We start from the raw sequence: 105915 nt of genomic DNA, 5'->3' as shown, positions 1-105915 counted from the left end.
AAAGAAAATTATGAAAGATGGTGCATCTAGTTTAAAGCATTGTTTGGATCATAGGACCTATGGAAAGTTGTCAGTAATGGGTATGATGAACCCACTACTGAGCAAGAAGCTGCCTACACTGTAGATCAAAGGAATACTCTCAAGGACTTACGAAAGAAGGACAAGAAGGCGTTGTATCTTCTATATCAAGGATTAGAAGATTCAACGTTCGAGAAGGTTGCAGAAGCAACAACCAGCAAGCAAGTTTGGGACACTTTGAGCATAATTTACCAAGGAGTAGATCGAGTAAAAAGAGTTCGGCTTCAATCATTAAGAACAGATGCCTATAAATACCTGAATCTTTTCCATTTGTACCTTACGCTTTCCAAAACCCTTGCAACTTTCTTGCCACTTTGCTTTCAAAACTTTCAAAACCCTGAAAATCCCAAGCTTTCATCTCAGAAATCTTTAAGCCTTCATCAATGGCCCCTTTCATCTCCCAACTCTCCAATGAGTGCAACAAGTGCAAGGACTTCATCGATTGGAACGCCATCAAGACTTTGCCCTTCGAGAGTGACCTAAACACTACTCAACAAATCCTGGAACCACTTTTTAAAGACGCAGTGCCATCGTCCATCACCAACCTATTCAAAGAACACTGCCTGGCACATTTGTTGCAAGGATTTGATTGGTCGAAGTGGTGCCTAACAAAGCCTCAAGGAGTTTGGCCTTCGACCAACGCGAACTAGAGAGCCTGGGTCGTACAGATGGAAAAATTCTTTGGTAAAGAGTGGGAGGCTCTCAGCATCCACGACGCCATTAAGCTTTCAACCATGAAGATTACCATGGATAAAGAACTCTTTATGGCAGCTCTAAGCCTCTGGTGCTCGGCCACCAACACTATGGTCATTTCGTTCAGTCCTATCACCCCCACCATCCTCGACATCTCGGCTATCCTCGGGACTTCTCCTTCCGGCATTCCAATAGACGCTGCCTTTATTGGATGCCTATCAAACCTCGACCTCAAGGTACTATTCGACGAATGGGTCATCGAGACGTTGAGCCAAGAAGGTCAAGAACCTTCAAAAAAAGAAGTTCAGAAGTTGCATAAGAATTTTCTTAACTACAACACCCTCATCCTCCATTTTGTTGGCCGAGGGGAGACGAGTCTACAGAGGGATGAACATGAGGCCTTCCTATTTTATTGGTACAACAAGTTTATCTGTTGTACCAAGTTGAATAAGTGTTTGGTCAAAAATATGTCAGTGGCGGAAACCTTGGCTAGTGATCACTCTTTGGCGCTCAGTCCGGCTATCCTTGCCAACCTTCTGCGCTGCCTGGCTGAAACGACCGTCAATAAGATTGACCTGTACCAGAATGGACCTCTTTGGGTATTCCAACTCTGGCTGCAGGTTTATTTCTCCACACTTCGGCTAGAAATCCCCAACCTCCAGTCTACTGTAGCACTCGACTTTTAGTTGGCTCATTGACCAGTGCCTCATCACCGAGCTGAAGAAGTCTTCAAACACTTCTTCTGCCTAGACATCCTTTCCGACGATGAATTTTTGATATGTTGTTGTCAGGAATACCCCCACTCCATCTGACTTCCCACATCAACCTGGAATGAAAGTGAAGATGCTGGTTTTCGTCAAAACTAGGGGTCGTTCGTGTTAACTTGCGACCTTCCCCTCGGTTGCAATGCTCACCGAGCAAGTTGGGAAGTCTACCACCCCCACTTTGCTACCCAACAGCTTGGCTACCTCCAAGGTTGCCCGGTGCCTTTACTTTCTTCCCGTTCCTTTCTAAGCCGAGGACGCCTCTCTGGTTTCTCAGAAATGGAGTGCAGAGACACCGAAAATGAGTTTCAGGAACGGTGCAAGAAATTCCTCTTTCGACCAACTGTTCCTGAATCTCTAGGCAACGACAACTTCGGCGACTGGTGGGAAGAATATACCCACGACTTTTTTAGCGCTTCGGTCGAAAACGTAGTCAACAAGATTTTTGGTGACCGACCCAAAAAAAACTTATGCCCCTCAATCCAAAAAGACGCCTCAGTGTATACGACTATCTCTACTTTTATTCTTCAAACACTTAATCGATTTTACTAATTAGATTTCACTTTCTCAAGTGGTTGGGTATCAAAACAGGTATACGTTGTCGCCCCGGCTGTGGCCAAGAAAAAATTGGCCCCTTCCTCCAAGAAACCTAAAATCACCGCGCAAAATACACCGAGCAAACGGCCTCGCTAGGACACCAAGACGGTAGGTGAAGCCCCTTGCCCCATAAAACGCGTCAAGAAATTGGCGAAGAAATGAGCACGGGAAATTCACGTCATCTCCAGCCATACCACCGGAGCGACCGCTCATAGTGTCTCTATTCTGCTCTTATTGTCTAAGCCTCAGTGGAGAAACGACCATCTTCAACCAGCCCGACATCCCAAGCTCACTTGGTCCCTGAGGTCCCCGAGGTCGTGGTCGAACCAGTTGCTGTACCGCTGGTCGAAACGTGTTAACAACTCTTTTGTTTCAGGATGACGAGAGTGACGAGATTTTGCGACGAGTCGCTCTCGACCAACCAAAACTCTATTCTTTGATCTTTCCCTGTGGTTGAGGTGACCGACTAGGTCGATCATCTTATCACCGATCGTGGAAAAAGGCCTATCATTGAACCTGAAGCGACGTCAGAAACTCCAATTCACCCGCATGACCAAGACCTTAGTATCCCCTTTCAAGAAGCTAATTCGGCTTTTGTAAGGCTCGATTACTTTCGCTTGTCAATTTTGTTATAACGAGTCTGAATCGAGAAAAATATTAAATGTCAGGTGCCCAATTATTCATTTCACCAAAAATTCTATGCGTCAAAGGGTGTTATCTATATTTCATGGCCACCTCAGTGGCCGTCGAATGTAAATAACCTTCATCGGCTGTGTGAATTAAGAAGCAGTCTAAAACACTGGGCTCGGCCATTAAGCTCTCTAGGTTCGAGCAATGAACCAGGAGACATGGCCGAAGTCTCATCTCGGCAGGTCTAAAATAAATTATCTCTGCTACATTCTTTTACAATTTTCCTTTCGCCTAAATTCATTTCGTGTGTAGCCTTCATGGGAAGTCGAGTTCGATGCTCTCCTATCGAGTACTTCAGAAGTGGCTGGCCCTTCGGCAGCTACAACCAGGCCTTCCGTATCAACAGCCAAATCAACTGTTCTTGTTCGGTTGCAAGAACTCTTTTCTTTTTCAGTTTCACAAGTTCTCGAACGCCAGGTCCTTAATTCAGTGGGTGCATGTCTGAACAACCTCGCAGCTGATGGTCAATTAAGCACTGAGGCTATTACTCAAGTGTCTTCTACCTTGGAATGAGCCCGAGAATATTTTGGAATTTTCGAGAAAGCTCTTCGGGTTGAAGACGACTTGAAAGCTGCAACAGCCGTTCGAGACGCTCTTCGTCCACAAGTCGAAGTTTTAAAGGTGAAAAAAGAGACCCTAGCTGACCTTGACCGTCAAATTACCGAACTCCAAAATCGAAGGTCAGCAATTGCTTTTGAGCTTGCAAAAGATTTTGAGTTGAGTGAAAAATCCTGCTTAATCGACTTCGCGGCTAGCGTGAAGCGGGTCGAGCAGCTGAAGATGGACAAGAGGAATCGGCAAGCTGAGGTCACGATGGGCGAGGTGCGGTGGTTGGAGTTGAAGGTCGTTCTTGAATCTCTCATACCTTCATCACCCTAGAATTATTTGATTGTAACTGATCGCCTAACTCCATTTGTACACCTTTTTGCGAGCTTAATGAAATGAACTTTTATTCCTGTATCTCCCATGTGACTGGATCATATTTTTTTTAAAATCTCCCGTTGATTGGCAACTTGTGAACTTTACCAGTTTGATCCCTAAGATGGTATGCTCCCTTACCAAGAACCTTATGAATAACGAATGGCTATTCCCAATTCGATGACCACTTGCCGAACCTAGGGTCTTTAATTCCTACGGGTAGTACGGTTTGCCAAACCAACTCTCATTCGCCGAACATTTTTTGCCTGACTCGTTGATTATAAGCTCGCTTGACGATATTTTTTTGTGCCATTAATAAGTTATAAGCATCAAGCCGAGCTTATTTTAAATCTTCTAACTCTTGTCTTATGGCCCAACTGTACTCGACGATGAATAAACTACTTTGTTCAATTACTCGCAACAAGTTTATACTTATCTCGACTGGCAACATTGTGTCGTGTCCATAAGTCAACGCGTATGGAGTCGTTCCAGTGGTTGTCTGTAGAAAAGTTTGATAAGCCCATAACGCTTCGTTTATCTTTAAAAGCCACATACCCGGCATTTCTTTTATCATTTTTCGAGAATACCGATTAGGACCTTATTACTTGCTTCGGCCTGTCCATTCACCTATGGATAATACGACGTAGATTGCTCGAGTCGAATCTTTAGATCTGCCGAATATTCCTTAAACCTGTAGGATGTAAAGATCGTACCATTATCTGTTATGATTGTTTCTGGCACTCCGAATCTAGTTACAATGTTTTCTTCAACGAAATTACAAACTTCTTTAGACGTTAGCTCGGCGTATGACTTGCCTTCGACCCATTTGGTGAAGTAGTAAATTGCAACGAGTATCCACGCATGTTTGGCTGCACCAGAAGATGGTGTGATTTTACCGATAACATCCATGACCCATCCTCGTAATGACCATAGTTTGGTGATCGAATGTAATGATTATGCTGTACTCTCTGTATAGGCCCATGGATTTGACACTGTACACAACCCATTGCGTACTCAATACAATCCTTTATAATACTCGGCCAGAAATAGCCTTGCCGCCGAAGCAGCCAACGTATTTTTCATCCAGATTGATAGGCTCCGCAAATTTCCTTCGTGTACTTCTATCATGGCTTGAGCAGCTTCCTGCGGGCTGAGACACATCAACAGTAACCCATCCTCACTTTTTCAATACAACTCATTCTGGTATAATACGTAGTTTGTGGCATGAACCCTTGTCCGTCGATCGTATTTTTTGTTGGGGTTATCAATATATCGCATAATCGTCATTCTCCAATCATCTGGTAATGCCTCGACAGCACAAACCTCAATAATGTCCTTTCGTTCTAACAACGAAGGCAAGGACATGACCCGTGTACAGATCACACAATCACGTTGAAGAACTTGCTGATTAATCAAGGCCGAATATGCTTGTCGTGACACAGGTATTTCTCGGCCTAATTTGCCCTCCATGAGTTGTGCCTCGGAGGCTATTTAAGCTAATTCGTTGGCGTCAGTGTTATGAACTCGTGAAATGTGTTTGAAAGTAACGTCATCGAAAGATTCGGCCAAATAGCTGGCAAAGATGTGGTAAGGTCCCATAGTACAACTCATGCAACGAAAAGTCTCATTGAGTTGATTAATGACATGTTCGGAGTCCCCAAGAACAAGGACACGAGTTGCCTGCAAATCGTGTAGCACACCAAGGTCGATAATAATGGCTTCGTATTCAGCCTAATTATTCATACAATCGAAATCGAGCTTGAGAGAAAAATACCAACGATTATGAGTGGGGGATTGAAAAACGATCCCAATGCCAGTCGAGACTGAAGTACTGGAACCATCAAAGTACATTGTCCAGTAATTATCACAGGTTTCCACCATGCCAATGTCAACGTCACGGCCAAAGCTTGACATTTGACAGCTTTCTGAGGCACATATTGCAAGCTGAACACAGAGAGGGCCATCATCCACTTGCCGATTCAGCCCTTTACGATCGGCCAAATGAGCATGTAACAAATGACATCAGTTTGGGCAATGACCTAAGTGATTGACGGGAGCATGTAATGTCTGAGTTTTGACGCAGCGAAAAAATAGGGCTAGACAAAGCTTCTCGACAGCGGAGTAATTAATCTCTGGTGGGTTGAGATTTCGGCTAAGGTAAAAAATGGCATGTTCTCGCCCAACGTCATTGTCTTGTGCAAGAAGGCATCCGATGGATTCTTCGATCGTTGAGATATATAGCTTAAAGGTCGGCCTCGTCGTGGTGGGATGAGGGCGGGTGGAGTTGTAAAGGAGACCTTAATATGCGTAAATGCCTATTGATGCTCTGCACACCATTTGAAGGTGTCAGAGTCCTTAAGTTTCAAAAGTGTGGAGAAGGCTTCATTTTCCCGATCGAATTAGCAATAAATGGACAGAAAAAGTTGATCTTACCGAGCAACAATTGTAATTGTTTCTTAGTCGTCGGGGGTGGAGCATTAATGATTGTGCGAGCCTTGTTGTCGTCCACCTCAATACCACAATGATGCACGAGGAAGCCTAAAAAATTACCAGCTGATACGTTAAAAGCACATTTGGCGGGATTCATCTTAAGACTGTGCCGGCGCATGCACAGGAACTCTTGATGGAGGTCATCCAAATGTGTCTGCCGACGTGCTGATTTGATTACCACATCGTCGATATAAACTTTGACGATGGTACCAATTAAGTCATGGAAAATAATGTTCATAGCTCGGTATGTGGCACCGGTATTTTTGAGGCCGAAAGGCATGACGACCCATTCGTATGTGTCGAGTGCCCCAGGGCAACGAAAAACGATTTTATGGATATCAGCTTCGGCGATGAAAATCTGGTTATAACTAGCATGCCCATCCATAAAGGATAAAATCTCATGGTGCGCTGCGGCGTCAATTAACAAATCAGAGATCGGCATCGGGTATTCATCTTTGGGTGTTACCAAGTTCAGATTACGAAAATCGATACAGATGTATATAACACCATTTTTCTTTAGCACCGAGACGATATTGGCCAGCCACTCGATGTATTGAGCGGTCCGAATAAACCCTACTTTTAAAAGTTGAACTAGTTTGTCTTTTATGCCGAGTTGTACTTCGGTCGAAAATCGACGAGGGGGCTGGCGGAAAGGTTTATAACTAGCTTTGATGTGTAATTCATGTTCAACAAGGGTCCGATCAAGGCCTGTGCATCTCATGATAACTCCAAGCAAAACAATCTTTAAACTCGTTGAGTAATTTACAAAGTTCAATTTTCATGGAATAGGGTAACAATGCACTAAAAAATAATGGTCGAGGGTCATAGGTAGTTCCAACATTTATTTCTTCTAAGGGGTCCTTAACTTAAGGTCGACTGTCCTCGAGTTCAACCGGTGCGGCCTGAACTTTATTTAACGATAGTACTAGGCCGTTATCTTTCTCGGCAAAAAATTCTATTAAATTGATGCCCGAACGTGGATGCTTGGAAATAGCATACCAATGAGCCAGCAGTCGTTCCATCGTGGATGAAACTGCGGCCCGTCATCGTTCTCTTGTGGCATCAGTCATTAGTGTAGGTAATTAAGTCGGCCAAGTCGAGTTTTGCCAAATCCTGGTGTACAATCTCGGTGCTTACTTCAAGGGCTTTCTGAACTGAGATCCGAGTCGAGCGTTCATCTTCATTAAAACCCTGCAGGGTAATGTAGCCGACATGATCGTCATAATAGCGGGCATGAATCATGTTGGTTTCGAATGGTTGATTATCGGCTGGGTGGACCACAACCGATTTGATGTCCCAAAAAATGAGAACTTGGTATAAGGAAGAGGGAATGTAATTCGTTTGATGAATCCAATCCCAATAGAGCAAAGCATTATATTCGATCTTAGAGTCGACGATAAAAAATGCGGTCATGTGATTGCGACCTGCAATGTTTACCTCTAAAGGGAGCACTCCTTTGGTTTGGGACTTATCACCGACGAAACTGCTCATGATTATCCCTGATAGGATGAGTTCGTCGTTGGATCGTTATAATGTTTTCATGACAGATACGGGCATGATATTAACCGTCGCCCCGCAATCGACGAAAATTTTAGAGATTAGGTAACCTTCAATGTGGGCCGTGACATACAACAGCTTTAAATGTTGAAGATTAGCCAAGGATGAGCGAGGAAACAATATGGCCAGGGCTGTTTTAAGTTGGTCGTCATTGTTTGCTTGCTCATCTTCGGTAGTGGTGATGAAATCAACTTCTGTTGCTTCCTCGGTCACAACATCACCATTCAAGAAATTTAGTTGGTGTGTAGTTGGCTGGAATTCAGCAGGTAGAACATGGACCATGCTGATTTCCATGTTCTCAATGACTGAAGGGCCCATTAGATCCTGGTCGTCGTCTTCCGGGTTATCGATGACTGCAGCATCGTTCGTTAGAACATCTTCGGCATGATTATCGTGTGTCTCACCACGTACTTACTCTTGTGCCAGGTAACCCGACCTTCCTTCCTTGTGACTGTTGTTTTTGAACCCATTCGTTTCTGGTGTCTAAGTTTACCGCTGTAGTGCTTTACGAGCTGGTTCCTCATAGGTGATTCAGGCGTCTCTTGTGTCTAGCTAGGCGTCCAACTGTGCCACCCGATCTTTTTTATAGGCCGTTAAACCGAAGAGAGATACGGTAAAAAGACTTCGAAGTGGTGTCGTAAATATTGAAGGTCTTCAAGAGAAAAATGAAGCTCGGCCATATCAATGTTCGTGTATGGGTCGACCTCGAAGCCAAGGACCCGAGCTTCTCGTATGTGTTGGAACCTGGCTTTCATTGCTGGATCGGTGGTTTTCTGGATGATCTGTTCAGCATCAGGGCAGGTTAGTGCCAAGTCGAGGGCTTCTTGACATGCCTTAGGTAGGCCGTACAAGTCATTAGCAGAATGTTCCTTATGAAATTTGTGCATGTACTCCAAGGATTCGAGAGGAATGGAGGGTGGAGGTTCCGCCAAATCTTTATTAATGGCTCTTGCGACGGTAATTGGGGAGGTTTGCTTTCGGCTTCTTTTTTGAAACACTCAAAATGAGCTTTCATCTCTCTAGGCCGAAGAAGAAGTTTGATGCGTTTCTCAGACTCTTCAATGGTGGTTTCAAAATCGAGATCAACTGCCTTTTTCTCTTGAAGTAATTCGGCTGCCATTTAGTGGTCAAAATAACATGTGCTTCCTGTCGTCGAGCCATGCAATCTATCTGCTGGCGTCTGGGTTTTTAAGATTTGGATAATGCAGTATATATACCAGTAGTAGAGTTGTACCTGTACCAACGTTGGTCGCGTGGCACAAGCGACTTGAAGGTTTTTTTATTCACCGATGAACTCGAGCTGCTAGAATTACGCGAGTAATAATCCTCGTTATAAAACGGCTCGTCGAAATCAAAATGCCGTCTGGCCAAGGTAGGGACATCTATCTGTTCCTGAGGGCTGAACTTATCGAACACTTTCTGGCACTGGCCTCCGCTAAGTTCTTTCGGCGGTGTCGTCACGGACTTGGATAGTTGTCGTGGTGTCGATCTCTGTTTTGGTTCGGTTAATACGACGCATGCCCTACAATTGCTGCATAAAACCATCGACCCGTCAATGCCTTTTGCACTGGAATCTGACATAGATTTGCCCACAACCGGTCCCGAAAACTTAATGGGTGGCTCATTGGAAAATAGGTCAATCTTGAGTTGCGGTCGGGAATTTTTCTTTGGGACATGTTGTACTGGGACAAACTCGGCCTTCCATTTCCCTTTGCTCTTGGGTAAATGGGCATCTACCATGCCAATTGTTGTCGAAGGGAATGGATCAACGTCGACTACCATTCGTTTTTCGGGAAACTTTAGCTTGCCCATGTCAATCCAACTTTGAATATCATCACGGAATATGACACAGTTGTTTGTGGTATTCTTTGTCGAGTTATGGTACTTGCAATACGTCTTCCCCTTATGCTCTTCGGCCTTGGGAATGTTATGTCCTAGCCGAAGTTTGATAATCTTTGCTAACAACAATTGGTCAAAATTTACCTCGGCCTTTGTGATATCAAAAGTGTAAACTTTCGATGGCGTCCCTGGAATTAATTTGAGCGAGTTTTGGCATCCCTGGAATTAATTTGAGTTAATGCCTTGCAAACATATGGTTTATCTATTACTGTCTCGGTCGCGTCCACACTGACGTATTGGGAATCTTCGCCTTCGGCTGATGCGTAGTTGATCGTAAGAGTTTTGTAAATCGTTCCTCGGGATGGGGACTTTGAGATCTTTTCTTCTCGGAGCAAATAATCATATTGCTCGACATGTTGGGTTAATTCATACATATCCCGAAAGTTTGCCCCCAGGAATTTCTTTTTGTACTCCACGTCGAGCCTATTCAGAGCAAGCTTAACAAATTCGACTTCGGGAAGAGGTACTTGGCACCAATTCTTGTCCGATTTAAACCTTGTAAGATAGTCCATTGGTGACTCATCAGATGCTTAAGCCATCCTAGCCAATGAAGAAACTGACATTTTCATCCCCGTTCGATAGAACTGTTCGTGAAACTTCTCGACCAACTCCTCCTAACTTTGGATATAATTAGGTGGGAGGTTGATATACCATGCGAATACTGAGCCTGTCAACAAAAGGTTGAACAACCGTAGTTTATGGAAATCATTATTGACATCTCCGCATTGCGCAGTGAAACGGGCCACATATTTTAACGAGGATAAGGACGACTCTCCAACAAAAAGGCTAAAATCTGGAATCTTGAAACCTTTAGGATATTCAAACTTTTCCACATAAGTTGGATATGGATGGATGAATTTCGAGAATTTCGACCCCTTTTTAATGGCCGAATCGATTATCTGTTGGACCTTGGTCATATCGATGGATGTTGCTTCCATTCTCTGGTTGGATCCATCTGACCTACTACTTGATCCTCCCGTTTTTTCTAAGTCAATCGTTTTGGGCCGAGTAGACACTACTTCGGCCTGTAACAGATTACTTTTAAGTGGAAGTTGCCGAGCCTGATCAGCAAGTCCTCATTTGAATACTTTGCTAATTAATAATTCGAGCAATTTGGTGTGGTCTCACCATTACTTCGTATTACCTCGAGCAAATTGTTCATTTTTTGAACAACTGTCTGTTCAACTTGTCAAGATTGCTCATCAAGTTGCCTTCGAAGAAACAACCTAGTTGGAGGCTCAGAGCCTTCACCACCGTCTTCGTCGCAGTCTTCCACTATTCCTTCAATGAAAACGCCTGCGGTTCGATTGGTTACTTCTATGTTTCGAGGTTGGGTACCGATGCAAACTTCCTTTTATCGGTGTGTCACACTTGCAGCCTCAGGGGTCACAGCAACGAGAGAATTTCATGCATGTGACACTTCTTGTCCAGAACTCTAAACTGGCAGATCGGTCGCTGATTTTCCCATGGTTGTTTTCTTTTTGACTTATCGTGTCTCGATGGTCATGAACTTCGTAGTTTTAGCACTGGGTCCCACTGGACGTGCCAAAATGTTGACCCTAAAAACTACCAAGCCTACGTGGTGCACATGCCGAGTAATTAATAAGCTAACTACGTCATTCGTTTGTGTGCGAGGCGTGCCAACTCGACGACCGAGCTCGGCCGGTGAGTAAAATTTGTTGATGTCGCGTTGGGTGCGCTGCTGACTTATGAATCTCACGATTGCGACCGAGGAAAGAACACGTCTCGACCTCCGGGTTCTAGAGCCTGAAGACAAGGCTACTAGTTCTGCGAAGTTCACAAATTGTCGGCGTCAGATTCTGTCAAAGTGATTATATTCATAAGAGTATAAGCACGCCAAATCGACACCAGAGTATAAGGACACATATACTCAAAACAGATATATGTTTTGATGGTAAACGTGGTTCGGCCATCAGAATGCGAAACTCTAAAGCCTACATGTGAATATCCAATCATAAAACAACTCGGCGTTCAACGTGCTAAGCCCTAGTAAACTGTAACACCTCACTTTGCCGAGAAGGCTAACGAGATGACCTCTACCAATAAGGATCTGAAAATCCTTCTCTACCGAAACTTAGATAGATAACCAGTCAACTTTGACGTAGTGCTGTTTATCCAAATTGAAGGTGCTTCGTGATCGGCTGATTCTACAGCAACAGTGCTGTTTATCCAAACTGAAGATGCACGTCGGTTGCCTTCACAGTGTTGTTTATCCAAACTGAAGATGTGTCGGCAAAAAAGAAAATAAAAATCTCAAGGTTGTTGAGAGGTTTCGAGTAGAGCGAAGATTTACGCAGGGCAGTTTGTGTGTGGAATTGGGGAGGGCTCTAATGATGTCCTCCTCCCTCTATTTATAATAGTCAACCTGCTTCCAATCGAATCACAATCATACTCAGATTAGAACTTCTTCCCCCAATCCAACCTTATCTCGGCCAGTCCTACTCCTACTAGGATTTTGAACTCAACCCCCTTATCAGGCCGCATTCAATCCCAAACTTCAACATCCTTATCTTGTCGAAACTTCTTCTCGTATCAAGATTCAACTACCCATGGATTCCTAATAGGACACGACCAACCTTGGCTATGTGGCCTATAAACCGGATGATCCCCAGCGATTCCTAAGTACGGCCTTTAGGCCGAGAACAACTCTAAACTCGGCCCAAACCGATATTTTGAGCCCAAACAGTAGGACACACTAAAATGCATCTAATAACTTATCATAAAGGGTAAAGTAGCAACCTGATCAAACAAAATGATCGGTAAAACTCATGATTGAAGAATCTTTGATTACCTTGAATACTTGGTGAAGTTCCTCCTCCTGAACCCCATGAAGAAAAACGACAGGTTGCAAGATAAGATTCAAAACATATTAAACAAAAAACTAGTAAAAATTTCCCAACCCAACACTGTTATTATGGTAATTTCAATGCAAGTCGCCTTCTGTAGCAGAGTTCATTTCCAAATCCCTACTACTTTGAGAGGATTTTAAAATTTTGGAATCTCTAATAACTAAAGAATTACGCTATATAGTGAATAAACTTGAAGAAAAGCTTCAAATTTGTATATAAAAAACTTTGAATTCAAACAAAAAATGCAAAAACTAAGTTGTTTATTAAGAAGAAGAATCGCAACTCACATGGCCATGGGGATTTCCAAACAGGTCCCAATAGATTGTGTGGATATCCGAAACCTTAGAAACCGGAAACTGTACGGCTCAATAGTCAGGTACAGGCTATGGTTCACCCTGGAAAATCTCTCTTCGATTCTATCGAATCACTAGATAATTTTGGCTCGCTCTCGAAGCCCACACTTTACCCACGCAAAACTAAATTCCAAAATTCCTCTTCCCTGCATTCAGAAACACATCATCAGTTAATTAGAATTGAATATGAATGCAAATCTAATTATGCTTCATCAAAGCAAATAATTTATACACAATTGAAAAAGATGTATAAATGGGAAGAGAACGGAAATTGAAAATATGATCAGAAATGAATGATATATGAGAAACAGTTAATTAATGGCAATGAATTTGATTTGAAAAGAGACTAATAAACATACTGCTAAAGAAGCCACACTTGTCGTTTATGGCGAGTGAAAGGCTGTTTCAAGAAGTTGTAGTTGTTGATCACGGCGAGTAGAGTCAAGTTTGAAAGTTTGAACAAACGCTGGAAGGAATACATAGAAAATTGAGAATCAAGTTTGAAAGTTACCTACGATAAGAATCAGTCGATGTAGAGGAAGAGTCTTTGTCAATATGGTCGGTAGTTTACAGAACGTGGAGGGTGGTTGAATCCCACGTTGCGGTTCTAATTCTTCATTTGGCAAAACTCTACGATTGTGATGCTTTATCTTTTTTCAGTGATGGTTTTTTACCAGTTTGTCGTATTATTTTAACCATCGGAATTCAATTCACACATTACCCATATTTTCAATGTACAATCTGCTCACAAATCATTACCAACTACAGTAAAACAAAAACTAGTAATTAGGTAATTTTAGTAACTCCTATAAATTCTGACCAATTACAGAAGTAACAAGCATGAACGCCCGTGCTTTGCTGCGGGTTTTAGGAACAACATTTAAAACAATACTATTAACATATAAATAAGTTTTATACAACAATGTTTACATGTATGTTGTTTGAGAAGGTAAATTAGCAACATATTACAGTGATAAAAGATCAACAGCATTAAACTGCTCATTATTCAAAATATTTACATAGACTATGAACACGTTACTTAATCTATATTTTCTTATTTCACTGTTTCCCGCTTTATCTTCATCTTCATGATGTTGATGTTTATGATTTCAGCTAGTTTCTACAAATTTTGAAAAAAATGAGCTGTTAGTGCGTTCACATAAGGAAACAGAAGGGGGACATATAAGTAAAACTGAGATAGAGTTCATTTGTGATCCTGAAGGTGCAAACGATATATATATATTTTTTTCCCTCTATTATCATCTGTTGTGGTTAATTTCATGAAAAAACCATACATAAAGGGATCATGTGCAAACAATGCAACATATAGAGTATTAAAAGGTGGATGAGGAATATGTGAAGTCTGAGAGCAAAAACATATAAATGAGCAACATGTAAGGAATGTTAAAATAGAGAAGACATTGATGTACAATGTTGTAATGGAGAAGGGCATATATGTGGTATAATATCCTAGAAGATGGTGGACTGAAGAACCAAATTGTCTTATAGCATCCTTCTCAATAATTTTAAAAATAGATTGGATTCCTATATTTCAGCAATTGGCACTTTAAGATAAGACAGTAGTATTTAGAAATAAATGATCAAATACATATTACTATGTGAGAAGGGCCGGAACTTTTACCTCAGTACTAAACCTGCCTATTGGTAATGGTAAAAAGATAAAACACAATACCCGTACATGATATTTTCTTCATTGCTTCATTCTAAAGAGGAAGGCTTATCATAAGCTTCAGGTATCTGTAAAAAAAGGTAAGTATATGAATTCTCAAAACAAAATTGAAATTGAAATTCTTATTTCTAAAAGAAATTGAAGACAAATTAAGATTAGGTTATAAATTGAACATACATTAAGAGTAAAATCAACGCTACTTTCTTAGGAACTAAATTATTGCGTATCAACGCTTCTTCTCGTCTAGGATCAGTTCCATATTTTTAACAAAGAAATGTGCTGCAGATTGTTGCTTTAAAAAATAAAAGTAAACTTCAATGAAGCTCTGGGAGAGAGTCATTGAGCATAGATTGAGGCAAGAGACACGGGTTTCGGACAACAAATTCGGGTTCATGCCAGGGCGCTCAACCATGGAGGCAATCTATCTCTTACGAAGATTGATGGAAAGATATAGAGATGGGAAAAAGGATTTACACATGGTATTTATAGATTTGGAAAAAGCGTATGATAGGGTCCCAAGAGACATTCTTTGGAGGATTTTAGAGAAGAAAGGAGTACGAGTAGCATATATCCAAGCTATACAGGATATGTATGAAGGAGCAAAGACTGCCGTAAGAACTCATGAAGGACAAACCGAAAGCTTTCCCATAACTGTAGGATTACATCAAGGCTCATCCTTAAGTCCTTACCTTTTTGCGTTGGTAATGGATGAGTTAACAGGACATATTCAATATGATATTCCTTGGTGTATGCTTTTCGCAGACGATATAGTGTTGATAGATGAAACTCAGGAAGGGGTAAATGCAAAGTTTAACCTTTGGAGAGAAGTGTTGGAATCTAAAGGTCTTCACCTAAGCCGATCAAAGACAGAATATATGGAGTGCAAGTTCAGTGCAAATGGAGGTCAAAACGAGTTAGGGGTGAGGATCGGAGATCAAGAAATACCAAAGAGCGACCGTTTTCGTTACCTAGGATCTATCTTGCAAAAGAACGGAGAATTAGATGGAGATCTCAACCATAGAATACAACCTGGATGGATGAAGTGGAAGAGTGCATCCGGCGTGTTGTGTGACCGTCGTATGCCACTGAAGCTCAAGGGAAAATTTTATAGGACGGCAATAAGGCCGGCGATGCTGTATGGCACAGAATGTTGGGCGGTGAAGCATCAACACGTACACAAAATGGGTGTAGCAAAGATGAGGATGCTTCGTTGGATGTGTGGGCACACGAGAAAGGATAAGATTAGGAATGAGGATATCCGGGGTAAAGTAGGAGTAGCTGAAATTGAAGGAAAGATGAGAGAAAATCGGTTACGGTGGTTTGGACATGTGCAAAGAAGGCCTACTGACGCTCCGATTAGAAGATGCGACTATGGGACAGAGGTTCAGGGCCGAAGGGGTAGAGGAAGACCTAGGAAAACTTTGGAAGAGACCCTAAGAAAAGACTTAGAGTACTTGGATCTAACGGAGGACATGACACAGGACAGAACACAATGGCGTTCTAAGATTCATATAGCCGATCCCACTCAGTGACTTGGATTTTCCAAGTCTCCAACCGAGAAGTTTTCCTCACTCAGGAAATTAAGGGAACACTACCTCAACCTACATCTTCCACTCACAAAGCTTCAACAAAAGAAAATTCAAAGAACTTAGCGAAGAAGGCTTTGGTGTATTTAACACAATACGTTGAAATGAAGGAAAGCTTATTTATTGATATCCCCGAATAGTTACAAATATGTACATATACTTGAGTCAAAATAAACAAACAAGAGGGAGCCTTAACAAAGGTTGCTTAGGAGAAGTCTCAGCAGTCGGTAGAGCCCCAGAAAGAGAAGGCATCGAAGGGGGATCATTCAGAGCCTCAGTACTGGACAGAACCCTAGAAGGAGGAGGTATCAGAGGTTGATCATTTGGAGCTTCATTACGCGGTACAGCCCCAAAAGACGAAAGCAATAAATGCCTTTGGAACAAACCCACAAATCTCTGATGATCAAGTAAAACCTGACCATTAGATTCCTTCATCTGGTCAAGCTTCCTCTTCATGTTTGTAGCATAGTCATGTGCGAGCCGGTGCAACTGTTTATTCTCATGCTTGAGCCCTCTAATCTCCTGTTTGAGACTCATCACTTCAGCCGCCAATGATTCAACTTGGCGGGTTCGAGCAAATAGGCGTTGGGCCATATTAGACACAGAACCTGCACACTGAACACTGAGAGCCAGAGAATCCTTAACAGCCAACTCATCAGACCGTTTGGAAAGTAGTCTGTTATCTTTGGGAGTGAGAAGGTTCCTGGCCACTACCGCAGCGGTCATATAATTATTCATCACGGAATCCCCAACGGTAAGAGAACCAGTAGGGGAGACGAAGGATGGGCGCCATATGTTGTCTGGAGAAGGCGGGGCTGCCTCTTCAACAAGGTTCAAGTCAAAACGACGGTCGGAGGGGCCAGACATTTTCAAAGGTGTTGAAGAGAGAAGAGGTCGGACAAATCAAGATCTTAGAAGTGCAAGAATGGAGCTTCTACTGGTGGATATTCAAGTGTGCTTTGGAACTTAATGTCCGCCCTTATAAAAATCTGCACTCGACAAAGCTTCAGAAATCGAAGAGGCGCCTGCTCAGAAATCGAATAGGCGTTTGCTTTCTCAAAAGCTGGGCTGCTCAGAGACCACGAGGGTCGATCTCAGAAATCGAAGAGGCGTTTGCTTTCTCAAAAGCTAGGCTGCTCAAAGACCATGAAGGCCGATCTCAGAAATCGAAAAGGCTTGCTTTCTCAAAAGCTGGGCTGCTCAGAGACCACGAGGGCCAATCTCAGAAATCGAAGAGGCACCTACTTTTCCAGCCTTGTCAGCACCTGTCACACGCACACTCAGCTTTGCGGAAATTATGGGCATTCTGTCGAAGATTTCTGGCGAAGTAGAAAGCACATGAATCGTACTGTTCAATCACCCACTTCCCACACGCAACAGTAGCTCATGGGTACCACAGATAACTTTGCCAAAGTTCTCTAACAAAGTTGAGACACGTGAAGCTTTCAGCTCCCACTACATCGCTCTGACCAAGAAGGGTAAAAGAATAGCAAAGAAACAACACTAACAAAGTTTAGACACATAAATTTTGAAGGTCTAGCTACCATATTATTACCCACAAGGGTAAAGGAACAGTACCACTGTTGGATAATTGGAAAGTCCCGGTGTGTCAACCTCTGTGCTTCGTGGCAAGGTAGACTAGCAAACATGCCCAACCTTTACTCACATTCGAGAAAACACACCCAACAAGATTGCTTGCTCCAAAATCGAAGAGGCACCGCCCTCCGAATCTCGAGAGCCAGACTCCCAACATGATTACTTTCTCAAAAATCGAAGAGAGGGTAAAGGAACAGTACCATTGCTGGATAATTGGAAAGTCCCTGTGTGTCAACCTCTGTGCTTCGTGGCAAGGTAGACTAGCAAACATGCCCAACCTTTACTCACATTCGAGAAAACACTCCCAACAAGATTGCTTGCTCAAAAATCGAAGAGGCACCGCCCTCCGAATCTCGAGAGCCAGACTCCCAACATGATTACTTTCTAAAAAATCAAAGAGACACCGCTCCCCGAATCTCGAGAGCCAGACCCCCAGCAGGATTGCTTTCTCAAAAATCGAAGAGGCATCGTTCTCCGAATCTCGAGAGTCAGATCCCCGACAGGATTGCTTGTTCGAAAACCGAAGAGACACCACTTTCCCAACTTCAAGAGCTGGATCTCCTTGGATAAAGCTTGTCTGTAATCTTCACACGCAACATCAGCTTTCCAGATACCATAAACCACTTTTTCAAAGTGCTCTGACAGAGTTAAAACATGTGAAGTTGGCAGCTCCCACTACCATGCTATGACCAAGCAGGGTAAAGGAATAGCATTATTACTTGATGTTAGGGAGACTCCTATATATGTCGACCTCCATCCCCAACGGACAGGCAGACCTGCAAAAATGATCAACCCTTCCTCTTATCTGAGAAGGCACTCCCAACGAAGCCTTTCGAAATATTCAGCTTTCTTTCCCCCCGATAATACCTCTGTAAACATGCTATACTAGAGCAAGAATATCTCATATCATCAGGGTTAAAAGCAAGAGTATCCCATATCATGCTTTTTCCCTGTCTTTTCCTTTGGCCTTGTTCTTACTTGCAAGACAAGGAGAAAGAGAGCAATCAGTCAGCACTTGGAATCAAGCTTCCAGCCAGGAACTGACTGCCTGGAACCCCTTACTTGATTACTTACCTGGCATTGCTCTCGAGTACTCATCTTCAACATCTTATGCTTCCAGGGAAGATACCGCATCTGCCTGAGGAACAGATAGGGCAAGTGAGAAGGATACAAGGAAGCATGTGGAGACAAGATTAACAGCACACGTGCCGATACATCCACTACTCTGTCAAAAGCAAACGTATCCCATATCAGCAGGGTCGAACGTACTCTAGATTTGATGGACTTGTTTTGACCCTCAAATTCTTCAGTCGACCTTATATTCTGGAGGAAACCAGAAAACCCTCCAGCCCAGTTCAAGAATAAGCCTGTGGAAAGTTACTTCTTCAAAAGCAAAAGTATCCCATATCATATCTTCTTATTTTTCTTCTCTTTATCCTTCATGCTGCCTGCAAGATAGGGAGAATGTGAACAATCAGCCGGAGCTCTGATTGCTTACCTTGTCTGTCACCTCTTTCAGCAGATCCCCTAGCTCGGCGACTTGGGGGACTCCTACTACATGGTTTGTATCGCGCTTGACCAAGCCTGAAACTACAAGTAAGCTTCAAGTGAAATTGATACATTACCTTGTGCATCTCCACCAGTTACAGATACCACCCCTGGATGGAGGAAGAGTACTTCCAGAGAAGATGCCACATCTACCTATGAGACAGATAAGGCAAGTCAAGACGATACCACACTCCGGTACTTAGAAGTTTCGTGGTTACGAGATCATTCTCCCACAATATTTCCTAATATCATTTGTACTAAATCATTCACTTGTACTCACTAAAGGAGAGCTTAAACCTATGTACTTGTGTAAACCCTTCACAATTAATGAGAACTCCTCTATTCCATGGACGTAGCCAATCTGGGTGAACCACGTACATCTTGTGTTTGCTTTCCTATCTCTATCCAGCTATATACTTATCCACACTAATGACCGGAGCAATCTAGCGAAGATCACAAAAAGTGACCGTTTTCGCTACCTAGGATCTATCTTGCAAGAGAATGGAGAATTAGATGGAGATCTCAACCATAGAATACAAGTTGGATGGATGAAGTGTAAGAGTGCATCCAGCGTGTTGTGTGACCGTCGTAGGCCACTGAAGCTCAAGGAAAAATTTTATAGGACGGCAATAAGGCCAGTGATGTTGTATGGCACAGAATGTTGGGCGGTGAAGCATCAACACGTACACAAAATGGGTGTAGCGGAGATGAGGATGCTTCGTGGGATGTATGGGCACACGAGAAAGGATAAGATTGGGAATGAGGATATCCGAGGTAAAGTAGGAGTAGCCAAAATTGAAGAAAATATGAGAGAAAATCGGTTCCGGTGGTTTAGACATGTGCAAAGAAGGCCTACTGACGCTCCAGTTCGAAAATGTGACTACGGGACAGAGGTTCAGGGCCGAAGGGGTAGAGGAAGACCTAGGAAAACTTTGGAAGAGACCCTAAGAAAAGACTTGAGTACTTGGATCTAACGGAGGACATGACACAAAACCGAGCGCAATGACGTTCTAGGATTCATATAGCCGACCCCACTTAGTGGGAAAAGGCTTTGTTGTTGTTGTTGTATTTGTAACCATATAGAGGTATTGAAGGAATGATACACATGAAACTTTCATGATGAAAGCTCATATGCTTTCTATAAACAACATAAATTCACTTGGAATTTACTGTTAACTATTAAGCCAAGCTACTAAGAAATTGGAACTTATATTATAAAATAATTAACCTTTTTTCAGGTTGAAGCAGTTCCAATCTTGGGGTTGGTGACATTGAGCATTGTGGCAACTCTTCTGTTCTCATCATAAAAAATGGCTCCTTTTTATAAAGAGATTATCATCAAAGCATTGCTGCTCAACACCCAAATCATCAAATGTGAGACAAAACAAATTCTAATGTTTAAAAGGAATTCCACGGAATAAATAATGTCTTTATCAAATCTTTAATTCATTAAAGCAAAACCCAAAAATTTAAAAAGTTTTAATTCATTACATGACCACTCATGGGCAAGGTCAGGGCAGCAATACCCAACAAACCCAAAATATTCAAATAAATCCCACAAAAAAAAAATCCATTAGAAAAAACCTACAAACAACAAATAATTCACTACTTTATTATATGAATTCGAACGGAGCTATAGAACATACCAATTTGAAGCGAGAAACCTCGGTGAAAATAATCAAGGAAGCCACGTCTATCTCAAGAAGCAGAGAAAATTAGGGATTTTTTTTTTGCTCCAAATCATCCTTAGGCGCCGTTACTCTTTTCAAAAAAAAAAAAAACAACCAAATTGGGGATTTTTTCAGTGAAGAAAAAAGAGAAAATTAAAAGAATGATCCTTTAATGTACACACACATTAAAGATGTAATGCTCTTGATAAAGATAATGAAGAACAATGATCCTTTAATGTTAAGCTTACTGCTCGTGGAAGATCTCCTCAAGAATTCTGCCACCAACTTTAACCATAAAAGAAAATATGGTTGGACAAAGTTGCATAAGGAAAATAAGTCAGGAAAGTGAATTTGTAAGGAGCTCAAAGGCATTCGATTTGGTCATTTACATACAGCAAAAAAAAAGGTCGTACCCAGTGCACAAGGCTCCCGCTTTACACAGGGTCTGAGAGAGGTGAATGTCGGCTAGCCTTACCCCCATTTATGGAGAGGCTGCTCCCAAGGTCATTTACATACAGCAATAGCAAAAAATACAAAAAACTATACCATCTCGCTTCGATCATCTCCTGCAAGTTCTGAAAGACCACTTGGTCGCTAGGTGGCCGTGCACAATGAGAGTCTGGAACTGGTGGAGGGCATGGAACGATTTTCTTCCCTTTCCCTGCTGCAGACAAACATCAAAACCCACAACCAAGTTCACCAAAAATGCACAAAAAAATACAACTACCAAACTCACAAATTTAATCGAAGTACTCTTCAAAATCTAGAAGAAAAAAAACTACTAAATCTCAGATAAAAATATCAAAAAAACCCATAAGTTTAATGACGGATCTTCCAAAACTCTGAAATTTAGACGAAATTTTTTACAATAACATGACAAATGATTAACATTCAATTATATTAAATCACAATGGGGAATTAATTTGGTTTGTTTCAATTAGTGTATGAAAAATTTACTAAAATTAAATTGTGCAAATTTACACTTCTAAACTCATAATATTCAAATAAAGAAAAATTTGAATAAAAAGGTACTAACATTTCAACGCCCATAGCTTGGATCAAATGGAATTCTCAGAAATTCATGGAAAATCCTCAATGAAATACTTCCAAAAGACGAAAAACATATAATTTTAAACAGAAAAAAGGTACGAAAAGTGCCTTAACAAATCGATGGAGCCGGATAATCACAGCATCTTCTCTTTCCTTTATCCCCATACTCTCTTTCCTTTGTACAATGCTCAAACACAACCTAAATTAATTCAAAGGAAATATGCACAACCCAAGCGAAATTAATGAATTCAAATAATCATTCGCTTCCTCTGCACAACTCAAATTAATTCGAAGTTTTTTCATACCTCAGGGAAGAGTACCGTCTCTCAATTTGGGTTGTGCAGATTGGTAAAAGTGATTGGGGGAGGAATAGGGGAATAGGGGAAGAGTCCACTGTATTGGTAAAAGTGATTGGGGAGGAATAGCGGAAGAGTCCACTGTCTCTGAAGCTCTTCCCTTTGAAAAACTGTAAAAGAAACTCACATTCACCATTCCACCTATTCCCATTAAAAAAATTAAATTAAAAATTTGAAGAAAAACTCAACAGAAAATCACTAATCTGTTCAATAAATTTGGAATTCTTTGTTATTTTGCTGAAGAAAAAAAGGTGGAAACTTTACCTGAGGAACTGAAAGAAGCTGTGATGAGAGCAAGGCAAATGGTGCTGGAGAAACTATGGAGGGAAAAAATCATAACCGATAGGATTGAATAAATCAGTCGGAAAACTCAGGATGTGATCAACTTGTCTTTGCCGAGTTGCATCCGCACAAAAACCAAACAAATTAATTCCAAAACCCTAAGATTCCAAATCCCAATCCCCTAACATCCCAAATCCCAATCTCAATAACAAACAATCATACAAAAAAATCGTCAATTAGATTCGATAGCATACCATTTCCTCAAGATTGGTCAGAGACCAGAAAACCATACATTTTCTGGGCTTGAAATTTTATTTGAACCGACAACAGATGCATTGGTTTTCAACGATAAGGCAGAAGCAAAAGCAGAGAAAGAGGAGATGATTAAAGTAACACGCGTCCCGCTCAACACGCGTCACTATGCTAAGCCTGCCAGGTGACAGAACCATTACTATAGAAAGAAGTCTCTTGAAGAGCCACTTGTTCAGGCATAATTTTTTTTTTTTTAATTTGTTATATTTATCACAAAGTGCTGATACACCATTCCATAGTCCTTTGTTTTATTAAATATAATTTCATTTCTATCAAAATCTCAGTTTGTTCCTTTGGTAGATGTACACGTGTTCGTAACTGTTAAGCATTTGACAGCAAAGCCAAAAGGGCAAGGTTGTAATAATACACAAATAAGTGAGGTCAAAAAAAGAAGAACACTGTCGAAGGAACAGTGATCTAAGTCTGAAATGACATATTGGGAATTAATTGGAAAGTTAGGCGTTTAGAATATATATAATTTTAGAGAAACCAAATTCCCAGCTACAGCCTCAAATGTCTCTCATTGCATGCAGCTGACTACCACCGACTAAAATCACATAAATAAAAGAAATGGAATCCAGAAAAATCCATATGGCAAATTGCAAATCGCAGAAATTAATGAAGTAAAACATACATTGAAAAAAAAAACCCATATGACAATAATTAAGTTTAAATAATATAAGCAGTGTGGTCGATTAAGTACTAATCACTGAGCAATTTTGAATGCCCATCAATCCCATCCTATGCCATGAATGATTCAAATTTCCTTATTAAATTATATAGAATAATAAACAAAACAAACGAAAAAGCAGATTCATGTGGGTAATATAACTTAATCGGAGCGTAGAAATTATGAAGAAAAAAAAAATCACCTGAGTTTGTGTAAATTGAGTGTGGATGCAGAAGAAACTCTGGAAAAACACGCGGATGAGAGGTTTGTGCAGAAGACGAAAGAGAGTTCGTAAGACGAAGGTGAGTTCTTCCTCTTTTCTGTGCATTTGGGGTTGGAATGATCATTGTTCCCTCTAGAACATGTGGTAGATTGGCGGTTCTATCTCCAATCTTTGCAACTGCTGCAACCGGTGTTCTGTTTTGTGCGACAACGTGTTTGACAGTTCTACTCTAATTTGGAGGGAGTGTTTGTAAATTTTTATTAATTTACTTGTTATTTTGGTTTTGGTGGAAAGATAGATTGTGAGGCAATATTTGTGGGAGGATTGATCTAAGGGTCACCATGAATTTTAAGTGTGTATATTTTTATCTGGTGGTTGAAAATTGTCATTGTTCAGATGAGTACATATATTATTCGCACAGTAGAATTTTGTTGTATTATATTACAATTTTGACCCTATATTTATTGGACAGTTATCTGTTACTCTTGAGTAGGGACTGAGGATATTTTTGGCATTTTGAATGTTTCACTTATTTGAGCTTCTCACTTTATATATAGAGATATATATAACAACAAAAAAACATGCCTAATGTTTGTACCATACTTGACCAATCCCGAAACTACTGAGCACCGGTCAACGTTATACCGTCAAGGACCCAGAAGAGTTTCCCTCCAACTAGGAGGCCAATCATATCGCGTCACGTGTCGACATCAGAAGTTAATCATAGTGCGACACATGTCAACATCAGAAACCAATCACAACACGACACGTGTCAATGTTAGAATGAAACTAGAAACTCTCTTCTATAAATAGAGATCATTCTCTCACAATATTTCCTAATGTCATTTGTACTAAATCATTCACTAGTACTCACAAAAAGAGAGCTTGAACCTATGTACTTGTGTAAACCCTTCACAATTAATGAGAACTCCTCTACTCCGTGGACGTAACCAATCTGGGTGAACCACGTACATCTTGTGTTTGCTTCCTTGTCTCTATCCATTTACATACTTATCCACACTAGTGACCGGAGCAATCTAGCAAAGGTCACAAACTTAACATTTTCTGTTGTACCAAAGTCCTTACTGATTTTGTGCATCAACATTTGGCGTTGTCTGTGGGAACGACACTTATTCCCACTTTCTTCAGCTTTGCCAAGCTGGTTTCCACCATTCGTACATTCTATTTTGACCAAGCATCCCTCTCCAACATGGGGAGCGAAGGAAGCCATAGCACACAGAACGACACCCCTCTTGCACCTAGTACGAAGCAACGAAAGAATGAAAGAAAGAGGGTTGCTCTTCAAGCTAAAGTCGATAAGCTAGAAGCTCATAACAACAAGATAGCAATGAAGAATGAGGTCCTCCATGAGCAGTATGAGAAACTCTTTGAGACGCTCCACGAAACTAGGCGTACTCAAACACGCGAGCTCGTTGCCCCTGTGAACATCAACCATTATCTGGGTGCCCACCAACACGGAGGGTCACCTCCTTTCGACATGGGTATCCATGATGAGGAGCAAGCTAATCATCAAAACATTGATCAACATGAGACTTTTCTCAACCCACATGCTTCGACCCAAAGCAGAAGAAGTAGAGGAAGACACCTCTTTGCAGAAGGGTTGGAAGGATCGAAAGCCGTTTATCGTGACTGCCGAGACTTCCTAAAACAACGTCGAGAGAATCCCTTCCACATATGCTCGAAGATCAATGACCCAAGGGTTTCTAAAAGACTCGGTCCCCTATCACGACCCAAGTCAGCTGCCAATCTAGGGAAGGAACGACAGGTCCCAGAGGAACAAGAAGGTACAGGAGACTCTAAGGTATTCCGACAGACTCGCCCTAGAAGTCAGTACGGCGAGTCCAAGAAAAAACCACACGCCCTTGCTCAAACTTTCCTACTTCCAAGAGGCAATGGAGACTTACGAAAGAAAATTTCAATGGTACATGACTCCACTCAGGACCCCATTGTCCTACAGCTCATTGAGGAAGTAAACAAGTTGAAGGCCAAATGTCAAGCCGAGATACCTGACTGAAACCAACCCAGGCCTGGCCCTCTCACAAAAAGGATCCTCGACACCCCTTCAAGCGAAGACAAAACAAAAGCTTGGTTTACAACTCTATACTGAAATGGAGGACCCAATTGAACACCTTAACCTCTTTGAGTCCACCATGGCATATCAGATGCACACCAACGAAGAGCGATGTCTTCTCTTCCCCTCCACCCTATCTGGCGGAGCTCTAAACGGATATTGCCGTCTTCCACCTGAGACAGTAAACTCATTTGAGGAACTGAGGAAACTGTTTGTCTCTCAACACATCTTCCAGACTGATCGCTTGCATTATGCAAATGACTTGTACACTATTCGCCAGAAGTCGGACGAGTCACTACGAGAGTATACCGGTCGCTTCAGCCATGAGTATTCTCGCTGCGCTGAGGCAGATGACAAAATCACCCTCAAGGCCTTCACGGCAAGCCTACGTGATTGTTTCTTCAAGTACATGATCAATGCCAACACTTGGAAGACTTACTGTGAGGTGATGGCACATGCTTACAACCACGCCTCTGCCGAAGCAAGGACATACCAAGGGAACCCCCATATGGTTAACCCCTATCAACAAGTGGGAAGTGGAAGTCAAGTTTTACCAAGTAAGGAGATATTGGCCATTTAAACATCCATTGCATCATCTCCTGTCTCATTTAGCTATTCGCTAAGTCACCAAACGTATCTGTCTCTTGGTAAGAGGAAGGATTTTTACTCTCAGCAAGCCCATTACAACAAGAGGGATAAAAGTTCGTATCAAGACAACCAGGGGTGAACGTACCGTTGACTATTATGACTATGGGGCCAAACCTCACTCTTTCGAAGTGGTGGACTAGGTACTAAAAGAAATGCTATTATAAAAAGGCATACACATTACAAATGTTTTGACTCTCAACCATTTGAGATCTTTTGTCACACAAGCTATTCGGTAAATATTTAAAGAAGAGGGAATTCAGACAACTTCTTCTGAGTCTTTTGCGTTCCTAGCATTGGAACACTTGGTCTACGCTGACCTATCCTTATACTCCAACTCAGAGCTTCAACATGCGTACTTTGATACAAAGTATGTGATACTGAGTGTTACAACCAACATGGTTCACATATCAAAAGCATGGATCCCTTCATGTATAGCAAAACATTCATAAGCATCACTTATATCAATCAACATAAACATCATACATTCCAACACATTTATACATAAACATCATACATTCCAACACATTCATACATAAGCCAACTGTGCTTCGAAAGGGTTCAACATACTTTGTGTTTTCGACACTTGTTACACTGTGCCTCGACACCTTGCCCTTATTCTCACCAACCAGGTGATGAAATGTGAAGGAGGAACTCATCTTCATGCCACCAACCAGATGATGAAATGTACAACACGTACTCTTCTTCATGCCACCAACCAGGTGATGAAATGTACAACCCGTACACCAACCAGGTGATGAAATGTACAACCCGTACTCTTCTTCATGCCACCAACCAGGTGATGAAATGTACATCCCGTACTCTAATATCATTTGGCAACTTGCCACTCATGCCACCAACCAGGTGAAGAAAGAACTCATCTTCGTGCCAACAACCAGGTGATGAAATGTACAATCCGTACTCTCCTTCATGCTACCAACCAGGTGATGAAATGTACAACCCGTACTCTAATATCATTTGGCAACTTGCCACTCATGCCACCAACCAGGTGAAGAAGGAACTCATCTTCGTGCCACCAACTAGGTGATAAAATGTGATGAAAGGTGATGAAGGAACTTTCGTACCACCAACCAAATGATGAAAGCAACTCATCATTCATTTCACCAACCAGAAAACGAGTAGTACAACTTGTACATGTGAACTCTTAGCATTCACAAATAATAAAAAACCCTCAAGTTTTACAACTCAACTAGGGGAGCACTTATGCCCAACAAGAGTTATAGTCACCAACAAAGTCTTATTGCAAGCCAACAACAACTTCAGTGCATGGCATACGAAGATCAAGCTATTCAACCCTCTTGCATTTGCTTCAGACATTGCTCTTTTATAACAATGCAAACACTACAACTCGTAGAAAGCTTCACACACTCTTGATCAAGACAGTGTGAAGCAAAACCAATTTATGGTACTAACAAGAGCTTCATCAATGGAGGGAACCACAATTCTCAAAAGCTTCACACACTGTTGATCAAGACAGTGTGAAGCAAAACCAATTTATGGTGCCAACAACAGCTTCATCAATGGAGGGCAACCACAATTCTCAAAAGCTTCACATACTCTTGATCAAGACAGTGAGAAGCAAAACCAATTTATGGTGCCACCAAGAGCTTCATCAAAGGAGTTCAACCACAATTCTTAAAAGCTTCACGTACTCTTGATCAAGACAGTGTGAAGCAAAACCGATTTATGGTGCCAACAAAAGCTTAATCAATGGAGGGCAACTACAATTCTCAAACCTTCAAAGCAAATTCAAGACTGTTCGAAACAAATTCAATTTATATAGTTCATCCAAACCTTCGACTACTACAAGGTGTGGCCTGCATCACAATCTCTTGCTCAACAGTGTGGAAGCAAAATTTGTATATGTTGTCTCTCCCACAATTTCTAGTTTCCAAAAAAAAAAAGGGAAATTCAACAAAGCTTCATCAATGGAGGACAACTACAAATTCTCAAAAGCTTCCCACTATCTTGATCAAGATAGTGTGAAGCAAAATCAATTCATGGTACCCAACAAAAGCTTCAACTCCAAAGCTTCACCAACAAAAACTTCATCAATAGAGGACAACTACAAATTCTCAAAAGCTTCACACTATCTTGATCAAGATAGTGTGAAGCAAAATCAATTCGTGGTACCCAACAAAGCTTCACCACAAAAGCTTCACCAACAAAAACTTCATCAATGGAGGACAACTACAAATTCTCAAAAGCTTCACACTATCTTGATTAAGATAGTGTGAAGCAAAATCAATTCATGGTACCCAACAAAAGCTTCAACTCCAAAGCTTCACCTACAAAAGCTTCACCCACAATAGCTTCACCCATAAAAGCTTCACCAACAAAAGTTTCACCCACCACAAAAGCTTCACCCATAAAAGCTTCACCAACAAAAGCTTCACCCACAAAAGCTTCCCCTACCACAAAAGCTTCACCCACAAAAGCTTCACCCACCACAAAAGCTTCACCCATAAAAGCTTCACCAACAAAAGCTTCACCCACAAAAGCTTTCCCCACAAAAGCTTCCCCCACCAACAAAAGCTTTACCCACAAAAACTTCCCCCACAAAAGCTTCACCCATAAAAGGTTTACCAACAAAAGCTTCACCCACAAAAACTCCACCTACAAAAGCCAAGAGAGTGTGAAGCAAAATCAATTCATGGTACTGAACAAAGCTTTAACCTCAAAGCTTCACCTACAAAGCTTCAACACCAAAGCTTCACCTACAAAGCTTTAAAATATATATATTTCTTCGGAAATTCGAAAATTCAAAAATTCGGAAATTCAAAAATTCAAAAAATCGAAAAAAAAAATCGAAAAAAAAATTTCGAAAAAAAAAATTGTCTAGGCCTCCTCTTCTTTGGGCCTAACAACTTTCATAATAAATATATATGAAGAATGAGTTTTGGGCTACCACTTAGAAAAGAAATGCCTCATTCGTCAACTCCCTCGATCGGAGACTTGGGGGACTCCTACCATATGTTACTGCACCTTGATACTCAGAAGTCTCACGACCACTCAGTGACTTAGATTTTTCAAGTCTCCAAACGAGAAGTTTTCCTCACTTGGGAAATTAAGGGAGCACTACCTCAACCTACATGCTTCACTCACAAAGCTTCAACATACAAGCTTCAACAAAAGGAAAAATTCAAAGAACTTAGTGAAGAAGGTCTTGGTGTATTTAACACAATATGTTGAAATGAAGCAAAACTTGTTTATTGATATCTTCGATAAGTTACAAATATGTACATATACATGAATCAAAATAAACAAGCAATAGGGAGCCTTCACAAATGTTGCTCAGGAAAAGTCTCAGCAGTTGGCAGAGCCCCAGAAAGAGGAGGCACGAGAGGGTGATTATTCGGAGCTTCAGTACTAGGCAGAACCCCAGAAGGAGGAGGCACCGAAGGTTGATCATTTGGAGCTTCATTATGCGGTACAGCCCTAAAAGACGAAGGCAATAAATGCCTTTGGAACAAACCCACAAACCTCTAATGATCAAGTAAAATCTGACCATCAGATTCTTGTAGCTGGTCGAGCCTCATCTTCATGTTTGTAGCATAGTCATGTGCGAGCCTGTACAATTGTTTATTCTTATGCTTGAGCCATCTGATCTCCTGTTTGAGACTTATCACTTCAGCCGCCAATGATTCAACTTGGCGGGTTCGAGCAAATAGGCGTTGGGCCATATTAGACACAGAACCTACACACTGAACACTGAGAGTCAGATAATCCTTAACAGCCAACTCATCAGACCGTTTGGAAAGTAGTCTATTATCTTTGGGAGTGAGAAGGTTCCTGGCCACCACCGCAGCGATCATATCATTCTTCATCACAGAGTCCCCAACGGTAAGAAGACCAGTAGGGGATAAGCAGGATGGGCGCCATATGTTGTCTTGAGAAGGCATGGCTGCCTCTTCACCAAAGTTCAAGTTAAAAAGACGGTCGGATGGGCCAGACATTCTCATAAATGATGAAGGAGAAATGAGGTGTAATAAATCACTGAAGTAAGGGGAAAATTCCTACAAGTAATAACTCTGTGAATGTACTTCTTGCACATAATTGGTGCCCTTATAAAAGAAAGGGCAATAGGGCCGTTAGTTCAAAAATCGAAGAGGCACCACTCTCCGGATTCCGAAGAGGCATTACTTTGCACACGTAACATCAGCTCCTCAGGTACCACAGATAACTTTGCCAAAGATCTATGACAAAGTTTAGACACATAAATTTTGAAGGTCCAACTACCCTACTATTACCCACAAGGGTAAAGGAACATCACCACTGCTTGATAACTAGAAAGTCCCAATGTGTGTCAACCTTCGTGCTCCGTGGCAAGGCAGACTGGCAAAAATACCCAACCTTTACTTACATTCGAGAAAACACTCCCAACAAAATTGCTTGCTCAAAAATCGAAAGGGCACAGCTCTCCAAATCTCGAGAGCCAGACTCCCAACAGGATTACGTGCTCAAAAATCGAAGAGGCACCGCCCTCCGAATCTCGAGAGCCAGACTCCCAACAAGATTACTTTATCAAAAATCGAAGAGACACTACTCTCCGAATCTCAAGTGTCAGACTCCCAACATGATTGCTTGCTCAAAAATCGAAGAGGCACCGTTCTTTGAATCTCGAGAGCCAGATCCCCGACATGATTACTTGTTCAAAAACTGAATAGGCACCGCTCTCCAAACTTGGAGAGCCAGATTTCCTTGGATAAAGTTTGTTTGCAATCTTCACACGCAACATCAGCTTTCCAGATACCACATACCACTTTTTCAAAGTGCTCTGACAAAGTTAAAACACGTGAAGCTTGCAGCTCTCATTACATTTCTATGACCAAGAAGGGTAAAGGAATAACACTACTACTTGTTGTTAGGGAGACTCCTATACATGTCGACCTCCATCCTCCATAGCTAGGCATACCTGCAAATAAATAAAAAATGCTCAACTTTTCTTCACATCCGAGAGGGCACTCTCAGCAGATTCTCTTGAAATACTCAGCTTCTTTTCCTCTCGATAATACCTCTGCAAACAAGCCACACCAGAGCAAGAGTATCTCATATCATCAGGGTTAAAAGCAAGAGTATCTCATATCATATTTTTTCCCTGTCTTTTCCTTTGGCCTTGTTCTTACCTGTAAGATAAGGAGAAAGAGAGCAATCAGTCAGCACTTGGAATCAAGCTTCCAGTCAGGAACTGACTGCCCGGAACCCCTTGCCTGATTACTTATCTGGCATTTCTCACGAGTATTCATCTTCAACATCTTATGCTTTCAGAAAAGATACCACATCTGCCTGAGGAACAGATAAGGCAGGTGAGAAGGATACAAGGAAACATGTGGAGATAAACGTAACAAAACACGTGCCGATACATCCACTACTTTGTCAACAGCAAAAGTATCCCATATCATCAGGGTAAAACGTACTCTAGATTTGATGGACTTGTTTTGACCCTCAAATTCTTGAGTCGGCCTTATACTCTGGAGAAAACCAGAAAACCCTCTAGCCCAGTTCAAGAATAAGCATGTGAAAAGTTACTTCTTCAAAAGCATCTTATATCATCTCTTCTCCATTTGCTTCTCTTTATCTTTGTTGCTGTTTACGACACAAGAAGAAGGAGAACAATCAACCGGAAGCCGAAGTCGAACCCCTGATCCAGGTTGCTTGCGTGGAAGTCTGATTGCTTACCTTGTCTGTTACCTCATTCGACAAATTTCCGGTGACTTGGAGGACTTCTACTATATGGTTTGTATCGCGCTTGACCAAGCCTGAAACTACAAGTAAGCTTCAAGTCAAATTGATAAATTACCTTGTGCATCTCCACCGGTTAAAGATACCACCCCTGGATGGAGGAAAAGTACTTACAGAGAAGATGTCACATCTAGCTATGAGACAGATAAGGCAAGTGAAGACGATACCACACTTCGGTACTTAGAAGTTTCGTGATTACTCAGCGGCTTGGATCTTGCAAGTCCCCAACCGAAGAGCTTCCCTCACTTGGGAACTTAGGGGAACACTGTTTGTACCATACTTGACCAATCCCGAAACTACTGAGCACCGGTTAACGTTATACCGTCAAAGACCCAAAGCAGTTTCCCTTCAACCAGGAGGCCAATCAGAGCGTGACACGTGTTGACACCAGAAGCCAATCATAGCGCGACACGTGTCAACATCAGAAGCCAATCACAACATGACACATGTCAATGTTAGAATGAAACTAGAAACTCTCTTCTATAAATAGAGATCATTCTCTCACAATATTTCCTAATGTCATTTGTACTAAATCATTCACTAGTACTCACAAAAGGAGATCTTGAACCTATGTACTTGTGTAAACCCTTCACAATTAATGAGAACTCCTCTACTCCGTGGACATAACCAATCTGGGTGAACCACGTACATCTTATGTTTGCTTCCCTGTCTCTATCCATTTACATACTTATCCACACTAGTGACCGGAGCAATCTAGCAAATGTCACAAACTTAACACTTTCTGTTGTACCAAAGTCCTCACTGATTTTGTGCATCAACACCTAATATACAAAAAAATTCATGCAAAATAATTTATCTACATAATAAAGCAAACCCAATATATGCAAAATAATATTACATAAAAAATGTTATTATTTTATTCAACACTAGTTTACCTATTATTTTTACATATAATAATAAAATGTGCCCAATATATGTGATGATACATACAAAATAAAATACCTACATAATGAAGAAATGTTATTTGATTCAAAATTAATTTATTTACAAAATAAAGCAATTTGTATTTTGTTCAAGATTAATTTACCTATAATTTGTAGATATATCTTATAATAATAAAATGTGCCAAATATATGTAATAATATATGGAAAATAAATTACCTACAAAATAAAAGAATGTTTTTTTATTCAATATTAATTTATCTACAAAATATATGTTATTTGCTCATCATAAATTTAAACATAGGTAGATTAATTAGTTTAATATGTTTGATCATATATATAGTACTGTGCATGTGTGTGAATGTATAGTAGTATTATATATATAGTACTACTATACGTTCATATAGGTAAACTCCATATGTGTGTATATATAGGTAAACTATATATGTATCTATATATATATATATATATAGAGAGAGAGAGAGAGAGAGAGAGAGAGAGAGAGAGAGAGAGAGAGAGAGAGAGAGAGAGAGAGAGAGAGAGAGAGAGAGAGAGAGAGAGAGAGAGAGAGAGAGAGAGAGAGAGAGAGAGAGAGAGAGAGAGAGAGAGAGAGAGAGAGAGAGAGAGAGAGAGAGCTAATGGTAGTAATATATACATTTGAACATATATATGTGTGTGTTAGGCTAATAATATGTGCAATGATTATATTTTCATTGTAATTAAGGTGAGTAATAACATTTATTGATTTTATTTTGAAAATTGTGGTACAAATTGTAAATATTTTGTAATAATAGGTCAATTACTTCTATACTTGGCAAACATTTTTAAATTTAGGTTTTATTTGGATATTTATAACTAGGTGGGTTTTTGTCTAGAAAATAAGAATTACAAAGGTCTATATCTAAATAACCCTAACTTTTATGAAGATGGCTGCAGAAATGCAGAGAACCAGAGAGAGAGAGAGAGAGTTTTGTAGCTGTAAAAGTTTACTTCATTGAATTACAATGGATTACAATCATCACCTATATAGGTGTAGCTATTACAATACTAGTGTAGCAAGTTACTCTAACCTCCTCCTTATTCCAACTAACTACATTTCTAAAAAAGCAACATATCCCAACTAACTAATAGCCTATTTAATATCTTGACAAGTGGCATTGATCTTGACCATCGATTACCTTCTCACTTGGATCACAGTTTTGCATTTTATCTTTCTTACTAGGGCTGGGTTCGGTTTTTTGCCAAAACCTCAACCGAATCAAAATTTCGGTTCGATTCATTTTTTTCTGGTTTTTTCTCGGTTTGGTTTTTTTTTTCGGTTTGGTTTCGGTTTTTTTTTTCCCTCCAAAAAATGAAAAAAATTTGAAATATGAAATTTTAACATCTCCAACATAACATAAGAATTCCAACTATAATCAAAGACAATGAAAATAAACTTTTAAAGTTTAAGTCTTCCAAAGTCCAAACTTAAAATAAACATCAAAATTTAAGTCTTAAAAAAGTCTGTTGGTACCATATTATATTGGGCCTCGTTACTTGGGCTTCCAGACATTGAGCCCATGATTCATGTAAAAGGGGAGGAGCCCTTAGTTTATAAAAGGGCATCCTAACCCTCACAGTCCTCAAGCCTCACATCCCCAAATAGAGGCTCTCATATTCAAAGCAAAGCTCTCTCAAGCTCTCTCTTTCTCTGGGGGACTCCCCCTCATACTTGTAATCCATACATACAGTTATAGAGAAATACAATCAACATCAGTGTGGACGTAGCCCAAACATTGGGGTGAACCACGATACATTTTGTGTTCTTTACTTTCTTGCAGATTCATGGTCGGATTTACGTTGTTCCAAGACTCTCCGGTTTTGTGCATCAACAAAGTCCAAATTTAAAATAAACATCACACGAGTCAAATAAACCTTCAAGGTTTCATCACTTCATGTCTTGCACAAATAAAATCTTCAAGTCCTCAAGCTCAAGCTCAACGCTTAGGCGGTCTAGGAGGCAACATAGCATCCTACATTTGCTTTTATATAATCATTCTATATAAAAGCAAAGGTAGGATGCACATGCAAAAGCAACGGAATTGTCTTTCAAAAACCTGCAAAGGCACACATAAACACATAGAAAGTGCAACAAACATAAATTTTAAGTCCCCTTAAATTTTCATACACGAATCGATTACATTAACTATTGCACCGTGGCGTCAGGCGTGCATGGAAATTAGAAACTGCATAGTGGTTTTCATTAGATGGTGCATAAGGAAATTAGAAACTATATTCTAAAAGCTTGCTCACTCATGCAGACTCCACAGCTAAGCTACCATTTTGCTCAGTTTCTCAGTTTGCTCAGAGAATCACAGAAGGCAACCTCAAAAATCTTAAAAGCTAAACCCTTATACTACAACAGTACAACTGTTGTCTGCTTATCAATCCAATTGTTCAATATCTGACACTCCAATTAAGCATGCTTATGAAGGAAGAAAAAAAAAGGCCCGTAAATGTATAAACTTACAAATACAAAAGATGATGACAAGAATTCCTCTGTGATATCAAATGACTAGAGACGGCACGAAGGAGTATATATCCAGTTATAGATAAGTTGTTGACAATTTTAAGTCCCAGATGGGTTCCTCTCAGACTCCATGAACTATGAATAAAAATTAGGTTTTTAGGGGCATATTTTTCTGAGTAAATTGAAAGAGAAGGATTTGGTGATATAAAATTGACCATTTTAATTATTTTCTGGGGCATATTTCTGTGGGTTTTAGCTTGGTTTCATGGCCTTAGAGTGAAAGCTGCAGAGAAAACCCTGGAGTGAAAGCTACAGAACCAAATCTAGCATAGCAAAACAAATTGCATAACCAAAATTTCTCACAAATTAATCAAACCTCAACTAATAGTGTTCAGAAATGAAGTTACCCAACCAAATCCAACATACCCAAAAAAAATTGCAAAACCCATGAAATTGAAAAGCTACAAAACCCAAGAAATTGAAAACAAAATCTGCAAAACGCATCAAATTGAAAACAAAATATGTAGAACATGAGAGAAATTACCATGAGACTAACCTTGCAAAGGAAGGAAGTCGTGGGTAGAGACTCGAAACGGCGAGAGGAAGTCGCGGGTCACGGCCACGAGTCATTGGGAGCGAGACTGAGAGTGAGACGGCAACACTTGCGCGGTGACAATGAGATGTGAGATGAAGGAAGAAGAAGACAAAGGGAAAGAGCGGCGGAGTTAGGAGTGGGAAGGAGAGGATCCAGAGTACAGAGGAGAAGAAGTGGAAAGGGATCGATGTTATTGTTTAGGGTTCTAGAATTCGGACTGAACGACAAACCAATACAAGATTGAAGACTGAACAACGTTGTTTCAAGGAAAAAAAATCATTAATTTATACTTCGGTTCGGTCCAGTTTTCGAACCCCAAAAACCGAACCGAACTGAACCAGAGTCAGTTTGGTTTGGTTTGGTTTAACCGTTTAGGTTCGGTTTTTTTTTACCTCGGTTCGGTTTTCAATCCCTTTTTTTTCGGTTTTCAGTTTTTTGAATCCACGCCTACTTCTTACAACTTTAACAATTCATATTCTTTTTATATGAATGCAAGGAAACTTCCATGCAAAGTGAAAGGTCGTCTGATCACTAAAAGTTGAACAGTTGGCTGGCTTGGCTCTTGTCTCTTGTTGTGAAGGATTGAAGCAGACGCAGCCCCACTGGTTAGTTTGAGGAGAAAGACTTACATGAACAGGATTAGTGTTATTGTGGTGGTGTCTGAAATCACTAACACAAGATCATAGGAAGAGTTTTGGAACAAGTTCACCGCCGTCACGGTGTTCCTAAAAGCCACCTGAGAAGAGTCTCAGAGCTTTATATTAGAAGCCTGAGATACACGTTGGTGGTGAACCTGTCCTGTTTTACTCTTGCTGTCTCCACCAGTCTTCGACAACTAATTCCACTGATAAATTTCCCTTGGCTGTTAACTTAACTGTCTTCTATTTTATAAGCTCTCATTGTTATTCCAGAATTTTTGCTCACTATGACAATAGAATGTCGCCTCTGTTGAAAACCAATCGCAAGTTCACAATCCCTTAGGTTGAGGAATAATATCATGATATAATTACAAATCCATATTCTTGATAAATTTTTCAGTGTGTCGGGAATATGACCCAGTAAAACAAGTATTATAATAAAAGTGGTTGAATACTTAGAAAACAATTTCAGCCACTTATCTTATTCACTCGTTGTACTGGACCGTGTTCCCGACACACTAAAAAATCTCTTCAATATTCTCTCAGGGTTGTATGCCAATTGGTAGGCTCTGGAATTTGTTCCAAACATTATTTCACACACACCTACATACAAATAAATATTCTGATAAAATCCTCGAATCCAGGGGTTGGTTAATTTCATTTTAATTAGATTATGTAAATCTTTAGACTATATAATAATGTGGGGACAAATTTGTAGTTTAAATGCATTTTCATCGTTAATATTCATTACAAAATAAATACACTTGATAATGCATTCAATCGTCATTGCTGGCTGCTTATGAAAAATTTATTTTTAATATTTTTTTTCATTGGTTTAATTCCTTTCCTATTTAGATTCCTAGAGTTTTTAGGGTTAAATTATATTATAAATAGGTCATCTTGATCTTAATTAGGTTTGTAATCTTTCATATTATTAATCAAATTTTGAGAGCGTATCTCAATTCTCTGGAGCCCCAGAAATCTATTGAAGGAGGACTGTTTGTGATCTCTTTATCCTATAACTACTTCTGTGTCAATAATCAAAGTTTAAATTTGACAATACACTTACATACACTACAATGGTACTTCACCTTATTCTTTATTTTATTTTATTTATTTATTTAAATTTTTTGGAAAACCTCGACCGTCCGAAGAAACGAACAAATGCACCAGCCAGGAATTGAGCTCGATTCATCTATTATGATTAGCGTATGTTTGTTGTTCAAGTTGTATGTATAAGTAGGACAATTTATTCTTTTAATCATCATTTAAAGATTATTTAAAAAAATAATAAAATTTTGAACATTGCTTTGTCATTCATGTATATTAATTAAATTGATGATTTTAATATCAAGTAACGTAATCATGTTGAATTTTTCATTGCTCGATATATATAAATGACTAAACAATCTCTAATTTAATAGATTTTTTGGAGAAGCGATCAAAGAAAAAAATGCTAATCGCAATTAATGAAGATGGTGTCCCGTAGGTTGATAAATTATATATTTTACTTTTGTACAAGGGGCAACTTAGCTCAAATTTCGGAAATTGCTTAAGATTTTATATAACCAAGATTAGAAGCTTCCATCCAATAGGTTTCATCTTACGTCATTTATTTGACCAACCAAAAAGTGGGGTCATCATAGTTTTCACAATCTCTCGTGAGCAAGAAGTTAAAGTTTCAAGAGCAATACAAGGACGACCAAGATTTTTTTTTTTTTTTTTTTATTTTTGACAAATGCTACAAGGAGTATCTCAACAGTAAAACCCTTCACGTATTATCTATCATTTTATGTTTTTGATATAATATTTTATAATATTAACATGAAAATTGACGTTAACTGGGAGATGTCAAATAATCCATGAAAAAATATCACTTTAATTTAAGAAAATCCCTTTAACTTTAAATTTAGGAAAAAAAAATTGCATGCATTTGTGGATTCGATCCTCAAATTCTGGCCGATTGATACAAGCAACCAACTTTTGGACCACTTGCCAATGGTTTGCTAGTATATGCATGGGTTTGAGTTTTCAAACATTAAACAAGGACGGTTCACGTTATGTGACCGGCTGGTACTGGTGTACTTATTTGGACCAACCCTAGCTTCTTACTTGTAAATTTAATTTCCTAGCTTAATTTGTGGATTTCGGAAGGAGACTTTCCAACCTCCTCCCCCACTCTCTGGAGAGATTTTTCAATGGGACATGAACATGAAATGGTACATCATATGTGACTATACAAATAATGAGATATATATGTTAAAAAGTTAATAACTTAAAAAATAAAAATTTTCACCATTTATATAAAAACACGTGGTGTACCACTCGTGTTCCGGTTACAATGAAAAATTTCTCCACTCTTTGGCTTTGGCCATGCACATGCAATATATCATATCTCTATATCTATAGATCTCTATGCTGATATTATTCGTCTCTATATATATATATATGATCCGCGATCCCAATATATATAAATAATTACAGATGTATATTGTGTACGTAACGTTTGGCTTTAACTAGATGGAAAGTATGAGCCATGGAGGAAGTTTCTCCTTCAGCTGCTCCGAGTCCGACATGAACTTTTCTTCCCTTTCACATTTCACCGACGACGATGACGACGACGATGAATCGTACATCGAAATAGCGCTTGACCATCATCACCATGATCATCCCAAACCATCAAACCAAGATGATGATGAGGATGAAGATCGTGATCGTGGAGCATTAGACCATGCCGATTACTTGCGCATATCGTTTTCGTCTAGTCTTCTCCCGGAGCTCTCCGCCACCACCCTTTCTCCCAATCACGTCTCTAAGCCTGCTTCTGATCACCCAATAAACCATATTCCGTCATCGCCGACAGTATCATATTCTTGCCCGCTCGATTCTTCTTCCATGGAAGGCAGTTCTAGGGGTCCGCTAGGATCGGATGAGCCTTCAAGGCTCCACAGAAGTACTAGTACAAAAGAAAGACTGCCCAGAGTCAACCGGCTAGTCAACACGCTGCTGTTTGGTCTCCGGTCATCATCGGAATCCCCTACCCCTGCGGACGACGCTTACCTGGAACGGAGCAGGTATGCGATACTAATAAACAACTTAACTAACCCATGTCTTTATTATAATAGTTGTTCATTTTGTTGAAAATTAGTGTGAATGCACCAAAACTATAAAATATGTACATGTTATTGTGCAACAGTCATATCATATATAACATGTCGGCATGGTGTAACGAGGACAATATCTGGCTCTATTCTTAGATTTAAGTAGGTATTTTTACATATTTTGCTCAATCACACTCTCATGAGTGCATAATTTTTTTGTCTGCATATATGTTGTCAACATGTAATTTGCATTAATAAAAAATAAGTCAATTCTAGAAAAAGGCTAAACAACGTCCGCTTACAAATTGATTTAATACCCTTTACTAATTACCAGATGGCATGTGTTTGCATGAAACTAATAAAGGAAAGCATCAAACAAAAGAACCTCAAGAAAAGGTGGCATCATGAAGTTGCTCTTCAAGTTCCGAGCCATGAATCTTGGAGCCCTGGTAGCTTCATTTGCAAAACCCCGCCTAGCTGCTTGCGACGATGACGATCCTCACCAATCCCAAAACATTAATCGTCGACGCAAGAATAACAAATCGAAAGAGAGTGGCAGCAGTACTCTTCCATGGTCGGTTCAAAAGAAGCAAGGGAAAAGCAGCAGGACCAAGAACTCTTCAGAAGCAGTAGGAGGAGGTGACAAGTCCAGAGTATTATTGGAGATAAACTTGAGCGCAGTTAGAGGGTTTTTAGAAGCTATAGGAAATAGCATGAGCACAGGTGGTACTGGTCGGAAAGAAAGAAGAACAAGGAGCTGCCCAAGTTCTATTAAGTCCTCCCCAATTCACCAAGGATTTACAATTGATGACCATAGTAATAAAGTGTATTTTCATACAAGAGAAACCTCAATTCAGGCTGCAATTGCTCACTGTAAAACTTCATTTGAACAAACATCCATGTCCTGATTAATTTTGGCTTTTGACGTATCTACATGTTTGTTGTAGTGTGGTTTTAGTTTTGGTTCACATGAATATTTTTTTATGTACAAACTCTTCTAACAAGATCTTGTTTTCGATGGACTTTGATTACTCACATGAACAACCAAGTAAGAAGAATATTACAAAACAACCAAAATGTTCCACTACTCACACGAACAAGTAAGAAGAATTATGCAAAACAACCAAAAACGCCATACATAAAATGGTGCAAATGCACACCAAGAATTCAAGAAGTTATAATGGTTCGACGATTATGCCTAGGTCCACTTTGGTGTTACTCGAGATACCTCACTATATTATGAAAAGTCTTTTTGGTTACAAGAACCTCTTTGCTCCTCTAAAACCTACTTGATATCTCACACACCCCTTCACGATCTCTCAAAGTACTTTCCTTGTGTTTCATGTACAAAGAATAAAATCATCATAAAATTATATTTATATTTATAGGCTTAGGTTACAACGGTTCGTCCAAAACCAACGACCGATCGTCCCTGCACTTTTGGTATGTACGATGATAACCATAAAATAAGGGACTTATCAAGGAACAAAAAATACTTTAGAAGTCATTTTCTGGCCTAATTGGCATAATGTGAGGCCATACATATTGTAAAACCTATGTAAAATAAGGGAATGAACTTGTTGTACAAAATCTCTCCATAGATCTTGTTATCAAAATACCGAACAGAAGCAAACACACCTTAAAAAAAACGATTTCTAGTGCCAATTGGAAGTGGGTTTATCATTTCTTATACCTCAATAGTATGAATACTTACAACAGCCCTCAACCACAAGAAAAATATCAAAACACCTAGCAAAGGCAAATCAACACTACAATTACAAGTAAACCCCTTTTGTTCTAACCCTAGGTCTCAATTTCTCGCTCTCCCCGCTCACAACACTCAAAGTGTCTCTCTTGTAATTGTCAATCGTTATCTTTGCTGACAACGAAGCTAATTGGAGTTTGAGAAGATGAAAAAGCTTTAGGAAGAAGGGAAATAAAAAAATGGTAGATTTTATCAAAAAAAAAAAGAGAAGAAGAGACGGAGAGGAGAAGACAACTTGCTGCAGCCTACTTTATGTGTCATTCATATTCAACAAATATACCTTCAGTCTATAAATCGACTCAAATCCCTCTATAATTCTATTATCCGTGAATGGATTAACCTTCTATTTCCATTCGCGATCAGATTTTTATCTCCAGCTCTTTCTCTTACGAGCATCCTTTAGTAAAAAGTATAATACAACGTCAGATTGCCAAAGATATATTCTCAAAATTTTATTTTGCAAAACTCTAGTCACCAAATTTCTTTAAAATAATATGTAGACACTTATTGATAGACTTTTATTATGGATATAAACGGAAAAGATTCAACTCTATGATAGTGAAATTTTGGTGGTTGAGATGTGGCCATCTTTTTTATCTTCAATTAGCATGGAGTTTTGGGGTCGTTAAATATTTTATTGAGTCAGATTCTACCATAGCAGCTATTTAAGTTTCATACGCTTTTGTACACTTTGATTTTGGCTAGTTGAGATCTTATCTCAAACTTTGTCATTGCGAGATCAAGCATATTTATAGAAAGATGAATATAGTTGCGGATGATATGGACAGCTTATTCTTTCATTGGATTTTGGGCTATGTTTTCTTTCATAGGCCTCTTCCCTCTTGCAACTGTGAAATATATTGCAAAATTCTGCTAACAATTTATATAATCAAATATAACAAATTAAATGTATAATTACAATTAGCTTTATGACAAATTAAATGAGAAAAAGAGAATTAGAAAATCTAGCCTATGAACCAAAGAGAGGCGCGACGTCACTGCCCTAAAGTCGTAGATGTCTCCCCACGTGCAAGTTATGGCGGTTCCTACAACTCCAAGATACAACATAAAGCCTCACAGGATGTCTGATTTGCTATACATGTACACCAGTGACAAACGGAATTGCCAAATAGTGATCAATTACCCAAAGATAAAACACATGAATTGTAGGTTTGTAAAATTGACGATGATAGAAATATGAAGGGTGAAGGAAACATAGTATTTTTAACGTATGTTGTTTTCTATCTGAGATTCCTTATTCAAAGAACTCCTCATACCCCCTTAAAAAAGAATTATGACTCTTCAAATGAAATACAACGTTTTAAATTAAAATAATAAAATAATGAGTTTTGAATCTTTATGATAAAATAAAATAATTAAAGTAACCAACAACAACCCTACGATGACAACATATTAAATCCGAATGTGACTCAAATATAGAAGTGATGCTAGAAATCTCATGTACTTAGATTATATTTTGTAGATCATATGATCAAGCAATTGAGAATTGAATTCATTTTTAAATCATTAAAAAAGATATCTAACCTTCAACAACCACATCATGTAGTTTACAAAATATAGTCTAAAAACATAGTTTCCCTAGCATTTTTCAAAATATAAGCAACGGATACATGAAAATTTAGAATGAGCTTTTTTAAGTGTATTGTTAGTCCAACGTTGTCTGAGAACAACGAGTGAAAGAGGAGGCAAGATGAATAAAACATTCCTTAATTTCAGCTTAACTCACGTCGGCCAAATAATGAAATCGAGGCAAGGCTGCTCAGTATAGCACTAGCATTTGAGAAAATAAAAACTCTTAAGCCAATGGATTCCTCCATGTCCACGTAATATATAATTACTCAAGATAATATATAATGTGTTTGGTGCTTGGGAAAAACCTAAAAGAGCAAAGAAAAAAAAAAGTGTATAATATTAATGTACAATTTCATTGGCGTCACTAATTTAATAAATGTTAAAAATGTTAGGGAGATCAAAATTTTAAATTGTTTTTTGTAAATTTAAATGATGTGGAATGGTTGAGCTCTTTTTTTAATGAGCACCATCTCGACATGTATCTAATACAATCACTATCTCAATGGTTAGATAATAATTGTATTAAATACATAATACTGTAGCCAGTCCCTTGATTCAAAATTAATTTACCTATATTTTATCACTGTTTAATCTACCTATTGTTTGAAACGCATATATTTTACTTACTGTTTAATTTTTACAAAACAGTGTCGCTATTGTTTAAATTTTACTAGAGACAATGCATCTAATAGCTTATTTTACACAAAAGCAAACAAGAACTTAAAAACAAATTAAATGTTGTTGACCATCAAAAACAAAATTTAATGTCTAGAAAAAAACGTAATAGACATCGCATTGTTTTGTAAAATAAAATAAAATAAAATTTATGAACATCTTTTACCTTACATGGCTTGCTGTTGGAGTTATAATAAAGTTTTAATATCCGTGAGTTTATGTCAAGTTTAAAAGTTGTGAGGGCCTAAATGTAAATGGACCTATATAAAACCATGCACTCATAACTCATAAGCAGTGAGAGATCATGGCAGAGGGTCTTCAGGTAGCAATGATATGTTGGTCACTTGTGTTGATCGGTGTTTTGAGTGTGGTGATGCGATTGTTCAAGGAGATGTGGCTAAAACCTGCAAGGATCCGGTCAGTGCTTCGGAAGCAAGGCATCGGAGGGCCACCACCTTCATTCCTTGATGGGAATATGACAGAGATGCAAAAAATTCAATCCACCACCAACATCATCCATGAACCTTCTGATCCTAAAGATTTCCAGCACAATTGGGTTCCCTCCATCTTTCCGTATCTTCAGCGGTGGGAGCAGAAGTACGGTATGAAACTAATTATACTTGCATAACCCAGTAGGTACTGTACAGTACAATAAGTAAATTACAGGAAACATATTTTCTTACCATGTTATAACTTCTATATGTATATATACAGCAAAGGGTTCAATTTTTACATTAATTATTAGGTTCACTTCTTTATAGACACGTATGATGAGATTTAGGCGAGCATAACTGCGCATTAGGAAATCATCTGATTGCTACAGCAGCGTACCCTCCTTCCACTCAGAGAAACTTGATTTGGAATTGAGAACAAAAGTTATTAATATAATTTGATGAATGCAATTATATATATGCAGGTCCAGTATACATGTACTCAACGGGGAGCAAACAACACATGTATGTGAGTGATCCCAAGTTGTTAAAGGAGCTGAAACTGCAAAACTACATGGATTTGGGTGTACCGAAATATTTGAGTAAGCCACTCCTGCCCTTGATAGGCAACAGCATAATTCGGGCCAACGGACAAGATTTTGCCTACCAGAAGAAACTCATCGCTCCCGAATTCTTCCTTAACAAGGTCAAGGTAATATATACTCAACGAGCTTCCCTAGGTAGCACATATTGTATACATCTATGTGCTTACCTCTCCTATCATGTGAGTATCACGTGATGAAAGAGGTAGACTAAGCAATCTAAATTCTTGTTCTTTAAAAACTATAAAAGCATGTTTTGGTAATTCAAATATCGGAGAGTATTGTAGGGCATGATGGATATGATGGAGGAATCTGCAGTGGCACTTCTTAAGACATGGGAAAGACGTTTACTAAAAAGTGAGGGAGGTGTTTTGGAGATAATAGTCGATAAAGAACTGAAGACCCTGTCTGCTGATATCATATCAAGAGCTTGTTTTGGTAGCACTTACTCCCAAGGCAACCAGATTTTTGCAAAGATTGCTCTCCTCCAGGAGGCCTTGTCAAATCCAATTTTGCTCTTTGGGGTTATCAATTTTGGGTTCGTTTTTTTTTTTTTTTTTCTTTCGACATGCATGTTTTTGTAATTTTCTTTTCATCTTTTGTTTGCTGTCTTCTTGTTGTTTAGTCTTTGAGTGCCGTGCCGTGGACAAATATTTGGTTTTGGATTATACTTCCCTCATTTCTAATAAAGTAGGAAAAGTCATAATCAAAATCTTTCATTATTTTTGTTATCATCTAAAGATCATTTTTGGAAAAATCCATTTAACTTGGAGATGGTTTAATCATCCATATAAACTGAAGAAATTGACGATTCATGTGAAAGATTCAACATTCTCCAAATAGAATTTTTTTTTTTATAGAAACGACGTTTAAATGATGCTAAAAGAATGATTCTGATTATGACCCGTTTGTACCGTGAAATAATGTCAAATTGGGGAGGACTTTCCTTACTGGCAAGGAAGGAAGGAAGTATATATCTTTTGGGTTTTTTTTTTTCATTTTATTTATTCTATTCTGTTTTTATCAAAATAAATGTTGAATTTGACATCTGCTGCCCTCCATGCAGCTTCTTTCCCACAGAGAATGACAAGAAGATTTGGAGTTTGAGGAAAGAGGTGGACGCTTTGTTGCTCAAATTAGTGAGGGATCGCCAAAAACAAAGCCAAGTGGGTGGCATATGTAAAAAGGACCTATTACAAATGATGCTGGAAAGTGCTGCAAGTACTAGCAGTGACATGCATCAAAACACTCACAAAACAGACCAATTTATTCTAGACAATTGTAGAAGTATCTACTTTGCAGGCTCTGAGACCACTGCTCTTACAGCTTCCTGGACATTGATGCTATTGGCATTACACCCAAAGTGGCAAGAACGTATTCGTGCCGAGATTTCTGAAGTCTGTGGAGGTGATGATCAACTGCATCATTGCTTGAAAGACACGGATAAATTGAACAAATTGAAAACGGTACGTAAGTTGATTTCTCATCTTGTTTTATTTACTGTGGGAAATTGTTTTCTTGTCATACTATATGATGACATAAGATGTTTTGTTGCTGAACTGTGAATTTGGATGAACAATATTCACTGTCTTGTCTGACAAGCTAACATTACCCATTTATTGTGTTATTACCATACAACGCTATTGACAATACTGCCATCACACACTCTTTTATAGTGGTAATTACAATTCTCTAAAGTATTTGATAAATATTATTCTTTTTCCTTCACACGGTTTGGTGTGTTAAAGCAATACACATAAATCCTATATCTGTGTGAAAAGGCCATTTGTGTAGTAGTGATTTAAAATTGTTGCTACAATGTTTGTGTATGTGCAGCTGACAATGGTGATTCAAGAGAGCCTGCGGTTTTATGCACCTTCAGTTTTAGTGTCAAGGGAAGCTCTAGAAAAGGTGAGGTTGGGGGACTTGGATGTGCCGAAAGGCGTCCACATATGGACATTTATTCCGACACTACACCGTGACCCCGAAAATTGGGGTCCGGATGCTGATGAGTTCAAGCCCGAGAGGTTTGCAAATGGGGTCTCTGAAGCATGCAAATATCCCCAAGCATATATGCCATTTGGTTATGGGAGCCGATTGTGTATAGGCCAAACTTTTAGCATGGTGCAGCTCAAGATAGTACTCTCTCTTACTCTATCCAAGTTCTCCTTTGCCCTTTCCCCAAACTATCAGCACTCTCCTGTTTACAAAATGTTGTTGTTGCCTAAACATGGAATCAAACTTCTTGTTAGGCGTGTGCAATGAAGGAAGCTGGTTCAAGAAAGGTTGTTGATGCCAGAAAAAAAAAAAGTTCTATTTATGTCAAGTGCTTGATCGATCGGAAATGTTAAAATACCTTTGAAAGCAGCTAGCATTCCCAACTGACCAATCACCCGATAGACCTCAGTTGAACCATTTTTTGGCATCAACAAAGATTACAATATTAAACTATTTGTAAACAAAAGTGAAACCTATTCCCAGTTCTACAATATGCAATGTGGTCAATAAATTTTATAAATATGTAATATTAATTATAAGCTTATTTGTCTGCAGCATGATCGAACTCATTACAAATCTCTTTCACATGTGATGCTTATGAAGAACCTTTTTAATTCGATTTACCTAACTTGGAAATTCCTCGTCCAAACACGCATGTTATCAATTTGAACACCTTATAACCTGTACTTTCTGAAACTATGACATTGTGGTTATAAAATAAAAGAAAAACCTTTGCTGGTCATCATAGTTTTGTCTCAGGGAAACAAAATTAGCAAAACCATAGTTTTGTCTCAGGGATGGCAGAAAGTTTTGATCAAGTAGTAGTGATATGCTGGTCATCACTTGGTAGGTGACAATGTTCTCCGAGCGAACGGGCACGAATGGGCTTACCAGAAAGAAACTCATTGCTCCTGAGTTCTTCCTTGACAAGGTTAAGGTATGTAGAGAATACCCTTTTCACTATATGTTGCATAGATTCTTGTTCTATAACATTTAGAGGAACTTCTAGAGATGCACCTTCAAATTGGATCTAGCTAGTCCTACTTATCTTTTATAATGTGTCAATTTGCCCTTTACAGTTAATTTTTTCATAAGATCAAGGATTGCTTTTGTCCATTCGAGTAGGGAGGCTAGAAAATGTGGTAACTTTAGGAAAATGACAGCCACACACTATTTTTCTCCTCTTATACATCTTTTTTATTTTGAATGTTGAGTTCGAACATAGCGGACTGATGTTATTGTTTTCCTAATTTGAACATAGACCATATTAAACATATGAGTTTGTAGGGTAAAAGAATGATGTTATCATTTTCCTAATTTGACATTTAGAACAAATAGAGATGTTTTAAAAGATTAAAGGGGCTTGGCTCATAACCAAATTGAAAGTCCATAGGACAAATTGGCTTTCCTCCAAAAGTTTAGGCATGTGTGGTGATTGAAATGGTAAAGAATTGTAGGCAATGATGGGTCTGACGGAGGAATCGACAATGGCGATATTAACGAGCGGGAGAGCTTTATACTTGAGGGAGGCGTTGTGGACATGACAATTGATGAGGATTTGAAAAGCCTTTCTGCTGATATCATATCAACTATCGAGGGCTTTTTTTTGGTAGCTCTTATTCCCAAGGCAACGAGATTTTTTCAAAGATTTTTCTCTTCCAGGACACCTAGTTTGCTCTTGGGGTTTCTCAATTTTAGGTTGGTTTGGAGAAAGGGTGTGATACCCACACACCCCTTTTTACTTCTCACATTTTTTGTCAATTTATGTCATTTGATCTTCTTCAATTTATCCGATCTAAATGTCAAAAATTAAAAATGTGTGTGAAAAGTTAAAAATGGTGTGTGGATAATCACACCCCTCAGAGAAAACTTATAATTACCCTATCACACGTTGCATACATACATTTGTCTCAAAAAACACCCATCTCACATATATAGGACAGGAATAAAAGGATAAATGTTGATTGAGTAAAAGATAACGAGTCACATGACCTTTTAAGAAATGCACATGCCCAAACTTGACTAAGTAGAAAACACAAGTAAAAAATCACAAAAATGCAAACTTGTTAGGCAGATACATGAAGCAAACCTTGTTCAATGAAGATTGAGCTGAGATCTTCATCACCTTTTAATTTTCACCAATGTCCTATCACTATCCTAAGACCTAACTAGAGCTTGGTATGATAATGCAAGAATAAAAGTTACATTTTTGGTCAATAAAAGGTACATTTTTGGTCAAGAAAAGTCAAATCTAAGTCCTACACTTAACAGCTGACAATGGCGATTCTTGAGAGCTTGTGTCTCTATGGAACTGGAGTCATAATAGCAAGAGATTCATGAGAGCTTGTGTCTCTATGGAACTGGAGTCATAATAGCAACGGAAGCTCTTGCTGAAATAAATTTGGGTGGACTTAGATGTGCCAGAAGGCATCCGATATGGACATTCGTTCCAGCATTGCACCGGGACCCCGAAAATTGAGGTTCGGATGCCAATGAGTTTAATCCGGAGAGGTTTGCAAATGGGGTCTCAGAAGCATGCAAGTATCCCCAATCATACATGCCATTTGGTTTCGGGAGTCCGGTTGTGGTTGGGCCAGAAATTTGCCATGTTGAAGCTGAAGATAGTACTCAGCCTTATTCTATCAAAGTCATTTTCCCTCTCTCCAAAATATCAACACTTTCACGGTTTATAAAATACTGATGTGGCCTCAAAGTCAAACTACCTAAATCATAAGCCTAAGCAGATGACCTTTATTGCAGTGGCATTGTGAGAATGTGAAAGTAAAAGAATTTCACATCGGTGCAAGAATAAATCTTATAAGGGCTTATAAGAGGTTGGACTACTTCCTATATTGTCAATTGTTTTTATAATGAAACCTCAATTTTCTTCATAGTATTAAAGTAGATTGGCCCACGTGTGAAACTCAATAGTCACACGTGCTCTACCTCACCTAATTCTTGTTGTCCATGTGTTTAGCTTAAAAATACATCACGTGAGGGGCATGTGAAGATATAGAGGTAAAAGAGTTGGGAGCATTTTTACTCACTATCCTAAACTTTGGTATATATTCACCATACGCCTAAACATCTGTCACGTGTCTTTTCACTTAACTTCAGTTATCATTTTTTCAAAATAAAAAAAATAATATTTAATGTGAAAGTTAACTAGAGTTAGGTGAAAAGATACATGGCAAATGATTAGGTGTATGGTGAGCATACACCATAGTTATGGTGGTGAGCAAAATAATACACCCAAAAGAGTTTCACATCAACAAAAGAAGAAACTTCACAAGGGCTTATAAAAGGTTGGTACGATGCGATACTCTCCCCTCTAACAACTAACTATTTAACATATTAACGTTTTCCTTTGAAAATAAAAATAAAATAAAATCAAAAGCCTACTTTCCCCTAATTCCGCTTGCCACTCACATGAACACCATTGTGTCTCCTAGGCTCCCAGACAGGTCCATTCACGTAAGCAATTACGTGTTTTCAAATTCAGCTACCAATTGCAATCTTTTACATTTTTTCAAAATTCAGATACCAATTCTAATGTGTCGAAACAAGAAGCAAGAAAATGCCAAAAACTAATAAGGTATCACAAAGATTTCTTGGAAAGTAGTAACATTATATTGTGGAATTGGATCCTCTCCAGATCCTCTTTGTAGGAATCCGGATGATCAATCACTCGTATTCATTTATCGTACATCGTGCTGTTAAAAATTATTTTAAATTTAAAATTGAATATAAATAGTACTTAACGAAAACTGATCACACGATGTACAATGAACGAACACAATTAATTAATCATCCAAATCTCCACAAAGAGAATCCGAAAGAGGATCTGAAGAGGATCCTTGTCCTTATATTGTCGCATCTTAGGTTTGGCCCGGGACAGAAAGAACCTGACCGGCAGCTGCGCTCACGCCGGCCAATTATGTTAATGTATTGAAGGCAACATTGCAACAGCAGCCCACAAATCAAACCAATCACCCTGTGACTACTATGTCGTATGTTCTTAAATTCTCAATTTCTTTTTTAGATACCAGCTGCTGCCCACCGGGTATCTCTTGGAGAAATGAATAATATTCCTACTTAGGGTACCGACGAATGAACAACCCAGCGCATGGTATTTGGTCCTTGACGATACCTTAAAGAGAAAAAAAATTAATGATTCTTCTTAGAGTTCGATTCTCTTTCTTTTTGACATGTATCTTGTTTACTTATTTCGACCGAGAAAAATTATAAACCAAAATAGTCATGAAAAGATAAGGACATGAATAAGGCATCAATTGTTTTTTTTTTAAATGAATAGGGAATCAATCTAATTAATGGTTTTTCAGTGATATACTATATTACATATTGTAATGTCACTTATACGTACTTTTTTCTTTAGTAAACGCAAGATAAGAAATGAACCACAACAATTTCAGTACCCAATCAAATATACCGTTCTAATTTCCCCTAGCAATGATATTATAAAGGTTTGATTGAAAGTTTTCCATGCGAGGTACACGTGTTTGTACTTTTGTTGTTGTAGGAAGACAAAAACATAAAATTAAAAGAGTAAAGCTAAAAAAACTAAATTTTTTAAACTAAATTTGCAAACTAAATGACATGATTGGAGATGATTGGATTATTAATTAAGTGTCGATTAACGTGTTTATTTCTTATTGGTGAAACATCATTTAGTATGCAATTTGGTTTAAAAAAAATTAGTCTCTCTAACATTACTCAAATTAAGATATCAGCGGAATTATAGGTTAGAATTTGCAGAGTCGGTGTATAAAAGATAATATTTTATCTTATTTTAGTAATAATTTATTTATTATTTTGGTTGAATTTAGATAATTAATGTTATATTTTTATTACAGGACATGCGAATCTACTTTGATCATAACGGAGGAATTTTTGAGTAATTTAAATTGGAACGGGTTCATGAGTCTTCCAAAATAATTGTGTCAAAATTCTAGAATTTAAAGTCGTTTGATCATGGAAAAGAAAATAAGTGTTGACTGCGTAGTTTTCCAAGATTGACGTTTCTGGACATTTTGGGCATTTTGAAGGCCAAGATGGCATACTCTGAGGAAGGTTCCTTTTGAGGATTTGAAGCGAGCGTGTAAAACTTTAAAAAGAGATTTTGGGACCAAATCGGAGCTGATTTGGTCAATCAAAAGTGTGATTTTCTCTTTAGTCCAGACTTGACTTTGAATAGAAAACTTTATTTATTATTTTATTATTTTAATTGAATTTCCTGATTTATTAGAAAGCCTTGTTTAGGCAAGATAAAGAATAAATAATTTAGTGTAGCCAGTATTAGAGTTCTCTACGCACTACTATTGTGGAGAACTCAGCTTAAAGAGTTTTTTATGATTCAACTTTATTTTACAAGGTGTTTTCAATTCTTTTCTTCTTAATGATATTTGGTTTTCAATTATGAATATGTGTAACTAATTTCCCCTAGCATGAATATGTAGTCTTTATTTAATTGTTCATGGTATTATGCATGCATACTTTGAATTATTAATCATTATGTTTAAAGTGTCTTTATATTTTAATGCTTTACGATCATTAGGATGTTGGTAAGTATCCGGATGCAATTTCTGTTGAAATGCCATCTTGGTAGGGCTTGTTATGATTGATAGTTGTGATTTCATTTAAGGCAAATGTCTCATCTTAAGTGTTGCATAGTTTTACAAAGTTTTTTCACACAACATAATGAGTCTTGTATGTTTAGACGGGCCACAAGTAGAATATGTATTATGAAAACCTAACCTTTAAAGTTTCAAATGTAATTCATAAGTAATTGGTAAAATTACATAGGATTTGTTGATGCACAAAACCGGAGGGGTCTTAGAACAACGTAAATCCAACCGTGAATCTGCAAGAAAGTAAATAACACAAGATGTATCGTGGTTCACCCCAATGTTTGGGTTACGTCCACACTGATTATTGTAATTCTTTGAGATGTTGAGAGGGAGAGAGCATGAGAGAGCTTAGAGCTTAGGGGATGTGAGGAGGTTTAAGAAATGGCCACCTCAATGAGGAGAGTGATGAGTCCTTTTATAGAATAAGGGCTCCTCATTTATTACATATTTGCCATTTCCTTTATTACATAATTACATTTGAGTCCCTCGAGTATTTATACGAGATCTAAATACGGAGGCCCTAAGTATGGTACAAACAGTAGTCCCCCAAGTCTTCAGTCAAGAGAGTCTTTTGGCTGGAGATTTGAAATTCAGTCCATGTGTGGGCCGAAGTAACTAGATGTCGTCTAGAACTGAATACCCGATATGAGGCGGTGCTCAATCTAAAATAATACTCAACTAGAAGTAGCACATGTTGCGAAGCTGCTCTGTTTGTGACTTATATTGCCTTGGTTGGCTCGGTTTGTGGCGTTGAAGGTGAGGGAGTCCCTTTTATATAATAAGGGCTCGCTCCTCAATACATAAATGATGGGTTAAGAGTGATGCTCGCGGCGAGGCGGTTGCTTAGCTGGCGGCGATGCTTTCTAATGAAGGTGAGGGAGTCCCTTTTATAAAATAAGGGTTCGCTTCTCAGTACATGAATAATGGGTTAGGATTGATGCTCGCGGTGAGACGATTGCTCATCTGGCGGCAATGTTCTCTAATGAAGGTGAGGGAGTCCCTTTTATAAAATAAGGGCTCGCTCCTTAATACATAAGTAATGGGTTATGAGTGATGCTCGCGGCGAGGTGGTTGCTCAATATGCAGCGATGCTTTCTAATGATGGTAAAGGAGTCATTTTTATAGAATAAGGGCTCACTCCTCAATACATAAATGATGGGTGCTCTCTAATGAAAGTGAGGGAGTCCCTTTTATAAAATAAGGGTTCACTCCTCAGTACATGAATAATTGGTGCTCTCTAATGAAAGTGAGGGAGTCCCTTTTATAGAATAAGGGCTAACTCTTCAATACATAAATAATGGGCTAAGTCCCCCAAGTATTTTTCATGAGGCCCAATATATGGTACATAATGTAGTCCCCCAAGTCTTCGGTCAATAGAGTTTGTTGGCTGGAGACTTCAAATTGAATCCATGTATGGGCCGAAGTGGCGGTTCTTCGGAGGCGGTATTTGTATACCTTGCACTGAAGCTTTGTAGGTGAAGCTTTGCAAGTGAAGCTTTGCAAGTGAAGCTTTTGTAAATGAAGCTTTTGAAGCTGGAGCTCTCGAAGTTGGAGCTCTGTAAATGAAGCTTTTGAAGCTGGAGCTCTGTAAATGAAGCTTTTGAAGTTAGAGCTCTGTAAATGAAGCTTTCGAAGCTAGATTGACATGAGTGATGCTCATGAATGTTTATGTTGATTGACATGAATGATGCTCATGAATGTTGACATGAGTGATGCTCATGAATGTTGACATGAGTGATGCTCATGAATGTTAACATGAGTGATGCTCATGAATGTTAACATGAATGATGGTCATGAATGTTTATGTATGACTGACATGAGTAATGCTCATGAATGTTTATGTATGATTGACATGAGTGATGTTCATGTATAATTTTGGAGTACTGGACGTACTTTTGATCACATGGTTGGTGATAAGAGCAGCATACTACCGAATAATTTTGGGAGTACTGTGCGTACTTTTGATCACCTGGTTGGTGATAATAGCGGCAGGGTGCCAAATAATTTGGAAGTACTGGGCGTGCTTTTGATCACCTGGTTGGTGATAATAGCGGCAGGGTGCCGAATAAATTTGGAGCCATAGGGCCTGGCTCTTTTGGGCATACAGGCCTTCGCCCTCCACATGACATTGCAGCCCATTATTTCGGGGCTTGCCAATTTTTTTTTACTATTTTTTTTATTACCCTCTGATAGGGTTTATACAGATGTCTATGAAATATAAGAAAAATAAATTACATCATTCAAAAAAGCTGCTGCAGAAGGTGGGTATTGCAGATGGTTAAATAATATGATAATATCTACACAATTGAAGGTTGGGTAGTGGTATGGCAGATGGCTGCAGAAGCTTTTTGCTTTTACTTTCTCTTTTCCTTTTTGCTTTTCTTAATCTTCTTTTCATTTTTCTACTTTTTCTCCCTTTTTTTTTTTGCTTTTTCGAAATCTGAGTACATGACTGCACATCATTATGTTCCTTCTGCGCAGCTCCAGACTTCAAATCATTATGTTCCTCATCGAATCGGGGACTGATAACCCCACACATGTTCCTCCTGAAATTTGAATATCCAATTGGGGCAATTCCATCCATTGCCAACTTCAAGCCTTGGTCTCTACACCAAACAAACTATTCACTCAATACATTGTCAACCTCCTCAGCATCAACTTCCTCGAACCCATATGGCTTCTCTGGTGACCCAGTAACCTCAGCCCTCTTCTCCGGTGACACGCTAAAAATTCATGTGGCGGCAGCCTGCACTAACCTCACAAGCTCACTTGAAATTACATGGTTCACCAGCTGAAAACATCCATTTCTTACTATGGACTCCACCACCTTGCAAACACTAGCGTCACATCCATCCGAATTCAAGGCTCCAAAATCAATTGTGGGAGGATTGTTTTCAATAAATATTTACTTGGGGAAGAACTTGTCTAGCAAGATGAGGTCAGGGACTTGGAGGGAGTGCTCGAGGAATTCGGCGAGGACTTCATCGTTTGCGATTGATGATAGGCGACCAGAGGCAACGGGAGAAGGCAGCGGGGCACGAAAATCAACAGGGTTTTCAGAGATTGGTTCCAGGGAGGTTGCCATTGGGATTGGAAAGTAGAGAGGTGAGTGATGGAATAAGCTCACTTGTTCTAGTTCTTCTCCATTTCATGTGCTCTACTCTTGCAGTTGAGCTTTCTATGAGAGGCATGGTTGCCCGACCCTAGTTTTGGAGATGATAGTGCCCTCACTGATAAGAAAACCGTCGGCGGTTGACCTTTGAGCGTAGTACTTGGCCAGTGCCGGTTGCGGCACTCCGTTCAACGTCTGGCACCTCGTCATCGATGCCAGCACCACCCTGTGAGAGAGATTGAACTTCCCCATCTTGTACGGAGAAAAGAGAGTGGTGTCCTCTCCCTGTGACGAAGCCTCTGCCATTTTTGCCGATCTCAGATCGCCGGGTTGAAATCAAGGACAGAACAGAGTTTATCGATAGCCAGAGAAAAATGCGGATGAGACCCTGACGTTGTGAAGATCGTTTGGCAGAGCCCGTAGAGAGCCTGGACTTTGGAGTTCTTCCTCGCCATGCTTGTATAACTTCAAAACGTCCGCAACTGCTGAAGCGCTGATGGACTTGTTGCAACTGCTGAAGCGTTGTTGGTCTCTCTCTGGCAGTCTGTGTCAGTCTCTGTTGGACTTGTTGCAACTGCTGAAGCGCTGATGGTTTTTTTATTTGCCTGAGGTGGTATTCTCAGTGTTGCAGAGAGAGTAGAGAGAACTCTGTGTCTGTGTCTCTATGTGGGTTTTGCAGATTCACCATGGAGTATGGTGAGGTTTTCACGGTGGTGAGATGAAAAATTGAGAGAGAACCGACATAACTTTTTGTGTCATTTCCCACAGACGGCGTCAAATGTTGATGCACAAAACCGGATGGGTCTTGGAACAACGTAAATTTGACCATGAATCTGCAAGAAAATAAATAACACAAGATGTATCGTGGTTTACCCCAATGTTTGGGATACGTCCACACTGATTATTGTATTTCTCTGAGATGTTGAAGAGGGAGAGAGCATGAGAGAGCTTAGAGCTTAGGGAATGTGAAGAGGCTTAAGAAATGGCCCCCCTCAATGAGGGGAGTGAGGAGTCTTTTTATAGAATAAGAGCTCCTCACTTATTACATATTTGCCCTTTCCTTTATTACATAATTACATTTGAGTCCCCCGAGTATTTATACGAGATCTAAATACGGAGGCCCTAAGTATGGTACAAACAGGATTGTTAATGATAACGGCTAACAGAGTTTCTACAAAAACCAATTTCAATTGTTCTGTTTTCTATTTTTATTATTTTAAATTCACAATTCCAAATTTTGTTTTAAATAGTTAGTGAAGAATTGGTTTAAATACAAATTAGTTATATCAATCTATGTGGAGAATGACCTTGCATAAGTATTTATACTACAATTGCTTTATTCTCTTACAAGTATTTTTAAGTGTTTATCACTACTTAAAAATCCTATTTTGCAGGAAGTCAAGAATCAATAAGAAAATGATTAGGACATCAATCTAATTCATAGTTTTTCAATAATATATTATATTACGTATTGTCATGTAAGACACGCATACTTTTTGATTTAATAAACGCAAGATAAGAAATCAACGACATATATTCAATTGGGAATTTGAGAGATTTTAATGAATTTATAAATCCATGAATTTTTATGGAGTTTAATTGATTTGTAGGGATTCCATGTAAAATTTTGATTCAGTCCCCTCGAAATCTCTTGGAGAGAGATGAGATTTGTGGATGCTTAGAATACACTACGAAATTTATCCAATTCCCTCTAATTTCTCAACTTTTTCAAATTCTTTAAAATTAAATTCTAATTAAACACACCTAGAATATTATAAAATACTTTAAAATCTTAATTGAATACACCCAGATTTCTAAGGATTTTAATAAACTATCTTAAATACTGATTGAATACACATTGAATTTCAGATAATCACTTAAATTTCTGATTGAATACTCCTAGATTCACTAAAAGAACTAAAATTCTTCAAAATCTCAATTGAATACACAGTTTAGTTTAAAGTTTTCCATGCGGTGCACGTGTTTATACTATAGTTATTGTAGAAAGACAAAAACTTATTAGAATATCAGCGGAATATTATGGTCAAGGAGTTGTAGGTTAGAAATTTTTGAAGGATGACAAGAATACGGCCACTTGTTCCAAAATGGCACCTTAAAGCCGGCCACCTGCCGAATCAAAGCCTAGAATATTGTGCTCTGTCTCCCTCGCTCTCATTGGTCAGTAGGTCACAGTGCAATTTGAAATTCTCCTCCACTCTATAAATCCCAGAAGTTGAGGAAGTATTAAGCTGTAATAAAAATCTAGAGAAAGCTAGATGGCAGAGGGTTTTGATCAGGTAGTAGTGATATGTTGGTCACTTGTGTTGATCGGTGTTTTGAGTGTGGTGATGCGATGGCTTAAGGAGATGTGGCTGAAGCCTGCAAGGATTCGATCAGTGCTTTGGAGCCAAGGGATCAGAGGGCCACCAACTTCCTTCATTGTTGGGAACATCCCAGAGATGAAGAAGATTCAGTCCACCATCAAAGTCAACCCGAAACCATCTGATGCTAAACGTGTGCACCACGACTGGATTCCGTCATGCTTTCCTTATCTTCAACGATGGGAGCAGGAGTATGGTATGCCATTAATCAAATTTCATATTTAACTGCATACTTAATTAATTTCACGGTAGAACCCAACTACAGAGCCATGATTTTACATTAGGAGATGCATATTACCAAATATGCTTGAACTTTTAACTTCTAATATACACCAAAGCATTATATTATACTTCAAAATATTACAAACCCAAGTATAACCAACTTATTTATGGAGGTAAATTATACATCATAACCCTTATATAGATTCATATAAGGAGAATTTTATATAAGTATGTATGTATGTATGTGTGTGTGTGTGTGTGTGTGTGTGTGTGTGTGTGTGTGTGTGTGTGTGTGTGTGTGTACACATTAGTATATTTTGAAAATTGCTCAAGAGGCCTAGGACTATATATCCTAGTCCCTTAATGCCCCCCTACTGATGGAACCTCAATTTCTTTCATAATTGATGCCCTTATCGATTGAAGAAAGGGTTTCGGAAATCAGACCTCTTACGTTTGCTAATCGTGTAGCATACATGCGACTTTCTTCACTTTTTGAATCAACTATAGATGAAATTGTATATATATAGACATGCCAACTGCGACATATGAAGAACCTGGGAATTGTGAACAAAGTTACTAATATATATTTTGATGAATTCAATTATGCAGGTTCAGTATACATGTACTCAACTGGGAGCAAGCAACACATGTATGTGAGCGATCCCAAGTTGATAAGGGAGCTGAAACTGCACAACTCCTTGGATTTGGGTAGACCCACATATCTGAGTAAGTCAATGCAGCCCTTGCTAGGTGACGGCGTTATCCGGGCGAATGGGCATGAATGGGCTTACCAGAAGAAACTCATTGCTCCTGAGTTCTTCCTTGACAAGGTTAAGGTATAAAGAATGTACCCTTTTCACTCTATGATGTACGTTTAAATTATTGTCCTCTAAAATTTAAGGAAGTTTAATATTGCCTCGTCAACTTTGAACCTTACATAATTCACTTGTCATTGGACTTTCAATTTAGTTTTGAGCCCCGCTGTTTTTTTTTCTTAGACCAACTCCAATTATTAGGGTTAAAATTTAAATTTTTAGTCTAGAAAATTTAGGTTCTAACTAAGAAACAGTTTTTCTTCTCCAATGGTTTTGGCTTGAGATTTTAGACCGAAATGATTAAAGATTTATTTTAGCCTAATTTTTTGGTAACTTTTTTAAAAATAAAATTTATGTAGATTATTCTAATTTATTTTTATGAACATTATAACCTTAAAAAAATTTAAATTCTAATAAATAATGAAAATTCACTGAACCTATCTCATTCTTACACCATCACATGAAAGAACATGGAAAACCACACAACCTACCCCATTCTTAAACACAAATACATAGTGGGTAGAAAGAGAAAAAAATGGAAGAATTGTTTGATGAAAGTGGATTTTGTGTGGATATTTGAACAATTTTTTTGTGTGAATTTTGATTTAAATAATTTTTTTTAACGTGGGTCTTTCCGCAAGTGGCCAACAGCGTAAACAACTTTCTAACCACTGATCTTGGCTCATTTTTTGGGTTAAATATGTCAAAAAATAACTTTTACCTCAAAACCATGAGCCCAATGATTGAAGAAATTTTGGACGAGCTTAAAGCTTCAATTTTGAGTTTTAACCCTACCATTGGAGTTTGGCTTATAGGGTTAGAGCTAATCTTTTGAAATCTGTCCATTTTTTCCCCAGTTACCATCAAATATGTAAATTTTTAAAGTCAAGGAGGGTCCCTCAAACTTGCAAGTAGGCACATTCATAGAAAATTTCATAAATCTGATTGTTAGAAGAAATCCACTTTCAATAAGACTGGATCTGAAGCATGTTTTAAAATATCAATGGAGCTCTAAACCGAATTGAAAGTCGATAGAGGTACATTAGATGAAGTCCATAACCATAACCCATAAGTGCATCACTAAACTTTTCCTTAAAATTTAAGCATGTGCGGTAATAGAAATGTTGAGAGTTGTAGGGTATGGTGAGTCTGATGGAGGAATCTACAATGGCAACGATTAAGAAATGGGAGAGCCATACGCGTGAAGGTGAGGAAGGCATTGCTGAAATTACAGTTGATGAGGATTTGAAAAGCCAATCTGCTGATATCATATCAAGAGCTTGTTTTGGTAGCTCTTATTCCCAAGGCAACGAGATTTTTTCAAAGATTACTATCCTTCAGGATGCCTTGTCTCATCCAAGCTTGCTCTTTGGGTTTCTCAATTTTAGGTCTGTTTGGAGAAATCTTACCTATCACATGTTGCATACTTTTTAGAAGGCAAAATCTTCAGTGTAACGGGTTGCTATTGTTACTTGTCCATCTCTTTCCTCATGTGACACAAGAGGATATACACCATGTTGCACTCAAGTTTCTAACCTTCAAAGAGGGAGTATGCAACATGTTTCATGGAAGTGTCTCTCATTAGCGTTATGTTAGTAACTTAGAACATGATTTTATATTTCTCATCAAATTTACTCATGCTACATTTTTTTACCATGCATTTGAATCATCCATGCAGATTCCTTCCCACGGAGAATGACAAAAAAGTAAGGACTTTAAGAAAAGAGGTGGATTCTTTGTTGCTCAAATTAGTGAGGGATCGCCAAAAGAAAATCCAATTGGGTGGTGCATCTGAAAAGGACCTATTACAAATGATACTTGAAAGTGCTGCTACTAGCACTGAAATTCCTAGCCATAAAACAGACCAATTTATTCTGGACAATTGCAAAACTATCTACTTTGCAGGATCTGAGACCACTGCTCTATCAGCATCCTGGACCCTAATGCTACTGGCATTACAACCCGAATGGCAAGAACGTGTTCGTGCTGAGATTGTTGAGGTCTGTGGGGGTGTTGATCAGCTGCATCATTGCTTGCAAGACGTGGATAAATTGCGCAAGATGAAAACGGTACTCGAATTTACGTACGTACTATCAAGTGTTTGACAAATATTTTCATATTTTTTTATGTTACATTTATGTATGTATTGCAGCTGACAATGGTGATTCAAGAGAGTCTGCGCCTTTATGGACCTGGAGTCATAATGGCGAGAGAAGCTCTTGCAGAAATGAAGTTGGGGGACTTAGATGTGCCGAAAGGTATTCACATATGGACATTCATTCCAGCAGTGCACCGCGACCCTAAAAATTGGGGTTCGGATGTTAATGAGTTTAAGCCGGAGCGGTTTGCAAATGGGGTCTCAGAAGCATGCAAATATCCCCAAGCATACATGCCATTTGGTTATGGGAGTCGGTTGTGCATAGGCCAGACTTTTGCCACGCTACAGTTGAAGATAGTTCTCTCCCTGGTTCTATCCAAGTTCTCCTTTTCCCTTTCTCCAAATTATCAGCACTCCCCGGTTTATAAAATGTTATTGCTGCCTGAACATGGAATCAAACTCCTTGTTCGACGCGTGAGAACATAAAATAATCACATTTGTAATAAGGGAGACTCATATTCAGTACGATATGTTATCACTGTATGTTATAAACATACATTACTCATATCGTTATCCATCTCATACATATTTGGATTGATCAATTATAAATGTTAATTACTGCCGAGTTTGAGATTGTTGTGGTTTTTTTTTTTAAACTGCTTCTGTTGTGCTTTAAGAATACTCAGTTGTAAACTAAAGCAGTTGACCATTTGATAAACTGTATTTTTTTAAATGTTGTGAGTAGGAAAAACAGTGTAAAAACATTTGTTAAGTTTCAATGTAAAAGTGATATAATTGTATATAATGAAAAAAATAGACATTGTAGTGAGAGTGGTGGCAACGACAATGGTGTTAAGGGTAGTGGCCGTGATGGCAGCATTAATGGTGGGGTGTGGTGGTTAGAGTGTAGAGGTAGCAATGCTGCAGTGGTGGTAGTTGTGGTGGTGGTGGTGGTTGTGGTGGTGGTGGCGGCGTTGGTGGCAATTATGATGACAGGAAAGACAATAATGGTTGTAGTAATGGCGGTTGTGGTTGTGGTTGTAGTGGTGGCATCATCAGTGGTTGTGGTGGTGACGATTATGGTGGCAATGGCGGGGGCACAATTGTGGTGGTAATGGTGGTGGTGATGTAAGGTTAGTGGTTGTAGTGGTAGGTAGGCATTCTGTTTACTAAAAGTAGTATGTATATACAAGGATAAATAATGTCATTTTTTAAAATTAATGAGTGTATTATATGAATTAAAAATATTCATTAAAGTCTCAACTCAATTTTTTATAAAAGCAACCTACATGTTGCTTTTAAAAGTTGTTGTCTGGAGATCATTGCTTTAAAAATAAGGAACTTTAACGAAAAACTCCTGGTACTGTTCACTTTAACGAAAAATCACATTTTAACACTAAAAAGTCAATTCTGGTACTATTCACTTTATCATTTATTTTGTCCTTATCGTTAAAACTCAAAGTTTTCAAGCCATTTTCATTAATTTTTCTTTAAAAATAAGCAGGCTATTTTTTTCCATACAATTTTTTATTGCTTAACTTTAAAGTGAAACAGTTTTTGAAAAAAACAATACAAAATGGGGCCTTAGTCTCTAACATTAGGAAACTGTTTTTTCTTTTCTACAAAAATCAAGAATCCCAAGGAGAAAAACTTATGTGAGGCTTGACTTGCCAATGAATTTTGCTGAGTGAAACTACAATCTAATAAAAACTTGCGACATGGTAAGTCTTATGTATAATATTTTATCATCTTTTATTATTTAAAACTCTCATAATTATTTTCCTATTAATTAAAATTAATTTAATGTTTCAATTTTTTCCTCTTCCCCCCTCTCTCTTTCTTTCCAAATTTTCTCTCTTGTCTCCTAAATTTCAGAATTAAGGGATAACAAACCATGTTTTACATAAGTCCCTTCAAAAGGGACTGGAACCGCTCCACATATGTTTCTTTAGGAATAAGCCTCCCTCCCTCACGTTTATCTTCCTCACAACAATTTCTACACGTGAGTATCCCAAGTCCCCACCAAATGACGATGGAGACTACCCAGCTAGATCTCAAGTGCACAAAATCTCAATGCATCATGTAATTAAATTTAGAGAGTTTTAACGAAACATTTTCGGTATTATTCACTTTTAAAGAAAAACCACATTTTTATTTTTCCTTGGTACTATTCACTACACCTTTATTTGTCATTTTTCATTAAAACTAAAGCTTTTTTTTTAGACTTTTCGTTAGTTTTCCTTTAAATTTATGCAAGACACAATGTTGGGCAATGAAATATTGCTCAACAAATTTATGCAAGTCACATTCTGTATCAACAAATTTATTTATTTTTTATTATTTGAGAATGTATGTAAGTCACATTGCTAGGCAATGAAATATTTTTCTCAATATTCTTATGAAGAAAGAAAGACATAGAATGGGGAAAAAAAAGGTAAAGAAAATGGGAAGAGAGGAGAATGAAACATTAAATTGTTGTAGGCCTATTTGATTGAACGATCTAGGGTTTAGAAAGAGAGAGGGGACTGGCCACAATTAGAGAGAAGAGAGAATGATTTAATTGTGAGGTGTGTTTGATTCACCACATTGTGCCTTTATTTATAATAGTATGATAGGTAAAAATATTTCCCTTTAGGATAACAACATTTAATAGGTAATCTGCTCTTAATAGAAACATAAGATACATTCCTAGATTCCCTAGGATTTACACAATCACAATCTTATTCTAAATATGACTGCAACACTCCCCCTTGAGTGTGTAAATACTCAACAAACCATCGCATCAGATCTTCAGCAGATAAGGTAGAATAGTTGATGAAGTCATCGGCACAACGAGTGATCGCGAGTCTCAAATTTAAGGAAGTATGCATTTGTAGTAAAACTCACAAAACATCGCTATGGTAAAGCCCAAGGTATAGGTAAAACCCAAGGTATGGGGAAAACCCATAGACTAAGGAGAAAAGTGAGAAGTATGTATAATGTCTAAAACAAACGTCAAACATGATGAAAGTAGTGAACTCAACGGAGTATGACCATCCCAGGATGGGTGCCTTGTTAAAACCTGGTTAGGTAGCAAAAACCCAGTGGGAAAAATGCTCGTAATCGTAGGAAAAAGAGTACATTAAGATCATGTGAGTATGCTTCTAGATATCCCTCCTGAGTTAGATATAACCTCTAAATAAGAGAACTACAAGCGATTCAACCCAGATAATTTACGCATACCGATTCCTTGGACGAGCTTCTGAAATGTAGATTTGGCAATGACTTGGTGAAAAGATTGGCCAGGTTGTCCTAGGAATGGATTTGCTTGACTTCAATGTTCTGATGCTACTGCTGTTGGTCTGAGTAAAAGAACTGCGGCGCTATGTGCTTGGTGTTGTCTCCCTTGATGTATCCCTTCTTTAACTGCTCGATACATGCTGTATTGTCTTCAAAGATCGTCGTAGAAAGGTCAACGACTGATGACCACTAAGGCTTCAAATATGCTCCATAACTTCTCTCAGCCAAAAGCACTTACGCAATGCTTCATGCAAGGCGAGAATCTCAGCATGGTTCGACAAAGTCGCAACTAGCGTTTGCTTGGTAGACCTCCAAGATATAGTGGTGTCTCCAACGGTAAAGACATAACCTGTTTAAGAATGTGCTCTATGTGGGTCAGACAAATATCTAGCATCTACGTAACCAACAAGGCAATAATCAATCCGAGAACCATAGGGGGCGATAACACTCGAAAATTCGTGGGTATCAAACAAGCTCAAATCCGTAATACCCTTAAGGTTTAAGAAAATGTCTTTAACACTATTCAAGTGCTTGCATGTGGGCGCATTGCTGTATCTTACCAAAAGATTAACAGTGAATGAGATGTCGGGTCTAGTGCATTAAGCCAAGTACAATAAAGCCCCAATTGCACTTAGGTAAGGAACTTCAGGTTCCAAAATCTCTTCCTCATTCTCTTTTCTTTTTTAGCATATAGAGTCTGAACGATTATAGATGTACTCGAAGGCTTTGCTTTATCCAATGACCAACTGTAACGGTGAATATGGTTGGGTAGTGCTGGGCCTCAGATGGACCAACATAGCTGCGTGCAATATTGTATAGCTCCAGGCAGATACCGACAGTTTGGTTCTCATAACCAAAGTCCGAGCTATCAATTGAATGCGCTTTATGAAAGCTTTTGCCAGACCGTTTTGGGTGTGAACATGGGGTACATGATGTTCCATATCAATCCCTACTAACATGCAATAATCGTCAAAAGTCTGTGATGTAAACTCTCCAGCATTATCCAGTCGAATCGACTTAATCAAATAATCAGGGTGGTGAGCCCTTAGCTTAATGATTTGAGCTAGGAGTTTAGCAAATGCGGCACTGTGTGTGGACAACAAGCAAACATGTGACCATCGTGTCGATGCATCAACCAACACTATAAAGTATCTAAATGGTCTGCAAGTTAGTTGGATAGGTCCACAAATGTCTCATTGAATCCTCTGAAGAAATTTAGGGGGGGTCATGAATAATCATTGTATATGAGGGTTGAGTATTCAACTTCCCTAAATAACACGCTTTGCATGGCGGAATTCGAACATAGGGACTCGTGTGAAGATTTGAGGATACGGCACATCATGTCACGTTCATGATGTCCCAAACGATCATGCCAAAGCAACAAAGTGTCCTGGAACTCAGGCATAGGGCCGGCCACATTGTGGGCTTCTATGCCATGAATGGTTGTGATGTACAATTCACTCGGCAGACGTTCCAACTTCTCGTGAATACATTTCTGGCCATATTCATACGAAGTGATACAAAGATATTCAGAACCATTATCTTCAGTGGTTTTAATATGATATTGATTATCTCGAATATCTCTTAAACTCAGCAACGTTATTCTGGAAAGTGGAATAGAGTGCATTCTTAATGGTTAAGATAGTACTATTAGACAATATGATACGCGCATTTCCGTATCCTTTAATCAGGTTGAATGGGCCTAAGAGAGTTGTCAAATGAGCTTTCTTAGGTATTAAGTTAGTAAAATAGTGTCGTTCACGCAAGATGGTGTGCGTGGTTGTACTTTCTACCAGACAACTAACTTCTCCACTAGACATACCTAGAAATAAATTGATTGAATTGGTCACATGCATAAATATAAGTCCATTCATTCAATTAAGCAATTCAAGAAAATAATATCCATTCAAATAACAATCCATAATTCAAAACAAACCAAAACCAAACAAATTATTCCAAATACTTAGAAAAATTGTTCAAAATTAAACCATATACCTAGAAAAATAGGTGGGTAGGGCCAGCCACTCCTGGTGGGTTCGGCCACTAGGGGTAAACACCTTAAAAACATGTCTAATTTATTCATCCATAGGAGCTGACGCTTATTGAAAATTTGATATCTCTACTGATGTAGTTGCATCTTCCAGATGTTCCACATGTGCAAAGTTAGACTCACGACGAGAATGATACTTGGCAATAGCCTCAAGGGAAGCTCGGCATACGCGTGACTAATGATCCCTTGATCCACAGTGATAGCATATGTCCAATTCAGTAAAAACGGGTTGAACGTGAACTTTGCCATTGTTTGGGGCCTTAGGGGCGAGTGGTGGACATTGCTGGGTCACATTTCTTCCCTTAGGTGCAGCACTTTGTTGACCTTGGGCCCGTGGTGGGGCTTTCCGCCCATCGCCACGGCTATGAAAATTCTTTCGTCATTTATGACTACTAGAATTAGTCGCATGTGCTTCAGGCGCAGCGTTCGAGCCAGTGGGTCGAGATTGATGATTGTTCATCAAAAGTTGGTTCTGCTTTTCAGCGAGAAGTAAAACAGAGATCAAATATGAAAACTTGGTGAATTTATGTGCCCTATATTATTGTTGCAGGACAATATTGGTGGCATGGAAGGTCGAATAGATATTCTCCAGGAGATCTGATTTGGTTAGTTCCACTTTGCAAATTTCAACAGTGAACGGATTCTACAAACTTCAAAGTTGTATTCATTCACGGACTTAATGTCCTGTAAGCGAAGATGATGCCAGTCGTGTCTTGCTTCAGGCAAGTATATGTATTTCTGGTGATCGAAACGGTCGGCCAAAGTAAGCCACAGGGTGTGTGGGTCCTCCTCAACGAGATACTCAGTTAGCAATGTATCATGGATGTGTCTTCGAATGAAGATCATTGCAGTAGCCTTCTGAGCTTCGTCAATAGGTTTGTCGGCGACAGGTGTCTCGATGGTGGCTCTAATACCCTTTGCAGTCAGATGGAGCTTCACATCTTGAACCTACTTCAGATAGTTTCTTCCAAAAACTTCTAGAGTGGAGAAATCAAGCTTGTTCAAGTTCGACTTGTCCCTAAAACAGAAGTGGTAAGCCATAGACATATATTGTAGAACATACAGGTTCTATAAACATATATTGGTTTAACTTATGCATGAAAACTACAATTTTCATGTGGTATGTTTTGAATGAAAACTTCAGATTTCAAAGGCACTAAATTTGAAAATACAGGTTTAATTTAGTTTTATGTACAATTAGTTCATAATAAGAGGTTCCTGCAAGAAACACATGATGCAATATACTAATTTGAATATAGTGGATTTGAGGTTCTTCGGGAACTCAAGTGTGAGAGCTTCGTTACTACGAAAGTATGTTACGGTTCAAGATATAAAAATAAATTATTGAATCGTTAATGTCTAAAAGTGATCTTCAGGTCAATAATTTTGGATTCATTATCAGATTAATGGACTACAGGTCACTTTTAATTAATTCAATAAATCGAGCCATACGGGGTCGATTGTAGAAGCAAAAATAATATTAACATACAAGTTAAAATTATTTAGAATGCTAAAATAATAGCATTTGGGTCGAAAAATATTGCCCAAAAAATAATTGGGCTCGGGTTGGGTGCCTTGAGTAAAAGGCGAGGCCCTAAAGGGCCTCGGGAGTAGGCTGCAGGCCATGAGGGTGTAGGAGAAACCCCAACCACGGCTGGGTTTCAATTTTAGGCCGAAGAGGGGCACGGGTTCAGGCTTAGCATGTTTGCTGGCATATGGGTTCGCATGAGAAGCCCAGCCGCAATGGGCTAGTTGTATGTGATGCGGGTCGGGGTTGCTACAAAGCCCAACAAGCATAATAGCTTGCTGGCGTGGACATAGAACCAGGCCCGTGGCCGTGGCACAAGCCTAGCAACCATAAAAGGTTGCAGCGTGCATGTCGGGGAGGAAAACCCAGCCAATCCGGGCTGGTTGAATGGCGTGGACCAAGGTGCAAACGGGTTCAAGGTTTCAGGCTCATCAATTTGACCCCAGGCTGAGGCCTAGCGGTGGCGTGCACAGTGCCGAGGCCTAGTTTTCCCCCTTTTTTTTCGAAATCCCCTGGGGTTTAGGAAACCCTAAATTTGCTTCTAATTTAATTTTATACTTTGACTCACATATTCCACATAACAATTTAATTGTGCGATGCATGAAACAAAAAACAAAAAAAAAATATATATATATATATATATATATATATATATCATGAGGAAAATATAAACATATAGGGGTTCATGCATTATGGGGAATGTTTTCATGCTTCGTGGACGTTTCAAATATCTTCTTTTATTTTAAGCGTATCTGATTAGCAAAAAATAAAAATAAGCCTTTGAATTTTGTGGATGATAACACTTCTGGCAAGAGCGTGCTGATAACATGTTATAAGCCTATTTGATTAAACGATCTAGGGTTTAGAGAGAGAGAGGGCCGGCCACAATTAGAGAAAAGAGAGAGTGATTTAATTGTGAGGTGTGTTTAATTCACCTCATTGTGCCTTTATTTATAGTGGTAGCATAGGTAAAAACATTTCCCTTTAAGATTACAACATTTAATAGGTAATCTACTCCTAATAGGAATATAAAATACATTCTCAGATTTCTTAAGATTTACACAATCACATTCCTATTCTAAATATGACTGCAACATAAATTAATTTCATGGTGTATATTAATTAGTATGAAAATAATTATAAGAGTTTTAAATAATAAAAGATGATAAAATATTATACTTAAGACTTACCATGTGGCAAGTTTTTATTAGATTTGTAGTGACACTCAACAAAATTCAATAACAAATCAAGCCCCACATAAAATTTTCTCGATCCGAAGAGGCAATGCATATTGGTATGTTTATAAGTATTAGCCTCTACTTGCATATAATTTCCTCCCCTGAAAATGTTTAGTAAGGCTTACAAAAAAAAAAGTTTAGCAAGGCTTGGGCTAAGACCAACCCAATTATTAACACTTACTGGGTTGGGCTTCCTTAATACCAACTTGTTCAGCACAATTAGTACTCTTTTGGGTGGGTTTGGACATAGAATCCACAGATAAGCAAAAGGCAAGAACTTTGACTAACCCAAAAAAGGGAAAATGTATCGATTTCCACTCTCGTGTTGTAAATCTGCACCCCACTTCTATTTTTACGCTTTAATTCTTCTCTGATTTATTGAATATCAAAGCATAAAAACAAATAAGTGACAAAGAATGTAAATGGATAAAACGAGAGTGTGTAAATCATCACCGATAAAAAAAAAATTTAAGGTGAGCAATGACTATTGTATCCTATAATTAAAAGTTAAATCAATCAATTAGTTACAGAGAAATTCAAATAGCAAAAGAAAAGGTTATAAGAGCAGATTTGACCCCCTGAGAATAATATAAGCATTGGCCAAATTAGGATACAATGCTTTTCATGTACAAGCAAAGCAAAACTTTCTTGGGTTATAAACAAGGCTAAGTATAGAACATTTCTTTACTCTTAATCTTTCTCCTAATCATGTAATTAGCAATAAAATTAATCCTACACAGCTTAACCATTACCGTTGTGGAAGTAAAAAGGAAAAAACCCTAGAAGCCTCAGGAAAATGTAAAACTTAAGACCATCTCCAAAGGAGATGTCAAATTTTAAACAAAAAAATTAACTTTGACATATTTGTGGCACTTTGATATTTTAAATTTTTTTTTTCTCCATTATATTTTAAAGAAACATTAAATTAATAGAAAAATAGTAGTTTGAACCAAAAGGAACACCTTCTGCAAAAATAACAACAACATGGCCTTCTGCTTGAGTGGCCATTTCACCGGAGAAAATCTTGAGCACAAACTCTTCAAGCTTTTGTGCAAGATCGACTTCCACCCGGATACTCTTCATGCTCTAGTTGCACTCTATGAAGTCTGCCTCCATTGCTGTCATTGCTTCCACCCGGATACTCTTTGAGTTTTTGTGTGAGATTGAATTCCCAATTGGATTCTAGGTCATGCTCTGGTTGCACTTTATGAAGTCCGCCTCCATTGCTGTCATTGCTTCCACCCGGATACTCTTCGAGTTTTTGTGCGAGATTGAGTTCCCAATGGGATTCTAGGTCACACTCTGCTTGCACTCTATGAAATCCGCCTCCACCATTGCCGTTGTTGCTTCCGCCCGCTTCGTCTCTGGCGTAAGTCATCTTCTGTGAGTTGGACTTTGTGATTGCACTTTGTGAGCTTGGTCTTGGTTCAACAGGAAGATGGGTAGAGCGAGAGAGGGCAAATAATTTAATAAAAAAGATTTAGTAATTAATTAAAAATTATTTGAATCTGCTGTCAAATTTGACAGCAACCCCTCTTGCTGCCTTTCCATGTCATACCATGTAGGATTTGACATTTCGGTTGAAAAATTATAATGTTATTTTTTTGTTACTGTTATTGAAGATGTGAACCTTTTGACATCTCTTTTGAAGATGATCTAAAACCTCTAAAATAGTAAAACCTAAAACCACTTTTTTAGCCAAAACTGGAATGGCTTTTGCACTTCGCCACTTGCAAAAGCTAAAAGCCGAAAAAGGAAGCTTCTAGTTGCAGAAAAGCAGTGTGGCATAACTCTCGGGCGCAGATTTGTTTTGTTTGACGTCCGACCTCCGCCGGTGGCATTGTCCAGGAGCGACAGCTGTTAATTATTCCTGTTTCTTTTTGGGCAAGAATAAAACTTGTTCACTTTAAGCTTTTAGATTAGGATAGTGTTAATTATACATTATTTTTACTCACACTTTATCAAGAAGTTATTGATATTCCTTAATTTATCGATTGGATTGTCAAAAATAAATGTGTGAATAACACTATTCTTATTAAGGCAGCCGCCACAAACTCTTATGTCAGTACTCCCATTTCTTATGATAAAACTCGGAAGGAGACCAAGATATTTTTGGGTATTTTGATGACAAATATATAGCACTTATGCTGGCCCATGGAAGTGTAAAGAACAAGCCAAATCCTTCACGCACTTTCGCTGTAAGCTTATTATAGGGGGCTCTATTTGTGTAGAATGCCATGTTCACATTCATATGCTAAGAAACAATAATATATTAGAACTTATCAAAAAAAAAATTATCTAGAGAAGAATATTATTAGACTCAGTCGCACTGCACATAGAACTCTACAACATTAAAATTTATATTTTTCGCCAACACTACCTAGGCAATTGACGCTGTGTCACATCCCTGCCTGGGCCCCCATCACATTCCGAGCTCGACTCCGCCGTAACATGATATTGTCCGCTTTGGGCCCCAACCATATCCTCACGGTTTTGTTTCTGGGAACTCACACAAGAATTTCTCAGTGAGTCACCCATCATAGGATTACTCTCGCGCGAACTCGTTTAACTTCAGAGTTCCGATGGAACCCGAAGCCAGTGAGCTCCCAAAAGGTCTCGTGCTAGGTAGAGATGGGAATATACATATAAGGCTTGCATGATTCACTCCCCTGGACGATGTGGGATGTTACATTACAACTTTGGCTGAGGTGTTTGATCTCAAAGATTTGGGACCTTTTACTTACTTTCTGGGTCTTCACATTCAGTATCAAGATGATGGCTCTTTTTTTGTTAGTCAATTGAAGTATGCAAATGAGATATTACTTAAAGCAGGTATGGATCAATGTAAACCTACGTCCACACCTTCTAAACCACATGCTCAGTTACTTGATGCAGAAGGTACTCCTCTTAGCGATCTTACACAATACAGAAGCATAGTCGGGGCCTTGCAATACCTGACTTTTACAAGACCAGATATTGCACATTCTGTTAACATGGTGTGCCAATTCATGACCAAACCTACTGATCTTCATTTTCACTTAGTAAAAAGGATACTTTGATATTTGCAAGGGACAATTACTTGTGGGTTGAGGTATACCAAGTCTGCAGCATTATCCATCAATGCTTATTCTGATTTTGATTGGACAACCGATATAAACACAAGGAGATCAATTACAGGCTATGTGATTTTCCTAGGTTCTAATCCTATATCATGGCAGTCTAAGAAACAATCAACTGTTTTTAGAAGTTCAACTGAGGAAGAGTACAAAGCTTTAGCTCACTGTGTTGCAGATGTGTTTTGGGTTCGTTCTTTGCTAAAAGATCTCAATCAGGGTTTGCCTTATCCTCCTTGCTTGCAATGTGACAATTTATCTGCACTTGCAATATGCTCTAATCCTGTGTTTCATTCCAAGATTAAACATCTTGATACTGATTACCATTTTGTACGAGAGAATGTTCAAAATGGTGATCTTTTAGTCCAGTACATTCCTACTGAAGAGTAAGTTGCAGATGTCTTTACTAAGGGCTTACATAGTCCTGTGTTCAATAAACATTGTCACAATCTTGGTTTGGGATATGTCAAACATGGTGCTGCAGGTTTTGTTACTCTATTATGATTTTGTTCTATTGTCGGTTTGTTTGTTCAACCACAGCTTCACAATGTTTCCTCAGCTACGGTTGAGGGGGGAGTAATGTTCATATGGCAGATGTCAATAGTGTATTAGTTGAATTAGTTAGTTGGTTGAGAGTTGGTTAAATCTGTTGAGGGTATTATTGTAATAAGCAAAGAGTGCTAAGGGTAATTTTGTAATAGGCAAATGAGGGTTATTACTATATAACCTCTTGATGTAATAATTTCATCAAATCATTGTCTAATACAATATCATATTGCATACTCTCTCTAATTCTCATGTTCTCACTACTTTCTTCTTCCCTAAGTTTCTTCAATTCCTCCAAAGTTAACAGTTGGGTCCATGTGGAGCAATAATATTGTGGGGATGGGAAGCATGCAGTGCTGGAAAAAGGAATAGTTCTCATGTTGTTTTGTGATTTGATTGTCATCCACTTTATGTGGAAGAGAAGTCACAAATCTGATTTACCGATGACAAAATTGCATGTCATGAATCCAAATGATCGTGAGCTTGCTTAAATATGATTCATGTCTTGTTTTACAGATGATATGATAAGGTTTATAAAGATATTTTCACAAACGAGATAACACACTCCTAATAGAACTCTACTTATTTGTCGAGAAAACTTGTGTGAAACTTAACTATTACTTAATCATATTGAGTAGTACTACTAATTACCTAAAACTTAGAATGTGGTAAGCTTTAATTATAATTTTTATCATCTATTTATATTTAAATTTCTCATAATTAATATCCCCCCCCCCCCGGGGCGCCGCGGAAGCAAACAATGAAGCATTTTAAAACGAAATTTTGTTCGTAATTTCCAATGAAAAAAGTCCAAAGCCAAATGGAAGATGGAAGATGGAAAATATATAGATAGATGCTTTCATTAGTCATCCATAAAAGAAAACTAACATCGTTGAGAAATTGGTATTTCACTAGTGTCCAATATGTTACTCAGTTAAGGGTCTTTATTTCTTTCCAGTAAAGATTACGTATGTCTGTGTTTGATGTGAAAAAGATTGCGAGTCGAATGTTGAAATGTTGTGTGGAGTAGGAGTTGCCATATCAATACCCTGGAACTAGTATTCTGGACACAAACAATAAACCGGGGAAGGGAAAAAACTTGAGATGAAAGAAAAAAAGAGTGGGATAAAAAGAGGAAAAACCCATGAGTCATTAGATGAATCAATGTTGTAGATTAATTAAGAGGAATAGTATTTATGAGAGTTTTAAAAAATATATGTTAAAAATTATAATCAAAGCTTACCACATGGCAAGTTTTAGGTGATTGATAGTGTCACTCAGTATGGTCTCATGGGAAGTTAAGCCCTAAAATCTAAACCATGAACACTAAGTTAACACATATAGAATTGAAAAGGTGTTAGATTAGTATGTCTAAAAAATAGATTAGACCTTTAGGTTAGGCTTTAGAGGGGTTAGGTTTCATGTCCCCTCTCTTTCCCTCGTATATGTGGATGCAAATTTCCGTCGTCTTCAGTCTTGACACCTTTGATCAGAGACCTAAGCCTCACGCACACCTTTGATCAGAGACCTAAGCCTCACGCGTCCACGAGGTGGGGGGGTTAGGTCAACGGATCTTCAATGCCTAAGTTAGTTTCTCTGAGAGAATAAAGTGTTTTGAGACTTTTTAGGATTGTCAAAAGCTCCTAGAAATTGGTAGAATATGGAGTATTTATAGGGCTAGGGCCGGCCATATAGGGTTTAATGGAGAAAATATTCTCTAAATATTCCCAAGATATTTAATAGGAGATAATAGGGCAATAATTCTTAATTGGTTTAAATTAGGATTACTTACTTGATTGAAGTCAATCTTCAATTAGGAATGTATTAAAGATAGGATTTGGGTAATTAATTCTTATCTTTAATTCCTTACCATGGACAGGTGAGCTGTGGGCAGTGGTGTTCAGCTGTTGAGTCCTTCAGGGATGTGAGATGCTCATGGGAGAATCTGAGAAGTGTGCCAATTTATTAAGGGCAATCTTGTCATCTTGAATAAAAGTCCATGTGTCGCCACTAGAATTTTTGGGATTATTTTTGGCTCCACAGTATCTTTGTTATTTTTGTTTCTAGAATGGTAAGGTTTATGTCTCCCCTTATTTTTCATTTATTTTTTTATCCTTCTTTATTGTATTATGAAGGGTTAGATTTATGTTCCCCTAATTAGGTGTACCTCTTGTTTTCGTTATCAATAAAATTTCCCTCTTACCATCAAGTTTTTCTAAAAAATAAAAAAAATCTAAAAAATAGGAATTAGATAATTAAGATGAGAAATTGATACTATTCTCTTTCCCTACTTTCTCATTTCCAAAATTTCAAGTTATCCTATTCTTTCCTTCTCCTAATAGCATTAATTTATGTTAGTCACGAGAGCTGAAAATGTTGAAATACAAAGCAAATACAAAAGTTGCTAGCATTCACCATATACACGAAACCCTAGTTCGTTGAAGTCGAGTGAACTGAGTGTGCAAGGTTACTCGGAACACGATTATCATGTGGAGGAGATTCCAAAAGCTTATTGCATGGAAACTAGTCGAGTAAAAACCCTAGTACCAAAAAAGAGTAGTTCATCTTGTTTCATTGCTTGTCCTCAACCCACGTACGTGACTTCATCTTCTATATATACTTATTGCCATTTCTCTTTCGATTTGATCTGAATCTGATATTTTTATTGAATTTTAATTTTTTGTAAGGCTTTCTTCCCCTTATTATTAATTAATATTTCCAGCTGACACAATACAACAATATATCTATCCAACGTCCTGACATATGAATAATTGGTTGAAGGGGGAGGGTCATCGTCCCCCGTTCTCAACAGCCATTCCAAAGCTCCCCTTTTCTTTATAATTTTTTTAAACAAGAAAATTTCGACCATTTCTTAATTTATACGTGTCATCTTTGTGTAGGGACCATACTAATCATCTCTGTATCGTTCCAATTTTATTTTCTTTATATTTAAAATGACATGAAATGATAAAAATTTACAAGATATCAGCACCTACTCCACGAATTCTAAACCTCTCTCCCCATCCTCCTCAAAGAGAAATTTTTTATTGTGATCGGAATACAAATGATACACAACATGTTTTTATATAAGTGGTGGAAAATTTTATTTTTTAAGTTATTAACTTTTTAATACATATATTTCACACTTTGTATAATGACACATGATGTAATATTCCGTATTCCCATCACACTGAAAAATCTCTCCTCCTCAACCAACTACCCTTCGAACGATCACCTTTTACGTCCCTATAAATACAGCCAGGGACCTACTTTTCTACTAGTCTAGACTTCTAGGTGAAACGTTTAACCGTTCATCATTTGTTAAGGTTTTTTAATTAACCGTTAATCAAGAGGAATCCTAAAACCAGTAACTAAGATTTTTTTGGTTAAAAGTTAAATGAGACAAGGCTAGGCATAAGAATTTTCAAAATCCAGGAGCATATCTATGTTGGGCAAGAATCGGAGGTTAATTTGGCAACCCAAGGTGCCTAGCCTTTAATTTGACAAAGCAAATTTTGTTGGGCTAGAAGTTTTGTTTTGTTTTTTTTCAATTTTAACTCAAGATTATCAATTTATTTAGGTTATAAAGCTCCCGTTAGATATGCTTTAAATTACTTCTGCTAGATGATGTTACTCACATTATTGGGAAGAAATGTTGTTTATTAATTGTTGTATCCAAACAATACCAACGTGATATGTCTTCTGGTGACATAACATTTAGCTAGTACTACCTCAAACTATCACAAGAATGTCAATTACTCATTTCTCTCGAATTATTTGGATGAAATTCTCTTGAATTGTACTGTTTTTCTGAGTTGAATTTCATGTTTGTCCTTGAAACTATTTTACATGTCTCTCACATAACACCGTTGAATGACAATTTAGATAAAATTCTCTAAAATCAAATGGCAGGGGATAATTGGCAGCTTTCTACTAATTTAGAGGGATCGACAATAAAAAAAATGTTCAGAATATAATTGACAATTTTTTGATAGTTAAGGGGGTATTTGGCATTTTAAAAAAGAAGATAAGCTTGCTTAGACAGATGAGTTGCTTAGACAGATGAGTTACTTGTTCACATCAATGAGAACACTACATAATGCTAGTAACTTGTGTCATATCATCATACATCACACAAATCTTTCTATTATTGTAATTAATGAAGGCAATACTAGACCCCTAAGCAAAATTTAATCAAGGCAAGGCAACTCTCCTAACCTTTCACGATGTGACAAGCCGAATGATTTACAAAGGACAAATTAAACGATGTGATAACTTCACGATTAATTTAGCCAACCAGGACCTATGAATTAGTAATAATCGTTCTCTTTCCTAAATCAAAATCTATGTGCGAGTTCGCTATTGACAATCTTTCTTGGTGAGCGATCTGTAAAAACAAAATAAAAAAGACTAAAACCCCCACTGTAAGCCCTAAAAAGGACTTGTGATATGCTCTGACCTTGAGATGGGATAACCCACACTCCCCTAAACTTACCCTTAAAAAAAAAAAAAAAAAAAATTCATGATCCATGTCAAGAAATTTACTTTCTTTGAAAATTTAAAAAAAAAAAATCTCCAACATTTATTTTCATGATAAAATAGAAAATCCAACTCAAATTTGCTATTTACCACAAAAACAAACGAAAATTGAACGACTCCAAAAAAGAGGTCCACATGCAGGTGCGTGGAAGTTTCGTTGGTAGGGTATCCTAGAGACGTCACGGTCACGCGGGAAGGGTAAGTATGGAAGGGTAAGTATGTAAGGGCGAGATCGATAATACATGGAAACACCGAGGGGCAGTTTCGTCAGACACGCCGCACCATACAAATTGCTGAGAGAGCCGTCGACGTAACCGAGTTTCAGAATCCCGATATTACGAGATTAACAAAAAAATCAATCAGAATTTAATATATAAATCGGAAATTAGAGAAGCAGAAGCTTTTGAGAGGGCGGTGGCAAACCCGCCAGCTTGACTGCCACCAAACCAGAGAGGGAGAGAAGGAGAGAGAGACACAGCAAGCAAAAGAGTAGGTAAACTCAGACGACCCAAATTCTCAGTTTCTTTGTTTTGTTCTTGTTTTTATTTGATTTGTAGTTTTTTTTTTGGATCTCGGATTCCTCATTTCTCCATTTCCTACGTTGTTCTAGACATCTTGTCTTCTGTTTGTTTATTTATATTTATTTTTGGGTTGAGTTTTTGTGCTTTTTTTTTTTTTTTGGTTCTTTTTCCCGATTGCTAGAGGGTTTGGTTGCTGCGAAGGATCCGTGGCAGCTAGACCGCCTGATGAACACTACAATGTAGGTTGGGATTTTTGGGGTTCCTTGTTGCACATGGTTTTATATCTTCTAATTTGATTGGGTTTACGTTAATTCTATGTCGATTTGGATAATGTTTGTTTTGGTGCATCCAAGGAGTTATATTTAGACAATGACTAGGATTTTATCCGGGATTTGATGTTTAAGATGGTCGGTGTTTTCTTATTTGTCTCTGTTTTTGTTGATTGAAGGAATTTGCAGTGCAAGAGAGGATTCACCGGAAAAAGGAGGGATTTTTGAAAATCCCCCTTTTTACAATCCGGAATTGTAATTTCAGGGGGTGTTATTCTGAATCGAGAATTGAATTGTGCGAAAACCCGGTTCGGGTTTTGCATGAGAAGGAATTTGTGTGAACTGGGATTATTGAAGACACTGCAGTAAAAGAAATTTGGGGGGAAACCATGGAGAGGATTTTGGCGGCGGTGGAAGTGGTGAATCAAGCGGGAGGGGAATCGTTACTTGGGACAATCAAGATCGCCGTGCTTCCCATAGCAAAGGTTTTTACAGTATGCTCCTTGGGGCTTCTAATGGCTTCCAAGTACGTGAACATCTTCCCAGCCAGTGGAAGGAAATTGTTGAATGGGGTAAGAAAAACCCTCTTGTCACCTCCCAAGCTTTAGGGACTTTTTGGGATTGCGTCTGGAATGACTAAAAGTTTATTTTTTTTAACAACCAAAAGCGCTTTTGATTACATTTGGGAGAAAAAGTTCGAAGTGCTTCTTGGTCGTAGCACTTGGATTTTTAATAAAAGCTCTACATGTTTTAGTAGAAGAACTTATAAGCAGAAGCAGTCCCCAATGAGCCCTTAGCAATTTTGCACTATAAGCCACATTTTTGTGTATATACCGTTGCATTGTATAACTGATTGATTTTCCAACTATTTTCTGCAGTTGGTCTTCTCGCTCTTGCTTCCATGTTTGATATTCTCTCAGCTTGGACAAGCCATCACCCTACAGAAAATGCTTGAGTGGTAAGATTTAGTTCTGCTGTGACATTGCTTCTTTGGCCCAAACCAAGGAATCCTTTAGATTTGATGCAAAATTGGATTTTGTTCCACGTAGCCAAAATCCCAATGCATTATTTCTGAACTAGAAATTTCTCCTTTTACAGGTGGTTTATTCCCGTGAATGTCGTGATTGGTAGCACTACAGGCTCCATAATAGGTTATATTGTTGCATCCCTTGTCCACCCACCATACCCTTTCTTCAAGTTTACAATTGTACAAATTGGAATAGGTATGCTTTTTGACACCCCCTTCTATCAATAGTTTTAACAAATTAGAAAAAAACCCTTCTATACATTTTAGTATTAAGTTTTCTGTATAAGCTGCATTTTTGCTGCTTGGTCATTGTGCATAATGTGTTGGCTTATACCATTGATTACAGGAAACATCGGGAATGTGCCACTGGTTCTAATTTCAGCTTTATGTAGAGACAAATCGAACCCTTTCGGTGATTCAACCACATGTAAAACAGATGGAACTGCCTATATTTCGTTTGGCCAGTGGGTAAGTAATTTTCGTTTCACTTTTGATCCCCACAGCTTGTATACTTGAATCCAAGTTGCAATTATGCAGTGATGCAATACATAAGATTTTCGGGTGCATTAGTTAAATTATACATGATAAGTTACTAAACATTGTAGCTTATTGCTGATGCCGCTATAGGTTGGTGCAATCATTCTATACACGTATGTATTTCAAATGCTGTCCCCCCCTCCAGAAGGTACCTTTGACGTTGAGGAAAAAGAACTCCCAATCAAAAGCCCTCGAAATGGCACGACACCTGATCAAGTTCCATTGCTTACACCTGACGAAAATGAAGAAGAGACAGCACGTAAAGAAGAGGTTGCAGAAACCGAGTCGAATGCTTCAAATAAGCCTAAGGTGAGAATGAATTTAGTCATCCACATCTAATCTCAAACATCATCCTGTCCTGATGCAAAATATTTCATCCTTTCAAAAAGAGAAAAGGGATACGTTTTATTTTGGCAAGATGGGAGGTATGTTGTCAGGGAAAAAAATTGATAGCAAAGATAGGCAGCTTAAAGTTTTTCAACTTTCTATCACTTACATATATAGATCCATGTATTTTAACAGCTTCGAACTTGAAAGTTGGGATTTTTACTTTACTTCACTGCTTTATTGTGTTGTCTCTAGTATATACTATGTTCCTAATTACATGTCATGACTCGTCGCAGATTACAAAGTTCTTCTTATTCATCTATGAGAAGTTGAAGCTCAAACAAGTTCTTCAACCACCTATAATAGCTTCTGTAAGTTTGATTTATTTTCCAAACTAGTTTTATAACTGTATTTATTAATGAATTTATCGGTTGGAGCGTCAAGACGAGCAGCTTCTAATTAGTATGCACAATTTTGCTGCAGATCCTGGCCATGGTACTTGGAACCATACCATTTTTAAAGAAATTGATCTTTACATCTGATGGTCCACTTTTCTTCTTCACCGACAGCTGCATTATCCTTGGGTATGCTCAGTCGAATCTTATACTCCATGTTAGCTGATAATATTTGGTGGTTGTCTTCAATACACATGTTGTTGGTTATTAATTTGCTATATTTTCCCATTAAATTTCGTTTGTATTTATCCTGTTTAAGAATGCTGACGCTGATGGATAAACCAGTGTTTTTTGATATTGATAGATGAATAAAAGTTAATATAATCTATGTCGAGAAATTGCAACTTGGAATTTTGATGAACTTTAGTGGTAATATAGCGGAAACGTTGGACTTACAATTCCTATAACCTTTTTCTTGTCGAATATGTTTGTGATAGATGCCTATGGAAATAAAAGTTACTTTTGTGGATTCTGTTGAATTTCATGTTTTATTTGTGAAAGAATCTCACAATATTGGTGATTGTCAGGGAAGCCATGATTCCATGCATTCTGTTGGCGTTAGGTGGCAACCTTGTTGATGGTGAGTTGACGTCCCTTCATCATAAGCATCCACCTAATTTGTTTGGATTTAGATGAACATATCATGACATCTCTGTGTTATTTGCAGGTCCGGGAAGTTCCAAACTTGGTCTACGAACAACTGCTGCAATTATATTCGCACGATTAGTCTTGGTGCCCCCTGTAGGACTTGGCGTTGTAATGTTAGCTGATAAGCTCGGCTTCCTCCCTCCCAATGACCAGATGTTCCGGTTTGTCCTGCTGCTCCAGCACACAATGCCTACATCTGTCCTCGCTGGTAACAAATCTTAAATTATATAGATGGCTCGACTGTGCTTCAAATCGACATCAAAGTTTCATATTAACACATCAAACCTTGTCCGCAGGTGCTGTTGCAAATTTAAGAGGCTGTGGAAGAGAGGCAGCTGCCGTCCTGTTCTGGGTGCACATATTCGCCATCTTCTCCATGGCCGGTTGGATCGTCTTGTACCTCAACATACTCTTCTGAAAAAAGCTTGCAAAAGTTGCTGTGCCACTCACCCCTATCTACCTTCAGCTATTGATTTTCCGGCAGTCGATGTTAATAGTTAAACTTGGAAATTGTTCGTTCGTGTACAATGCAAGGTGTCGACCTGTTTCACGGTGAACTGAGCCGGAGGAAGGAGCATCCCGCCCGGCCGTGAATTTTGTCATGACAGCTGCCCTTGCGTCCGTTAATATTTCAAGTCCGTCAAGGGCCGCTGTCGTCTACGTTCAGCAGGGGCCTGTGTATTTTTACTTTTCCAAGGATTAATGGGGGCAATTTAGTCCCCGAACTGGTTGTAAAGTGGAAGCAATTATTTTTTTATAAAATTTTACAAATTAAGCAACTTAGCAAAAAGAGTACGGATAAAAAACCAACGTTACTTTTTGGTATAAGAGACATTATAATCTAAACTATCGGGTAGAGAATATAATAATAATTTATTGTTAGTCTAGCTTCTTAGTCTGATACTGTTAGTCCTAGGGCTGGGTTCAGATCAAAACGGTTCTGTTTTTTGGTAAAATTGAAACTGAATCGAAATTTCGATTCGCTTCAGTTCGGTTTATTTTTTTTCAGTTTGAATTTTTTTTCGGTTTCGGTTTTTTTTTTTTCTTTTTTGAAAAATGATGTAAATGGAAGGAACCTACCTATCAACCTTCCAATTCTCATATATCAGAGAATTAAGAGCCTCAAAATCCTGAATATATTCAAGTAATTCAACTACTTATGATCAAGCAGATCGAATTCAAATTTTCAAAACTTAAGCAATTACAGTGGTGAATGCTTTGATGCCTTGCAAAGTGAATTTATTTTTTTATATTTCAAGCAAGCAACGTGGAGAGGGGAGATCGAATACCGCTAAAATTTATTCAAAAATCTTCTTAACTACTTGAGCTACAAAGTTTTCTCAAAAATCTTCTTAAAAGCTAGAATTTGGTCAATGTGCGACCTTTAGCAGCTATATTAAATGTAAGTCAGGTGTCAAAAAACCAACTGGAACTTCGTCTAATGATACTTCTTTCAATGTTGAATCGAAAAGAAGAAACCTTGCTGTTCGCATTTTGAAATTCAACCGCTATTACAAAGAAAACCAAACTCACATTTGGATTTGGTCACAAAAGGGGTTGAGCTACACTTACAAGTGACCGAATTTTGACACGATTCCACAACAACAATTCGAAAAACTCACTGAAGATCTGCAACAGAACGACAGCTACAGCCTACAGGCAAATAGACAATAGTCGGGACTCGGGAAAGCAGAAATACCAAACTTAGCATAGATATTTACTAATATTTCACGAACCCTCCTCAGAAAAGTGACCACCATCTCCGGCTTCTGTTCTCCCTGTGGTTGGGTGAGGCGCCGGTGATAGGACTCTGGTGGCGGGCGTGATTGGCGAAGTTCTGGTTTCCTGCCAGACCTCTTCTTTCCAACAGCGGACTTCCTAACCACAGCACAAGAACAATACCCACAAGACTGACAATTGGAGCAGCTGCGAGAAGAAACCATCTCCCCCGACTATTTTCTCCTCTCGAGCCATTAGTGGTTGGTTCCCTATTTGCTGCACTCTGCTCATGCTCCTCATCTTCATAAGCTCTGTTGAAAGCACCGGAGGAACTGTCCACACTTGCATTCTGCTGCCGGACATTGTGGATCTCTGCTCTAGCACTAACGTTCCGTTTCCCCTCTTCGTAGTCTCTGTCATCAGTCGGTAGCTCATATCGACAGAGTGGACAAGTATTCCGTGTACTCAACCATGGAAAAATACACATAGAGTGATAGAGGTGAGAGCAGGGAAGCTTATTCACTTCAGTACCAATTGTCAATACATCTTTGCAAATTGCACAGGCTAAGTCATCATGCTTGTCATGTTCCTTGCTAATGACAACACGAGGCAGATTATTCACAAAGGACGCAGAAGCTGGAGGAGCTCCTCGTCTTAAGCTATCAACCTCAGCAAGATGCTCGAGCAATTCTTCAAAGCCTCCAGCATCAAGATAATCACCAGAATTTCCATCATAAGGCAGCATCTCTGATTCGTCCACGTTAGAAAAGAGGGTACGGGTATATATTTGACTCCTCCTCCTCATTCTCCAATGAAACGTACCCTCAGAATCAGGAAAATATGTATGGTGGTGGCGCCCAATGGATGGTCCATTACTTCTGCCTGGACGCGAAACTAAAAGATTACGAAGCCGGCCACCTGGGGTTTCACTAGATTCAACCATGTTTACTTCAACGTCGGCTTCTTCCCACTCATCATCTTCTTCATCCCCCTCATCATCATCGTCCTCAGTGTCATCTGAGTTCCACTGGCTAAGACCAGCATGCATTGGATCAATGTCAGTATCACTATCATAAGCACTTCCATCATCTGGTGGAATAATCGTTTCAGTATCCAGTAAACCATGTAGGTCCACAGAAGCATCAGAATCCCCTCCATATGCACTTAAAGAAATTGCATCGCTCTCACTATGAAATACCCTGTACCGACCAAAACTGAGATTTGATTCAGTTTCTCCATAGAAAGAATCCACATTTTCGTAACCCTCACTTTCAGTATCAGAGAGCACTCGCCGCCATCTTCTAGACCCACTTGGTGTAGTACGGTTGCTTGTGCGCAGCGGTATCCTAGTCGTAGAGTCACCACCCACAGGTAGTTCCTCAATCCCAGAGCCAGGGGATTGGTTCTGCCGCACCAGATTAATCATATGCGAGAACTGTTGTGAAAAAGTATTCTCAAGTGACTCGGAACTCCCAGTCCTAGCTCTTCTTCTTGTAGGTGGCGTCCTCTGATAAGAATCATGTGAGGGGGAACCAAGATCTTCAAGGTACAGAAATTTACAGTCCCCGCACATAATTTCAACATCTCCAGTCGCCTCATTCTCGGGTGAAATAGCCCTTTGGCATAGCGCACACGTTGCAGGCTGCCCAGAATGTTCATTTACCACACCACTATCCTCATGATTGTCGACAGCGGACTGAAGCAACTCTTCCAAGAAGCTTTGTGAGGCTGCATCCATCTGAAACTGATAAAAGACCACAAGATCATGAACAAAGAGAAGCAAAGTTCCATCCGAAAACATAGGATGATTACAAGAAAGAAAACACGCAGACGGGCAGCTAAGCGATAGTAGCATTAATCCATCGGCCAAAAGAAAAACCAATTACACAACGGACACTAATTATTTGAGAAATTCCCCAAACTCGACAGAGTTAGTGTTAAATGGAAAACCCCCGAAATTGAAGCTAACAATTTTTAATCTAAAAGCCTAGAAATCATAAGAAAAACAGATGTTGAGCTGACAGTAATCTCAGCCAGCAGTCTCTAACAAAAATTTGACTATGAAAATGCAAACCCATCTCTCAATCAGTATCAATCTTCTTCCTCAACAAAAAGTTCCAGTTTTTCTTGCAAGAACATACATACCCATCTCGTCATTTGCATCTGAAACCCCATTTTTCTACTAATACACAACGCAATGGCGGCCATTTATACAAATTCTAACAACAAATCCTCAAAAACAATGAGAAAAAGGAAAATTCCACAACGAAAACACAAATAACAATTTGGGTTATCAGAAATTTCAAATCTTTTGGGGGTTCAGAGCAATTACCAAAGAGACGCAACCCAAAAGAAAAACTACTCCGATCTTTCGAAAACCCCAACAACTCCGATCGTCACATAAAGCTCCGATCTGAGAAATGCAGTGAAATTTCTGAAAACGTGAGTTTTGGGGAGGACGAAGGTCTCACTCACTCGGTCGTTGGAGAAATGAAGGAGATGAGGGACGTTTGTGAACTCGCAAGTCGAATCGAGGGCGTGTGAAAGCACTGCGCACGTCTCATGAAATCACGGCCGTCCATCTCGTTTCATCGTTTCCACCTAACGCTAGCAGTGATACAAGGCGCGTGGAATGATTGAGTTACTGTGACTCACCAGCTTACGATCAGTAGGGCCTACGGTTTAGCTTTATGGTCCTAGCTTTTGTCGTGGCACTAAGATTGTCGATTGGGTTTCTAGGGCCCATTGGGCCAATCAATTTCCACCTTCACTTTTTATGTGGGCCCCTAAGACTGGCCTTTTTGGTGAAATTGGAATATTGTAGCTGTAGATTTTACCACTAGCAACCATAACACCATGTCACCAACCTAATCCATAGGCACTAATTTTCCAAAGAGATAATGTACTTTCTTTCCTTGCTTGTTAAGGGTATCCAAATTCCAAGACATTATTGCCTTTTGATCGCTTTTATATCAATTGAATTTCACCGGGCTTAAAAACCCATGAGCGTGTGACTGATTTTGAGTTTTTGATGCATTGTAGTACTTATAATGCATTGTGAATACTACAGTGCATCAACTTTTCATTTCTATTCACGAATGTTTGAGAAACTCTGAGTTTTTTATGCACTGTAGACCTCAAAATTCATTAACGCCTCACAATCTTCTACCACAGACTCATTATGCATCAATCTCACTATCGTCCACATGTGTAAGAGCAAACCTGAGTTGTTGACGCATCATAGTGTCACGAAATGAGGTTTTGAGGTTCAAACACCTCATGCGGGCTTAGACCCGATCATGGAGCCTTGGGCTTGAACACTCCCACGACAATAAGTTGTGGAATGCATTAACGTCTCACAATCGTCTACACATACTCACAATACATTCAATTTCACCGATGTCTGTATGTGCGTGGACGAACGAGCGTAGCATTCCTCAACATGTGTAGGCTTAAGCCCCAAATTTAAGTGGTAGCAATCTTGTCCTCTAAAACGCAACCCAACCTTGGGCTATTTCAACCCTACCCAAAGGAAAACAGGGAAACTTTTTATTTGTTTTTTATTTATGCATTTTTCAAAGTTCAATGCTTCAATAATTTACTGTATTAGAATGTTGATACACTGTGTCTGAGATGCGCGTGGGTTTAAATTTTTTACCTGAAATGCAGAGCAATCGTTTGCTTCTTGTGAGTGATGTATCAAAGAAAAGAGCCCGACAGTGGTAAATTATGAAGAAAGAGGGTCCTCTCAGGATTTCTCTTTGCAAGGATAGAGGGGATTTTGCAATGGTCTTTGTTTATTATATATCGTGCGATCAGTTTTTATTAGATATTATTTATATTTAATTTTAAATAAAAATATTTTTAATAATTTTTAATCGCACAATATATGATGAACGGATACAATTTGAGAATTTTCGGGATCCTCATAAAAAGAATCCGAAGAGGATCCTTATTCAAATATGAAATCACCTCTCCCCTCCCTCAATCGTGTGATGTAAAATATTTTGCCGGAAACTCGTTGGGTTTGGGTTGCTGCTGCGGGAGTCTGTACACAAATGGGTGTTTACACGGTCTCCTGAGTATTTTAACTTTTAGATCTTGATTTTTTTTAAAACAAAGATTTAATTGTTAAAACATTTAGAATGAATACTTCAAAGCACTCAAGAAAGTCTCTGAATTGTATAGTCCCAGCAAGTATTATTGACCATATTTTTCAACTGTTATTTTTGTTTTCACTACAATAGTATATTTACAATAAAGGATGTGAAATTGGACTAAGCTAATAAGCAAAAATTCTTGGGGAGTACTCCGGACGTACCCCAAAAAATCATCACAATAAGCTCGTCATAATAACTTGTTAGTGAACTTGTCATTCGATAATCAAACCTAATATCTCTCACTTACGAGTGAAGTTGAATATCTCTAAGCCGTAGTGCTAAGTAGTTATTCTTCATACTGTATTGACTATTGAATTAAGATAAAATTGAAAAATGCCCCTCTCCCTCCATCAATTAGGTATAGATTTTGACATTTTGTTTCAGTTACTGGACTCCAAATAAAAGACTTACAATTTTTAAACAAAGATAAAAAGAGTTTAGCGTGTCAACATAAAAATTGTTGGAGTATTACTATTATCACAAAAAGCTTCAGTATAATTAAAAGTTAAATCGAATTTAATTTTGTTAATTTTCCGACATGAGGTGGTCGCATCTCCAACCAATAAGAGAGTGAAAATCACTAACTTTCAGTTATTATTACATTACAAAGAAAATCAGGAAAATAATAATTGTATCCATCGTTTTAGGATAATGCTGGGGGAGCCTGGTATGGAACAAAATAGGCACCAAATAGAAACACACATTTGGGGTTTTAACAATTTTACCTTAACCAGAATATTCACATATCTCTCATACAAAGAAACAACAACCCTCTGCAAAACTGTAATCTCTCATGATCGTCCTTCTGATCTCACATTTTTCACCTGCATATTTCACCTCCTCTTCCTTCCTCTGTTTTATAAACCAACACGAAACACAGAAGCCACCTGGTAAAAGCTAAACCCCCCGAAACCCCGGCAAAGCTGATACATTTGTTGTTTGTGAAAATGTCTAGGTGGGTTTTTGTTCCTGTGTGCAAAAACGTACGAGGATGTCCGAAAGTTCTCATCTTTGTCTTTTTTTGGTCTGAAAGTTTTCAACTTTAACAATGTGGGTTTCTTTTTTCTGTGGGTTTTGGTAATTGTTTATGAACTGTTTGCGCAGTAGAAAATTGGACAAGTTAAAATGGAAGGTGGAGGGCCACAGGAGGAGCCCCAGATTATCTGCTTTGGAAGCATGTAAGGCTGATCAGCTGCCGAGGCTTGTGGGTGCGACTGGTCCTACTGCGACTGCTAATGCTGGTAGTCGTATTTGTACACAGCAGCGGTTGAAGAGCCAGGTGGGGAAGGATAAGGGACCTGCTTTCTGGACAAGGGACAGAAAGAAGAGAAAACTCAGACCTGTTGATGAAGTAGCTGCCACTGCACCTTCTTCCCCACTGGATCAGGAAAGTTGCTTCTTGTTTTCTGTTTCCCTTTGTGACACTATTGTATTGTCACATCTCGTTTGATGGCTCGTCCTGGACCCGATTATTTCAGTTAGATTGGACTATAGTGTACTCGTTGCTGTTCGGTGAACTTATAAATGTTGGGGTTTTCGTATATCATATTAACATTATGTTGTTTGCTCTCGGTTTCAAATTTTAGTACTGTTGTGGGATAGGATGTGACAATATTCTCGTTTGGTGACTCGTAACTATTTCAATTAAATTGGACTAGTAAGTCTGGTTTACTTGCCGTTGTTTGGTTAACTTATTAATCCCGGGATATTAAATCAAGTCCCCCAATTCCCTTTCTGTTGTTTGCACTAAAGTTCCAAATTCCTATTTTAAAATGCGTTGTGCAGGGTCGAGTGGAAAATGGCGATGGTGGTCATCAAACGAGTACTGGTGAGTCTTTTTTGCCGATTAAATTACCTGCTCTTGTATTTCAATGAAATGCTGCTGTTGAATTTGCAGTCTATTTGTTTTTTTGTATCAGATCAACAGGTTGTGCAGGATAAAGATAGCCTAAAGCCTGGAGTTCATGCTGCCTCTACTGGTTAACCTCATTAATTTCTTCCTTGACAAGTCTCACTGTACATTTTCTGTACTATATGATTTTGCAACAAAAATGAACTTCGTTCTGACTTTGTGCTTGTATTAGATCAACCATCGACTGAATCTGCAAAATGGTTGCCGGAAAAACGAATACTTGAGCTTATCCTTGACAAATTACAAAGGTTTAATTTTGTCATATATACATTTCAAATACCTTTGCTATAAATTTTCTTCTTTATGTTGAATCGTTGATAGTGTTTGAAAATTGCAGGAAGGATACCTATGAGATATTTGCTGAACCAGTTGACCCGAATGAGGTGCATATCTTGTTTTTACATTGTCATCTCATAAGGTGAACGTTTCCTTCTCTTTTCAGTTATTGTTTTCTATTGTTTTCTACTTTTTTACAAGGTTGAGGGTTACTATGAAATCATCGAAGAGCCTATGGATTTCGGGACCATGAGGGCTAAACTTCATGAAGGAATGTATAAGAATCTTGAACAATTTGAGGTAACCTTTCTCAAAAACTATTTCTGCTTTAAATGTAGTTTACTTTTTCACCATAAGGCAGAAAAAGTTCAAATAAGAAGCTAATTTAGACAAGTTCATAACGATTTTGGGGACAACTTACCCTAAATTGGTTCAGCAATTATCAAAAGCTATACATTTGGCTATTTAGACTGTTTGGTATTTGAATATTATCTAATGTGACATCTGATTTATCATCTAACTGATAATTAGTGAACTGTTTGCAGCATGATGCATTCTTAATAACAGAAAATGCAATGCATTTTAATTCTACAGCTACCATTTATTTTAGACAGGTATGCTAATTGGACCTCTTGAAAACTTTTGGAAAGTTTACTCTGAATTCTCCAACTAGAAAATCTTACTATAGTCCACGACAGAATAAAACCACTTGGTTTTTACAGGCTCGTGCCATTCACGAACTAGCGAAGAAGGTATTTCATGTTTTGAAAACCTCTCCCAACAACTTTGAACTAGAATTCTCAGAAACAAGACAAAGAAGTGGTAGGAAAGCTCAAGGTGAAGCTGGCAGGTCAGCTTCTAGCTCATATCTTAAAGTTGTTAAAAAACTACCAAATCCCTTTCCATGAAACTTGGAGAAACGTTGAAATCTATGCCGTGCTCACTTAGGAGTTCATGAAATTTCAGGAGAAGTCAAGTAAAGATTGGGTGTTCCAGTTATATTGATGCAAGAGAGCACAGAGTTCTTTCTGGTAACATGCAAACTAGATGTAATGCTTTAATGCTAACTTTGTAATTACAAAGTCTACAAAGTTAAAACTTGAGAACCTTGAATCTTGTGTTTGTTAATAACAGGTACTCACGATGGTAGAAGATCTAGATCGTTCGAAGGAGATCCGCGCAGCACATATAGACCTTGGACATCCTTCCTTGATGAGGATGAATCGACAAGTCTGACAGTAATTAGTAAATTAAAACAACTTGAGCATGTAAGTATTCTTTTCTTGTGTTTGTGTTACGCACAAGTGTTATAGACAGCACATATTTCCTGCAAGGCTAAGAAAACTGAATCAGATTTTCATTTGTGTTTTCCGATGATGGATGTCATGAAATCCGCCATGAGAACAAGTCATTTTTTGGTGTAGGTGACTCATCAAGACATTGGTTACACTGAAAGCTTGATGTTATATGTTAAAGATTTAGGACCAACAGCTCAGAAGATTGCTAGAAAGAAGTTACTTGGATGTTCCGAAATGCATAAAAGTCAAGCTCCTTTGGCATCCACCTCTTCCCAATTGGCACCTAGTCCTCTGAGCAATGTGTTTACTTCACCACCAAGTCATAATTTCCAGGACAAACTTAATGAGCATCCTTCAACTACGAAAATCACTGGAAAAAAGGGTTCTTTAGGTGATGAAATGGGCATCCAAGGTCCTACAGTTGGAGGGAAAGTCCAATGCAATGAAATTCATCCGAACTCTTCTTCCTTGAAATCTCATCATGCTGGACTTGCAGACAACAGTTGCTCAGTTTCCGGCTTCAAAAACACAGGCAACAACTCGACACCAATGATACTGAACCAATGGAAGTCGGTTAATCAAGCACAACCCTTGAAGCAGCCTTCAGATTATAGTTCTCAGTCAAATTTCTTGGACCCAAGGTTGAGGAACAACATGGGATTTGCTAGTTTTAGCAAAACTAAGAACAAACTGAGTTCATTGCATTTGAGAGGAGATGATGATCAGACAAACTCTGAGGCAACCCAAGCGTCGAAACCCGACCAAGGCAGGCCAATGCTGGCTCAACAGTTCACATTTGATCTGCCATATTTGAGAGCCCAACTTGGTAGGATAAATTCTTCAGGACAAGATAGATTAAGCTTGCAGAAAGGTTTGGGTGCAGAGCTGATGGTCTTCCCAGCCGAGATAAAACTATCAGAGAGAGATGAGAAATCAGCAGCTTTATGGTGATAACCAAAACCAATCATCAGTGGGTACTCGGTAGTCAGTATACTGATTTAGCTCTTCAGCTGTAACTTGTAAGAAAGCTAGTTAAATTCTAAAAGTGAAAAGATCCCCTTTCTGGCACTATTATTAATAAAAAGTCCTAAAGTTGCGATTTAATAGCATCGCGGGTATACAGACATGAGCTTTGCCAAGTTGGCTAAAACTCTGTATTTTTTCTCTACACCAAGTTTGAATTTCCCTCCTCATCCGTTTCAACATTTTTTTTTAATAATTCCAAGTGTTTTCGGAAAAGAACTTGGAAGTGCTTCTACTTCTCCATAACTAAACTAAGCTCTAGGATAAGTAGGTTTTTTTTTAATATTATATTTTGGTTTAGGGTTTACGTGGTTACTAGTTACGGGTTTAATTACAGGATCTGGATTGTCTGCCCCCCCCCATCTCAAACTCTTCCTATCCCCTCCTATTTTTGTGGTCATGGTTAAGTCACGTCAACATTTTATATTGATTATTTTATAGAAATAATAATACAAAAAACAATGGGAATATAAAATGTTGACATGACTTAACATTGACCACAGAAATAAGAGGGGATGGGAAGGGTATGGGATGGGGGAGGGCAGATAATTCAGGTCCTTAATTACATGAGCCGTTTACGATGCAGAGTAATATGATAAGTAAGATTTGATGCTTATAAAAAGAATTATGCATATAGGTAGAGATTTTATGTATTATATATTTTTTTCGATTCAGTTTCAATACGAATCGGGTCGGTTTCGGGTTTTCGGTTTCTTTCCACCCCTAGCAATTACCGAGCACATTATACGTACAGAGAGAGTGAGGTAGCATACAAATAGGGTTACTTGTTGATGAAGCAATTAATTAGATAATCCGATATAATCCATAGATTATAAAAGCATGGCTCTCACGTCAAACAGCTGGCAAGGGGTCCACTTCCAAACATTAAAACTTCCTCTCCAACATATTCGTGAGTTATCCCACGACAACACATTACAACATTTTACAACATGTTTATGCGGGATTTGGATCCTATCCGCATTCAAATTGGAAGAATTTTAAAGATTTTTTCATTTTAACCGTTCATTGTATATTGTACATTGTACAGTAAAAAATTATTTTGAATTGTAAATATAAAATTAAACATAAATAACACCTAATGAAACCTAGTTGCAAAATGTACGATGAACGATTAAGATGTAAAAGATGATCCGGAGAGAGGATCCTCATCCGTTTATGCGGCTCTCCCCCTCCAAATTATTAGGTTGCATCTTCTTTACTTAATTTCTTTCCCTTTTTTTTTACTCGAAATTAGGTCGATTTAGTGGGAACACAATGATTAATCTATATCAGAAAGGTAAAGCCTCTTAATCTGATTCGCTAATACTGAGTATTTTCCTATTGGAGTTAATTTTGATTTATAAGGGCTCGTAAAATAACTGAAAGTATTTTTAGAGAAATATTTTATTGGTTTCAAAAGTAATTGTGTTAGTTATATGTTTTTTTCCTGAAAGCACTTCAAGTATTTTTTTCATAATTCACTTGTATTTTTACTAAAGATTTGTTCTAAAAATATTTTAACCAAAAACACTTTCAACCATTTTAAAATCACTAATATACGAGCTCTAACTATTTATAAGCATACGTGGCATTGATATTAGCCCATTAGGATATTTTTAGTTATAAATCCATTACAAGTAACCATGCACGTATTTCAGTCCATGACTTCCCTTGCATTAACATTTTGATTAATCAAGGGCGGTCGATCTCATACGTAATTATGATTTTCTTGAAACGTTAATTTCTTTCGTTTCAAATAAGTAAATATGTTATAAACGTGAATTTGGATTGTCGCATTTCCAAGTGTTACTTTTATTAGTTAAAAATGGCTGAGTTCTAAATTTTTTTCTGTTTCTGTTTTGTGTGTGTGTTTTGCGGTATAACATTCGTTCATTTCGTATTTCGGTTTTTTATTTGCTCGGAGAAGAAAAGGCGGAAGAGTTGGTTACTTACGCCACCCAAAAATAACCAACCGCCTTCTTCCTCCTCCTTCTCCTCCTCGTCCGTCGTTGTCATCGCGACGGTGACGATTGTCGAAAGGGAATAATATCCAGTCAACCCGTTAACCACTAATACGTAAAGCTCCCGCAGCGGAAATGGCGTACAGGAGAAAGCAGGGGATAACAAGGTCGTCAACCTTCAAAGAAGAGATCATTCATCGCCCCCCAGACGACAATTCTGCACCGAATTCATCTTCCCTTCTGCAGTCTTCGTCTTCCTTCTCCGGTTCTTCATCTTCGTCTCTCGCCGCTCAGGCCATTCGTGCTTCTGCGCTTTCCGTCGAACGCAACAACCGATCCAAGGTTTCCTTTTGTTCTAACTGCCGTGAATCTTTCAGTCATTCTTCTGGAAATTTTAAATTCCGTAATAATTATATGTTTTCTGATCCGATCTGCTTATCTGGGTTGGTTTTATTTGTATTGAATTGTGATTGCGGTACATGAGTTCGGCCAGTTGGTCAGGATAGTATGCAGACTCCGAGTTTGAATCATTTGATGTAGATTAAAGTTGTCTAGAATATCGTCTTATTGACAAAAGTGAGGAGATTGTGATCATAGCTATAAATAATGCAGGACTTCTCTGCATATGACGATGCATCTGCAAAATCCGGGTTTTGGGGTGTTCTGGCTCGGAAAGCTAAGGCCATTCTTGAAGAGGATGGTGAATTTCCACAAGATGATATTGCTGGAGGGCTCAGATCAAAGCCCTCCGTTGCCTCCGGTGGCGCTCAGGTGAATCTCCAACATGATCTTTGTATGAAATTATGAAATGGGCTTCCTTCAAGTTTCCTACTTTCTCTACAAATACACACATCTCAGACACCGTTAGTTTACCATTTCGTTTTAGTTTTTGGTATTTTGATTGCTGAGTTTTGTTGTATCTTTCCCTTTTGGAGACAGTTCCAACAACAACCATATTATCAGTCATATGACAACTCTAGAAGAACGGAAAATCCTACAATCCGAAAGGGCTTGGATAAAATCACGACTTCCCTTAATCAGCTCGGGGACACGTTTGAGAAGGCTTTCGAGGTATTTAAAATTCCTTGCTTGCTAATTGTAGATAATGGATGTATGTCGAGTTTAGTACTTTGGGAGACAAGTATGTTCATAATGTGCCTTGTGTTTTTGTGTTTGGTTTTCAGGAAGGTCGAACGATGGTGGAGAATAAGACCGCCGACATCCAAAAGCAAATTAAACGAAGAGGAGACAATCCAGATTCACAAAATCAAGCTTCTTATTATGGGAACCACAACAGTTCACCGCTGCAGCCTAAGAACCATGATACTCAACTCAAGGCATCACGCGACGTAAGGTGGCAATTATGTGTGACTGGTTTGTGTAATGACAAGACGAAATGATCTGACTTGAGCTGAATTATATGTTGATAAAGTGCTTTGGATGTGATTTTTGCTTTTCGTTTGCGATTCATTTAGACTTACCTTGAGCCGGATGAATGCATAAATGGTGTTTGTTTTTTGTCACAGGTTGCAATGGCAACAGCTGCCAAAGCAAAATTACTTCTTCGGGAGCTGAAAACCGTCAAGGCAGATCTGGCTTTTGCAAAGGAACGATGTTCTCAACTAGAAGAAGAAAATAAATGCCTTCGCGAGAATCGTGACAAGGGGAACCACAGAGCTGATGATGACTTGGTATGTTTCTGTTTTTCCCTTCCGTTGTCATTGTACTTACCGACGATCCACAAGTAGAATAGTACGACTAACTGCAATTTGGCTAGGACATTGTGCCCCCATCCGCATCCAAGTTTAATTCTCCTTCCCTGAGTATGGTTTAAATTAGAAAATCGCTCGAATAGTGCGACTAAATGCAATTTAGAAATGTTTCTGACATACATATACATGTGATCATATCAGATCCGCCTTCAACTGGAGACACTTCTGGCGGAGAAGGCTCGATTAGCGAATGAGAATTCAGTTTATGCACGCGAGAATCGGTTCCTGAGGGAAATTGTTGAATACCACCAGCTGACAATGCAGGATGTTGTGTATTTAGAAGATGATGAAGAAGTCACACAAGTTAACCCCTTAACCAGCCCCACCGGCGTCTCCAGGATGCTCTCCATTTCCCCGCCCTCATCAGCACCCCCATCCCCGCCTCCAGAGGACTCTTCATCTGCAACCTCACCAGCTACTAAAGATATATCACCTGTCCTTACCAAGCCACAAGAAAATAAAGACGTTTTTGTAAATCTGGCCATGCCGGGCAACGATACCTTAGCTCACAAGAAAGCAGATGGTAAAACACCTTCTTCAACAGAAGCTACTACAAAAACACCTCCTACAGCGGAAAGTATAACTAAATCGCCGACAACAGCAGAAGCCGCTACTAAAACACTCTCAGTAGCAGCAGAAGATACTAAAAGACCTCCTCCTACTTCTGCTTAAGCATTATTAGTGTAGCATTTTTTAATTTGTTTCCTTCCTTTTCCTCTTGGAGAGGGGAAGAGGAAGAAGGAAGGGGGAAGGGGGAATTCTTCTTCTGCCAGCAACTTTATCAATCAGTGGATGTAATATTTTGTTATGTTTTGTTTGAGGTTTGGGTTTATTTCTAGTGCCCTATTTACCTCTTACCACAAGATAAAACAATTCCTTCCTTGTACAGCCAGTGTGCACGATATTTGTTCTTGAGTTTCCAGAATTCTTGTTTCGTTAATTTGTATTTGTTGTTCTAAATAATATTGATAGTTTTGTGGCCTTTGTAGCTCAAAATATTTAGAGCATTCATCCCTGCACTTGAGGTTTTGTTGTCGGATAGTTTCTCCTTAATATCGCTTGCTCAAACAAAATAATTATTAAACGAGATTTTAATTGTATCAAATTTGGGCAATTTGTCTAACTTCTCATGTGTTGGAAATCCAATCATTTGACCCGGACAAAGGTTAGAAAGAGGATGGGGAAATCCTTCACGACATGAAACACCACAATGAAATGAATGGTAAGATTTAATAAAATAAAAAGAATCATGAGTAAGTGTGTCCGACCACGTTATTTGTAAAACTTTTTTATATAATAGTAATCTTTTAAATTTTAGTCTCGCCAATATTATACTAGTCTCATCAATATCAGACAATCTTATCGAAATTTCTCTTCAAAATGAGAGGGTTTATAATTACTCTTGTTTCTTTTATTATAACATTGCGATTTTTCCTTTAAAAATTAAATAAAAAGCCTAGAAACAAATACAGTGAAACCAGTGTTTCAAATATTGATATGTAAATTTATGGACATATCAATATTGGTGACTTTCGATGGAAATTACGAAAATTTGCAATGGTGTTGGTTTCAACTCATTCAGATTTAGTCGAAATTAAAGAAAAATTTCTCAAAAACAAATTCAAAATTTTGAAATCTACAACGAGTTCCAGCAAAATTTATGTAGAGAATTGGTAAATATCATTTGTCACATCCCGGCCTGGGTCCACCACATTCCGGGCCCGTTCCACCACCGTAGCACGATATTGTCCGCTTTGGGCTTACTATTCCCTCACGATTTTGTTTTTAGGAACTCACGAGCAACTTCCCAGTGGGTCACCCATCCTAGGAGTGCTCTGGCCTTCTTCTCGCTTAACTTCGGAGTTCCTACGTAACCCGAAGCTAGTGAGCTCCCAAAAGGCCTCGTGCTAGGTAGGGATGGGAATATACATTTAAGGATCACTCCCCTGGCCGATGTGGGATGTTACAATCCACCCCCCTTAGGGGCCCGGGTCGGGTCCACCACCATAGCACGATATTGTCCTGCTTTGGGCTTACCATTCCCTCACTGTTTTGTTTTTGGGAACTCACGAGCAACTTCCCAGTGGGTCACCCATCCTGGGAGTGCTCTGGTCTCCTTCTCGCTTAACTTCGGAGTTCCTACGTAACCCGAAGCCAGTGAGCTCCCAAAAAGCCTCGTGCTAGGTAGGGATGGGAATATACATTTAAGGATCACTCCCCTGGCCGATGTGGGATGTTACAATCCACCCCCCTTAGGGGCCCGGGTCGGGTCCACCACTGTAGCACGATATTGTTTGCTTTGGGCTTACCATTCCCTCACGGTTTTGTTTTTGGGAACTCACGAGCAACTTTCCAGTGGGTCACCCATCCTGAGAGTGCTCTGGCCTCCTTCTCGCTTAACTTCGGAGTTCCTACGTAACCCGAAGCCAGTGAGCTCCCAAAAGGCCTCGTGCTAGGTAGTGATGGGAATATACATTTAAGGATCAATCCCCTGGACGATGTGGGATATTACATCATTGGTATTCATTGATTTTCCTATATATCGTCGAAGTAGGGTGAAGTTTGCATTTCCTAACACATTTTTATATAATAGTAATCTTTTAAATTTTAGTCTCGCCCAATATTATACTAGTCTCATCGGTATCAGACAATCTTATCGAAATTTCTCTTTAAAATGAGTGGTTTATAATTACACTTGTTTCTTTTATTATAACATTGTGATTTTTCCTTTAAAAATTCAATAAAACTTCTAGAAACAAATACAGTGAAACCAGTGTTTAAAATATCGATATGTAAATCTATGAATATATCGATATCAGATGCTTTTGACGAAAATTATGAAAATTTGCAATGGTGTGGGTATCAATTCATTCAGATTTAGTCGAAATTAAAGAAAAAAATCTCAAAAAAAATTTGAAATCTACAACGAGTTCCGGCAAAATTTATGTAGTGAATCGGTAAATAATGTTGGTATTCATTCCTATATATTGCCGAAGTAGGGTGCAGCTTGCATTTCACCTCTTTTTCCATATGAATTCTTGATTTTTCCGATATTTCGACAAAAATATCGACAATTCCGTGATATTTTAAACACTGAGTGGAACAAACTTCGGATCTAATTCTTTATCCTCTCAAAATTAAATATCATCACATTCATGCATGCATTTAGAAAAATGGAGGGAGAGGAAACTTCTTCCAATGAATTCAGAGTTTTTTTATTTTTTCTGTTTTTGCAATTTGCAAGACAAACAATTTCAGAAGCTATCAAAGGGCCTCACATTCCTAATCTGCCCATCTATTTTCCCCCTTCCCTACATCAAACGATCTGACGATACAGTATGAGGTAAGAAACCAAAGAAAAGAACACCGGAAGAAGAAACACCACCCTCTTCGGCAGAATCTCGAAGCTCTCCGACCCTTCTTCGGCAATCGTCTCCAGTTTCGGAAAATTCGAACATTTTTCGTGGGATATCACCTGGGGTGGTGCAACTTCCACCCAGCCGTGTACGTACCTCCCTCCCTTTGCCATCACCATATCCGGATCAAAACGCCGTCAGAACTTCTCAAATCAAGTGAAAGAATGCAATCGAGAGAGATTCCGGTCAAAGATGTTACATTCGGATCGATTAAGGTTGGAGAGAGGCGTTGGCGAACCATCCTATATATACATTTAGAAGAGGGAAGATTCTAAAGAAAGAGGAGCAGAAGTAGGCGGTGGGAAGTTAGCTTTGCCTCACAATTGACGGGCGACGTGACGCAAACGTAACAATAAAATGGCAAAATAAACAGATATTTATAGTAATGGTGTGTGATCAAAACAACTTCTGTTGCTTAAATTGGCGCATTACATACATTTGACATTTTCTCGATACGACGTATGAACAGTACCAAGTTCAGTTATACCCGACCGTTCTAATATTTTTGCGAGGGCAAGACGTGAACAAGGCAGACCAAAAATTCTTCGGGTTCCTTTTTTTTTTTTTACAGTGGATGGTTGCTTCAGAACAGCTGGAAAAACAAACTCGTTGATCCATCGCCGAATGATCTGATATCTGCGGGTTTAACCAAAGCTCTGCATAACGGGCACGTCCGCTCCCTCTCAAACCTGGAAGAAAAATAATAAGTGTGTCAGCCAGCCAGAACGCGTACCACGAGCATAGCAGTGTAATACATGTTCATTCATTCTTTCGGAGAATTACATGGATATGATCCCATTCCGTGGAAATGGAAACAAATTTTAACAAGAAATCATCATTCTAATTTGTTTCTCAAAGATGATAAATTGGTAGCACAGGAGAAGTAAACAAACCACTCTGATACGCAGTCCTCACAAAAGATGTGTTTACATCGCAGTAGGATAGGAGCATGCATCTTCTCCTGGCAAATAGCACATAAATCGCCAGCTGCATTGACCTGCATCAAACAACCAACAACTGAGAATTCATGAACTACAAGCTCTTCCATGAAAGTATCATAATTACCGAAATGAAACACATAAAACCTTAAAATCCCAAGGAAAAAAAGTTATGTCAGATTTTGTTCTTAATCTAACTAATTCGTAGCTGACAAATAGTAACAGAAATTAAATTCAGTGCATGATTAGTTTGAATGCCAGCATTGGCATTGGGATTGAACCCAAGAAAGAATGAAGCCAACTTTTAGTTCCAAAATATTCCATTCACAGGTTTAAAGACGTTTAGATTGTAATCATAAACTAACAACTGATGACAACAATAAAAAGGAAACCCTCAATACTCAAATTGTAACAAATAGAGCTTGCAAAGGATTGAGCTCATCAATCAGATGTTGTTTATATTCTGGATGTGCTACACAAAGCTCCACATTAAGCATCGAGCGATAGAGTACATTAGCACATTAGTTTCGTACTTATTTGGGAAGAAACTATTATCCTGCGGGAAAAGTACCGCTAACTTGCATGTAGTTTGGACCTATACAGTCCATTCAACTGCATAGCAAATTCTAGTGGCAGAACAAGAAATCCGGTTTACCTGTTCTGATGTTGCATATGCCCCATAGTGCACCTCCTTACGTGACAATGCCTTCAATGCAGCAAAGAAGGATTGTACCTAACCATAGCAAACAAGGGGAGGGGCATAAACAGTAATAACACATGAGAAACAACTCATTCTCAAAGATGTTCTTAATGAAGAAGTCAGAAAACTTGACAGATATCAAACGCATAAAACTATTACCTTCTCAACAACAGATGTGAGCTTGAAAGTCAAATATAACCCTGTCATTAGTGACGAAAAGAGACTCCCATATTCTTTGTTCAAGAAGAACCGATACCACACTGGTGTTGGCAACAAGGCACGGTACAAGAGCAGTAGATACTCAACCAGAGTAAGCATTTGACCCTATAAAAGAGGCACTTCTTCAGTCAGGAGAATTTTGGAGAAAACAAAAAGGATAAAACTGTCAATTATATGAACATAATCCCCTCATTTTTGTTCTAAAAATCAAATGAAGATGAGAGGTGATTAAATAAGCTCTCTTGAGCCAGCTCCTGGCTTATTCTTTTCCAACAAAATAATTTGCCCAAATCTAGTTTTGCTTAACTACTTATTACCTCACCTGCTTACGATAGTTTCGGCCTCTACTGTTTTTGTAGTACATTAATAGAAAACACTTCAGCACCATTGCTGCCTGCCGGACCAAGGTGTCTGAAAATAACCAATGTGAAGTAAGCATCGCAAGGCTCTAAAATTAACTAACATAAGTTTCCCATAAAAAATTTACACAGAAATAGGAAAGAAGAAGCATCTGATAACAATAACAGTTTTCTATCTGAACCCTTGATGAAGAAACACGTGTGGAGCGTTTTTTTCTATTTTGCCTGACATGCACAAAGCGTTCAAATATGACATAAGGCAAACAAAATTCAAGGTAAAAGTAAATGGGCGTCTTCCGCCCTTCATAGTGAATAAAAAGTATCTGCAACAACAGAAAGCTAAAAAAATATTTGTAATTGCACACCAAAAAAGTTTCACACACTACATAAAAACAATTACTTCTGAATAGTGAATCATCCCTTGTCGAAGAGATTCGAATATTTATATGAAACAAAAACTAAATGTTAACTCATCATTGCTATCATGAGAGCGCTGCCGCAGAATGCAAGTTTTTTAAAAGAGAACGGCCACGATAACAAGTTGGGAGGAAAGAGGTTCTTACCATTCACCATGATGATGAAAACAGCATGCCAGAAGGGTGGTATAACTTTAGGAGGAAGCATAATTAATGGATGCAAAAGATCGTCATTCTGGTACCACCAGTAAACACCAACCACATGCAACACGAATGCAAGAGAAATGCCTATTAGAACTGCAATTTTCCTCTCTCCCTGCAGCCACCAAAAGCATCTATTCTTAACAAACAAAAAATGACAATACAAAACACAAGAGCCTCAGCTGAAAGTTGGAAAACAAATAAGTTTATATTCCGAATACCTTCAAAGCTGTCTGTTTCTTTAATATATCATTTGACTTGAACATAACGACAGCAATCCAAATTGTAACAAAGAAACCTGTAATGATTGCAAAATGAAAAGAAGTCACTAATTTGGAAGGAAGGGAGAAATGGCCTAAAAAGGTGAGCTTTAATATGCCATATGAAGTTGCAACTAATAATCATTAGTGTACAAATGCAAGCATGCACAATTAATTCATAAGAATGAAATCAACTCCTTTTAGGTTCTCAGATATACACCAATCCTGAAAAGGCTATCACTTATGAATCCGAATGCAAACTAGGGCAGCATGAAATAGAAAATTCCCAAGAGTATCATCAACCCCATTATCACTATGAGTAAACATTTATCCTTTGCAGTACAAAAGCATAATCGACACTTGCAGAATACGTTGGCAGGACACTAACCTTGCAAATGCTGGCGGATGAAGACCACCAATAGAAGCAAGGAAAAGGGCAGGACTTGTTCAATCCCCCTAGCAGCCTGCTGAATGTCATATCTCTGGTAAGAAGAATCCCTGCCATTAGCCCCAGATCCATCACCTCCTTCTCCAGCAGCACTTTCATTTAACGATTGGGGAATTCCCTCTCCCGAACTACGATCCGTTCTGCCATCTGTCTGACCCACCTCCTCCGTTCCCAATGCTACAGAGGCCGCCCCAGCCATTGGTGGTACAGAAACATCATTTGGCGGTGCAGTAACTTCCCTCAACTGTCCAGCTACTATCCCAGGTCCTTCCCTATCATGCTCCTGTTCCCCTGCACCAATTATCCTAATAGAAACCTCCCCATCATTGCTTGTCGTTGTCGGTGACTGATCTAGCTGACTATGACGGTGATCCCTAAACGCAGCAGCACTACGCCCGTTAATCAAAGACTCGCCTTCTTGGTGATTAGTGCGGCCGCGGAGAATACCCCAGTACTCCAACAAGGTAGAAATTGGCGCCTGAATGATATTGGAAGCCGATAACACCCCATACCGCCTATTACTACTGCTTCCCGGAGAAGCTCTAAACGAGTCCAGATTGCCACCCGACCCTTCCATTTGCCTAATTGCCCGAACCCTAACCACGGCCATCACACGATAATAAATATTAAACAAAGCAACAAAGCCACAATTCATATAAAGATTAAAAAATACAACACGAATCATTTCTTCCGTGTAAAACAAGAAATCCCAAAAGAAAACAAGACGTGTGTTGCTTATAAGCATTAACTCCAGAGAAAACTTGACGAACGCGAAACGAAGAAATTGGATAGAAAGAGAGCTAACCTGCGAAAGCGAACCGGCGAAGGAGTTGTCAGGGGAGAGATGGCATCGAACAAGCCCAAACCCTAAATCGAAACGACGGCGGAGGGAATTTCATGGGCGGCGGTGCCAAAGGCGGAATTTTGGGGATGGGGCGGAGACGATTGATGAGTAGAGGGAATCGAGGAAATGGGTAGAGAGGGGGTTAAGGGTTTGGAGGAGAGAAATGCAGATTAGGTTTGGGTGTGTGTGTGGTGGAATTTGGAAATGGAGAATTTTGGTGGATTTGTTTGGGTGTTTTGTGTTCTCTTTCTCGCTCGATGAGGAACAGCGCGAGAAGAGAGAAGTGGCCAATCACCCCCAACAACTAACAATGTACCCTCTCTAAACAATGAATTCGACTCTCTCTCTCTCTCTCTCTCTCTCTCTCTCCCCCTCTCCCCCTCTCTCCCTTTCTTTCTCTCTCTTGTTTTTTTTAATTTTTAATTTGGTCATTCCTTTGATTGACCAATGTCAACCAACTGCTAATCCCCCACGCCAAAAACCAAAGAGTCAATTCACTTTTTTGAAAACTAATAAGACTCACAAAGGCATTTCAGCTGACCATCGTGTGATACATTAGTGTTAAAAATCGAACTCAGAACGTTTTATGTGCAAGGTTCTAAAAAACGTTAAGTGCTAGTTGGGCGGCGGGTTGGGGCCTAGCTTTTAGGCAGCTAAGCGGAGCCTAGACGAGCGCCTAGGCGGACTAGACAGATTTAAATAAATCAATTATATTTCGTGTAAATAAGTGTCTATTTATATTTTAAATATATATAATTTCATCATAAACTACAAAATAGAATGACATATATATTATAAAGTATTGGAACATAACAAAAACATGGGGAATAAGAATATAATATGTGTTCATTTAAGTATGCAACAAGTCTCTTACAATTTATGGGAAAAAAAATAAAATGCAAAATGAAAGTTATCTATTTTTTGTCAAAATGAGTCACAACCTAAGCAGATATAGGCGGGCTAGGCAGACGCCTCAGTAGGTTTATGTGTCATTTCTTAAACGCCTAGGCATTAATCGGAGCAGTCAGCCGCCTAGCGCCGCTAGGCAGGAATTTTTAGAACAATGACTATGTGAAATACGGGCCTGAAATTCGTCTTAACCACCGAATCACTCCTTCTAGTAACATTGTAAAATAAAATATTTCAAGTTCAACTCACGTAAATAAAAATTTCACTTTGTAATTATTGTAGATGATTGATCGTGAGCCCAAATACTCATAGTAAAATATTGTTTAAAAAAAAGCAGTAGAATATCATTACATAAGAAAATTCACCATTAAAGATCAATTTTGCTAAAACGAATTAAATTGCATGTCTTTGGTTTATCAAATAAACTCGAGCAAAAGAATATTTATTAAATAAAAGGAAAGTTCACCGTAAGAATAAGAATCTTAATTGTTATCAAGCTTGTCGATTTGTTCGATAAGTGTGGAGTACTAGATGATCTCAGCTTATATTCAATGACGACGTGTGAATCAATAATTTGTTAACAGATAAATGCACCTAATTATTCACAAAAAGAAGTAATTCATATGAGATTATAAAGTAGTTTCAATTCTAACAAGTGGTGATGATATTAGTTGAAGAGAAAAAATTTGTTCTTTTTTACTTTAGTTGAGTAGGTAAATTATATCCATTAACAAGTGGCGGTGATCTTAGTTGGTGTGATATAGACTCTAGTAATATTGTACAATAGAAAGTTTCAAGTTCAACTCACGTAAATAACGAGTTTGATATCTAATCATTATATATAACTAATTGCGAGCCCAAATTCCTCATTCAGAGGAAAATGTCCTTCCAACAAAAACAAAAGGGTAGAATACCGTTTTTAAAACAACAACAAAAATCACCATTAAAGATCATATTTGCTAAAAAATCAATTAAATTGCATATCGTTGGTTATTTATATATATCAAATAAATTGAAGGTTCATCATAAAAATCTTTATTGTTACCAAACTTGTCCATTTGTTTTGGTATGTGTGCATCACGAGATGATTTCCGTTTATAAAAAATTTTGGGATAAAATGTAATTTAAAATATGAACAATTCTAATTATGACATGTCCATCATTGATTTGTTAATCACATGAGTTGATCATGCGGAAGCAGAAGATGTTCTTCATTTTCATATCTTTTATTTATATGGTCTGAATTTTGTGCGCGTTTTGTGGCTGATGATTCAATCCGCTTGCTGTCATGGGAGGCTTCCAAGACCCATCAACGTTAACCTTCAGAAACAAGCTAAGCCAGGAGGAGGCTCCCATGTCTCCAATGGAGTTGTTAGGGTTGACAGATGCTCTGTGGATTTCGACGGTATCAAAGAGGAGAGCCAAACCACAGTGGCAGTGGGGCAGTATAGGGGCACAATATGGGACTGATGGGCGGTTGACGGCGACCGAGGTTAGTCTTAGTTGGTAGCGCCATTGACAATGCACGC

General features: G+C 38.6%; 9 protein-coding genes and 1 non-coding gene across 17 annotated transcripts; 6 read left to right on the top strand and 4 right to left on the bottom strand.

Moving 5' to 3' along the window:
* Positions 1–13788: 13788 nt before the first annotated feature.
* LOC108170295 (uncharacterized) lies at positions 13789–23098 on the bottom strand. Of its 2 annotated transcripts, XM_070820738.1 has the most exons (9): positions 22942–23098; positions 22670–22722; positions 22355–22546; positions 22158–22248; positions 21248–21663; positions 20976–21090; positions 20558–20678; positions 14609–14667; positions 13789–14029 (listed from the first exon to the last, which is right to left on the bottom strand). In XM_070820738.1, the coding sequence occupies exons 1-5, from the start codon at positions 22975–22977 to the stop codon at positions 21559–21561; spliced, it is 477 nt and encodes a 158-aa protein (XP_070676839.1). In that variant the 5' UTR covers positions 22978–23098; the 3' UTR covers positions 13789–14029; positions 14609–14667; positions 20558–20678; positions 20976–21090; positions 21248–21558. The 2 variants fall into 2 exon arrangements, with proteins under 2 accessions (XP_070676839.1, XP_070676840.1); XM_070820739.1 differs by lacking the exon at positions 20976–21090 and having other exon boundaries at positions 21546–21663.
* Positions 23099–39470: 16372 nt separating this feature from the next.
* LOC103433789 (uncharacterized) lies at positions 39471–41142 on the top strand. Of its 2 annotated transcripts, none has more exons than XM_008372081.4 (2): positions 39471–40111; positions 40473–41142. In XM_008372081.4, exons 1-2 carry the CDS (start codon positions 39558–39560, stop codon positions 40489–40491), a joined length of 573 nt encoding a protein of 190 aa, XP_008370303.4. In that variant the 5' UTR covers positions 39471–39557; the 3' UTR covers positions 40492–41142. The 2 variants fall into 2 exon arrangements, with proteins under 2 accessions (XP_008370303.4, XP_008370302.4); XM_008372080.4 differs by having other exon boundaries at positions 39504–40111; positions 40503–41142.
* A 3264-nt stretch (positions 41143–44406) lies between these two features.
* On the top strand, positions 44407–47810 carry LOC103419418 (cytochrome P450 714A1-like). Its single transcript, XM_029101351.2, has 5 exons — positions 44407–44773; positions 45088–45314; positions 45492–45742; positions 46271–46670; positions 47041–47810. Exons 1-5 carry the CDS (start codon positions 44476–44478, stop codon positions 47467–47469), a joined length of 1605 nt encoding a protein of 534 aa, XP_028957184.2. The 5' UTR covers positions 44407–44475; the 3' UTR covers positions 47470–47810.
* Positions 47811–58111: 10301 nt separating this feature from the next.
* Positions 58112–62113, top strand: LOC103433788 (cytochrome P450 714A1-like). The gene is made up of 5 exons (XM_029101350.2): positions 58112–58539; positions 59175–59401; positions 60518–60768; positions 61059–61449; positions 61533–62113. The coding sequence occupies exons 1-5, from the start codon at positions 58239–58241 to the stop codon at positions 61962–61964; spliced, it is 1602 nt and encodes a 533-aa protein (XP_028957183.2). The 5' UTR covers positions 58112–58238; the 3' UTR covers positions 61965–62113.
* A 13973-nt stretch (positions 62114–76086) lies between these two features.
* Positions 76087–76190, bottom strand: LOC114824665 (U6 spliceosomal RNA). Its single transcript, XR_003772938.2, has one exon. It is a non-coding gene; the product is annotated as a U6 spliceosomal RNA (small nuclear RNA).
* Positions 76191–77948: 1758 nt separating this feature from the next.
* LOC103433787 (protein PIN-LIKES 6-like) lies at positions 77949–82334 on the top strand. Of its 3 annotated transcripts, XM_070820736.1 has the most exons (12): positions 78088–78264; positions 78474–78531; positions 78741–79133; positions 79440–79519; positions 79660–79784; positions 79935–80056; positions 80216–80434; positions 80749–80823; positions 80936–81036; positions 81435–81487; positions 81575–81763; positions 81852–82334. In XM_070820736.1, exons 3-12 carry the CDS (start codon positions 78951–78953, stop codon positions 81971–81973), a joined length of 1269 nt encoding a protein of 422 aa, XP_070676837.1. In that variant the 5' UTR covers positions 78088–78264; positions 78474–78531; positions 78741–78950; the 3' UTR covers positions 81974–82334. The 3 variants fall into 3 exon arrangements, with proteins under 3 accessions (XP_008370297.3, XP_070676836.1, XP_070676837.1); XM_008372075.4 differs by lacking the exon at positions 78474–78531 and having other exon boundaries at positions 77949–78260; XM_070820735.1 differs by lacking the exon at positions 78474–78531 and having other exon boundaries at positions 77954–78264.
* Positions 82335–82988: 654 nt separating this feature from the next.
* LOC103433785 (uncharacterized) lies at positions 82989–85886 on the bottom strand. Of its 2 annotated transcripts, none has more exons than XM_029101348.2 (2): positions 85607–85886; positions 82989–85018 (listed from the first exon to the last, which is right to left on the bottom strand). In XM_029101348.2, the coding sequence occupies exon 2, from the start codon at positions 85010–85012 to the stop codon at positions 83297–83299; it is 1716 nt and encodes a 571-aa protein (XP_028957181.2). In that variant the 5' UTR covers positions 85013–85018; positions 85607–85886; the 3' UTR covers positions 82989–83296. The 2 variants fall into 2 exon arrangements, with proteins under 2 accessions (XP_028957181.2, XP_028957182.2); XM_029101349.2 differs by having other exon boundaries at positions 82989–85012; positions 85607–85781.
* A 2363-nt stretch (positions 85887–88249) lies between these two features.
* On the top strand, positions 88250–92024 carry LOC103433784 (uncharacterized). 3 transcript variants are annotated; one of them, XM_070820734.1, is made up of 12 exons: positions 88250–88389; positions 88539–88822; positions 89221–89262; positions 89354–89413; positions 89519–89594; positions 89684–89729; positions 89824–89922; positions 90168–90236; positions 90345–90472; positions 90589–90653; positions 90757–90890; positions 91047–92024. In XM_070820734.1, exons 1-12 carry the CDS (start codon positions 88382–88384, stop codon positions 91869–91871), a joined length of 1836 nt encoding a protein of 611 aa, XP_070676835.1. In that variant the 5' UTR covers positions 88250–88381; the 3' UTR covers positions 91872–92024. The 3 variants fall into 3 exon arrangements, with proteins under 3 accessions (XP_070676835.1, XP_070676833.1, XP_070676834.1); XM_070820732.1 differs by having other exon boundaries at positions 90589–90671; XM_070820733.1 differs by having other exon boundaries at positions 88252–88389; positions 88542–88822; positions 90589–90671.
* Positions 92025–93796: 1772 nt separating this feature from the next.
* LOC103418243 (uncharacterized) lies at positions 93797–96672 on the top strand. The gene is made up of 6 exons (XM_070820731.1): positions 93797–94246; positions 94517–94675; positions 94844–94975; positions 95089–95253; positions 95431–95595; positions 95818–96672. The coding sequence occupies exons 1-6, from the start codon at positions 94040–94042 to the stop codon at positions 96346–96348; spliced, it is 1359 nt and encodes a 452-aa protein (XP_070676832.1). The 5' UTR covers positions 93797–94039; the 3' UTR covers positions 96349–96672.
* A 2778-nt stretch (positions 96673–99450) lies between these two features.
* Positions 99451–103909, bottom strand: LOC103433782 (uncharacterized). Its single transcript, XM_008372070.4, has 9 exons — positions 103439–103909; positions 102574–103229; positions 102147–102223; positions 101872–102040; positions 101272–101360; positions 100890–101054; positions 100686–100763; positions 99986–100089; positions 99451–99781 (listed from the first exon to the last, which is right to left on the bottom strand). The coding sequence occupies exons 2-9, from the start codon at positions 103208–103210 to the stop codon at positions 99676–99678; spliced, it is 1425 nt and encodes a 474-aa protein (XP_008370292.3). The 5' UTR covers positions 103211–103229; positions 103439–103909; the 3' UTR covers positions 99451–99675.
* Positions 103910–105915: the final 2006 nt, after the last annotated feature.

Source organism: Malus domestica, chromosome 04 (assembly GCF_042453785.1).
Source record: "Malus domestica chromosome 04, GDT2T_hap1".
Taxonomy (NCBI): domain Eukaryota; kingdom Viridiplantae; phylum Streptophyta; class Magnoliopsida; order Rosales; family Rosaceae; genus Malus; species Malus domestica.
The sequence above is the reverse complement of the archived record's forward strand: the minus strand, read 5'-3'. Positions and strand labels throughout refer to the sequence as shown.

Coding starts and splice junctions, on each gene's coding strand:
- LOC103433784 (XM_070820732.1), top strand. Junction 90,473..90,588: donor GCTCAAGGTGAAGCTGGCAG/GTCAGCTTCTAG, acceptor ATGAAATTTCAG/GAGAAGTCAAGTAAAGATTG. Junction 90,672..90,756: donor TGGTAACATGCAAACTAGAT/GTAATGCTTTAA, acceptor TGTTAATAACAG/GTACTCACGATGGTAGAAGA.
- LOC103433787 (XM_008372075.4), top strand. CDS start 78,951: ATGGAGAGGATTTTGGCGGCGGTGGAAGTGGTGAATCAAGCGGGAGGG. Junction 79,785..79,934: donor AATTGTACAAATTGGAATAG/GTATGCTTTTTG, acceptor CATTGATTACAG/GAAACATCGGGAATGTGCCA. Junction 81,488..81,574: donor AGGTGGCAACCTTGTTGATG/GTGAGTTGACGT, acceptor TGTTATTTGCAG/GTCCGGGAAGTTCCAAACTT.
- LOC103433788 (XM_029101350.2), top strand. CDS start 58,239: ATGGCAGAGGGTTTTGATCAGGTAGTAGTGATATGTTGGTCACTTGTG. Junction 58,540..59,174: donor ACGATGGGAGCAGGAGTATG/GTATGCCATTAA, acceptor TCAATTATGCAG/GTTCAGTATACATGTACTCA. Junction 59,402..60,517: donor TCTTCCTTGACAAGGTTAAG/GTATAAAGAATG, acceptor TGAGAGTTGTAG/GGTATGGTGAGTCTGATGGA.
- LOC103433789 (XM_008372080.4), top strand. CDS start 39,558: ATGGAAAGTATGAGCCATGGAGGAAGTTTCTCCTTCAGCTGCTCCGAG. Junction 40,112..40,502: donor GCTTACCTGGAACGGAGCAG/GTATGCGATACT, acceptor AAACTAATAAAG/GAAAGCATCAAACAAAAGAA.
- LOC103418243 (XM_070820731.1), top strand. CDS start 94,040: ATGGCGTACAGGAGAAAGCAGGGGATAACAAGGTCGTCAACCTTCAAA. Junction 94,247..94,516: donor AACGCAACAACCGATCCAAG/GTTTCCTTTTGT, acceptor TAAATAATGCAG/GACTTCTCTGCATATGACGA. Junction 94,976..95,088: donor CGTTTGAGAAGGCTTTCGAG/GTATTTAAAATT, acceptor TTTGGTTTTCAG/GAAGGTCGAACGATGGTGGA.
- LOC103433782 (XM_008372070.4), bottom strand. CDS start 103,210: ATGGAAGGGTCGGGTGGCAATCTGGACTCGTTTAGAGCTTCTCCGGGA. Junction 102,224..102,573: donor CATCCGCCAGCATTTGCAAG/GTTAGTGTCCTG, acceptor CAATCATTACAG/GTTTCTTTGTTACAATTTGG. Junction 101,361..101,871: donor TTTCATCATCATGGTGAATG/GTAAGAACCTCT, acceptor GGTTATTTTCAG/ACACCTTGGTCCGGCAGGCA.
- LOC103433785 (XM_029101348.2), bottom strand. CDS start 85,012: ATGGATGCAGCCTCACAAAGCTTCTTGGAAGAGTTGCTTCAGTCCGCT.
- LOC108170295 (XM_070820738.1), bottom strand. CDS start 22,977: ATGGTTTTCTGGTCTCTGACCAATCTTGAGGAAATG. Junction 22,249..22,354: donor AGACGGTACTCTTCCCTGAG/GTATGAAAAAAC, acceptor GAATTAATTTAG/GTTGTGTTTGAGCATTGTAC. Junction 21,664..22,157: donor GGCTCCATCGATTTGTTAAG/GCACTTTTCGTA, acceptor GTTTGTCTGCAG/CAGGGAAAGGGAAGAAAATC.
- LOC103419418 (XM_029101351.2), top strand. CDS start 44,476: ATGGCAGAGGGTCTTCAGGTAGCAATGATATGTTGGTCACTTGTGTTG. Junction 45,315..45,491: donor TCTTCCTTAACAAGGTCAAG/GTAATATATACT, acceptor AGAGTATTGTAG/GGCATGATGGATATGATGGA. Junction 46,671..47,040: donor AATTGAACAAATTGAAAACG/GTACGTAAGTTG, acceptor GTGTATGTGCAG/CTGACAATGGTGATTCAAGA.